The sequence below is a fragment of the Schistocerca serialis genome, chromosome 9, assembly GCF_023864345.2.
Source record: "Schistocerca serialis cubense isolate TAMUIC-IGC-003099 chromosome 9, iqSchSeri2.2, whole genome shotgun sequence".
NCBI lineage: Eukaryota > Metazoa > Arthropoda > Insecta > Orthoptera > Acrididae > Schistocerca > Schistocerca serialis.
This window is the reverse complement of record NC_064646.1, coordinates 157,736,565-157,873,204: the sequence shown is the minus strand read 5'-3', so window position 1 is coordinate 157,873,204 and position 136,640 is coordinate 157,736,565. Positions and strand designations below refer to the sequence as shown.

The 136,640-nt window shown below is 39.2% G+C and overlaps 1 protein-coding gene across 3 annotated transcripts; it reads right to left on the bottom strand.

Moving 5' to 3' along the window:
* Positions 1 to 51,978: 51,978 nt before the first annotated feature.
* On the bottom strand, positions 51,979 to 125,858 carry LOC126419090 (uncharacterized). Of its 3 annotated transcripts, none has more exons than XM_050086185.1 (4): positions 125,792 to 125,858; positions 74,774 to 74,856; positions 58,043 to 58,201; positions 51,979 to 52,657 (listed from the first exon to the last, which is right to left on the bottom strand). In XM_050086185.1, the coding sequence occupies exons 1-4, from the start codon at positions 125,829 to 125,831 to the stop codon at positions 52,439 to 52,441; spliced, it is 501 nt and encodes a 166-aa protein (XP_049942142.1). In that variant the 5' UTR covers positions 125,832 to 125,858; the 3' UTR covers positions 51,979 to 52,438. The 3 variants fall into 3 exon arrangements, with proteins under 3 accessions (XP_049942142.1, XP_049942140.1, XP_049942141.1); XM_050086183.1 differs by lacking the exon at positions 125,792 to 125,858 and adding an exon at positions 125,580 to 125,761; XM_050086184.1 differs by lacking the exon at positions 125,792 to 125,858 and adding an exon at positions 125,586 to 125,761.
* Between the last annotated feature and the right edge of the window lie 10,782 nt (positions 125,859 to 136,640).

Below are 136,640 nucleotides of genomic sequence, written 5' to 3'. Positions count from 1 at the left end.
GAATAAAGGAAACTCTTAAAAGGAAGACATCTGCTTAAAAGGAAGACATCTGCTCTGAAAAGCGCTATGTACGATCTCGTTATTACAACAGTATATCTCTTCTTGATGCACAGCATCTCACTAGCGATTGTTGAGCATATCCGTAATGTTCACGCGGTTATTAAAATATCCGTAACAAAACGCGCCTCTGTTCTCTCTCTCTCTCTCTCTCTCTCTCTCTCTCTCTCTCTCCAAACAATAAAACCTTGTAAGGCTTGTAAGGCTTCCAGACTCATGGAGAATACTAAAGAATCGAACAAGTGTTTTGTATGCCCCATTTTTCGTACACAAACTATACTCTTTTAAGATTGTTCCAGATTCTTTAAGATTTTGATGCTGGCATCTACTTTCCCTTTTTTCCTGAGTCATTAAGTCTTCTGGCTGATTTGATGCGGCCCGCCACGAATTCCTCTCCTGTGCCAACCTCTTCATCTCAGAGAAGCACTTGCAACCTACGTACGCAGTTATTTGCTGGATGTATTTCAATCTCTGTAAGTTATTCCCTGATGTCTTAACAGATGACCTATCATCCGTTTCTCTCTGATTCTGTGCAGAACCTCCTCATTTCTTACCTTATTAGTGCACCTAATTTTCAACATTCGTCTGCAGTATCACATCTCAAATACTTCGGTTATCTTCTGTTCCGGTTTTCCTACAGTCCATGTTTCACTGTTATAAACTATATGCTTTAAACGTATGTACATTCTCAGAAATTTCTTCCTCAAATTGCCTATGTTTGATGCTTGTAGCTTTCTCTTGGTCAAAAATGCCCTTTTTGCCAGGGCTAGTCTTCTTTTGATGTACTCCTAGCTCCGGTCGTCATTGGCTATTTTGCTGCCCGGTCAGTAGAATTCCGTAACTTCAACTACTTCGTGACCATCAGTCCTGTGTTAAGTTTCTCGCTTTTCTTATTTCTGCTGCTTCTCATTACTTTCGTCTTTCTTCGGTGTACTAGCAACCCATATTCTGTACTCATTAGACTGTTCGTTTCACGCAGCAGATTCTGTAATTATTCTTCACTTTCACTCAGGATAGCAATGTCATCAACGAATCTTATCATTGATATCCTTGCACTTGAATTTTAATTCCACTCTTAAACCATTTTTTCATTTCCAACATTTCTTCTTCGATGTATAGGTTGAAAAGTAGGGGCAAAAGACTACAGCCCTGTCTTACACCCTTTTTAATCTGAGCATTTCTTTCTTGGTCCTCCACTCTTGTAATTTCCTCTTGGCTCTTGTATATGTTGCATATCACACGTCTCCCTCTATGAGCTTACCCCTATTTTCCTCAGAATTTCGGACATCTTGCACCATTTGACACTGTTGGATGCTTTTTCCAGAGCGACTAATTCTATGGAAGTGTCTTGATTTTTCTTTAATTTTGCATCCATTATCAGCCGCAACGTCAGAACTGCCTATATGATGCCGTCGCTTTCCTAAACCAAAACTGATCGTCATCTAACATACATTATACACACCAACGTGAATAGTCGTTTTGTTGCCACTTCCCCCACTCACTATAGAAATTATGATGGAGTGTTATCTACCGCTTCTGCCTTATTTGATCTTAAGTCTTCCTAAGTTCTTTTAAAATGCTTATTCCAATACTTTATCCCTATCTCTTCTAAAACTACTCTTGCTTCTTCTTCTATCACATCAGACAAGTCTTCCCCTTTTTAGATAACTTCAAAATACTCTTTCCACCTATTCGCTCTCTCCTCTGCATCTAATAGTTGAATTCCCATTGCACTCTTGAAGTTACCGTCGCTGCTATTGCCTGACTTTTCTACATGCTGAGTCAATCCTTCCGACAACCTGTTCCTTTTAGATTACTTCACATTTTTCATGCAGTCATTTCGCCTTAGCTTTCCTGCACTACCTGTTTATTTCATTCACACGCGACTTGTATTTCCCGAATTTTTCTGAAGAGTTTTGTGTTTCCTTTTTTCATCGATCAACTGAAGTATTTCTTCAGTCACCCATAGTTTCTTCGGAGTTACCTTCTTTGTACTTATATTTTTCTTTCCAGTTTCTGTGATTGCCCGTTTTAAGGATGTCCATTCCTCTTAACTGGTTCATCCCGACTAATGTCTTAAACTTCAGCCTACTCATTACTAAAGAGTAAACTGAGTCTATACCTACGTCTGGGTAGGCCTTAAAATCCAGTATCTGATTTCCGAATCTCTGCATTTCAATGACGTAATCTAAGTGAAAATTTCCCGTACACGCCGGTCTTTTCCAAGTATTCCTCCTCCTCTTGTGATTCTTGAACGGAGTATTCACTGTTCCTAGCTGAAATTTAAAACAAAACTCAATTAGTCTTTCTCCTTCCTCATTCCTATTTCCAAACCCATATTCTCCGTTAACCCTTTCTTCCAGTCCCCAGTGGCTATTCCATTTTAATCTCCCTTTACCTATTGACTTATACGTTCAACGTCCTCATGTACTTTCTCTATCACATCATCTTCTGCTTGTGACGTCGGCATAGATATAAACTATCGTTGTTGGTTTGTTTTCGATTCTGCTAAGAACGACCCTGTCACTGAACTGTTCACAGTAACTCACTCACTGCCCTACGTTCCTGGTCTTAATTACTCCTACTCCGATTATACCTATTTCTGCTGATTTTGATATCACCCTATACTTATCTGACCAGAAATCCTTTTCTTTTTCGCATTTCGCTTCACTAACCCTGCTATACCTAGATTGAGCCTTAAAATTTCTCTTTCCAGATTTACTATCTTCCCTACCACATTCAGACTTCTGACATTCCACGCCCCGAATTGCAGAACTTTAGCCTTTCTTTGATTATTCAATCATTTTCTCATGGTCACCTCCCCCTTGGCAGTCTCCTGCTGGAAATCCGCATTGAGTATGAAATCCCTCATGAGGACATCCAGCAAACCTGTCAGTCAATGCCAAGCTGAATAACTGCTTGCGTAAGGACCAGGGGAAGCACTTTCCCTTGAATAAAACATCCATGTTTCTGAAATTTTTGTCATTTGTTTGTCTGTATACGTACATCATGTCTACTAATTTGAGTCCCATTCGAATTGTTCCTTCGTGGTCCGACGTTTTTTTCGCCTTTTTTTCAATGAGAAAAAGTTCATTAAAGCGAAGTTGTTTTGAGACCTGGTCGATGTAATAAAATTGTCGCGTTGTTATGCAAGTACATTAGTATGGGGTTAAAAACTGTAAGCTAAGACGTCACACACGCAGAATGTATTTAAATATTGTGGAAATGGATGAAGAAGGAAGAGATGCAGATTGATGGATAGAAGAAGAAGCTGAGTTTATTTGATGGAGAAGATTTCAAGTAAGAAGAGTAGATTAGAAGAGATCAAGATTTGTCTAACTACAGTCGAGTTTCAAGAATTTGTAGTAAAATTTCGGACTCCGCAAAGTGACGGGCGAGAGAGATGAAAGAAGAATATAACGGCGAGTGCAGCCGCAAGAAAAATTTTGTCAGCGAAGAGGAAGTGGTGTGTAGACTCTTTCAGACGGACTGTCGCAGCTGAATGAACTGCATTTATGAATAAGAGCCTGTTAGGTGGACTTTGTATTTCCGTGGTATAGGAGTAGCGTCTTTGATTAGTAATCAAAACGCCCTCGGTCCCGTATTGGAAACACTTACATTGGAACGATCACATAGACAATGTTGCGGGGAAAGTAAATCAAAAATTGAGTTTTATGGGCAGAGCATTTGGAATACGCAACCGGTCTACTGAAGAAACTGCCTACACTACGCTTGTTCGTTCTCTGCTGTGGTATGAGATCCTTAGCCGATAGTATTGACGGACGACATCGGGAAAGTCCAACTCGTTTAGTCATGAAATAGAATGATATTGACGATGGTAACACTTTCGCACAACGCATCGTCTTCAGTGATGAAGCGACTTTACTTTGTGGGAAAGTAAACAATCAAAATGCTCGAATTTGGGGTCTGCAATGTTCCACTCCATTCTCCTTTGATGGAATCGCGGTAAACGGTCAGCAGTATCTTCCTACGTCGCAAAACTGGTTGTTTCCAAGACTAAACGAGGACAACTTCATTTTTCAACACGACATGGCACTCCCTCGCTGAAGTCGCCAACTGCGTGAATACCTGAATGAAACTCTACCGAGCTGTTGGATTGGCAATCAAACAGCCGGCGTTTAAGCCCTTGCGTTCACCGAGTTTGACGCCAGTAGTAGTGTACTGGGGCTCCGAGAGCAGTTTTCATAACAAGTTGATATGCAAATTAATTAAACTGATCAATTGGTTATCACCCAACTTCCACCCCCAGCCCTGAATAACATCATGTGTTTTCTCGTATATTCCAGCATTTATTATGTGTGACTGACCAAGCATAGACTGCCCATATAAGTACACAAGTTAAACATTTCAAGCTAGCTTCTCACACTAATTTCAGGACTGTCATATTAACTGATTAAGTGCGCTTCTTGTACCTGTATCTGAAGCTTTTATTCAATACTAGCTGAGTAACCAACTTGTATTAGTTTATCTCCTCCTTCCCCCTCTCCATTCCTCCCGCTGGTGGATCCATCTTCGGACATACGAAACATCTCCAGATTTAGTGCGTGGCAGATCCACTTTCGAACTTTATCACGGATGTGGTGTATTGTGGATCCACATCGAAACATTGCCCTGGATGTAACGCATGGTGGATCCACACTTGAACACTAACTCGGGCCTACTCTTGGTCTTGGGAGACATCCACGACACATTCACAGACACATACGCACAGAAAACAGAGTAAACGCACAGAAACTGTAGAACATGTGGCTGGAAGTGACTGGATACATTTGAGTACAGTACTATAGTATACTATACTGTCCAACCAGAAAAATTGTGCATTTGTTGACAACTGTACTATATTTACAATAAATTTTATAACACATGTTGAGAAGTGATATCATGATCACATGTGCAGAAGTGACATGAAATAGATAAAGTTAAGAAAAATGACGGAAAATACGTATAAACTGAAGGAAAATACTCCAAAATTGGGGGGGGGGGGGAAATTGAGGGAGTACTTGCATGTGTTTTGCTCGGGCAGCAAAAGTTTTGTACATGGGAACGAGTATGTGACAGTAAGAAGAATTCGAGAAGTTGACGTGGAAGAACTTGGAACCATGGAAAGAGTCATTTTTCATCGACAGGGATAAGACGGCTGGAATAGAATGTTTTAACGTGGATGAGTGCCAAATGTAGAGTAGTAAATTTATATATGTCGAAACGCAAGCCATGTTGACCCCAAAACTATTGGCAACCACTTTATAGATTTTAATAAAGTGTCCTTAGCTAAAGAGCGTTGTATTACCAGCTGTGGGATTTCAATGTACAACCACAGAATAGATCGCATGTTTGAGTCTGTGCTGGACTGTTTAGGTGTTTTAAACCCTAACAAACAGTACTTACAATGTGCGTCTCTGTATTCTCCCACAACTGTGTGGTGCCAGCTAACAGATAACTCACAAACAGTTGCTGTATCGTCTTTCTAACAACGTTCTACTGTAAGTCTATTTAGGTAATTGTGATACAAGCGAGTTGACTGCTGTATTTGATGCTTTCCTGGAAAAGAGAACCGTCTGCCTCTAAATTGACTTGCATCTGCGTTAAAGGATGTTAGAAAATAGATGGAGTGATCGGCTGAGGTGGGGTTGTAACGAGGTATGATTTAATGGAAGACTGATGGTGAATTTTAAGCAGGCCATTTATCACGTATTTCACCATTTTTTCCGTTGTCCTCTCGTGGTGTATCAGTTTTGTGGTATAACCTGTGTTCGACTCGTATAAAATTGCGTGTTCTGTGTGTGACTTAGAGCACTATCTATCTGAGGACATTAACAGCAAACATCTCCAACCACAATAAGAGAACTTCCAACTCGTGTGTGATGAAACAGGTCCATCTATGGAGAACCTGTTTCAGTAGCCTCGCATAGACGAACAAAGATATAAGCGATTTACTCCATTCCCCTGTTTCATCTTCTGCACAAATTGAATCTTCAGTTTCATATAGGAACGAAGTGACTGTTACTATACATTTCATGTTCGTCCTATTCAAAAGGCTTGCATGTAGATCATCGGGGAAAGGGCAAGTCTTCGGATTTTTTAGTAGGTTTGTGCATAGGATGCGCAAAAATTCCCCTACAATATCATACAGCACATGGGTATGATCATACCGTGGAAAAAATATGAAAAATGTCATAAAATCGGTAAAATTCGAGGAAAGCCTAGTATAATCACGAAAAATTCATGTGAAATACGTAATAATTCAGGGAAATGCAATGAAATACGTAAAATCGCCAAAAGATGGTCAATCGTAATCGTAAATTAGTCAGTGTGATCGAAGTACGAGAAACATGTAGATCGGTATAGGATGCTGTGTGGTATACATTGATATATGTATTCAAGAATTAACAGTGAGTGGATGTACTGTGCAGTCATCTATCTACATTTGCAATCTACAGTATGAAACTCGCAAACTAGTGGAAATACAGAAATTGGGAAGCATACTGGTGAGTCATTGGTTGGTGTTAAAATTACAAAAAAAACTAGTAATATTACTAAAATTTATTACACTATAAGCTGAGGTGCTGATTGCAGTATATTGTGCCATATCGATGGTGTCTTTTCCAACCCATCCATCCACTGGTACACTGTTGATTACCACATAATGATTGACTGATGCCACCTGTTTGAGATGGAGAGAGAGTCTTGGTGAGAGCAACAACTTCAGGGGATGGCCTGCACTAAAGAGTGATCATGTGCATGATTGCAATACGAGTAATCAATAGAAACAGAACACCATGACATCTACCACCCAGATACTGTGGAAGATGAGCTTAAATATAGAGGTCACCAATCACTTTCTGGTGGCTGTTTGTAAATGCTCCACAACGGTGCAAAAGTCCTACAGTTTCTATATGTCACGATGTCTTCCAAATTTTTGTCAATGAGAAACATAGGCTCTATCTTTTATTTCATTCATCCTGTGTCTTGTAAGAGCAATAGCAGCATAATTTACACTGAACAATGTCTAGCTTTCTGTGGAATCCAATGGATTGAGACATGTTAATGTGATTTTAGCACCTGACACAGAACATGAAGTCAAGGTGGAAAAACAAAATACGTGACGGTGTACAAAGTTGCAGTCATACGCTGCTTGAATGTGTTACAGCAGAAAAAAACAATGTATCAAACAACACCACAGCGACCCTCTAGCGACTGATAGTCTGTGGAATATGGTCCTCCTATAGTACAGGCGATGAAACTTTACACTGGCCTGTGGAAGCGACTTTGATCACTGGCCACCTGCTCCAGTGGACCAACACATGTGTATTTAATGGGGTTGCCACATATGGCCAATGTCAACACACAGACGATACTTGTTTTCGATGTATCAGAAGAAAGAGAAGCTGTAAAATCTTATCGAGTTAGTGGAGTTTTATAGTTTGTAATTTTTCTATGTCTGATGGTACAAAATAATGAGGATAGAGAGAATGTTTGGGTGGTAGACATGAATGCACCCTGAGCGATTCAGATCTTCTTCAGACTGCAGTACCAGTATGTAGTTTGGAGAATTACTGTAATGCAGTAGCAAAATCCTCATCCTTCTTCCAGTTCCCGAAGTAGCTCATACTGTCTTTTCTACTAACACCTGTTGCAGGAGGAGGCTTCGTTGGCGGAGCTACAAAAACATGTTCCCATTTCCACTGAGTGGAACAATCACATAGACAAAGCTTCAGGGACGATGGGGCAGAGAATGAAGAGCAGTTACGGGATGCAGAGGAACTATCCAAAACGACACACTGGAGTTTTGCCATATGGGATACTTAGCAAATAGATTCAAAAACGGTGACTTGTTACGTGATATGAGAGCATCACGAATTTGACTCACCTGTGGCTGTAGTCATTAAAAGACATCTTCATAGGATCTACTGCAAGTATGTGCTTGAACACTATCAGTGACCCTTGTGTGTGTAGAACTTTTTTATACAGGGTGACGATAACATTGTCATTGGGATTGTGTTCTTAATAGCGCAGTCCTTACATGAAATGTATGTTGCCAGTGATAAAATCCTTTTGCGGTCAGCTTTAAATTCTCATTTCAACTGCCTGGTGAGTGTACTCTGTTGAATGAATTACTTGCCATACAAAGTGACTTTCATGATTAGTTTAATTAATTAGCCTATAAATTTGATATTAATGATATGCTGCATGGCGGGTGGAAGCTATGGATAGAGTACCACAGATATGATTCGAAAGTGGGAGTGGTAATCAGGCATTTTTTCATTGTGGTGATATCTTTTAAAGAAATTTCAATCTTCCACCTATACAGGGAGAGACGATCATCGTAATAAAATCAGATGTATTATCTACACATAAATTTATAAAGTTACACGTATTATAAGCCTCATATTTATAACTTCTCTGTGATGTTATCTCAAGAGACTTCGTATGTGGTGAAGTATTTGGTTACTTTAATGGAGTTCGAAAGTGAGGAGGCATTCTGCAACAGAGTTAGATCACAGAGCCAATGGGCCAAAAATGAGTTTAATATTCTAATCAGGACATAAAACAAATTAAGCTAATTAGAACAGAATTTTTTCTATCTGCTGAGATAATACTTAGAGTAAACGTAGACTATACCATACTGTTACAGGATTTTCACAAGTAACAATACTTTAGCGATGTCAAAACGTGTGTATGCCCCGATTTTTCTGTCTTCGAAAATAAGTTGTGTAAAAGGGAGAAGGCTACATTTTGCATGGAAAATTCGAGATTTATGGCTAACAACATTGCTGTCTCGGTTTTTTAAACTGATGGGGGAGGGGGGGAGGGGGGGGGAGGGTCTGTGTTGGAATGGTACTGGTTAGAATTACTGTGTACATCCAAGAATCAGGTGTTTGTTTCGCAGTGCACCGCAGCTGGTGGTGTTTGTTTCACTGTACACCGCGGCTGTCGGGAGAAGTGGTCACGAGGCTTCTGAAACTGGTAGTTGCGGATTAGCTCAGCCTGTGATGGGCAGTTAAGTAAAAGAATGCACCAACCTGTCTGATCTAGCTTACAGCAGGGGGGCTAGAGAAGTTACCAGTGTGTTGGGTGAGTGGGGATAGAAACGGACATGTGTGTTGTGTGTGGCCATTAAAATTGCTACACCACGAAGATGACGTGCTACAGACGCGAAATTTAACCGACAGGAAGAAGATGCTGTGATATGGAAATGATTAGATTTTCAGAGCATTCACACAAGGTTGACACCGGTGGCGACACTTACAACGTGCTGACATGAGGAAAGTTTCCAACCGATTTCTCATACACAGACAGCAGTTGGCCGGCTTTGCCTGATGAAACGTTGTTGTGATGCCTCGTGTAAGGAGGAGAAATGCGTACCATCACGTTTCCGACTTTGATACAGGTCGGATTGTAGCCTATCGCGATTGCGGTTCATCGTATCGCGACATTGCTGCTCGCGATGGTCGAGATCCAATGACTGTTAGCAGAATATGGAAACTATGGGTTCAGGAGGGTAACACTGGACGCTGTGCTGGATCCCAACGGCCTCGTATCACTAGCAGTCCAGATGACAGGCATCTTATCCGCATGGCTGTAACGGATCGTGCAGCCACGTCTCAATCCCTGAGTCAACAGATGGGGACGTTTGCAAGACAACAACCATCTGCACGAACAGTCCGATGACGTTTGCAGCAGCATGGACCATCAGCTCGGAGACCATGGCTGCGGTTACCCTTGACGCTGCATCACAGACAGGAGCGCCTGTGATGGTGTTGTGAACGACGAACCTGGATGCACGAATGGCAAAACGCCATTTTTCGGATGAATCCAGGTTCTGTTTACAGCATCATGATGGTCGCATCCGTGTTTGGCGACATAGCGGTGAACGGACATTGGAAGCGTGTATTCGCCATCGCCATACTGGTGTATCACCCAGCGTGACGGTATGGGGTGCCATTGGTTACACGTCTCGGTCACCTCTTGTTCGCATTGACAGCACTTTGAACAGTGGACGTTACATTTCAAATGTGTTACGTCCCGTGGCTCTACCCTTCATTCGATCCCTGCGAAACCATACATTTCAGCACCATAATGCACGACCGCATGTTACAGGTCCTGTACGGGCCTTTCTGGATACAGAAAATGTTCTACTGCTGCCCTGGCCAGCACATTCTCCAGATCTCTCACCAATTGGAAACGTCTGGTCAATGGTGGCCGAGCAACTGGCTTGTCACAATACGCCAGTAACTACTCTTGATGAACTGTGGTATCGTGTTGAAGCTGCATGGGCAGCTGTACCTGTACACGACATCCAAGCTCTGTTTGACTCAATGCCCAGGCGTATCAAGGCCGTTATTACGGCCAGAGGTGGTTGTTGTGGGTACTGATTTCTCAGGATCTATGCACGCAAATTGCATGAAAATGTAATCAAATGTCAGTTCTAGTATAATATATTTGTCCAATGAATACCCATTTGTCATGTGCATTTCTTCTCGGTGTAGCAATTTTAATGGCCAGTAGTGTAGAAGATTCAAAATGACGCGTGTTTGAACTGGACGTATTGATAACATTTCCTACCACTCCAGTTATCCCCAGATGCCCTCCTAGGCGGGTGTGGTGCACTCTGGCATACCTGCACATCCATGACTGCAGGAACTCTGACATCTAGGCATGACAACTTATTACTACCGATTGGATCGCGGTTTAAGTGTGTTGTTTATTGCTTCTCAATACATCACAGTGATATTTGTTGTTGCTGTTACTATCCTGTCACGCAGTATTCCCTTCCTCCTTCCAAGTGTAGTGGAGAGAACCAATTTAAGAATTCTATAGTGCTTTAAAAAGCAATCGCGATGTCAAATTCCGATTGATAGTAATCCCTGACATCTAGCCATGACAACTTATTACTAGCGACTGGATCCCTGTTTAAGTGTGTCACGTTTAGTGCTTCTCAATACATAACAGTGGACTCTGTCTTGCATTGGTATTTGTAGTTGTTACTATCCCATCACATGGTAGGCCATCCCCCCTGCCGAATGTAGCGGAGAGAACCAATTTAGGAATTCTATAGCGCTTTAGAAACCCGATCGTGACGTCAAATTCCCGATTGCTGGAGATCTGTGACATCTAGCCATGACAACTTATTACTACATATTGGATAGAGGTTTAAGTGTGTCATGTTTAGTGCTTCTCAATACATCGCAGTGGACTCTGTCTTGCAGAGGTACTTATTGTTGTTACTTTCCCACCATGCGGTAGACCCTTCCACCTCCTTCCGAATGTAGCAGAGAGAACCAGTTTAGGAATTCTATAGTGCTGTAAAAACCCAATCGCAATGTCAAATTCCGACTGATCAATTTATTTTTTTCGATAGTTATATTGGAAGCACGCTTTTGTCCAGCCCCTCCCACAAATTGTTTAGGGGCATATCATGCAACTGAGACGAAATTTGAAATTTCCAGATATGGAATTCATACCAAATAACCTAACTGTGTCAGTATTCACTGATAGGAGGCAAGAGAAAACAAATCCAGTAGGGTTTGGAAACTGAGTAGTTACAGGATCGAATCCCACCAAATATTCCAATCCTAGTATCCACCAGTAGGAGGCAAGGAAAAACTGTCCCACACAAAGGGTTTCGATTTAGTTAGTTAGTCAATCAATGTGATAAAGTGAGGGAATAGTTCCAAGACATCCACAGCCGGGGGTTTACCAGGTAAACGCTGCTTTGCTTACAGTTCAGTCCACCTGTGACCGTCGGCATATGCAGGTCCAGTAGTGGCACACGGCATGACATGGCTCCTTGGGAGGAGAGAGACAGAGAGAGAGAGAGAGAGAGAGAGAGAGAGAGAGAGAGAGAGAGAGAGAGAGAGCATGTGTTTCAACAGGAATGCCTCAGGTATACAGGTATACACATAAAAGGGGTACCGCCACCTGACACTTTTGTTCGGGGATTAACGCGGCACTTCACATAGCTGTGGAGCAGCTGATGACCGAAAGCAGTGCAGTGAGCCTGCTGACATTTCCAAGTCTCTCTGGTGCGCCTCAACTCTGGGCAGCCTGCACAGATGGCGAGACACGAGAGGATTTTCCACATAAGTTTAAGCAATCTTTGACAGTTTGATTACGAGGGCTATTCGGAAAGTAAGGAACGATAGGTCGCGAAATGGAAACCACAGTGAAAATCAAAACTGTTTTATTTGCAACAGTGAGCTTCAACTTCCAGCTGCTTATCTCCATAGTCGCCGTTCCGATTTACACGTTTCTTGTAGCGTTGTACCAACTTTCCAATACCATCGTTGTAGAAGGCAGCCGCCAATGCTTTCCGCCAATTCTCTACGTTGGCCTACAGCTCGTTGTGTGCCAAAATGTTGTCTTCATAGCCAGCGGTTTATGTGGGCAGAGATGAAACTCAGAGGAAGACAATTACGGGCTGTATTATGGGTAATCAAACATTTCCAACTGAAAACAATGCAGGAACATGTTCATTGCACCTGCAGAATGCGGCTGAGAATTGTCGTGAAGAAGAAACCGCACGACAGTTATGTAATGTTGGCTGCATGGCTTCAGGCGTAATTTCTCGCCAGGTCCACATACTTGGCGGGAGACACTATTGTTCTAAGTGTCTTTATGTGCTCCCTGTGTGCTCAGAACTAAAAAGAACGACGTAACGCGATCGACGGGCATACTAGAGACACTGCCCAACACACTGGTGCAAAACTTCATCGGATTTTCACTGTGGTTTCCATTTCGCGACCGATCGTTACTTACTTTCCGAATAACCCTCGTACATATTTCCTTCTATGACCAGAACGAAGAAGCGCCACGATTGTTTAAATATTCCACACACTTCAATCGATTTCCTGACAAATTCTTTAAATAACCTGTATTCCATACACCACTTAGTATCCCGTAAATTGTTTAAATAAACAGTATTCCATATACTGCAGTAAATTTTCTGACAATTCTTTAAATAAATAAATAAACTATATTCTAAACACTGTCTTGTATCCCACAAATTGTTTAAATAAACAGTATTCAGCATATTGTCTAAATTGTTTAAACAATATTCCATACACTGCAATCGATTTCACACCAAATTCTATACATGAATAAATAAACCTTTCATACACTGCCTTATATCCCAGAAACTGCTTAAATAAACAATATTCCACTCATTGTCTGAGTTGTTTAGACAATTTACTATACACTGCAATCGATTCCCCACCAAATTGTCAGTCAACTGAATCTTTTTCCCATCAATTTCCAGGTAGTGGAGGGGAAGGGAAGGGCTGGGCGTTTCCCAGAGGGGGCAGGTTTAATTAATTGGACGAATTAATTAATTAGTCAATCATATTGATATCAAAAGTGTGCTTGCATCGTCAAGGAGATTTCCCAGATGGATTGGGGGGAGGGGGGGGGGGGGAGAGAAGGGGAGCAGGAGGAGGAGGACAGGGAGGGGTAGGAGTGACATGGCAAATCACTAAACCAAACAACAGGTTAAGGAGCTGTCAGTCAGAAGAATGGGTTATCTCCAGGATATCATAATCGTCTTAGCAGAATAGGTTAAGGACCTGTCAATCAAAAGAGAACAATAGGTTTGGCCCTGAATGTATACTTGCCCCTGATGTAGGCAACCTGCAATGTGGGGTGACGCTCTCTTTGTCCTACTCCTCATGTGACTGTGGTGTGGAACGACAGACAGCTGTTCATGTTACATCAACACGTCCTGTACATGTCTATAAGCGTCCTTTTCAAGGATTCCTGACAGCGACAAGTGGCCTGATAAAATACATTAAAGACCTTGATATTCGTATATAGCTCTACTAATCTGTGTTATTTAACGCTTCGGAGCTGCCTTTAAATGCTGACATGTAGTAGATTGTAATCTTTGTGTATTTGTTGCCATATGATAAATAAATAATAAATCTGTTTTACTTGCAATGTGCTGTGTGCTGTGCGTTTATGTGTGCCACCTGCCATTTTTCTAAAGAAGACTCACAAAACGAATCCGTGCAAAAACTTGCTGATATTCTTGGATCTTCCCTGTTTCCTCTACCAATCCTACTTATTAAAGGTCCTTGATTGAGCAGTATCAATCGAACAAGTGTTTCGCAAACTAGTTCCTTCGCAGGTGGACTACATGTCCTGAGGATTCTTCCAATAAATCTGTCAGACATCTGGCTTTCCTACAATTAGTTTTATGCAATCGAGCCACTTTAAACTATTCTACACTTCTTCTCCTGTACGATTAACGGATGAAACTGTTTACAGGACTGTTTGGTGATCATGTAATCAAACACACTACTTTATGTACAATACACTACATTCGTGTATGCTGAGGATCAATATCGCTGCACCAAGTGTAGACCCTCTGCTGGTCTTCCTGGATTTGGTTCTCTTTTTCTAGCGTTACATCTCTATATCCGATGGGCATTTAATAAGTAATGCAACAAATTTTTTTCCTCAGGCATGTTCGGTTGAAAAACTGCGGAATTTGTTGTGGGACATAGTGTAATATTCCCGCTTCAGCCCCTATAGTTCCATAAAGTTCCGATAGGTGGGGGAACTATATTTAGCCTTCAAAATTGCGTCGGTACCATAGATGAGTTCCATCTGTCATTGGTTTCTTTTGGTGGAAAACCAAAGCGTCGCAGATGTTCGTAGGTGCTTGCAAAACGTCTACGTACACCTAACAGAAGCCGGCCGCTATGGGCGAGCGGTTCTAGGCCCTTCAGTCCGGAACCGCCCTGCTACTACGGTCGCAGGTTCGAATCCTGCCTCGGGCATCGATGTGTTTGATGCCCTTAGGTTAGTTAGGTTTAAGTAGTTCTAAGTCTAGGGGACTGATGACTTCAGATGTTAAGTCCCATAGTGCTCAGAGTCATTTGAACCATTCTGAACAGAAAATGATAAACAGTTGCCCTCAGCGTGTTCATTACCACAAAAGTGCAAACGATGCACAAAAGTCCTTCTCGATGGCAATGCAAGGCTTCACACACGTCTGCGTCTGGACTGTTCGTCCTCATCAAACCTACAGCATGCATCTCACACCTTCCGACTTCCATCAGTTTGGTCCACTGAAGACTGCTCTCCGCAGGAAGCAGTAGCGCATGATGAGGAGGTTGTTGATGCAGCAAGACGTTGGCTCTGACGTCGAGCAGTACAGTGGTACCATGCAGGCATACAGGCCCTCCCAGTAAGGTGGCGAAAGGCGGACGCAGTGAATGGGCATTATCTTGAAAAATAGGGCGTTGTAGCAAAAATAGTGAGGAATACGATAGGGTATTGGAATCCTGAAGAAAAACCAACCTGCTTCCAGAAAAAAATGTGTTGGATTACTTATCAGACGTAATAAGTTGTCATAATATTAATAGTTAAATAAATAGTATATCTAGTATGACTACCAGTGCGGTGCAAATTATCTACTTCCATTTCAGTGACAGTCGTGTCAGATGACGAGCATTAGCTGTTGTCGTTGACCAACTGTGACATCTACAACGCAGGTCCCAATGTCTTGTCTCACGACCAGTGGTCGAAACTCCGAATGGTGCACGCCACTTTGGCAGGCAACTTCTCGTTTAGTTAGAGTGACAATGTGTACATAGTCTGCGCTTTAAATGGCCCTTCGAGGCTTATTAACAGACTGAAGACTGTACCCAAGGCATACATACCATCCTATCCACGACAGGAGACATGGTGTGCTCTACTGATCTGCATCGACAATGAGGGTGCAAGTTTACTTTTGCCTTCAATATACAGCTGGCTGTACTAAAAAACTGCATGTTATAAAAACTGTAATGAGAAAGATGTTCCTGATCATAATACAAAGTGTCCAAGGCATGAGAGAGATTCTAAACTGTTTTTCGAGCACTTTATCTTTCTTACTCACAAAAGTCGATTGCAATAGCCGGATACCTATTAGCAGATATTAAAGTGGGCCTGTCTACCCTTCGTTTTTATGATGGCTTGGACTCAACTGGGGCCTGAATGTGTGTGGAGAAACGACAACCCACTGTAGCTCAAGACTCAAAGCAGAGAAGGTAGTCATGTTAGATAGTGGGGTCCAGAGTGAGCTTGACGTCCTGAAGGTGTTCCATTGGATTCATGTCAGAACTCTGGGCAGGGCAATCCATTTCAGGAATACTATCGTCAGCAAACGATTGCTTCACACTTACTGCTTTATGACTGGGTGCACAGTCATGCTGATAGAAGCAGGCATTGTCTCCGAACTCTTCCTCTGCTGTATGCAATACACATTACTGTAAAATGTGTTCAAATGGTTGCGCATTTAGCGTTTTCATAAGGGCAATAAGGGGGTCACATCCTAACTACATCCTCATACCGTAACACGACTTTCTCCACACTTCACTGTTGGCGCTGCACATGATGGCAGGTGAGGTTCTTCAGGCATCTGCCAAACACAAACCCTTCCATAGGATTTTCACATGGTGTAGCATGATTCATAATTCTAAATCATTCACCACCAGCATCCCGCTGTGCAGTGACGTTGCTCTTTATTCCACATCAAGTGTCACTTAACATTAACAACAGAAATGTGACTTGCCACTTGGCCACTGAACGCTGTTCTTTTTAACTCGCTAAGTGCAGTCATTGTGCCAGCAGGGCTACTGGTAGGACTTTGGAAGTCACAAATGATTACATCTGCTGATATCATGCGATTGTTTCCAGTAACCCTCCGCAATGTTCGACGGTCCCTCTCTGTTTGTAGATGAGATATGAATGGTCTTAGTTTAGCTGTGACTGTTCCTTCGTGTTTCCACCCACAGTCACAACACCAGCAGTCAACTTGGGAAACTTTAGAGAAGTTGAAATGTCACTAATGGATTTGTCATTCAGGTGGCATACAATGACTAGTCCACACAGAAGCCACTGATCCAAATGGTTAAAACTGCTCTGAGCACTATGGGACTTAACATCTGAGGTCATCAGTCCCCTAGAACTTAGAACTACTTAAACCTAACTAACCTAAGGACATAAACACATCCATGCCAGAGGCAGGATTCGAACCTGCCACCGTAGCGGTCGCGTGACTCCGGACTGAAGCGCCTAGAACCGCTCGTCCACAGCGGCCAAGCCACTGATCCCTCCTGACCGACCTATTTTCTTGTTTACTGTTTCTCTACTGACAACACAACTTTCCCCACTTCCTTTTACACTTACTGGTCTGCCTCTAGTGACACCTGGTGATCAATTTCGCATTATGTAGCGGTGTCCATACACTTTTGATCAGATAGTGTATGTTCCACGTTATGGTGAAGATTTCCATACTGGTTACTTCTGGTTTCAAGTAACTCCCACTGCTGATACGTTGTAGAGGTGACTGCTTTCTGAGTTCAGAGACTTCGATAGAAATGCTTCGGAAGTTAATAACCTATATTTTAAAGTTCCACGCATGATATATGGCCTGCTGTTGTAATTTCTTTGTCTACTAGGTCTCACTATGTTTCTCCTAACCTGAAAAATCGCGCATTCTACACCTACTCTGTCTGTGAGTGATTTTTTGTAATGTGTAATACACACCAGACCTACCGAGGGCGATTTCAATAGTGTCTACCCAGAGCCGTTTAGTCTCTCGACTCTGGCCCACACCAAAGAACTCATCCAGTCCTTGGAACAATGCTGCAGATTGACAATGGACACATGATGAGTGAGTCTAGTTTATTTGTCACTTCTAGCAGTGTCCGTAAGGAACAGAAATTTTCTTAGATCTCGGGGGACAGGCCTCTTTGGTGCATATATGAGGAATGAAAAAAAAATTATTAGTTTTGTTATTGCAAACAATAACTGTGGTACACATTTCATGAAAAGCTACATTCTTAACAAAGAGAAATTTACACGAAGATAGTAACACACAAATCTATACATATTATGAAAATGCCGCAAATCCATACATATTATAAAAATGGATGTTTGTGTTTGTTTGTGTGTATGTTCCACATCTGCTCCTAACTAGTGGAGCGATGTCATCCAAACTTAGTACACATATCCTTTACTGTAGGGCGACAGTCGCTGTGGGGGTAACAACCGTCTACCTAACATAGTTAAGGAAGTATGACGTCATAAACGACGAGATGTGGGGAAAACTGCCGCATCATGCATGACGCTTGAAGTATTACTTCTGTACTACTAACAGTATTCACAATGAATTTCGTAGACAGTATCCTCATATGCCACTGAATGTAGCTACTCAAACACATCACTGTACGACACATAATTCAAGAGATATGATGTCATAAACACTGCAATACGTGAAAGATTTCCGCATCATGCATAGAGTTTTAATATGTTAGTTCTATACTGCTAGCAGACTCGTATAGTCGAGTCAAATTAAGAAAATCGCAGACACGCTTTTGACAGCTTTCAACTGCGAAGCGCAAGCGGCTGCAGGCGAAAACAATAGCTGTCTACAGAGCTATGAAGAGGCGATGCCATAGAGACGTTCACAAAATCGCGTTGTAGAAACGCGATGCAGCTGCGCCAAGCCTACAGCAATTGATAAGGATCATGTGTTTATTACTCGTAATTTAGATGCTGTACTTATGCACTTGTACGTGATGCATATTCCTTTGTACGACTTTCATATTTTCAAGGTGTTTTCACAAATACGTGGAAATGAAATTTTTTCCGATAGTTCACTATGAAAACAGTTCATTTTTTCTTTTAGTTTCTAATTTAAAACTGCCAAAATAATTTCATGGCCAATTCCGGGTCTGTCAGCTAGAAACCAATAAAACGAGTCCAGCATTAACGTTTCATTTGTGCCTGTAATGGCAAGAGAAACAAGATATATTGTACCGGTATGTAAAATTTCATAAAAAATTGGGCTGTTATACTTTTTCCCAATTTATAAAATATTTATGGAAAACTATTCCACTCATTCTGAAGCATGTCGTTGTATAAAATATCACACAGATATTTCTAGCTCTCCATCACAAATAGTTATGGAAGAAATCATATCGAAAACACTGCATATCAAAGTTTCGGGAAATTGAACTATGTACAAGAGTTCGTATAACTCATTTAGTATCAGGTCAGTCCAGCATTAGCTCTAGTGTTTCTTATCATTTACCGAGTAATTCTGCTTTGGCAAAATGCTCCTCGTCAGCAGTGACGAGTGTACTGAATATGTTATCGCCAACGTCCATCGCTAATTCCTTAATTGCTTTAACTGTGCTTGTTGCTGTGCCCCTGACACCGTGTTACAGTATCCTGCATTACAAGTTGCAAGACACTTATTTCTGCAAAAACATTTTTATAATCATTCCCAAATTATGTGAAAGTAACTTTCATTCAGAGTTTTCGTACAAAATATTTTTAGGAATGAAGTCATTTTACTAACATCGTTACATATGGATGACAGTTTCGTCATTGATAAATGCCTTCCGAAACCCACAACATGAGCCAGAACTATTTCAGCCAAGTGCTTGCTTTGGGAAGGTGTTTTCTTTTAATATATATTTTACCCTCATGAGTTATTATTGTCATATTGTACTTTACGTGTATCATAAGCACATTACACTACTCAACAGCCGTTTCGCATCTGAGATGTGATATATCAATCACTACTATTTTTCAAGGTGTTCAACAAGATATACGACCTGTGTAATAAAAATAATTTTAGATCGCTTTTAAGATCGTCTTAACACAGCCTTTGGAGAGATCGCAAGCGCGTCTATCTACACTACCGGCCATTACAGTTGCTACACCAAGAACAAATGCAGATGATAAACGGGTATTCATTGGACAAATATATTATACTAGAACTGACATGTGATTACATTTCCACGCAATTTGGGTGCATAGATCCTGAGAAATCAGTACCCACAACAACCTCTGGCCGTCATAACGGCCTTGATATGCCTGGGCATTGAGTCAAACAGAGCTTGGACGGCGTGTACAGGTACAGCTGCCTATGCAGCTTCAACACAATACCACAGTTCATCAAGAGTAGTGACTGGCGTATTGTAAAGAGCCAGTTGTTCGGCCACCATTGACCAGACGTTTTCAGTTGGTGAGAGATCTGGAGAATGTGCTGACCAGGGCAGCAGTCGAATATTTTCTGTATCCAGAAAGGCCCGTACAGGACCTGTAACATGCGGTCGTGCATTATGGTGCTGAAATGTATGGTTTCGCAGGGATCGAATGAAGGGTAGAGCCACGGGTTGTAACACATATGAAATGTAACGTCCACTGTTCAAAGTGGCGTCAATGCGAACAAGAGGTGACATAGACGTGTAACCAATGGCACCCCACACCATCACGCAGGGTGATACGCCAGTATGGCGATGACGAATACACGCTTCCAATGTGCGTTCACTGCGATGTCGCCAAACACGGATGCGACCATCGTGATGCTGTAAACAGAACCTGGATTCATCCTTAAAAATGACGTTTTGCCATTCGTTCACCCAGGTTCATCGTTGAGTACACCATCGCAGGCGCTCCTGTGTGTGATGCAGCGGCAAGGGTAACCGCAGCCATGGTCTCCGAGCTGATGATCCATGCTGTTGCAAACGTCGTCGAACTGTTCGTACAGATGGTTGCTGTCTTGCAAACGTCCCCATCTGTTGACTCAGCGATCGAGACGTGGCTGCACGATCCGTTACAGCCATGCGGATAAGATGCCTGTCATCTCGACTGCTAGTGATACGAGGCCGTTGGGATCCAGCACGACGTTCCGTATTACCCTCCTGAACCCACCGATTCCATATTCTGTTAACAGTCATTGGATCTCGACCAACGCGAGCAGCAATGTCGCGATACGATAAACGGCAATCGCTACCTTTATCAAAGTCAGAAACGTGATGGTACGCATTTCTCCTCCTTACACGAGGCATCACAACAACGTTTCACCAGGCAACGCCGGTCAACTGCTGTTTGTGTATGAGAAATCGGTTGGAAACTTTCCTCATGTCAGCAGGTTGTAGGTGTCGCCACCGGCGCCAAGATTGTGTGAATGCTCTGAAAAGCTAATCATTTGCATATCACAGCATATTCTTCCTGTTGGTTATATTTCGCGTCTGTAGCACGTCATCTTCGTGGTGTAGCAATTTTAATGGCCAATAGTATAACTAGAAATCCCTTGAGTGCGAGGTCGCAAGTTCAGTCTTCAGTAAGATTTATTTCAAAGTGTTGTGTGAACAATAACGACAAGAAAATATTAGCTGCTAATAACTCACCATGTGCATCAGTAGGACGGCAGAAAATGAGTGTCCGGGAGGTGTAGAAATCAACACTATATGGGATGTATGTATTATACATCACAAACTGGACGTCGTCGATATTGAAAAAATGTTCTAAACCAACCAATCACTTGCACCGTGAATACCGAATGAAAAATGGCACGGCATAATGATCACAAAGATTCACGCCATCGAGGTCGAAAGCGAAGTCCTTGGGAGTTACAACGCGCAGGACGTTCAACTAGGTACCCACTCTTAAAGAATTCATACGAGATCTGTTCAAAAAATTTCGGAACATTTGTAATTTCGCGCCAATGGTGTGCTGGAGCGAAGTGCTGTTGACATCCCAGCACACGCCTGTGTTTAATGTGCAACTGCTGGTTTCATTGCAGCATGTCTGTTAGTTATTGTTATTAAATTTACAATGTTATTTGGCAGTCTACAATTTTTATTATCACAAATAATATAATATTCATAATTACCGACTAGTAAACGACCAAACGCACAAAGTGATACTGAAAATGTATGCTTGTCCCTGTCTTCAAAATTGTTCGTATTTAATCGAAAGAGAACGAGAAATTGCTTCTCGTGAAGACGCTATTGAAATACATTCGATAGCGCATAACCAATGATCAGCGCCGATATTTAAGGAAATGCTGCGTTATACATGGTTTTCTTCCAAATTATCGGCTGAAAGAGAGGTTTTTGAAAATGTTGACGAGGTTTGTTTTTCCAAAAAACCTCAAAAGACCTTGCGTGTGCGGAAACATAGCATTTATTCAATGCAGCTGCTGCCGTTTAACTTTGTTTTTCATGTTTTTTACGAAAAATACCATCCGGCAACTTGTACTCGTAATGTCGAAAGCGACGATTTACTGTACATCTTTCGCAAGCCGTCTGTGCCGGTCAGAACTTGAAGGTAACAAGTCGTTTCGGGCTCCTTCCAGGTATAAGGGATTCCTCAAATCACGTACTAGAATACAATTACGTATTTTTCCCGTTACATCAATTGTAATATAAATAGTAAAGAAAGAACTGTGTAAGAATTATAAAAAAAAAAAACTGACGAGCAGGACTCAATCCAGCGACCCAGCGAATACAGGGCTTGAACGCTAAACACTTTTTTTTTGTTGATCGGTTAACTCAGTTTTTTTAATTACAGAGGGCAGCTAACCCTCTGACCGAACACGCTGAGCTACCGTGCCCGCAACCATTCGACTGCTGGCGGTTCATGGTAAAAATGGCCACGCATATATATACTGTATATATATATATATATATATATATATATATATATATATATATATGACAGCCGAAATTATCTTGCGATTTTCTCAATAACGCTTGAGAAGTACGCGCTACTGCTTACACATTTTGTTGTCCTCTTGGAGTACTACGAGTATTCGAAGTTTGCAGTAAATCCGCGTTCCAAACGTCGTGGCCTCCCCTTGTGACTAAAGGATCAACAACAAACTTTAACGGATGCCATGTGACGTCCGCAACGACCAAACACAATGATCAACAACGAATGTCAATCCTCAGGGCCCGGGTTCGATTCACGGCTCGGTCGGAGATTTTCTCCGCTCAGGGACTGGGTGTTGTGTTGTTCTAATCATCATCATTTCATCTCCATCGACGCGCAAGTCGCCGAAGTGGCCTCAAATCGAAAGTCTTGCACCCGACGAACGGTCTACGCGACGGGAGGCCCTAGTCACACGACATTTGCATTTATTTATACTGATGGAATACGATGGTATGCAACGGAATACGGAACAGCTTTCGTGGAGATTATAACTGGCTATAGTGCGATGAAATGTTTTATAGGCACGGAAAAAGCAATTGACCAAATGCAGTGCACATGTCATAGTTGTAGTTGTAGTTCTCTTACGTCCATTCTCCCATCCCTGTTTGCTGTGACGCAAATACTTCCTTCTGTCCTTGCAAGATAACGCACACGAGAAAGAATTGTAGTTTTAGAGCACCTCCAACTTCTCGCAACACAATAAATAACTTTCCCGTCAATTTATCAACCAGATTAACAGTCGACATAATTGTATACGAAAGTGTGAAGGTACTGATGTTAGCTGATCTTGATACAACTGTCTTGGTACCCCTAATTTCCAGGGTTCCGTTCATAAGCAGTTCCCCTTCAAATCCCGATCGGTCGGAGTTGAAAATAAATTCCTTGCTGAACTACGGGATAAGTTCGTTTATCTCATCTACAAATTTTCGTGCCGATTCCGCATTGTTTCAAATTTCATTCCAATTCCGTAGCATTCTTTGAAGTTATGCAACCATCCACTGTTTCCCTCGAAATCACTGTAATCTATTGTTGATAATTCTTCCGGGTTATATGGCCGTGGTCCATGGAATTCTTCTATTCTTAACATTTCGTCCAATACTACGTTGGATATCCTCAGAGGTATGGCTGGTCCTGCTTAGTCCTGCCGACTGACGAGTCGGGCGTCGGACAGCGGCCTAAATACCGAGGAAAGTGGGCGTGGTCTAGCTTGCACATAGTAGCAGAGAGAAGACTAGTCAGAGGTAAAATGTAATTATCGATAATAGTCCGTCATAGATAAAAATCACTTATCGCTTCTGTAACGCCACTGTCCATATCTTGCTTAATTTCAAGGCCTCTTCTTTTCTATTAAAACTATCTTCATGTTTATAAATTTCAATAGCCTCCCTATACAGTCGTGGATAATAGTTCGTGGTAGCACTTAAAACTGTAGTTTCAGAAAACTTAACTACATGATCACCTGACTGAAGTGCATGTTCCGCAACAGTCGATTTATCTATTTTTCCCAGTCGGCAAAGACTTTTATGCTCCTTTACCCTCTTATTCACACTTCTTTTCGTAGTACCAATATAGACCTTGCCACAAGTATATGGAATTTTATACACACCGCATGATGATAATGGTGGCCTTCTATCTTTAACAGAACGAAGTACGTGTCCTATTTTTCTGGTAGGTTTGAATACCGGGATCACTTTATGTTTCAGCAAAATTCTGCCAATTCGATCTGTAATCTTACTAATGAAAGGTAAAGACACCGTGTTCTTCCATTGCTGTGTACCATCCTTGTCCTTTGGCCTGCTGTAATTAGGTCTTAAAACTCTATTAATTTCTTTGTTTGAGTACCCATTCTTTTCGAAGGCCTGTTTCGGATGATCCAGTTCCGTATCCAGATGTTCCGACGTACAAATCCACGAACTATTATCCACGACTGTATAGGGAGGCTATTGAAATTTATAAACATGAAGATAATTTTAATGGAAAAGAAGAGGCCTTGAAATTAAGCGAGATATGGACAGTGGCGTTACAGAATCGATAAGTGATTTTTATCTATGACGGACTATTATCGATAGTTACATTTTATTTTGACTAGTTTTCTCTCTGCTACTATGTGCAAGCTAGACCACGCCCACTTTCCTCGGTATTTAGGCCGCTCTCCGACGCCCGACTCGTCAGTCGGCAGGACTCAGCAGGACCAGCTATACCTCTGAGGATGTCCAACGTAGTATTGGACGGAACGTTAGGAATAGAAGAATTCCGTGGACCACGGCCATATAACCCGGAAGAATGATGAACAACAGTATCATCCGGTCGTGAAAGCCTTCATTGTTTCACTGTAATCTATGTCGCGCGCAGTGTGGTGTGCATAACGTAGTAGGCCACTATCGTGCACATCATGTAAGTTGTATCGAGCATCCTTGAAGCGTGCAAACACCAGTTTTTGTAACAAGTGCGCCCTGTACTCCCTTGAATATCCGTAGATTTCCTTAAACACCACACGGTCATGTTGCTGCGGATTTATTCGAAATCTGTTCATACTTCTTTTTTTACTATGCTGCGAATGATGTTCCATGTACGTAATTATGTTTAGTAACCGCTTGAGACGGGATTTGTGGCTACCTGTCCGACAAGGATGATGAATTACATGCGTCGACACATGCTCCAATATCAGTTTCACTTGTTAAGCACCTACCGCCATCGCTGTAATCCTCATGTATATTGTCTGCGCAGTCGAGCGTATACAACACCACACACTTCACTGAATCATCTTGCAGAAACGTAATATTTCATCGTCCACTGCTTTCACACTATGCCAAATTCGTTGAGTTAGTTTCAGACGAAATATCGACTTCGGCATTTGTTTTTGTAGATATACCATTGCAGTGTTTGCCATTGCTCTGCTTTGTATCAACAACACTAACAATGTAGCACAACTGTGTACAGTTCGTCAAATAGACAGTGAAACTACGCTTCATGGTCTCATGCTGAGTACGCCATTGGAAATCTCCATCCCTCCCACTGTTGTCATTGTCAAACAGTACTGTGGTTGCACGGTAGCAATATGTGGGGCGTCGAATGCCGTAAGCATCACTGGCCTTTTGCGACCTCGCACTCAAGGAGTTCCTTGTAAGTCTGCGGGTTCTACCATTTGGCAGCCTTCTTAAGAGGCGGCGTGAGTGATCTGGCGTAGGCAGTTCCAAGTAGTTGAAAGGAATTCTGAACCATTAAAAAGACAGTGGCATAGGTCGGTGATTTTGCCCTCCATCTATCAGTCTGGGCAAGACATTTCCCAGTGGTTACTGTCTACCAATGCCTGCACGTTGAGGCTGTGATGCTTCTTCCCGGGCATAAACGCTTCATTCACGCGACGAGCACCGTTGCGACGACAGATTTATTCTTCGGAGCTACGTGGAGCCTTGTGGTAGTGCAGGCAGCGTTCACTCGAAGAATCTCCAAGAATCGAGAAGAAATGGCTGTGATTCTTCTATTGTTATCAGGTGTGAGCAGACAGTTTTTCAGTAGTCATAGCGCATCTGTTATTTACAGATTAAGACGTTGGTGGAGGGATAATTGTTATTAAGGGGGAGGGGTGCGGGGGTGAATCTTAGGAGAACAGATTTATCGACAGACGTTGCGCAGTCTCTGTAGCTCTCTAAGATCGCATTCTATATTACAGCAAGAGATGTACCGAGGCTCCTGTGTGTCGATGACTTCGCATGTAGAAATAATTTACTTTTTCTGCACTATGGTCTTTGCTCAGTCTCATTTTGGATGGCGGGGTTATGTACTCTGTATAAATTTGCAAATATTACAGTGCATTTTAACTGCGCTGTCACGGTGCGTATAGTCGCTAATGACATTCGTCATTAATAACCCATCACAATTTAAGAAGAACAGTGATGTATATACCTAGAACACTAGAGGGAAAAATTGTCTGTATTACCCACTGTTTAAGCTGTCAATGACTCAGAGAGGAGTGCATTAAGCAGCAACAAAATTTTTTGCTCATTTGCACAGTAGCATAAAGTGTTTCAAAGGTAGGGAAGCAAATTTTAAATATAATTTAAAATTATTTCTACTGAAAAGCACTTCCTATTCCACTGGCAGATTTCTACTTCAAAAGTGATAGCCAGCAAAAAAAAAAAAAAAAAAAAAAAAAAAAAAAAAAAAAAAAAAAAATTAAGTGTAATTGTATATGTAGGATTAAAAAAATAATGATTTCATTGATGTTAAGACTAATCATGTAAACATATCCTGTAGACTAACTCGTTCCACATCATTTTGGTAAAATAAGCGTTCAAATGGTTTATGGAACATTTAACTATCTGTGGTGTTTATGTTGTCTCACGTGGAGCTCTGGCTGGCCGAGACTGACATGCCCACGAAAAATCGTTTGTTTTGAAAGATTCATTCTTATTGGTCCAGAGCAAAGACGTCAACAGATTTCCGTAGGTGAACATGTATGTGTGAGCGAATTACAACTTTAACTGTTTGCTGTGGTGGGATGCCCCCCCCCCCCCCCCCCATCCCTCCGCTCAAATCCTAATTTTCGTATGAGTGCCTTTTACACCAGCCACAGAGTTGGACACGATTACACATACATCTTGTTAAAAGCAGCGGAAAAATGCCCCTATCAGAGCACAAAAATGCGAATACGCTCCTCTTTATTAAAACACTCTGACTGAAAAGTGGGGTACCAGCTACCTCGTTCTACCTTCCCCAGCAATTTCAAAAATTTTCTTAAAAATATTGGCGTGCAAATTTAGTCGCACTCTTTTTACAGGTATGTTTTATGCTTCTGTCAGTCGGGGGAAGGACGACTATAAATATCCTAAATTCAGTGTACCATGCTCTTTTTCACTCAATCATAACATATGGCTTCATATTCTGGGACCACAGTCCTGACTCCAACAAAATATTTAAGATCCAAAAAAAAGCTGTCAGGATAATGTTATTTAAAAAGCAGAGAGACTCGTATAAACAACTATTTCGAAAACTAGGTACTTTTCCACTTCCATGCTAGTACATATTGGAGATACTAAGTTTTACCAAGCTAAATATTGGCAGCCTGAAGCAGAATCTGGACTGTCACCAGCACGGCACTACAGGGAAATACTTGCTGACACAGTTTCCCCATTCTTCCAAATTACATGCTGTTAGTGTAAAATGCATGGGGATTAAAAAAATAAGGCTTAAATCGATATTATTAAAATATTGTTTTTATAACTTACATGAATATTTTGAATGTGATTTTTCTATGTAATAGATTTGCACACTTATCTTTCTGTACTATAATTCATCTTCAAAATGTAAATTTCTGTAAGGCCTAACTGACTGTTATAAATTGATCTACTTGTATGTACTTATTAAATGTATCTAGTAAATCTTAACTATTTTTATAAGTTATGCTTATCTGTACTTAATTTGATTTTTAATGTATCCACAAATTTTATTTTTAATTAGGCCTTGTTTACCTTAATTTTGGACATCTTGTGAGTATACGAATACTATATCTTGTAATCTATAACTATTATACAATTGTGTAAGTCTAGGTGTATTTAATTTGGTGTTTTGTATTTTTTAAATGTTTAGCTATTATAATGACTTGTCCCATATCATGTAGTACTCTCAGTACACAAAATGATTCAGCGGATCAATAAAGAATGAATGAATGAATGAATGAACTTGCAACTCACCTCGAATTCCCACAAGCTCCCCTAACTGTAACTCGCTCACACTCCCTAGTCCATCACTGTCAAGTCTCTCATTTTCATCCACTCCCAGTTGCTGCTTTTCACTCACTCATTTGGCCCAACTCATTGTAATTATCTCTTTGTGTCTCTCTGTTACTGTCTCCTGTCTCACAGCACCAGTCACCTTCATTCCGTCCTACTACTAGTACCTCCTCCTCCCGTCTCCCCCTTGCTGTCTCTTACTGCTACTATCTCATTCATTCCGTCCCACTGCTGCTGTCTCTTCTCACTGTCACTATATCTCTCTTCCTCGTTGTCATTGTCATAGAATCTGTCTCTCATTATCACTGGCTCTCACCTACCTCTACTTTCTCCTTCCCTTTATTCCTCTCCCATTGGCACTGTCTCCCTCACTTTTTTCCTAGAATTGTTCTCTCACTATCTGCTACACTCTGCTGCCGCTATGTCCCTCTCTCTCACATACTGCTATTGTCTCATTCGCTCTTTTTATAAAACAACCACTGTCTACTATCTTCCAGTATTTGTTACCTCTCCATCTCTTTCCTGCTGCCACTGTCACCTTCCCTCTCAACGCGTGTTACAATAGGGGCATTTTTTTCGCTAGTCTCCCTCTTTACCCTGCCACAGTTGGGCATGGCACTCATTAAAAAAAAATTGATGTATCAGTAGAATTTTGATAGTTTATCTACTTGAAGCTGAAATAATGCAAAACTAATTTTACAACTCAGACAGGATTTTACAGCGTGGAGTTTCCATAACCCTTCTGATGATAACTGAGACACTTGACACTCCTCCGTGCTGTGTCACTTTGTAAACTACGTTTAAGCCTCACACCACATTTTACATGCATATTTTACGTTCACAAGTAGCGTAACGTTGAACCTCTATCTGTCGGAAATGGATACGAATATCTAAAAATTTTCAAATTTATTCTAGATCGGAATCTTAGGAGTATATCATAAAAATAACATCAATTTATATATGAAGACAGTAACTGTTCTCGAAAGAACAGATGCTGTAGATGACTGTGCAGCTTTTCTCTGGAATAAATGATGACTAATTGAAACCCTCAGCTGCCGACAGGTGTTGTTGATATACCTCGATGTGGACAGCTGAAAATGTGTGCCCCGAGCGGGACTCGAACCCGGGATCTCCTGCTTACATGGCAGACGCTCTATCCATCTTTTTTTTTCATTTTGTTCGCTTTAGTTCGTTGTATCTGCTCGTAGCGGACGTTGTAAAACATCCATTTAAGTTCGTTGTTGATCTGTTAACTCAGTTTTTTATTACAGAGGGCACGTTACCCTCTGACCGAACACGCTGAGCTACTGTGCCGGCGTCCATCTGAGCCACCGAGGACACAGATGAGTAGCGCGACTGCAGGGGCTTATTCCTTGCACGCTTCCCGTGAGACATTCCCAACTGTCCACAATTCTACCTATGTAATGTACCTTATAGACATTTGCCCATTCACTCATTACTCGCGCACGCTTTGGCGATTCCCGTAAGAGTTTGGGCAACCTGTGCGCATTCGAAGGTCAATGGCTGGGTAGCCTTTAACTATATATATGAAGACAGTAACTGTTCTCGAAAGAACAGATACTGTAGATGACCGTGCAGCTTTTCTCTGGAATAAATGATGACTGATTGAAACCCTCAGCTGCCGACAGGTGTTGTTGATTAGCCATCATTTATAACATCAATTTGCCGTGCACAGCCATCTTGGTATCCACGACCGGGGTTTGGACCGCTCCTGACGACGAAAAAATGGCGAAAAACGCTTTTTGGTTATTTCCTCAAGAAGATCTCTTGAGTTCAGATGCATTATTCATTTATTCACATATTCATTCACTAGTATACCCGTCAATTTAATTAAATCATGGGTTTATAACACGTATATCTGTCATCAATCAATCAATTTAATTTTTACATGCATATTTTACATGTACGAGTAGGATAACTTTGAACCTCTATATCTGGGAAAGGGATAAAGATAGCAAAAAAAATTTCAAGGTTGTTAGAGATCGGGATCTTAGGAATACATCGTAAGAAGTTCAGCTATTTGCTGTGCATAGCCATCTTGGAATCCGAGGCTGGGGTTTGGTATCCAAAAATCATCATTGCAAAAAATTTTTAAGCCTGCATGTAATACAACTTTGGCGAATGGTTTCCGCAAAATACATTATTAACTCATTCATCATGGGTATACCTATCAATTTAAACTACGCGATATCATGGATATAGCCGTCACCATCAATCACCAATCGATTTATTTAGCAATTTTACTTGCTTATTTTACTCGTACAAGTAGTGTAATTTTGAGCCTCTGTATCTTGGGAACGGGTAAAGACATCAAGAAAATTTTCAAGACGTTTCTAGATCTGGATCTTAGGTATACATTGTGTTGTGGATTGGCAAGAGAGCCAACCCACTATGAGAGGAAGCCGAAAGGCACGCGTTTTAGCTCACGCAGGCTGGCGTGAGGTCTGGAACAAGACAAGGAAGTTAAACTTTAGCAAAAAAGGACGTAGCTGTTGGAATACTTAACTTTAACCCGTAAATGATGAACATCGCTCTTGACGGTACATGTTTTACAGCATCAGTAGTAACTGGTAATGGCGCTTTGCTAGGTCGTAGCAAATGACGTAGCTGAAGGCTATGCTAACTATCGTCTCGGCAAGTGAGAGCGTAATTTGTCAGTGAACCATCGCTAGCAAAGTCGGCTGTACAACTGGGGCGAGTGCTACGAAGTCTCTCTAGACCTGCCGTGTGGCGGCGCTCGGTCTGCAATCACTGATAGTGGCGACACGCGGGTCCGGCGTATACTAACGGACCGCCGCCGATTTAAAGGCTACCACCTAGCAAGTGTGGTGTCTGGCGGTGACACCACACATTGTAGCAATTTCAATCGTTTACTGTGCATAGCCGTCTTGATACCTGCGTCTGGGTTGTGGTCTGCTGCTGACAGCGGAAGAATGGTGAAAAGCATATTTCTGGCGGTTTTGTCAGGAACTACCCATGAATTTACGTAAATGCATCACTCTTTTATTCATTCATTCACGGGTATACCTGTCTGTTTAATTAAATCAGGATTTTTTCACGGCTATACCCATCATCAACCAATCTGTTTAACTTTTACGTGCATGTCTTACATGTAGAGTAGGGTAACTTTGAACCTCAGCATCTGGGAAGTTTTCGGGATTGTTCGAGATCGGTATCTTAGGAACACACAGTAAAAATTTCAGCCATTTCCTGCGCATCCTCTGGTGGGTTTTGGATCGCTGGTGACGACGAAAATATGGTAAAAACCCTTTTCAGGGTTTTTCCGAGGAACCGCCCATGAATTGATGGTGCCTCGATAAATCCCATCAGTCCAACAACAGAACACGCCACATGCAAAAAGAACCAATCGATTTGTTCCATTTGCCTAAACAGAACAAGTGTGTAATATTCGTACTTTGAACCTTCACTGTAGGATAGTGACACTAAGACAAACCTTCTGTTGAATATAGAAATGGTCCCTAGCCCAAGGGCTATCCTAAACACTTGACCCTACCTTTTTACCACCAAAGAATCCTCGGTATGAGCTCCGGAAAATCTCGTTTTTATGAGCGACGTTTTGGAACAAATTGTTAAGCTTACTTACTGTTCATGTATACTGATAATTCACATTTCTTTGCCATTCCTGGAGAGGTAGTTTGGTGTAACGTTGGGCAATCATGTGGAGCAATCTTGTTCGCGTCTAGAGATTTGGTGGCGGCCGCAGCTGCCTGAGAAGTTCCATAACCGTGCCGACCACTCACTTGGCTCGGCATCTCACTTGGCCCGGCACATGCAAGGGAGAGTTCCTCATAATCTAGGTGTGCGTTTCTAGCAGTGTGTCAATTATACTTACCGTATTTACACTTGTCTTTGGGTGAAAGGCTTGGAAATCAGTAAAACTGCGGTGCTTAAGAATTTTCCTTTGACCGCCACGTCCTGATGTCATATAGTTTATTAATATTTACCGGAATATCCCGTGACATCATTATTTATATCAATCCCAATAAGCTAACCTCATCAAGCTGACAGACACACACAGTTCAGCTGGAAGCGTGGACAGACTGTCACTTTGCTAAAAAAAAAAAAGTCTAATAATCAGCAAGAAGCAAATTTAGAAACAATGTCTTCCATTGTAATGAACATATTTTAGTCTTCTACCTTCCTGGACACATTTTTACACCATTTTTGCGTAATATGTCGTGACATCATTAATTTACCACACACTTCATTACGCTAGTATTTCCAGCCATTTTGCATTATCTATTGTGACATCATTGATTTGGCCACACGCAGCACTGTCATAGTAATGATAATGAGCGTATGGCATTGGTGGCCGAGAGACCCCTCGCGGGGCGGTTCGGCCGCTGCTCCACAAGTTCTTTAACACCAGTATGGCGACTTGCGAGTGAATGAGGATGAAATGATGATAAAAGACACACAACACCCAGTCATCTCGAGGCAGAGAAAATCCCTGCCTCGCCAGGAATCGAAACCAAGACCCCATGAGTGGGAAGCGAGAACGCTACCGCAAGACCACGAGGCGTGGACACTGTCATAGTGTCTTACCAATGTTCACGACTATATTCAACAGGTCCTTGTTAGAGGAGTTCTCTACCCTGCGGTATACACCTTGTCCTTCTGTTGCTTAGATGTATCTACCTCAAATGACTCTCAGTGGTTGGACATACTGGTCACCTCTCTAGGTGTGTGTTTTGCAGCTAATACTTACAGGCACAGTAACTTTGGTTGGAAATCACTAAACCTCACATATTTGCTATGACAACATAAATTTATTGATGTCATTATTTCTATCAACACACTCATTTAATACATAAACTATGACATCACACACAGATCATTTAGTGGTGGCTTAGCAATTATCTATTGCAGTGTGGTATTTCTTTTACATACAGCATGTTTGGCTGGAAGTTGATAGTGCTTATAGAATTACCTATGGCATCATTATTTGTACCAGCAGGTTCGTTTCTGATACGTACACTATGATGTCATACACACACTAGTAATGTAGGGATGGCTTAGCAGTGATAAATAATTCAGGCATGTGCTACATTATAACTGGCTGAGAATATCGTGACCTTGACATGTCACCAGCAGCAGTGTGGTGAACTTTCATAACTGCATTAAAGCTTGGAAAAATTTGGAAAATGTGGAAAAATACATGAAATTGCAGAAAATACGGAAAAATACGAAAATGAGTGTAAAACACATACAAGTATTGAAAAATTGTGGAAAAATTTTTAATATTGTGAGTGAATGATAGTACCTACAAACTACCAGGTGTGGTCTCTGCTGGAGCCTTTAATGGCGAAATACTAAAATTGTTATTATCCAACACAACTGAAGTGATGTGACTTAATGTAAGTACAACAATTTGTTATTAACAAATAAATAAAGCTTGATCTTCTCCCTGTGCTGCCCCACTCCAGGGTGAACACCACCTACTCAAGTGTCACACTTATAAAAGATGAAGATGGGGTGAAGGGTGCTTTAGTCTCATTGGTCCAGATGGAAAGGGAAGGGGTTGGGGTTCCCCTCAGTGATATTGGTCAATTCTCAGTGGTTCTAGGGGAAGGGTTCATGGGGGTGACCTAGATTATGTCGCCCAAGTGTGTAACTTGACACCAGAACTCGTTATCAGTGACCTCGAGGGAAGATAGTTATATGTCCCAGTTATGTCCTTGTATTACTTCACTCAGTGGTCAGCACGTCTGGCAGCTCTGTGAGGATCTGTGTTCGACTCGCAGTATTGTCAGGCATTTTTCCTTGGTGGGGGGGTGCACTCACCCTTGTGAGGGCAAGTCAGGAATTGCTTGATTGAGAAGTAGAGGATCCAAAGTCAATAAAGCTGACAGTGACCAGAACAGTGGTGAGCTGACAGCACGCCCCTCCATACCGCATCTAAATGACGACTTTGGCACAGGATGACAAGGCAGTCAGTCTGTGCTTGATTGAGCATCTGGGCAAGAATAGGGAGCTTTGATTGCTTGCTTTTAAAGCAATCAGAATGAAAATCAAAAGTAAACACAATATATTATGTAAGATTTACACAAAATAGAAAGGTTACTAAAATTAACTGTCACACATGAAATTAAAAGATTACTATCATATTATTGTATTGTTCAAAAGTAACTGGACTTTAAAACTCACATTTTCTGGAAGTTCTAACCAAAAAACACAGTCTAATTATTTAAAATAATTTTTCTCACTGTTTGATTTCTCTGATTTTTCTGTACAAGAAAATGTGCACTTCTGCTATATTTATGTTTCAATTATAAAATGGCTCTAATTAAAAAATGGAATGTTGTAGAAACTTCTGGCATCAAATTTTAACTTGTAAATGCATGATGTATATATCCAGAGTGAATCGAGGAATGAAAATTTGTGCCAAGACCAGAATTCGAAACTAGTACCCTGCTCACTAAGCAGATGCAATAACTAATATGCCACCCTGGCCCCTGGGCTTTGCACAATTGCACAGACTACCCTAGCATGACCCCTCCCAGTCCGGATTCCCATTCACACCTCAGCCCACTTTGTATTCCCTCTATACTCAAGCAGCATTGCAAAGACTCTTCCGCTGTATTGGAATAGCACCTCAAATGAAATGTGGGATCTTGCCCGAAACCTTGGGATAGCTGCTTTATCAAATGAAACTATACATTTTGAGAAACCTTTCAAGTCTCAGACATCTCTGATGTATGTATGCAAACTGAAGCAATGAATGAAATTTAGTATCAAGGCAGGGACTGGACTCACGTCTTCTGCTAACTATACAGATGCACTAACAATAGCAACATCCTGAGGAGGGAGCCATGCTAGATTAGTACATATAGTTGTGCAATGCCACTGGGCCAGGGTGGTGTAGTGATACCCCACTGAATTAGCGTTTGGAATTAGATGTTGTGGCAATGATGAGAATACACTGTGTTGTAAGTAATGTGTCTAAAATCAAAATAAATACTGTGCACAAATCATGTGTGCAAGTGTGTAAGAGTAATTCAACGTACAGGGTGGTCCACTGATCGTGACCAGGCCAAATATCTCACGAAATAAGCGTCAATCAAAACAGCTACAAAGAACGTCTAGCTCAAAGGGGGAATGGTTGGCCCACCAGATGGCGCTGCCATAGGTCAAACGGATATTAACTGCGTTTTTTAAAAATAGGAACTCCCATTTTTCATTACATATTCTTGTAGTATGTAAAGAAACATGAATGTTTTGGTTGGACCACTTTCTTTTCTTTGTGATAGATGGCACTGTAATAGTCACAAACATATGGCTCGCAATTTTAGACAAACAGTTGGTAACAGGTAGGTTTTTTAAATTAAAATACAGAACATAGGTACGTTTGAACATTTTATTTCATTTGTTCCAATGTGATACATGTACCATTGTGAACTTATCATTTCTGAGAGAGCATGCTGTTACAGTGTGATTACCTGTAAATACCACATCAGTGCAAAAGGCTTAAATGCTCAAAATGATGTCCGTCAACCTCAATGAATTTGGCAATACGTGTAACGCCATTCCTCTCAACAGCGAGTAGTTTGCCTTCCGTAATGTTCGCACATGCATTGACAATGCGCTGATGCATGTTGTCAGGCATTGTCAGTGGCTCACAATAGCAAATATCCTTCAACTTTCCCCACAGAAAGAATCCGGGGACGTCAGATCCAGTGAACGTGCGGGCCATGGTATGGTGCTTCGACGACCAATCCACCTGTCATGAAATATGCTATTCAATACTGCTTCAACCGCATGCGAGCTATGTGTCAGACATCCATCATGTTAGAAGTACATCGCCATTCTGTCATGCAGTGAAGCATCTTGTAGTAACATTGGTGGACATTAAGTAGGAAATCAGTATACATTGCACCATTTAGATTGCCATCGACAAAATGGGGGCAATTATCCTTCCTCCCATAATGCCGCACCATACATTAACCTGCCAAGGTCGCTGATGTTTCCCTTGTCATAGCCATCGTGGATTTTCCATTGCCCAATAGTGCATATTATGCTGGTTTACGTTACTGCTGTTGGCAGCGATGCTTCCTCACTAAATAGAAAGCGTGCAAAAAATCTGTCATTGTCCCGTAATTTCTCTTGTGCCCAGTGGCAGAACTGTACACAACGTTCAAAGTCATTGCCATGCAATTCCTTTTGCATATAAATGTGGTATGGGTATAATCAATGTTGGTGTAGCATTCTCAACCCTGAGGCTTTTGAGATTCTCAGTTCCCGCACAATTTGTCTGCCACTGATGTGCAGATTAGCCACAACAGCAGCTAAAAGACCTACTTGGGCATTATCATTTGTTGCAGGTCATGGTTGACATTTCACATGTAGCTGAACACTTCCTGTTTCCTTAAATAACATAACTATCCAGCAAACGGTACGGACACTTGGATGATGTCATCCATGATACCGAGCAGCATACATAACACACACCTGTTGGGCATTTTGATCACAATCGCCATACATCAACACGATATCGACCTTGTCCACAGTTGGAAAACGGTCCATTTTAACATGGGTGATGACTCATGAAGCAAATACCATCCACACTGGTGGAATGTTATGTGATACCATGTACTTGTATGTTTGTGACTATTACAGCATCATCTATCACAAAGTGAAAAAAGTTGTCCAACTAAAACATTCATATTTCTTTATGTACTACACAAATATGTAATAAAAATGGGGGTTCCTGTTTAAAAAAACGCAGTTGATATCTGTTTGACCTATGGGGCAGTGCCATCTAGCAAGCCAACCATAGTGCCATGTGGTTTCCCCCTTCAAGCTAGACAAGTTTCGTACTTTGTAGTTTTTTGTTTGATGCTTATTTCATGAGATATTTGGCCCAGTCATGATCAATGGACCACCCTGTATATCAGAGGCTGAATGATGTGGCACAAATAAAAGGAAAAAGATATGAAAAAACGTGTGATCTGCATGTTTAGTTCAAATTACACAACTTCCTTTATGAAGCATAGTATGCACTGTGATGCATCATTAAAAACTCTTTACAACAATTCTTTGTCATGGACTCTTTATGGCAGACTTTTTCACCATGCCATGCAAAGAATCATGACCACATCTAGGTTTGATTCAAAGAAAGTAGAAAGCTGAAAGTTCAGCCATCTGCTGCACTGCTGACAGAATGTACTAGTATTCTATGTAAATGAAGCAAAGTTGCTGAAGTGCTTTTTTCAGAAAACATTTTACTTGAAGAATAAAAAATTAAACATCACATATTTTGTATTAACATTATTTTTTGCAGTATGGTTATTCTCAAACAACTCCAGGGGAAATATTTGATTATTTCAAGCTGTAGGTCTCACATCACAGCCTGATGATGAAGTGGTTATCATGTTGTTATTGATGATAGTTATTACAGTACTTCAAAGTTGAATAACTCGCTGCCCATAGTTTAAAGAATTTGTATTGAATTAAGAGTGTGTATTGTGAGTGATAATCTGGAGGAAATAGTATCGGCAGTTTGAAATTGTCACCACATTTCAAAATTCGTCCCTCAACCATCTGCAGAAGTATTTTGAAATCTTGTGTATCCATTAGCAAGAGAATTCTGATAATAAAACCATGCCCATGTATTTATGATCTCTAAAACGCCTAAGTCCCTTTCTTGTCAGTGGAGATTCATTTGCCAGTTTCTGTATAAATGGAAATGAAAATGTCCAAACAAATAATTTGTTTCATTCAACCATGTATTTATGTTTGACTCAAGGAAAGAAAATGCGGAAGATTGAGACATCTGCTGCACTGCTGCAAAACTTTCTTTGCATAATCGAAGCAGAGCTGCAACCAATGCACAGGCAAATGAAAACCACAGGTTCTGGACTCACATGTTTTTCTGCTTTGGAGTTGTTCTGAAACAACTGCAGGCAACTGGATGTCACCAAGGTGACCTGCTTGTATCTAACCAGTTATCCTGCCAGGAAAATGGTGGGTACAGTGTAATGTGGAACCCAAGCCATGTTTCCTCCTGGTTCATATCCACATCATTGAGAGGTAATGCTAGGTTAAAAGGCAGAGTGATGAAAAGTGACCAAGCTGGGATTCAATCCCACAGTCTTTCAGTTTCTACCCAAACACTGGTCCACTAAACCATCACACCAAATACAAATTTGGTCACATTTTCTTCTACCCCAAGGAACTGCTGCTCACTCAAGTTATGCTGGCAGTGGCATTGTTTCCACAATTTAAGTCATTACAGTTCAGATACTTTGTATGAAATATTTATATAGCATATAAAAAAACCTTCTTCTGAAACATTGTATGTATTGGTGGAAACCAGATGAAAATCACAACAGCATTTCCTGAGATTAGCCTGCTCATACAGATGGAAGCAAGGAGGCAACTTAAATTTATGTATGGAGAGATCACAGCTGATGAGTAGTATAGGGGAAGCAGCAGTGGTTTGTTTCAGAGTAGCTGCTTTTCCCCTAACATACAGATATAAAATGAAATAGAAGTAACTACATCTACAGGGTGTTACAAAAAGGTACGGACAAACTTTCAGGAAACATTCCTCACACACAAAGAAAGAAAATATGTTACATGGACATGTGTCCGGAAATGCTTACTTTCCATGTTAGAGCTCATTTTATTACTTCTCTTCAAATCACATTAATCATGGAATGGAAACACACAGCAACAGAACGTACCCGTGTGGCTTCAAACACTTTGTTACAGGAAATATTCAAAATGTCCCCCATTACCGAGGATACATGCATCCACCCTCCATCGCATGGAATCCCTGATGCACTGATGCAGCCCTGGAGAATGGCGTATTGTATCACAGCCGTCCACAATACAATAAATAAATAAATAAATAAAAAAAAGCACGAAGAGTCTCTACATTTGGTACCAGGGTTGCCTAGACAAGAGCTTTCAAATGCCCCCATAAATGAAAGTCAAGAGGGTTCAGGTCAGGAGAGCGTGGAGGCCATGGAATTGGTCTGCCTCTACCAATCCATTGGTCACTGAATCTGTTGTTGAGAAGCGTGCCAACACTTCGACTGAAATGTGCAGGAGCTCCATCGTTCATGAACCACGTGTTGTGTCGTACTTGTAAAGGCACATGTTAGAGTATCCCGTATGAAATCATGATAATGTGCTCCATTGAGCATAGGTGGAAGAACATGGGGCCCAATCAAGACATCACCAACAATGCCTGCCCAAACGTTCACAGAAAATCTGTGTTGATGACGTGATTGCACAATTGCGTGCAGATTCTCGTCAGCCCACACAAGCTGATTGTGAAAATTTACAATTTGATCACGTTGGAATGAAGCCTCATCTGTAAAGAGAAAATCTGCACTGAAATGAGGATTGACACATTGTTGGATGAACCATTCGCAGAAGTGTACCCGTGGAGGCCAATCAGCTGCTGATAGTGCCTGCACATGCTGTACATGGTACGGAAACAACTGGTTCTCCCGTAGCACTCTCCATACAGTGACATGGTCAACATTGCCTCATACAGCAGCAACTTCTCTGACGCTGAAATTAGGGTTATCGTCAACTGCACGAAGAATTGCCTCATCCATTGCAGGTGTCCTCGTCGTTCTAGGTCTTCCCCAGTCACGAGTCATAGGCTGGAATGTTCCGTGCTCCCTAAAACGCTGATCAATTGCTTCGAATGTCTTCCTGTCAGGACACCTTCAGTCTGGAAATCTGTCTCTATACAAACGTACCGCGCCACGGCTATTGCCCCGTGCTAATCCATACATCAAATGGGCATCTGCCAACTCTGCATTTGTAAACATTGCACTGACTGCAAAACCACATTCATGATGAACACTAACCTGTTGATGCTACGTACTGATGTACTTGATGCTAGTACTGTAGAGCAATGAGTCGCATGTCAACACAAGCACCGAAGTCAACATTACCTTCCGTCAATTGGGCCAACTGGTGGTGAATCGAGGAAGTACAGTACATACTGACGAAACTAAAATGAACACTAACATGGAAATTAAGCATTTCCGGACACATGTCCACGTAACATCTTTTCTTTATTTGTGTGTGAGGAATGTTTCCTGAAAGTTTGGCCGTACCTTTTTGTAACACTCTGTATATGTACATGTTCATAACTATTTTACAATTCTGTCAACAGTTGCAGTATTTATCAGGCAGCTAGTTTCAAACCCTTACAAGTTCATTTTCAAGCAAGTCTACTGAGGTTGTACTGGCATTGTCTGATCTTAATAATAAACATTGAGTGGCAACACATGCTCTACAAATGTTTGCGGGATGAATTCCACAATCCACACATGCCTGTTACCAAGTCAAAATCAACACTTAAGTGCCTGGTAGGGGGTTCATCAAATCATCTTCAAATTATTTTTCTACCATTCCACTGAAGAACAGTGCCTGGGAAAAAAAGACATTTGAAACTTTCTGTGTGAGCTGTGATTTCTATTATTTCATGATGCTGATCATTTTTCTCCAAGTAGGTAGACATCAGCAAAATATTTTCACATCTGGAGGAGAAAGTACAATAATTATCATTTTGAGTATGTTATCACTAGTCATATTTTGTTGTTATCATACTCCACATAAGTAGCTATCACAGTTGCCTCTGCTTGTTCATGTATAAATTGGACCATGTTTGCATCCCTGAATGCTCTCTTTTATGCTGGGATTGATGGAACACAATGCGTGAACAAATGAATGAATGTTATGGTAGGTGTTTTGTAAACAAAAACCTGTTTATTTTCACAGTATTCAAGTGATTGATACAGAGACAGCTGGAGAATATTCATAATTTCCACCCTAGATGGTTTCTGAAATTTTTTTGGCAGAATTTCACTATGTATCAGTATATGATATATACTGCACAAAGCAAGAGTTTCTACTGCTTGTCTTCATGCTTGCCAAACTCTACTTTCACCAGCAAGTTCATCAGTCTCTCCCAAATTATGATCATCACAATAAAATAATAGAAATTATGGCTTGCACAGAAAAATTTAAGTAATCGTTTTTCCCGTGTGCCATTTGAGAGTGAAACAGTAGAGAGACAGTTTGAAGGTGGTTTATTGAACCCTCTGCCAGGCACTTTGTCGTTGATAGCAGAGTAATCATGTAGATGTAGATGTAGAAATTGAGAACGTTTGGAGCATTATGGGTAGGGCTCAAATACCACCATGGGATTTTGACAATCTAATGCACCAGTCAGACAGAATTTGTCATGATATCCCTCTGCAGGACATCTAACAACTCTGTCAATCATTGTCAAGCTGTATAGCTGCTTGTATAAGGGCTGAGGTGGACCAATGCATTACTGACTTAGTTTGTGAAGTTCTTTCTATTGAATAAATCATCCATTTTTTCTGAAACTGTAATAATTTTCCTGTCTGTACATCCACATCGCATCTACTGATTTCCATCCCATTTAGGTAATATCTTCATGGTGCATTTTTTTTTTTTTTGTTTTTCTTAAAGTGGACTTCAGTGTATCAGATGTAGTTTTGTGATCCACATGGTTAATGGCTTTGGTAAGCTCACAGATCATACCAACAGAATAACATATTTTATAGCAGGCCAGCACTTCTTTCAAGTTCTTTGTTTTGTCTGACAAAATTACAGTGTCATCGGCAAATCTCAAACTTTTTATTTCTTCTCCCTGAACTTTAATTCCTACTCCAGATTTTTCTTTTTTTCCATTACTGCTTGCTCAGTATATACATTGGATAATATCTGGAATAGGCTACAACCCTGTCTCACTCCCTTTTCAACCACTGCTTCCCTTTCATGCCCCTCATCTCTTATAACTGCCAGCTTGGTTCTGTATGAATTGTAAATAGCCTTTCCCTCTCCATATTTTATCCTTACCAACTTTATAATTTGAAAGAGAGTATTCAAAATGACATTGTCTAAAGCTTTCTCTAAGTCTACAAATTCTATAAATGTAGGTTTGCCTTTCCTTATCCCATCTTCTATGAGAAGTTGTAGGGTCAATATTGCCTTGTGTGTTCCTACATTTCTCTAGAATACAAACTGATCTTCACTGAGGTCAGTTTCTACCAGTTTTTCCTTTGTTCTGTAAAAGATTCAAGTTAGTATTTTGCAACTGTGACTTATTAAACTGATAGTTTGGTAATTTTCACACATGTCAGCACCTACTTTCTTTGGAATTGGAATTGTTATATTCTTCTTGAAGTCTGGGGGTATTTCACCTGTCTCATACATCTTGCTCACCAGATGGAAGAGTTTTGCCATGTATGGCCCTCCCAAGGCTATCAGTAGCTCTAATGGAATGTTGTATACACCTGGGGCCTTCTTTCAACTTGAGTCTTTCAGTGCCTTGCCAAATTCTTCATGCAGCATCATATCTCCCTTCTCATCTTCATCTATGTTCTCTCCCATTTCCATAATATTGCCCTCAAGTACATCTCCCATGTATAGACTCTTTATATACTCCTTCCACCTTAAAATTTTGAACATAGCTGCTAAGGTTCAGTGACCGTGTCAGAATTATATTGGAACAAATAATCCCTTGGTCACAAATATTAAGTCACAATTGACCTGGTTTTGATGCTACTATGAGCGTTGTCTTCAGAATTAGACTAACTGTTCTAAAACATATTAGGTATATAGTACACTAATAAAATTAAAGTTTGTACTGACTGGAAAAGATGCAGTACTTACAAGTCACATATTAAAAAAGATCTGAGCCGGAAAGGCGACGTCATGAACAGTTATGAGATGGCGAGCTGCTAAGGGCTCCTCGTACAGTGAACAAGGGTTGCAACGAGACTGAGGTGCCCACTTTAGAAAGTGTGGGCAAGTAAACATGGTGTTGCTATGAGCGCCATCTAGCAGCCGCAGAAACAACTAGTAGCGTCGAAACCAGATCAATTTTGACTTAATATTTGTGACCGAGGGCTTATTTGTTCCAATATCCTTCCAACTTTCTGCTTTCCCCTCTTTGATTAGGACTGGTTTTCCATCTGAGCTCTTGAATTTCATACAGGTAGTTCTCTTTCCTCCCAAGGTCTCTCTAACTTTCCTGTAGGCAGCATCTATCTTACCCCTAGTGACATATGCTTCTACATCCTTACATCCTTACATTTGTCCTCTAGCCAGTCCTGCTTAGCCATTTTGCACTTGCCGTTGATTCACTTTCACCTGCTTCATTTACTGCATTTTTATATTTTCTCCTTTCATTGATTAAATTCAATACCCCTTGTGTTACCCAATGATTCCTACGAGCCCTTGTCTTTTTACCTACTTGATTCTCTGCCTTTCCTCTCTCAAAGCTACCCATTCTTCTTCCACTGTATTCCTTTCCCCTGTTCTTGTCAATCGTTCCCTAATTCTCCCTCTGAAACTCTCTACAACCTCTGGTTCTTTCAGTTTATCAAGGTCCCATCTCCTTAAATTCCTGCCTTTTTGCAGTTTCTTCAGTTTTAATCTGCAGTTCATATCCAATAAACTGGTTGACACCACATCTGACCCTGGAAATGTCTTTCAATTTAGAACCTGGTTCCAAAATCTCTGTCTTACCATCTTACCATTATATAATCAATCTGAAAACTTATGGTGTCTCCAGGTTTTTTCGATGTATACAACCTTCTTTCATGATTCTTCAAACAAGTGTTAGCTATGATTAAATTATGCTTTGTGCATAATTCTACCAAGTGGCTTCTATTTCATTCCTTTCTCCCAATCCATATCCACCTACTACTTTTTCTTCTCTTCCTTTTCCTTATTATCAAATTCTAGTAATCCTTGACTATTAAATTTTTGTCTCCCTTAACTACCCGAATAATTTCTTTTATCTCATCATATATTTCCTCAATCTCTTCGTCATCTGCAGAGCTAGCTGGCATATAAACTTGTACTACTGTGTTGGGCATGGGCTTCATATCTATCTTGGCTACAATAAGGCATTCACTATGCTTTTCTTAGTAGCTTACCTATGTTTCTATCTTGTTATTCATTATTAAGCCTACTCCTGCATTACCCCTATTTGATTTTGTATTTATAACCCTGTATTCACCTGACCAGAAGTCATGTTCCTCCTGCCATTGAACTTCACTAATTCCAACTATATCTAACTTTAACCTATCCATTTCCCTTTTTAAATTTTCTGACCTGCCTGTCCAATTAAGGGATCTGACATTCCATGCTCTGATCCATAGAATGCCAGTTTTGTTTCTCCTGATAATGATGTCCTCCTGAATAATCCCTGCCCAGAGATCCAAATGGGGGACTATTTTACCTTCAGAATATTTTACCCAATAGGATCCCATCATCATTTAACCATACAGTAGAGCTGCATATCCTTGGGAAAAATTATGGCTGTAGTTTCCCCTTGCTTTCAGCCATTCACAGTACCAGCAACGCAAGGCCATTTTGCTTTATGTTAAAAGGCCATATCAGTGAATTATCCAGACTGCTGCCATTGCAACTATTGAAAAGACTGCTGCTCCTCTTTAGGAATCACACATTTGTCTGGCTTCTCAACAGATACCCATCTGTTGTGGTTGCACCTACAGTACAGCTATCTGTATCACTGAGGCACACAAGCCTCCCCACCAACAGGGGCTGAGGGCAGTATTACTACTTTTGAGTGAACTGATAAAATTTGTAATCTCCTTATGGCTTGTGTTTTTGTAACTGATACCTGTTGGTGGCGCACACAGTGTCTGCACAAACAAATGTTACACATTCGTATTTGGTTGTTTATTTCTGAGTCCAGTGTTTATGGCCACTGTCAGGAATTAATCATTGCATTTGGTGATCAATATTTTGACAGTATCATAATTTCTGCCATAGCTATTTTCTGGGGACTCCATTTTATTTGAGTCACTGTTTTTGTTTGTTTCTTGTTAAATGATGTTCCAAAAACTTTTTCCCTTATTGTTAGTGTTTCATTTTAGGGGCATATTGCATGTATCTTTCTGTTTTAACAACACATGGAGAAGTTCACAATACAGATGGTAGTTGAGTTCAAAATTTGACTATAGTTTTTCCCCTGAATGAGGCAGAGCTCTCTCTTTCTAGCACAAAATGTACTTTATTCCCAGGAATTATTCACTTCTTATTCTTGCTGCTATTTGTTTTAGAAGAAATTAAGTGCTGTAAGAATATGTTTAAGAAAGAATTCAGTTTTCCAACACTGTCTCTTTTATAAATTTCTCCCCAGAAACTTCCCTTAATTTCTCTCTAAACACTGTCATTGAGTCATTGTTTATGATTGTGCGATGCATTATTTTTCTTCTATGATCTGTCCTAACTGATCAGTATATTTTATTGTTAACATTTGAGGATCATAATCAGGTAAACTATTGAGAATTAGGTTTACATCAAAACCACAGAAGGTGGTTTGAGCTTGAAATAAATTGTCGATAGATGTTACCCTATGTCATTCAGTTCTCATATAAAATTTTACTGTGAAAAATAGCCCAAGGCTGAACAGTAACAGCTCTATGTACACATAGCCAATATGCTACTATTTGACATTAAATTCTCTACAAACAGTGATTCTCCAATTATATCTGCATAATCTTACTGAAAATATTTCATCTGCTTTGTGAGCTGTATGATACTTCCTTCTGATGGCCTTTAACCAGTTGGTACTCAGGCTTATATAGCTGGTGGACAAAAATATCAAAACACCAAAAATTCACCACATTACAATGCCTAATACAGTATAAGAACATTGATGCCATTAAAAACAGCTTCCAGTCATCTCAGACTTTATAAATACAGGTGCAGTATGGGTTTCAGGGGATTCTTATACCATTATTTCTGTAAAATAGTGACAACTTGAGATAACAATGATGTGGTTGGATAGTAATCATGTACCCTTCTCTCCATAGTAGACCACAAACACTCGATAATATTCAGATCTGGTGGCTGTGGTGCCAGGGTAGATACAACGTTCATGCTCATAGCATGATGTGAGTAGGGTGGATAGGAGCCCTCTTATCTTGGAAATTTAAACCATAGGATTGTCCTGATCAGCCAAAATACTAAGCAGTACTGAGATCTTGCAGAGTAACCACAGAGCCCAAGGAATACTACAATAAGGCTGTCAAAATCATTACCAACCCCCACCATGTTTCACTCTTGGAATGTAAACTCAGCCAGAAGTTGAAAACAATGTTCAACTAGACTCCCTCAACCAAATGACAATCTTCCATTGCTCCATAGTTTAGTTTTTATGGCTTTGTCACTACATTTTCCTGTTATGGAACATTTGCATCACTGATGAGTTGTTTTGGAATTCCAGCTCACCCTGCAGTTTCCAGCTTATGTAGCTCCCTTCATGTTGTTTTGGTGCTGACAGGTTTCGTGAGTATGAATTTCAGTTCTGCTGTGGCTTTTGCACTGTCATGACCACTCGACACATTTACCTGTATAGTGTCTTGGCAAAGGATGCTTTTCTTCTTTCTCTGTATGTAGCATAAATCCTTGATATGGTGCCTCTTTAAACTCTTCTGCTCTCTTGGTTACAGGAGCCCCCACCATAAGGGCACCAACAATTTGTCCACATTCAAATTCACTTAGATCTGACATAATGCACTCACAGCTGCACAGATCACTATTCTGACCATGAATGACACTTGCAACATGTTGAGGACATTGCACAGGAGTCAGTCACAGTCAAATAAAACAGCACAACCTGCTCTTCACTAGGATCTGTATTTATGTTCAAGCATACATTTCTCTTGGTGTTTCCATATTTTTGTCCAATCCCTGTATATTTCATGATCCACTATAGTGATACAGCCTCACACTATTGTCACGAGCTGTTCAACACAACACCCATTAATTTCAAGGGCCTGAAACTTGACTTGATTTTTTTCATTTATAGCCACTCCCTCTTTCTTCTTGTTGGTTGTATAGTAGTATGATACTAGCTCATTTCTGTCAAGATGAAACTGTTAAATTTCAGTAATTTCCATCTGATGTTCCGATATGTATAACAATTTTTCTGAAATTATATATATCCTTAAATTTTTCTCTGTGTGGGAGAAGTTCATTCTTTGTGTTTGCTGCCATTAATTTCAGTATCTGTTTCATCCATGGGTACCTGGACACTAAATGTGGTGCCACTGATGAGCTTGACATACGATCAGAATTTCCTTGAATTTAGTAAGAAGTCTTTGTAAGATTCTCCTACATAATCACTCGCTGCTTCACACTTGTCCATCTGACATCTGAAAGTATTTCATTTAACATTTCTACACATATGGTCCCATGCCTTGATTTGCATCTTTTAGGCAGCAGTCATTGTTATTTATAAGGTTTGACATTTCCAAATTTGAACCACAGCTATTTCACATGCCCATGCCCATAACTAAAGGTTTTAAGTTATTCCCTGAGATATGACATTACTGCCTCTTTATTTACTATTTTGAAGACCTAAGTCTTTTACCTGATTATACGCCCTTTGAACTTTGGCAGTCATTTTTGCTGCAACTGTCTCATGGTCACTGATTTTTGGTTTGGACATCCTCAAAGAGATTAGAACTATTTATTGCCATCTAATATATTTCTGTCATTAGTAGATTTCCAAACTATTTGCTGTAAGTGGATTTTCAGAGAAAGCATTTAGCATTGTTTAGCAGTATGTTTTGTCATGCCCACCACTTACTAAACTGTGATTATCTCTTTCAATTGTTGGATGATTACAGTTGACTCTAATCATTGCAATCTGATTAGGGAATATATGTATTGGTAAACTTAGGTTCCTTCTAAAATCTTCAGTTTCATCTCAGAGTGAGTCTGGTGGTCAGTAGAAGAACCTGTTTATTAGTTTATGAAGAAGAAAATATTATAGATTCAATCCTCTTTTATAGGGAATCTGCAGTTTACCAGCGGATCTACCCCACTGATAAACTGTGCCCCTTGCTTTGAAATGTAACTATTTTTATGCATACGCATATGCCTTTCATGTTGAATCCAGCTGAAAAGTGATTATTGAAAGAAGGCTTTTTAAAATCATATTTTCACACCAAGCTAGAGTTTATTAGAAGATTGAGTCTCATTTACTTAAATTATGCACATCTAATCAGTTAGGCACATATTACACTCAGTTATTGTCCTACAATCTGATTTTTTGATTGCTGTAAGCAAACACTTAAATGACACAAAAATTCTTGTGTGGCAAATAAATATTTAACATAGTCACAGAACTATATCTGTACTACACTATCAGTCAAATCAGAATGAAAATGATGTGCACCTGTAATTATAATTTGGAAATAACATAGTTCATGTCCGATACCTTTGCCACAGTGAGCATTATAACAGTTACACCTTCACAATTCAATTAATCATTTAAACAGTCAAAAAATCCTGGAATAAACTTCTGGACATGAAAATTTAATTAAAATGGTGTCCACCCTACCTCTTATACAAACTTACACTAATTATACCTATAAGCTGGCTATTGTTGTTTGCTGGATTTTCATAGTTTACAATTGTAGACCTACATTTCTGAGTAATTGAATATTGGGGAGGGGGGGGGGGATATTCATTTTAACTAGTACTTTTATATATTGTAATTTATGTTGAATTATGCAAGCTAGTTTACCTAAATATGGAATTTTATTTCTGTAACAATGTTTGTGCTAAGAAACTAATTACACTGAAACTAAATGAGAGCAAAAGTTGCTAACATATTCTCACTATTAGCTGTATAAGTGCTATAGTTATTTATATGCCTTTTTCAGCTACTCTATCAGGAAGTTAGTAATCAGGTGTGTGTTTACAAATGAACAATGATAGCAAAAACTGAGATTATGAGTATTGTGTAACTAACACAGTTTTCATGTAAACTAATCACACTAAGAGATAATGGAACAAATGTCATAGATAATAAAATTAATTTGAATAAGCTCTGATTCAATATTCAAAGTCTTTAGGTACTGTGCCCATTCCATACAAATGCTAATATTGAAGATATTTTAAAATGGCAATAATAATTTTTGTGTGAGAGAGAAATATAACAGATGAAGGGGATCCACCTGCTTTGTTACAACTTCAATTATAGTTACACTTCAAATTTGAGTTACTCTGAGGTATCCACATAACATGGCTCAGTCTGATTGTGACTCATTATTCGTGTATTCAAAGACACTGTTCTTCTACTTTTTATGAACTGCACAATTTAATTTGTCTATCAGAATGTTTCCAGTCTTTGCTTCAAATTGATATTGTGTCAAGATCTATTACAATTTTTATCAGATAACACTTCCAAATCAATAACTGCATCATCTGAAATTGCAACTAATAGCATCTTCTAAATTTATGAAGATATTAATCTATTTCTGTGGGTAACTTCTGGCCCTGTATATGATGCTCCAGTCTATGAATCAGACACATTGATAGATGTTTCATACAAATATATTTTCTGTGGTAGACATTGGTGAGCTAAGGATAAATGAAAAAGAGCATGCAAAGTTGTAGAATAGCAGAAATTCTGAGAGCCCACAGGCAGCAACCTCAGCACAAGAGTGTAGAGTAATTCAGTATCAAAGACTAAAAACTGTTTTATAATATCATTGTAACAGTCTTTGGCGAATGTTGTGATTCATTTCAATGTACTGTGATTAGATTGTTTGGGTTAGAATAATGATGGAGCTGTTAGTGGTGTTACCTCTGTGTATTACTTCAACTATAATGGGTGATTGGTATGATGTGAAAAATATGTTTTGTGGTTCAGTGTGTGAAGGAATCTAATATTATGTCCTATGCTTTGCTCCTTTGCCTGTGACAACCTATAACATATATGAGGTCTGTTAAAAAAATTCCAGAACTTCATTCACAAAATTTTTCTGCACTTACCTTTTAATTATTGTGCATGGCCTCCTTCCAAATCTCTCTACCACAACTGATACACTGCTCCCAACATTGTTTCCACTTCTGGAAGCAGTCTTGGTAAGCCTCTTGCTGGATTATGTGAAGCACCATCTATGAATTTTCTTTTGTCTCATCTTCATTGCAAATCTTCATCCTTTTAATGGGGTTTTCAACTTTGCAAGTAAAAACAAAGTCTACAGGAGCCATGTCTTGAGAGTATGGAGGATGAGGCAGCACAGTGATTTCGTTTCTTGTGGAATAGTCATGCACCAACAGGGATGAATGTGTGGACACATTATCATGATACAAGAGCCATGAATTGGCTTGCCAAATTTCAGGCTGTTTCCTTCTCACATTTTCTTGCAGGCATTGGAACACATCATGATATACCACTGATTAACAGTTTGTCTGTGTGGATGAATTCATGATGAAATAATCCTTCAAAGTCAAAGAAAATTATCAGCATGGCTTTGACATGTGAGCCAACCTGACAAGACATTGAAGGGCATCCTGAATGAGGGTCATCTTCAACTTTTGTGGGGTCATTTTTAAACCATGTGAAACATTTGTAACACCTAATATGGCTTAATCACTTTTCACTGCAGGCTTCCTGCATCATTTAGTGTGTCTCTATAAAGGTTTCTTTGTGTTTCATGGAAAATTTAATGCAGATGCATTTCTTCTTCCCATTACACATTAAATGTAGGTGTGTCTAGGTATGCCAACTGCATTTCTCTCCAACATGCAATTAGCATAAAATTAGGAATGTTCCAAAATTTTTTGAGCAGACTTCATACGCAAGCCAGAGCTTGCTTTGCTCATTGATCTCTCCCCCTCCCCCCTCTCTTTCTCACCTCCTCCTCCTCCTGAAATTTCATTCAAGTAAAGATTATGAAATACTTCAGAGAAGATTACTGCATTTACAAAAGTATTTTTCCCCTTTTCACTGCACACAAAATCAGCTTTGTGTATCTTGCTAGAAGGATTGTAGACTTAAGTAAAAAGAGACTTAAGTAAAAAGAGAAAAATAATCAAATTTCTGCATTTCCATAATCAGCAGTGTCCTCAACCAGCTAAAATCATGGTAACATCCATACAAAGGAAAATATTATACTTAACACAAGGAACTTTACACTGCAATAAATGTTAATACTTGTTCACTAAGAGATGACTCATCATATAATAGTTAGTGGCATAAAGGTACAAAATGTTCAGATGTGAATAACAATTTGATATGTGGAAATGTTATACTATGAAGTTATTTCATTAGTCACACAAGAACAGCTCAGGAAGTAGTTTGAAAATGAACAAGTACATTTTAATTGGTAATCATTAACTCAAACATGAATGCAACTGGGACAGAAAATTAAGAAATAGTATAAAATAAAAAGTGATGCCAATACTGTGATGCAAATGCTGCAAAATAAGTTTTACAGGCATAGACTACAGGAATACTGTCCTTACATCCTACATAAAGAGAAAAATACCTTTATTGATGGAATATTGGAATATAGCACAACGTTTCCTTGTTGTGTAAGCATATTTATTCATTTTTCAACCCCAATGAATAAGGAGTTCTCAAATGCAGCAATAGGTTTAATCATGAGCATATTGTAAGAAAACAGAAACTTACTTACCCGTCAATGGTTTTACACATTAATTATGAAAATCGAGTTGGGGCACACATATAAATAATCACAAATGAAAACATAAGATTTCGCTATTAGATTTAATTCTTAAAAAATGATGAGAACACAGCTACTCAAACTTACACAATAAATTACCATACAGCATATTTATGCATTTTATTCACAATAAATATAACAAAATAAATTATGAACTCACAGCTCTTCAACTTTCCACTGTAAATAATACATTAATAAGTTATATTTACATATTACCTGTTTTCCTCCTGTAGAGTACCTTTAACCCTGCAGATATATGTATTGCTTGCATAAATTCGTTTATGTGTCTTGAGGGTCCATGACCAGTACTGTATTACAAAGTTATCAGAATAGAATCTTGTTCTGTGTCGTATAAATATTACAACTGTGATGACTTCCTCAGTGCTTCAGTCAATCAAATTGGAATATTTGGAAGAACACAGTCAGCTTCAGCATTTATTGCTCTCCTTCAGTTTTTGGCAGGTATGGCATATTCAGATAAAATGAATGTACTAAGTGAAGTAGCATTAACAGTGATGTGAGACAGTCTATGTAGAAGAACCTTTGGTTGATTTTCATGACCATCTAGACAAATACAGCTCTGGAATGCAAGCTCTGGCGTGACCATTGTATCTTGACATCCTCTCTATAGCACCAGACAACAAAAATATCACTGAAGAAGAGTACACCTTCTAGTATTGAGATTATTCCTGCACACACAGCACCAATAGTCTTCCTCACTTGTAGCAGACACACTCCAGAAGTGATGAACATAATGCAACCAAATACTGATGACAGTACCATCTGGAACACATAAAAATAAGAATTAACTTTAGTTCTTGAATTAACACCACAGTTTTTAAAAACTACATTGTGTAAGATTATGCATTTTAAAATCAGAGCATAGTTATGAGAGAAACATAAAACTTTTTTTAATACTTGAAATTTTTATACTACATATGCATCATGCATTGCCAATTTTCTTATGACTAGAAACAGTATTTTGTGCTTAATCCATTTCACATAATATGTTAATCTGTTTAATTGCTTTGGATTTGAGAGACAAACTGTGGATGCCTAGACAAATTTCTCATTTAAATTTAATCAGAAGGTTTTGATTCCCTGTTGTCATTACACTGTTTTCTGATTCAGTAATGTTTTCAGTTTTGTTAATATGCCTATTAAATGCTCAATAGTTAATATTTATGTACATAAAAATGCACAAACACTCTGTGTTTCTTATTCCATGTTTGACTGTGTCATCCCCAGCTATTAGAAATCCAAGGTGAAGCAAGAAATTAATGTGTTATTTGATTAATAGTGATTTAAACAACTGCTTTTAGTGCATGTTCCCACGTCACTGTCACCAAATCATCATTTCTTCCAGTTATTATGTGCCGAAAGAATAACTTCTTTACAAAAAATCAAATATATTTTTTGGAATTTACCCAATAACCTCATAATACAATGCAAATGCTTGTTATATGGGTAATTTAAAATTACCAAATTTATTGAATTCATATATTGTAGTAAATGTTGCAACTTCAGACACCAGAGTAACAGATTTAACCTCCAATAGGATGGACCATGCAATAAATAGCGAATATGATGAAGATATTATTAGGCTCACATCTCTGGTCATTATTACCAGCAAATTGGACAACTGATAAAAGACCAAGAAACTATTTGTAACATTCTTAACAACCATTTTACCTACCCAAATGGCACCATAGCTCCAGACACAGATCCACTCAACATCCTAATACTCTGCTACATAGCAGATAAGGATTCAGAATTGGTGGAAGTAAAATAACAAGAGATCAACAAAATAATTCTATGGCTAAAACACAAATACTCAGGTTGTTGGGATGGTCTTTCCAGCACAGAACTTAAAGAATGCACAAACATTGTAGTTAAATCAATTACATATCTTGTCAGTTGTAGCATCAAAGAAGGTATGCTTTTAAAGGAGCATTGTCAGATCAATACATTAAAAAGAATTAAAGGTGGAAGACCAGTATCTTTGACTCCTACATTTAGTAAGATTTTTGAATCAGTGATTTTAGGACATCTTAGTGTGTTTCCACTACAAAGAATGTCCTTGCAGAGACCCAACATGGATTTTGTAAAGATCTAAACACCACAGAATTTTTGCACCAACTCTAGCTATATAGATGAAGGAAAGCATACTTTAGGCATAATTTAGGTCTCACAAAGGCTTTTGACCTCATCAATCATGCACATCTCTTTCAGAAACTTAGGGCATACACTGTCATGCAGACATCTGTTGAACTCCTGTCAACTTACCTAAAAAAACTGTAAACTTTGTACAAACACAAAATAATCAAAATGGGATCAGAAAAATCAACATTCAGTCCACATCGAGGTGACAAATGTAATAATATGTAGATAATAATATATGAGACCGTCTTTTGCCTGGTGTAGTGCAGCAACGAGGTGTGGGAGGGATTCAACAAGTCATTGGAAGTTCCTCTAAGAATTATTGAGCCATGCTACCCCTACAGCATCCATAATTGCAAAAGTGTCACCACTGCTGGATTTTGTGCACAAACTGATCTATAGATTATGTTCCATAAATATTCAATGGGATTCATATTGTGCAATCTGGATGGGCAATTCATTTCCTCAAATTTTCCAGAATGTTTGTGATGAAGCAAGCTGGGACCTTTTTACTTCCTCTCTTGTTTTGCCATCTGTCTCCTTAAAATTCATTTCTTCATTTTTTAACTAATTATGATTAACATACGTGAATATACTCTGCATTTTCATAAAAGAGAAAGGTTGGCCCTCAGTTTCAAAGAATATAACACCAGATCAAATTTTGTGCTTAGTTTTTTGTGTATGTCATCAATTTCCTAATTTATTTTGACTATTCCTAGTTAGTATCTTTTGTTATAGGGTGAAATCAGTAATTGTTTCATAGCTTAAATTCTATTGTTGACTTATAAACAAATATAAATTCTGTACTAATTATAAACATTTGGAAGATGAAAAAATGGCGTTCTTTAAGTATTTATTTGGCTCTAATCGAAAACATGTTAGCCAAGCCAACCCTAAATTAATTCCAAAGTAAATACCAGTTTTGTCAAAAGTATTGTTTGTGTATCTATATCTGTTAATTTCAAGATTTAAACAAGTAATACGGCTTAACCTTTGTAGTAGAAGAAATTGTTAAAAAGATGGAATTTTTCTATATATTCAGTTACTTGAATGAAGTATGTTTCAGGTGTAATTTCTGTAACTTAAACATTGAACAATGTTTAGTTCCAGTACCTATTATTGTGATGATATATAAAGGCCCAATTTTTGGGCTCGAGACAGTCAGCCCACTGCTGATTTTCAGATGAGAACCCATCCTGGTTAGGTCAACAACAATGCATCAGCTTATCTGTGAAATAAGTGTAAGACAAATAGGCCATGTGTTAAAACAATGATAGTGTCTGTTCAACTTGTATTGTATTATTCTACAATGGCTGAAAATGGTCTCCTAGGTAGCCAGACATAACCATGTCCAGTCAATGATCAGTTCAGTCCATATAAACACAGCTCATACCATTATGGAGCCACCACCAGCTTGCAAAGTGCCTTGTTGACAATTTGAGCCCATGACTTCGTGGGATCTGCATCACTCTTGAACCCCACCATTAGCTCTTACTAACTGAAATCAGGGCTCATCTGACCAGGTCATGGTTTTCCAGTCATCTATGATCCAACTGATATGGTCATGAACCCAGGAGAGGTGCTGTAAGCAATGTCATGTTGTTAGCGAAAGCACTCGCATTGTGCATGTGCTGCCATAGCCCTTTTATTTCAGATTTTGCCTCGTTGTCCTAATGTATAAGTTCTTCACACAGCCCACATTATTTCCTGTGATTATTTGATGAAGTGATGCTTGTCTGTTAGCACTGACAACTTTATATAAACATTGCTGTCAGTCATGAAATGAAGGCTGTCATCCAGTGCATTGTCCATGGTGAGAGGTTATGTCTGAATGTGGTATTCACACTCTCGACACTGAGGATTTTTGAATATGGAATTCCCTAATGATTTCTGAACTGCCTGTCCAATGCACCTAGCTCCAATTAACATTCCACTTTCAAAGTTTGTTAATTCCCATCGTGTGGCCATAATCACCTCGTACACCTTTTCACATGAAGCACCTGAGTACAAACTACAACTCTGCCAACTCACTGCCCTTTTATACCTTGTGTATGCAGTACTACCCCATCTTTATATGTGCATACTGCTCTCCCATGACTTTTATCACCTCAGCATATGACAGAAACAGTAATGCAGGGTGTGACACAGGGGTCAATATTATGATTATTTGCTTTTATTGTGTATGTAAATGATATGCATCTTTCAAATTCCCATATAAATACTCACACTGAAGACACATCTCTACTGTTTTATGGTGACCATGAGATGAATATAACATATTTTTCTACATATAGGATATGTGAGACAATTAAATATTTTAGTATCCAAGGCCAAGAGCAAGTAGCACAAAACCAGAGTTACTGGAGTTAAAATAAGGCAATTCATGTCAAACTTATGGGAGATATTTGTGGAATTTCATCTACAGACCTCAAAGACAGTAAATTTCTTGGTCTACACTTGTATGCCAGTCTTTGGTGAGAAAATCATGTTAACTACATATGCAGAACAATAAACAGTGCATTGTATTTGTTTAGCCAACTGTCCAAAATTGTATGTAATAAAACACTAAAAAACAGTGTACTATGCCATTTATAAGCTGTGGGATAGAGTTGTAGAGGTGTGCTACTGTTGTGCACTTGAACTGAAGAGAGATGTTAGGCTGGTACATGGTCTGGGATATAGGTAAACCTGTTGTGATTCTCTTGTCAAAAATAAATATCTCACTGTGCTATGAAGTACATAATTGCAACACAAGAAATAAGAACAGTTATTACAGACAAAGAAGAAAATTATAAGTAATAGATCACCATCCATATATCAGTGGCTCAGTGTTGTACAACGAACTGCCAGAATCGATAGGACTATGTGCTGGGGATCCATTTCAAACAAATTTAAAAACTTTTCTTGTAAGTAAATCTGGGTTCATTGAAAGAATTCTAAGCTATAACTGTTATTTATTAACCTTTGTAGTTAAATATGTTGTTACTAAACCTTTGTACACAAATGTGATTTGTATTATATCTTTGTAGCATTATTACTTTTGCAAAAGCCATCATTTGATTACTGCATACAAAAAGAAATAAAAGTATGTGTGGTGCTGATGAGATCAACACCAGTATCAATCTGAGCATCATCTTTGAACTAAGCAAAACATTATCTTTGTGTAGTTCCACCAACCAGTTCTCTGTAAGCCTTACTTGTGTGAAGGGTAAATAAATGAACTGATTATAAGGTGTTGTTTGGTGCATCTCACCCGAACATCCACCTCATATGTATTAGGATTACACAATCTGAATAGTTGTTTATGTTTGGGGATGCAAATGTTATAACAGATATATTATATGTTAATTCTTAATAGCTGCTTGTCTACTGAGTAACGAGATCACACTAACTAACAAGCTAGTCAGTGCTTGTATTTGGTTGTTAATGAGCTTTTCCTTGATGAATATGCCCAGTGATATTCTGCTATGCAGGCTACTTAACATTTCTTAATTGAAGCACATGCATACAATTGAATACATCTGTTACACTTGGATTTAAGAAGAGAATAACGCATGAAATACAGTTATGAACAATATCATCTCTAATAGTATACGAATATGTGTTTGTACATGATATATTTAACTTACAGAAATATAAAATTGATATACTATTGTGAAAAGTTATATAAAAATGGCATGATTACATATGTTTGTTGTTTGTTGGTTTTGTGCAAAGACAAACTTAGAGGAAAATGTAAAACTGTTATTCATGTTTTTAATATTTTAATTGGGAAGAGTAGTCATCTCCTAAGGGAACTTTTTGCATTAATTTACAAACAGTCTGAAACTTTCATAAAATTTTCTGTTAATACAACTTCCCTCTTTTTTATAACAAGAAGGTAATGAATCCTCATAGTGGTAGGTAAAATACTTTTTTTTAAATACTTATAAATATATAACTTTGTCAAGTTTATTAATTATAAAAGCATTATCCCTTATCTCTGTTCCAAAAAACTTATTACTGTACCGGTGCTTTGCCTATTGGCTGTGTAAGTTCAGCAAAAACTATGAGTCCATTGATCATAATAAAACCAATTGTTGTTCCATGTACTATTTCTGTTTTCAGAATGGTGTTTGTTATGTCCTCTGCTTCAGACAGCAATCCAGCAGCCAAGCATGCAAACACCTGAAATGCATCAATTTGGTCAATATCAGCTGTTTATGTGTAAATAAACTGTTGTACCTGTAAGGCTAGCAATCAGCACAGTAAAAAAACAAAATAGTTTCATAGCATGCATGTTGTTGGTGTTATGTTCTATCCAAATTTACATTGTACCTGCTTCTACTGCACCAGGAAGTAGGAGAGTGTACTCACCAACTCCCCTCAGGAAAAAATAAATTAAATTAAATTTTCAGAGATTGAACTTGCATGTTGCCCTGTCCAATAGACATATTAAGTGTGTATCAGTTCAAAGAAAGCCAGAACATCTAATGCATATTGATCTAGTAGTATGTTCAATATCTAAACTGCAAGCAGTCATCATAAAGTTTTAATTGTGATTTTAAAATCATAAAGTTATATAATTAAGCCCCTGTTTATTTGCAAGTACATGTCTTCAGTACTGGTACACACTGAAATCCCCATGCCTCCTCTTACTGTACCATGTTTCTAGAGAAGCCTACATAAAGTAGCACAGCCCTTCGATAAAGTATTGTGTAGTAATTTTTTTCTTCTTTTGAAGAGGATCAATGCTGCAACAATCCACAGTAGGTGGTGGAAGTTAGGGACATCAACACACTTAATCATATGGCACAGTGTTTGGATGACATGGATGCATGAGGTGTTGTTAAACAAGTCCAGCTGACACGTCTTTCTTTGTAGAACCATAAATAACAAGAGAAGTAGAGTCACTGGTGCAGAAAGACATACATACCACAATCAAGATAAGGTAGAAAACATGAAAAATCAGGCATGGATCAGTTTTCAGCATTTTGCATGACATGTTGAAGATGACAAAGCTTCCCACTGTATTCTGCAACTGCTCACACCCATTAAAGAAGCCTGCTGAACTGAGGCAGCAGTGGCAATATTTCACCTGTGTCAGAACAATCCATATAACTTCTTTAGCTGCCCCATCACCAATATAAAAAAAGATCAAAGCAAACAACATGGATTCACTACCACCAAAGAATGTGAAGACCCAACCATCATTGGGCAAGATGATTCAGAGTGTTTTTTGAGACTGCCATGGTGTGACTATGCCCACAAGGGGCATACCTTCACAAGAGCATACTGCCAAGTTCGCCCAATGAAGCTACAGGAAGCTTTCAAAACAAAGTGTCATGAGAAGCTACGAGGGGGATGTTTTTGCTCCATGACAATGTCTTAGCTCATTCTCCACTGGACTGCTACTTATTTTGACTATCAAATGTGACAAGTCACTCAATGAGTTCTTCATCGGGTGAAGATGCCTTTACATTAGAAATATTATAAGAATGATGGTGAAGCAATTTTCTAGGTGAAATATTTCCTGAATAGCCAAAATGAAGACTTCTACTTGCTAGATCACTGACAGTTTCTTCACCATTGGGAAAAATAAATCTGTCATATTGGAGGACTAAAACAATCACCGAGTTTTATGTTTGCAGCTCTTCTCCCCCCCCCCCCCCCCCCCTTACTTTGTCTTTCTCTGTGAATCTAATACAAATTGCCTCCTTCTTCAAGCCACCTCACCAGTCAGGTCCTGGGTACACTCTTGCTTCTACAGTCTATAAATCAGGGTAAATAATGTGCATTCCTTTATATAACTTATAGACCAGGGGTTTTCAAACAGTGCATTGTGGCTCCCAGGGATGTAGTGGACTTAACAGTAGGGACATTGCAGACTTGGCAGTGGGGACATTGTGGTGCTTTCATAACAAAATTTGTTTGGTTTATTTGCTTTCTGAGTGAAGGAACAACTTGTGCACTAGTAGTTACTCCTAGCATGCCAGCAAGTAACTATTGCTATGACAAGAGTAGAAGGTGGAATGTAGAGAAATAGATAGAAGTTGCAATATCAAAACTTGTGCCAATATGATGAAGAACTAATGATGAAGAAGCAAGTTAATCCTTTACATTGATTTCATTGCAACAATAAGATGTAATGACATTAATAATAGATTCAAATGTGTTATGTCAACAATCAAGAAATAAATATCTACTCTCAATCATTTTCTTTAAGGTTAAGTTTATTCCCCCCCCCCCCCCCACTTCATATTGGGTGTCATGTACTTAGGAGGAGAAGAACTTCTTATCTGAGATCGCTATAAAAACTTTATTGTAGATAATCGATTTTGGTAAAACTAAGTTACCATCTTCAGATCTTCATAAAGATTATTGCAAACATCTTGTGCCAGTTACACAGAAAATCTTTTCATTGAATTTCCAGGTACTTCAACATGAAATAAGCAATGTATTGTCATATCAAAAATTAAAAAATTAACAATTACTATGTGAATCACAATTCATCAAAACATCATTCCCAGCATAAAAGATATCATGCCTTCCAGGGCACCACAAGACTAACTGTCAATAGCTAATGCATGAGGCAAACTCATGCATTGGCTATTAACAGTTAGTCTTACAAATTCATGCATTGGCTATTGACAGTTAGTCTTTTGGCACCCTGTTTATGGAAGATACGAAAATGGTAATTTAGTTTTACCAAAACCAGTTATCTACAATAAAGTTTTATGGTGATGTCAGCTAAGTAGTTCTTCTTCTCCTAAGTAATCACTACAGATCACCCCTTCAAGCTCAATATGAGTAAACTAATGGGTGTCATGTGTGTAATGTTAAGGTCAAGGTAGCTGTGGACTCACAAAGTTTGAAAACCACTGTTATAGACAAAAGAAACTTTTGGCTGTTGGCGTACGCATGGGAGTAAGAACATTTTGCATTTGGTTCAGAATTGTAAGTGGAGGCAATTCTTGTACTTATATTATTACACAGCACAAAAGAGACAGTACTGCAAGGAAATGGTAGTAAATCGCAAAATAGTTTTGAGATTCATAAATAATTGCCGTGGGTACATTTGCTACTAGTCAGTGTTCGTTATCTGTCCTGGCTTTCTTCAAACAGATACTTCATTAAACCTTTCATTGTGGGGTAGGCCAGGATGAAAGTTTGGTTTGCCAAGATCATAATTCTATTTTTGTAGGGTTTGGGGGTGGGCGGGGGAAGCTGCTGCTGCCCTTGCTGCTGTATTTACATGTTATTTTGGTGCCAGGCAGGCATTATTCAGATAGATGTGTGTACTTTCTGTTATCACATATTTGGTAGTTGTGGACAGAGGTTGGTAACTCAAGAAAAAATGCTGTAGCTAAATATACACCACTAGCAGAAGCTTTTAAAATTAAATCCATTTGTGGTCTTTATACTTTTTTTTCTGAAGTAACAACTTTTACTAGTTTACTTGCTCAATTTTAGTTGGTATAAGCACAAATATGACAGCCACCATTTAACTTATTACAGAAGGCCAGTAGACAACAGTGTCAGATGTGACATAGATATTGTTTTAAAACTTGTCATTTGTTATTGTTCCAAAAGTGGCAGTGAAGAAATTGGCCAAGTAGTTTGTTTACAGTGAATGTGTAAAGTAACAGTGCAGAAAAAAAAAAAAAAAAAAAAAAAAAAAAAAAAAAAAAAAAAAAAAAAAAAAAAAAAAAAAAAAAGAAAATTTCACAAGGAATTTTTCATCTGAAGATTTTTTTTTCAGATCTCATAAAGGCTTAATCCAAGAATATCTCCAAACACTTTTTTCAATTTTAAATTTCACTTACCTTCAGGAGAAACTGTTTATAATTGTTTTGCAGCATTTATTTTGTGGTCTTGCTTCCAAAAGTAGTGAATTTTGTGAGAGTGGGGGGAACTAATTGGTGCTCCAAAAATTAAATAAAAACAAATCAGCTCTACATGCAGCATTATTAAGGAGGATCTGTATGTAGCTTTCCACAATACAGAGGAGTCTTTAGGGATACTGAAGACTGAAGATGCAGAACATTTTGCATTAATATTTATGTATGAAAAGATCCACTCCTAATGGATTCTGTGCAATTTAACTGACACTCAGAAACAGGGTTGTAAATGCTAAAATAAATTCAACTGAGAAAATTCAGAACCTGAGTACAACAGCAGAGTCAAAACTTGGAGATGTCTGCATGATCCAGAAACTAAGCAGCAATAAACTGTTTGGGCATTCCAAGATGAACCAAAACCAAAATGAATGGTTCAATCAAAACGAATTTCCAAAAACATGGCCATTTTTTTCTTTGCTTACATTGGACATGTTGCAACCAATGTTTTAGACTTTTAGACAATTAAAAAATTATAGAAATATAAAAAAAATGGTCTTTAATATCAAAGGGGCAAAAAAAATATTTTAAAGGGAAATATTTTGAGAAACGATAAAATGATTTGTGCAAAAAGTGATTTTCTTTCATTGTTTTGCTAAAAATTTAAAAGGCAGCCTTCTTACTATCGAGCAGTATGGTGACAGTTTATTGTCAATACAGTATATAGATTAAGTTTCTATGATATTCTTGTCTTTTGTTAATGTATACGTGGATCACTGCACATCCTTCAAGGTATCATTGCTTGACAAGTATTACAGAACACGATGAATATATGAATGAATTAACAGATCATATGGTCAAGGGGTTTATACCCATAAAACATGCAAATAACAGTGGTAGTGGTACTAAAACACCAAAAAAATAGTTCATTTCTTTGAGAAAAACCTTAAAAAAATAGGAGGAAAACAAGTGAACACTTACAGGAAGCAAATCCTTGTGCAAAGTGATGTAGAAAATGTCTAATGATTCTTAAATTACAGGTTTTATCAAGTTTCTTAACATCAAGCCAGTAAGTGTGACATCTGTAAATAGGAGCAGCATCTTTCATTAAAACCATATACAAACGTAATTGTATCACTACTCTCTTGACTGTTAAAGTATGCTGTTGTCAATGCTGGGATAACTAAAGGCTGTGGAATAAAAAACTTGAATATATGCAGATATGAAATGGATCACAATACCAAGTATTAACAGTAATGTTTATTTCATTCTTCTTCCTTTCATTGTCGTTGTTTTAATTTAAAGCACATTAAGTAGGCAAGTGGATAACGGCCTTGCCACAGTGGATACACTGGTTCCCGTGAGATCACCGAAGTTAAGCACTGTCGGGCGTGACCGGCACTTGGATGGGTGACCATCCAGCCGCCATGCGCTGTTGCCATTTTTCGGGGTGCACTCAGCCTCATGATGCCAATTGAGGAGCTACTCAACCGAATAGTAGCGGCTCCAGTCAAAGAAAACCATCATAACGACCGGGAGAGCGGTGTGCTGACCACATGCCCCTCCTATCCGCATCCTCACCTGAGGATGACACGGCGGTCGGATGGTCCCGGTGGGCCACTTGTGGCCTGAAGACGGAGTGCTAAGTAGGCAAGTGAATGTTCCTATCCCTATAGATACTGAAATGTTTATTTTGAAGACAGAAATCCCAAAGTTCATTTGGCCCTCCTAACTATTAATGACATCTGATCTAGGGTTTCAATAGAAGAACTTACATTCTATCTCATAAATAGCATAAGAAGGAAAGGTAACTAGTCACCCTGTAGTTGAGTTTTTGAGTGACTGACAAATACAAGAGGCATTCTACAAGTAATGTAACACTTTTTTTCTGAAAGCAGATTGGTTTTGTATGAAAGCAGAGTCTCGCAGCAATAATATTGAATAAAATGTTCTTGGGTTTCCAACTACGTCAATTGCTTAAAACTCCACACACATACCTGTACCTGCATGCCACCAGCCATCATCATCCAGCACAGAAGCGCATAGTATTACAAACTTTGGTGAATCGTGCAAGAGTAATATCAGACGACGATAACCTGCCCCATGAACTGAGCTACCTATGCAAGGTTTTCAGGAATAACAGTTACAGTGCTCATCAAGTGAAAGAAGTGATTTCTGGGAAATATCAGAATAAGACCACCGATGAAGAGCAGGAAAAGAAACTTGATTTGCTGCCATTCTGTGGCTCTGTGTCAGGCAAGATAAGCCGCCTGTTGGAAAGACACAAGATCAAATCAATCTTCAGGCCTCCAACAAAAATCCATCAATTACTGAGACCAGTTAAAGATGCAGTAGGTCTCAGAACACCTGGCATCTACAAAATACCTTGTGAGTGTAGCCAGAAGTACATAGGACAAACAGTGCACTCTGTAGAACAATGCAGGAAAGGACTTGAGAGGTATTATCGCCTACACTATCCAGAGAAATCTGCTTTAGTTGAGCACATGTTAGAAAACGGTCACTACATAAAATTTGACAATATCTCTGTCATGGCTTGCACTAATGGCTTCTGAGACAGTTTAATAAAGGAAAGTATTGAAATAAAAATTATCGCAAACACCCTGAACAGAGACAGTGGCTTGTAGCTCAGCACTGCGTGGGATCCAGCGATCACATGGTTGAAGAGGGCACATCGAACACCGACTCAAAACATACCCATATATGGCACTGTCACGGGCACCAGTGACATCGCAGCCGGCAGCTAGCATATATAAGGGTGCACCAACAGCCCACTGGCAGTCATAACACTTGACAATGGCCAGGGAGTGCTCGGCTGAAAGCTCGTGGAGTTTTAAGCAATTGACGCGGTTAGAAACCTGAGAACATTTTATTTAGATTGGTTTTATTCAGGATTCCAATACAACATATTATTCCCCAATATTTCAGCTACAAAACCCTAGTTTTCAACATAATCCCTGTTCAATGCAATAGCCTAATGCCACCTTACTGGGATGGCCTATATACCCAAATGGTGTATAGCCTCTTACTTTATTGGTCAACAACACAACCAATAACTTGTTGCATCAATAAGCTCCTCATCATCCATGTACTTCTTTATGTGGAGTGCATCCTTCATTGGGCCAAACAGACAGATGTCAAAAGATGCAAGACCTGGACTATAGAGTGGATAAAGAAGAACAGTCCAATGAAGTTTTATGAGCTCTCTCAGGTCTGCAGACTTGTATGAGACCGTGCACTGGCTTGGAGAAGGAGAAGTTCATTTGCATTTTTCTGGCAACAAATACACTGAAGTCATTCTTCAATTTCCTAAAGGTAGCACATTACACCTCTGATCTGATGATTGCAGCATGAGGGAGAACACTGAACAGAATAACCCCATCAGTGTCTCAGAAGACTGTCATGACTTTACTGGCTGAGGGTGCTGTTTCAAACTGCTTCAAAGGAAAGGCATCACTCCCTGGATTTCTATTTCCTTTCTGGTTCAAAGTTGTTTCATTACCTGTGATGATGTCTGATAAAAAATTGTTATGATCAGCCTTGTAATGAGCAAGCAATTCAGCACATATGGTCCTTTGTTGCTCTTTATGTTCTTGTGTTAGGCGGCAAGGAACTTAGTGTTTACTCACAACTTTGACTACCCCGGCTGGTGGACAAGTGTGTCAGCACTACCAACAGGGATGTCCTGCTGTGCAGCAAGGTGTTTGATTTGCAGTCAACCAGCATACAGGACATAGGACAGGTATGTGTGATGATGATAGATACCTCACCCAATGACCACCGTGCTTTTTTTCACTTCACTGTCAGGTCTCCGTAGACATTCTACAAGTGCCTATGAATATCTGCAATACTCTGGTTTTCCACCAAAATAACCTCAATGACAGCTTTCTGCTTGGAATGCACCTCTATCATTGACACCATTTTCTAGGCTACATGTAGGGCTTCCACACATTGGAACTATGTAGGGCTTCCGCACATTGGAACTTCATGAAACTATAGAGGTTTATGCAGGAATATTGCTCAATGTCCCACATCAAATTCCACATATTTTTAACTGAAATTGGCCAGGAAAAAAAGTGTTGTATTACTTATTGAATGCTCATAATACATGCCGAGCTTTGGAACAATGTTGTTCTTCAGAGTTGACTAATACAAAATATAGATTCACAGAAACATACACACCCTTGATCTGTCATTCAGCTTGACTGGAGATGAGAGACTGTGTTGAGTGTGAAAAACTCCTTACATCTCTTACTTGCAGCCTTGGTGGCACTGTGCGAAGTTCCACTCACGGACATTGCTAGTATTCAAACCCTGTATTTCAGTCGAGACAAATTAGACAACTTACTGTTCTGTAGATTTACTCAGAAATGTTGATTGGTGGAACCAATCTATTTCTCTGCCCTGCTTTAACATACAAGACAGTTTTTTCACTTCTCCTAAATAAATAATTACTGCCCTGTAGCTATCTAACCACATTCAGCAAGATTCTGAGATGTGACCACTGTTCTGGAATACATATACCACAAATAGTCGATACACTGCCTCCATCTGGTTTCTGGCGATTTATGCTGTGCTCTGTTGAGAAGACTCTTTCTATTAAAAACATGCACAGTCACTAAACTGCAACACTTGCTTCAAAATTCAAGTGTTGGCACAATGGAATGCATTTTCTCTAAGTCTTGCAGGCTTTATGAAATGGAAAAATAGCTTTTATGATCACTGAGGACCACTCACTCCTGATGTGATATACTTAAACTATCAAAAGATCACCTCCACTCCAAAAGGCCCATGACTCACCTACTACAGCTGTGAGGGCTGTTGGCCAAGTACTCAATTTTGCAAGCTCCCAGCCACCCAACAAAAATGTTTCAATACTCAGACTTTTCAGCTAGTTGACAACAAGAACAAAATACATGCATTTTCATTGCCAGTTTCCTTCTCCCTCTGATAGCAGTCCTGAGCAAACTGCTGCTTCCTTCCAGATTTTCCAAAAGTTTGTTTCAACAGGTGCTTCAAAAATGCATCGTAATGGGAAAGACATTACTGGAAACTGGCTCTGGTGTCCACAGTTGCCATGAGTGACATGTTACAAGTACAAGTGGAGTGGGTAAGAGGAGAAAGGGGATGGGGATGGAGAGGAGGATGGAGGATTGATGTAAAGAGTGGCTGAGGGCTGGGAGGGAGAGGCAGCCAGGCAAGAGGCTGCTGTGCCATGATGAGGAATATGACATAACAATGTAGACACACTTATGTATGTGCATTTGGTGTTAGTTCCGAAAAAGGTCATTGTTTGAAGGCTCAGCAATGTTTTGAGTCTTTTTTAGGTGCCTAATAAACAAATAATTATTTTTAATGTGGTAAGTTTTTTTGCAGATACTTCAAAGTCATACTCTATAGATTGAGTTCCAATGAACGCTGATAGTGTTCAGATAATGTCCTAACAAATATACATATTCTTCAATGAGCAGAGACTTTTCTACAGATACATAAAGTTAAACAAAAAACCTCAATGCATTGTCAACACTAGAATATCTTTGGTTGAACTGCATTCACTAAAATATGTTATAAACATAATTTCCATCTTATCTGACAGTACTGTTCCAATATTATTAGGCACTGACTTAACATTTTGATAAACTAGCATGAAATATGACACACTACTCTGTGGTGGCATATTATGTGTGCATTTCATGTGTCATAATAGGGGGTTTATTCCTAGCATTAAGTTTGCTACCATTGACATATAGAATTTCTCTTTTTGGTGTGTCACTATCCTTCTAGTACATAAATCTGATGTAGCTAATGATAACACCTTTGCTCCTAGCTTATCAAACTTTGGAGAAATTATGGAATTCTCTGTGTGTGAGCATAGCTTGTCAAACATGAATGGGCAACAGTTTGGCTGATCCCTTGGCAACACTGGATGCAGTTGTCACGTCCATGTGCACAGCTTATTGACAGACTCTAATGGGTCAATGGTTTCATCTTGTACACTGGTGAAGAACTCACCAGGAAGGCATACTGGTTGACCATTCATAAGCTTTGATGTAGCTGCTTGGAGGTCTTCCTTCAGGGATGCATGTAGACCTAAGAGAATGATAGGTAGTGTCACTGTCCATTGTTACAAATCATGGCATCACAGTGATGCTTTGAGCTCGCAATGCACACTCTCAACTAAACCATTTGCTGCTGTATGATATGCTGTACTCCTGATTGACTTCATGCCAAGTAAGAAAGTAAGTTTTTTGAAGAGATATGATTCAAACTGTCTCCCTGGTCATTTGTGATCCACAGGGGTATACCGAAATGGCTGATCCAACCATGAAAGAATGTGGTTGTGACAGTTTCAGCAGTTATATCAGTTATTGGGAATACTTAAGGCCAGCATGTATAATGGTCTATAGCTGTGATACAGCGAGTGCATCCTTCCAATGGTAGAAGAGATTCTACGACATGATCAAATTGTAGATTCAGAAGGATGAAGCTTCCCAGCAGTCATCTGACAAGTCTGCTAACTGTGTTGCATTAATAGGCCATGCATTTTGTACAAACTGCTTACAGTCTCTGTCCATATGTGGCCAGACAAGTACTCATTTCAGCATCTGTGTTGCAGTTCTAACCCCTGGCTGTGTCATGTTGTGCAGCAAGGTGATTGCCTTTTGTCAGGACTCGGCAGTCACGAATGGCCATGGTCTGTTGTCAGCAATGTCACAATATAACTGGACACCTGACAGTGGTAGTGTGATGTGACAGAGTTGCATGCCTGATGGTTGTGTCAACAAATGAAGTAATTAATGATATGATTGTTGCACTGCTGTGAGAGCTTCAAAGTGAATTACTTCAGAAATAGATTCTATGTCTGAGAGCGCATCAACTGGCACACTCAGTTTGTCTTCAGCCAGCATCCATCCATGCATTGTTGTATTGCAGCACTGACTGTGGAGGCAGATGCATCAACCACCAGTGCAGGTTGCGCCTACAGTACTGGGTGCACCAAGAGTGCTGCTTCAGTAGTGGCAGTCTTTAAATCGGACATTGCCATATCAACTTCTGGATTCCATTGAAGTTTATCCTTAGCTCTTGGTCTGACTTGTACGAATTTGTCCAGTAGCGCAGCTAGGAGTGCATAATGATAACAATAGTTCATGACACCACAGAAGTGTTGTAGTTCCTTGATTGTTTTAGGTCATGGAAAAACATGTATTATGTCTACCTTCTCTTTTGATGGCCAAATCCCTTGAGGATTAATGGTATATCCAAGAAGTTGAACATCTGCCCCAAAGACGCGTTTCGACAGATTAATAATGAGGCCATGGTCATGTAGATGGGTAAAGAGTTGTCATAGATGTGACAGATGCTCTGCTTCTGAGTGCGACATAATCTATATATACATAGCAATAATCAAGTCATGAACAACCCCATCTGTAAATCTTTGTTACATTTGAGTAGCATTAGACAGCCTGAAAGATGTGCAAGTGAAGTTAAACAATACAAAAGGCTTGCAAACAGCTGTCCTAGGAATGCTGTCTGGTAAAAGCTCTAAAAATATCCAGCATAGAAAATATGCTCTTACCATAGATGTTGGACTTGAAGTCCTTGATGTGTGGTATAAGATACCAGTCTGGAATTGTTCTTGCATTTAGCTGTCAATAGTCTCTACAAGGACACTATCCACTGTTCTCTTTTGGTATCATATGGAGCAGAGATGTCAAACTACTACTTTATGGACAGCAGATTCCCTGCCCTGAGCAAGCATCAATGCAAACTCCTGTTTAACCACTTTCAGTTTCTATGGCATTAAACAAAGTGGTCAAGCATGAAGAGGTGGTGCAGGTGTGGTCAAGTATAGTGGACTGTGGAATGCTTCACAGGAGCTAACATGGGAGCTTGAAACCTGATCTCAGGGAACTGTTCCAAAAGTTTGATAATCAGAAAATCTTGTTTCACTCCAATGCCAGCATCTTCCACATCATGAACTAGTACACTGCTAGATAAGTTAGTGCTAGTGTCCAGTGGCATTGATGCTGAAGGTCAGGCTCAAGTCCATAAAATGATAGAAAAATCTGCTCCCAGTATAGTATGTGTAGCGCCTGCCATTACAGCAATTGGCTGCAAAGAAGTGGTAACTACAATACTTACAAGGTGGCAAATGGGTGAATGGATAGAACATTACATTTGCACCCATACCTACTAAGATCTGTAGTTTTGTACCCAGGTCTGTGATAAACATGGCTGCCATTCAGAGTGTCAGTGGCTGTCATCACTAAACTCCTGTTGTGTTTACCTGCTTGCGAGGTGGGCTATACTTCAATGACTTGGATCCAAATTGGTGGTGGTACTTTCATAGCTGTATATGAATAGCTGCATTTTCCGGGTGAGTGATAGCGATGGGATTGGCAACTGTTGTCCTGAGCTCACAGTGCAGTGACTTGTGTGGTGAGTTTGATGATCTGAGCTTGTAGCACAGCAAACTTTCTGGTTGTCATAAGTTGTGGGCTAACTGCTGCAACACACACAGATGGATACATTTCAGATATTCTATTGGCAGTTTGTACTAGCTCATCTAGATTGCTGGTGCACACAGCTAAAATCTTTTGAGCGTCAGGTGGTACCCATGTAGCCAAATGCTTTGCAAATTTTGTCACTTACTGCATTGCTTGCCAATGTATGTAATTGGTGCAGCAGCTATGATGATGTGCAGTCACCCAGTCTCTGGTACGAAGTAATTTTTCCAGTCTCTTCACCTCAGACTGTGAAAGTCAAATGATTAAGGTGTCCTTAATTGCTCAATATTGGTCCACATTTGGTAGTGATGACAGAACACCCTACACTTCCAGTGTCATTTCTTCACTGAGTGCTGTCACAGCATACACAGGTGTACCACAGGGCTCAATCCTTGGACCCTTTCTCTTCCTTATATGTATTAATGACATAGCACAACCCATTAACTCCCATATTGTAAGCTATGCAGATGACACGTCAATCTTATTCTATGGAATCTAATGAGCTAGAATCTCTTGCTACTAGTGGTGTAACAGAAGTAACAAAATACTTCAATGATCAGTGACTCAAGATGAATGTCACCAAACCTCAAATACTGACATTTAAAACAGGCAGTTCTCACTACAACAATATGAATAGAGTGTGTAATATCTCTGCAACAGAAAATGGTAACTGTAATTTCCTTGGTGTGTATGTTGATGAAAATTTGTGGTGGACATACCACATTAATTTTGTATGCAGAAAAGTCAGTAGTGCCACATATCTACTCAGCCAGCTCGCAAAGATTGTACCTAGCCAAGCACTGAAATTAGTATATTATGGAACACTTTACCCCTTTCTTAATTATGGAATTGAACTATGGGGCTGTGCAGCTGATGCACATTTAAAAAGAATACTACTACTACTACTACAGAAAAGAGCAATAAGACATATATATTTGATGGGACATAGAGATTCTTGTCATGAAGTGTTTGTGCAGCACAAATATCTGACAATATATTCTCAGTACATCTTCAAAATAGTTGTATTTTTTATAAGTCAACGAACAGAAGCTATCAAGGGCAGTGATGTACATGATCACAACACTAGAACAAAGTGTAACTTTTTCCATAACAGAACAACATTAAAAATGACTGATAGAAGTCCATATATCAGTGGTTTGATCTGGTATAACAAACTATAAATATAAAAAATAGACATAAGAAGCAACAGCTACAAAATATAGTGTATTTTATAAGTGTAAATATAAGCATAGTATTAAGTCTGAAGTTTGCAAAAGCCATCATTACGATGGCTCCATGCAAAGAAAATGTAAATAAATAAGTATATTTTGTGTTTGCCACAGTGAATCATGACAGGAAAATTGGCTTTCTAACTGTGCAAAGCATAGCATTTTTAATGCCTGTGACCGTCATGTATCATGTCAGGGTCGCCAACTGCTTCAGGTTAATAAAACTCATTTTGTTAGCCTTAAAATAACCTGTAACACAAAATGGCATTAAAGTGACAAAGCAAACAAAACATTCAGACAATATCTCAGAAAAAAATAAAGAGTAAACATACATCACAGTTTGAGCCAGAAATGGTCTTGCATGGAACCATCACTTGCATGTAGCACTACACCATACATACACACTCTACACTAGCTTGTGTACACTTCACAAATTTTCAAACATAGGAATCACACAGCCAACTGGTTGCAAATAACTGTTTGGTACACTGAGCTAGGTTTTGACACCTCTTAGGATATCTTCATCAGAACAAAATTTTGAGATACACTATGAAATAATACATAGGAAATTAACTATGACAAAAAATATTAAACAAGATGACAATTGTCATGATTAGTTACATAAAATTGCATTGCAAGAAGGCAGTGGTCAGATATGCTCATATTCCTAGGCAGGAACAACATCAGACTGTTTGGCCCAGAGGCTTACATTGCTGCCATGAAAACAACACAAGTTGTGCTGCCTATTGGACATGGCCAGCAACAAGTGCCCATTTGAAACATTATAACATAAATAACTGAAAAAACAACAGTTAATTATAAAAATAAAATACAAAGGAAGAGAGCTGAAGATATTTTTGAAAATACACAGCAGTCAAGCAGATGAAGGATAACTAAGAGCCATCTATCTGGCTTTACAGAAATTACTATTATCTAAAGGACAGAATAGTATAGAAAATTTTGTGCAAACATCTATAAAATCCAAAAAATATCTGCATGAAGGTAACTTTAGTAGCATACATCAATTAGGTTCAAAGAAAATGATGTTTTGGAAATAGAGGCAGGAAAATATAGTAAAAAATAAAGGAATCAAAATTCTGTGAGTGGTGAATGAAAATTGTAGAAAAATTTTTTGTTGCATAACAGTAACTGTTCATTGAGGATGAGACCATCATTCTCAGAAAGATCTTCCAGTTTGTCCTATATAAGGAACAGGACATGTATCACACATGGTTCTAAAAACACCTGACTGGTGTACAGGAGCAGCTGTGGACTTAAGATTGAAAATAAGATTTTTTTGCAAGTTATTGTTAGTGGAAAAGCTAATTTTGCATCCATATCTTTTAATTGGAAGACAACGAATTTTATAATAAATAAAGTCTAGAGATGGAATCAAGAAAACATTTTTCTACTTGTTAGTATCAGAAACAGCACTGGTGCCTAAAGTGGTCACTTAAGAGTCAGTTTTAACTTTGAAGATCTTGCCAACTCTCAATAGATCACAGCCATTATTAACTGCAATAGTTTTTATTATATTCATCTCTCTGCTGAGCTTGTCAGGTGATAAAGGTACAATTACTGCATGATGAATGGCTGAATGGAAAAATGCTTTCTTATGTGAATGCAGATGCACTGAACTATTGAGCGCAGTTTGATCTGTATTAGTGGTTTTTCAAAAAAATACTGATAGAAAGTCTGTCATTGTCAATAACAATACTGAGGTCCAAGTAATTAAGCTGATGATTATTATTTTCTAATTCACATTAAAACTGATTTTTCATTAATACTACAAAAATTTCAAACAAATGTCGAATTCCTTCCTGGGAACCACTTTATGTGATCAAAATGTTGTTTACATACCAAGAATATGATAAAATACTCAGATCACCAGTTGAAAAACTACTAAAGAATTTCTCTTCCAGCAGATTGATCAAAATATCAGTGAAGATGCCTGCCAGTGTGTTACCCATCGCTAGGCCATGAGGCTGATGGTACAGTTTGCTATTGAAGTACAACTATATTGTTTTCACTTGAATACATATATGCTATTTGCAAAACTTTTTTTTTTTTTGCCTGCACAAATCATCAAAGAGTTTTATTTCTGTATTTCATTCATTTCTGCATTAAAATTAGCGTCTAGAAGTACAGATACCTTTTTGTCATTGGAAATTACTTGTAAATACCTCTATTACTCTCAAATTGCAGTGGGTTGTTGACAATAAATTTAATCAATGAATATATGTATTGTGAGGTTGTGGTTAAATAATCCCAGCTGCTTTAATGAATAGCTTCAAGCTGTATGTTTGTAGACCTACAAATAATTCTAATTATTTTCTCCATGTAATGAATAAATTTTGGCTGAATGAGGGATTATTCCAGAATATTATCAAATGGGAAGTTAGTGAATGAAAACATGCTACTGATTTCTTTACCTCCAAAGCTCACAATTATCCTTATGGAAAAAGTAGATGAACATAAACATTTTGATCTGTATACTATGTGGAGTTTCTAGTTAAGATTTCCATCATTATGGTAACCTAAAAGCTTGGAACTTTCTGCCCATTATATTATGTTTTGTTGGTATACTTTGTTGATAATAAGTGAAGTATTTTTGACATACAAAATTGGATTTACTGTATTTATTTGAACATTAAAGCTAGACCATTTGTGTGAAACCAGTTAATAGCTTCAACAACAATATCATTTACCATTTTTCTTATGATGCCTCTTTTCTTAGTATGCAATAATTTTGTTTTGTCAGGAAAAATAACTAATCTTCTCTTTCACATTTATAATAAATATACGTGGGCTTAGTGAAGTTTCAAATCATGTGGCATGGTTTGATGGCTCAAATGGTAAGAACATTGCTTAAACACTGTATAGTCCTTGACTTGGTGCTAGTCCAGTGCACAGCTTTAATTTATAAGTAATGTTTGTGTTTATTAATGTTCTTCTTGATTTACACTTAAGCCTGCATTAGTTCGAATTAATAAATCAATAACAACCTATATCTGAACTGGAGACTCATGTCTATTCAACATAGTGCATGAGCATATTTTCCCTGTGAGCACATTATATTTTGGAAACTACTAATGCTGCCACATTAAAAGTCATATGTTTCATTAAGCAAAATTATTAGGAATATAATTACAGTTATTTTGGACTAACCAGCTCAGTAATCTTCATAAAAAAATGCACCCTTGTACAAAGTGCTGTTTTGTTGCCTCTTGTTCTTAAATCACTTTCTTCATCTGAAAAAAGCAAAAAATGGCATAATAAGCTAACTTTACACTGCTGTATTATTTAACATTTTAAATATGGTAAGTACAATTACAGCAGAATTTTAATGATTTAGGAATAAAGGAGACAACTCACTGAATAATAGAAGCATTGAGTCATTGTCTGGCACACAAAAAAGAATTAAAACTTCACTAGCTTTTGGATAAATGCTTTAACAAACTAGGTCACACACTTGTACAGCTACATTGTGGCAGCTGAATATGCAGTGACAGGACTCCAGTTCAGTAGGTAGACTGGGGTGAGGTTTTGTGTCAAATAGTGTGGCTAGAGCAAGGAAAGAGGTGGTAAGTAGGAGAAGGGGTGGGGGAAGTGTGGCTCATGGTTCAGAGGGAGGCAACAGATGTTCAGGATAGGAACGTAGGAGGGAGAGGCTGTACACATATGGGATAGGAATGCAACACATGGGCACCAGAACCACTGAGTTTATGTGGCACATGGTGATGAAGGGGTGGAGGAGTGGATTGGGAGGGCATGACAGGATAGACGAAGGAGCTACTGTAAGTTAGATGGTGTGGAAGCAATGGCTTTGTCGAGATTGAGACCATGACACTTATGGCAATATAGGATGTGTTGCAAGGATAATGCGCATGTATGTATAAGGAGTAAAACTTTGCTTTCATCGTTTGCTGATAGGTGGCGACAACGGTAAGTAGCGGTCAAAAGAAACAGATCGCAGACATCAGGTAGTTAGCTTGGACCTCACATAACCTCATTCAAACATTAGTCAATTTGTGTCTGCATCATAAAGTTCTTCTTGATTGAAAATGTCAGTTTATGACATTCTCATCATTTGTGGGAGGTGTTACTGTTTTGTTTCAGTATGAAGAAAACAGCAGCTGAGTCTAATCGAATGCTCTCAAGTACATATGGTAAGGATGCTATTAGTGAAAGAACATGTCATGAGTGGCTTCAATGTTTCAAGAACAATGATTTCAATATCGTATACAGGCATAGTGGTGGAAGAGTGAATGTTTTCGAAGATGCAGAATTAAAGACATTGCTGAGTGAAGACTCGCATCAAACTCAAGAATAATTTGCACAATTAGTGGGAGTGACACAGAAAGTCATTTCAAAATGTCTCAAGGCTATGGGCATGATTCAGAAAGCAGGAACATGGGTCCTGTGTGAGCTGAAACCAAGAGATGTTGAACGACGTTTGTGTGTTTGTGAACAGTTGCTTCAGAGGGAAAAACGGAAGGGATTTGTGCATTGCATTGTGACCGGGGATGAAAGATGGGTTCATTATGATAACCCTAAATGCAAAAAATAATGGGGATATCCCAGCCATGCTTCCACATTAATGGCCAGACTGATTATTCATGACTCCAAGATCATGCTCTGCATTTGGTGGGACCAGCTCAGCATCATGTACTATGACATGTTAAAACCAAGTGAAACAATCACACATGCTTGTTATCAAATGCAACCAATGCATTTGAGCAGAGCATTAAAAGATAAATGGCCACAATACAGCAAGAGGCATGACAAAGTTGCAACACAGCAACGTTCAAACCCACATTGCGAAAGAGATAAAAACATACTTGGAATCGTTAAAATGGGAAGTCCTATCCAACCTGCCGTATTCTCCAGACATTGCTCCCTCTGACTATCACCTGTTTAGATCAATGCACAAGGCCTGGCTGACCAACTCTTCTGATCTCATGAAGAAGTCACAAATTGGATCGATTTGTAGATCACTTCAAAAGATGAACAATTTTTTCAACACAGGACTGGTACACTGCCTGAAAGATGGGAGAAAGTAGTGGCCAACGGTGGAAAATACTTTTAATGATACATGTGTAACCAATGTGTTTCATTAAAACCTCAAATGTTGGGAAAAAATGGCGGAAACAAAGTTGTACACCTTGTAGTTGATAAAAGTGGATGTTTTGGGAAGGACCCAAGTGGCACAGGTAGTGCAGCAGCCATTGAACCCAAACATGTTGTGCTCTGCAGTATATTCTTGTAATGGTTGGTTCTCGACCACAGTTTGACAATGGTCATTCACTATGATAGACAGCTGGTTGGTTGTCATGCACACGTTAAATGCTGTGCAGAAATTGCATCAGAGCTGGTGTACAACATAGCTGCTTTTATGTGTGGCTCAATCTCAGGTGGTATAGGATAAGACTGTGACATGACTAGCTAGGATGTGCTGGGTGGTTGAATCAGACATATCTTGCACCTGGGACTTCCACAGGAATGTGACCCATGTGGTAAAGGGTTGGGAGTCAGGGTGTCATAGGAATGGACCAGGATGTTGAGTAGGTTGAGTGGGTGGCTGACTACCACTTGTAGAAGGGTTTGGAGGGATTGTGGGTAGAATGTCCCTCCTTTCTGGGCACAACAATGGATAGTCAAAGCCCTAATAAAGGACATGGTTCAGTTGCTCCAGCCCAGGATGATGATGGTTGAAGAGGGGGTAGCTTCTTCTCAGTTGATTCTGAGAGGATTAGGTGTGTGATGATATGGCATGGGAAATCTGTTTGCAGATTAGTTTGGGGAATAATATTTGTCTGTGACTTCTCAACACTGCAGATATGTTTTCCACAAGTGACCAGGCTAAAAGGGAGTGATTTTTTGGTACAGAAAGGATGACAGCTGTCAGAATGTAGGAACTCTTTATGGTTAGTGGGCTTCATGTGGGTAGAGGTGTGGATGGAGGCATCAGAGAGGTGGAGATCAGCATCCAGAAAGGTGGCACATTGGGCTGAGTAGAACCAGGTGAGGAGGATGGGGAGAAGTTGTTGAGGCTGTGGAGGAATGATAACAGTGTGCCTTGGCCCTGCATCCAATCATGTAAATGTCGTCAATGAACCTAACACACATTCACGCAAGTGCAACTCACACACATGACCACAGTCTGTGGCAGCTGAAGCCATACTACAAGCAGCAGCAGCAGTGCATGATAAGAAAGGCAACTGGGTAGGTGTAACGAGGATGCTAGGGTGGGGAAGCCCCACCCTCCTCCTTACTCCCACTCAGTTACCTTTTCCATCATGCACTGCTGCTGCTGCTCGTAGTGTGGCTTGAACTGCCACAAACTGAGGTCATGTGTTTGTGAGTTGCACTTGCATGAGTATGTGAGTACATCTGTCATCTATTTTTGACAAAGGCCTTGTTGGCCAAAAGCTTATTTTGTGATAGTATTTTTGTTGTGCCTATCTGTGACTCAGCATCTCCGCAATGTGGTGAGTAGCAACTATCCCTTTCATAATAGTGTTACATTCCATCCTGTTTGAGTAATGAACCTAAGCCAGACAAGAGATTTGAGGTTTTTGAGAGACTAAGGAAGTTTCCTCTAGATGACCCAGAAACAAAATGATACAGGAGGGTGCCATGCAAGTGTCCATGGTCATGCCACAGAGTGGTTTATATGTCTTCCCCTGAACGAAGAAGTAGTTGATTCAGTGTTTCTGCCATTCAGTGAGATGTACTTAACATTTCAGTATTACTTAGTATCATGGGGAAAAAGGAAGTGGCTCAGTGATAAAGTGCCGAACTACAAATTTCAGCACATTGAGTTCAATCCTCTTGTCAGTCCTAAAATTTTTATCTCTCAATTATCACTTCTTTCAGCTAAGGCAGTGTTTGATAATGTGAAAAATGCTGAGTTTCGCTATGGCTTTGCGGCCCCAATAAACTAGAGGTCCCCTAAAATCAGTTGGGTGAGTCAGTTTGGAGGCTGGAGTAAGCCAAGGCAGACCAACTCCAGCAGAACCATGCCTAGTTAAGCACTGTGGTGTTCAGCCACCCTTCATTGTTGATGATCTGTTCTGCAATGTCCACCACATGGAAGATCCAGGGCAGGTGGAGGTGAAGCTCAATGGAGCTGCAGGTATGAAGTGTAGATGAGTTCACAGGTCACAGGAGAGCACTTGTGCATGTGAGGGGGCATGTGACCATTGGTTTAGATACAATTGAGATGTCAGCTCAGGTGTCCATGAGGAAGTTGCAACTCAAAGAATAGTCTTTGATGTAAAGGTAGCTGCACAGTGGGACAGAGGCATGAACAGAATGCAGTGTGGGTTTGCACTTATTGTATGATTGGCTTTTTGGACATGAGGGGCAGAAATTTTCTGTATCATTGCCAAATATGGTGTGGTACCAATAGTGAGGGTATGTTGGGAGAAGAGGTGGTCAATCATTCTCCATGTGTTTGGGTTCGTACGCCAGGGCAGATGGTGCAGGCATGATATGCAGTGGCTCGGTGGGAGGAGAGTGTGTATGTTGGGTGACAGGTGGTGCAGCAGTCTGGGGGGGGTGGAGCACAGCATGCCCCTGCCTGCGGCCCAGTAAACTACCAGTGCAGGAGTGTGAACCAGCTGCATGAGCTCGTGCTGGTGCCACTGGTGTTTGAGCAAATAGACTGGTCAGCCATCCACAGATGCAAAGCAATGGATTCCAGGGGAGGAGATGAACCTGGAGATCTGTAGGCAGTTTTGATAACCACACCAACCACATGGTTTCATCTGGCATCATCTGCTCACTGACCAGGTGGTGCTGCCAGTACCAAAGGTTGGATCGAGATGTGGTCGCCGAGATGTTCCTCGTACAGTATTTGTAGAATAATTTCTTACGGGGAATGTGAGAGGTGCTTGATGATAGTCTATTTTGCGAAATCTTACTACAAAGTTAGCGGCAGCATCAGAAGTAGGTCACAGAACAGGTCTGTGTGTCTGTGCAGATGAGTCATGAGACACAGGAATTTTGAATTGTCATTGGTGGTGTGGTACAGTTTGAACAAGTTTTTCACCAGTGCAAACCACGTTGTTGGGTTGTCCTCAGATAGTGGGGGCAGGGTCAGTAAGCAGCCTGGTGGTGGCAACAGTGTTGCAGTTAGTTCTGTATCTGAGTCCCTCATATCACTTGTACGAAGTTAATACTGGACCAGCATGGTCAACACAGACGGCACTGCGTAGGGTGTGAGTGAGCAGTCTGTCAGAACAGATGAGAAGGGCACTAGGAAATGATGCTGTAGAACTGTCTGATGCAACATTCATGGTGCAGAAGTCCAACACAGAAGACATGGCCAGTGCCATTTGAAAAGCGAGCAGGTGAATGGCTGCAGCTGAAACCCCCTGAAAATTTACTTGTGGTGGCGGGGGTTGGTGGAAAAGCAGACGTGCATGGAGGAGCACAGTAAAATGTTCCTACCGGGCTGTCAACATTATGAGCCAGGGTGTATTTGGAGGGGCAGAAACCACAGTTATTATCACTACACAGCACATTGTTCACATCAGGTGGTGGTCTGTAAAGTGCACTGATGTGCTGAATGGTCACTGGGGGTCGACACGTACCTAGAAATGTTTGTGATATACACTGGGCATTGTTCATTTCGTTAACCAATGAAGCAGTAAAGCACTCTGGCATTGCGGGGGCATGATTGATACACATGGTCTGTCCTAACAAAGGCAAGTTGTACATGGCACTGTTGTAATGGTCCCCTAGGCAGCTTGCATCTGATACATAGTTTGTGCACAATATGCAGAACCCATGTTAGCATGATGAAATGCAGTAATTTTGTCCTCTTCATTATCGTATTCAAATTGTGTATGTTGATGCACACTTGCTGGAGAGGCAAAAGCCTGAGTCTGATATCACATGTTGCACTTTCGAGTGAAGAAAGTGTTGAGGCGATGAAACGGAAACATGTTGTAGAATCCAGGTCGTGGTGAAGCAATGAAATGTCCCATTGTAGGTGCAGCAGCTTTGATTTCCATGTACTGCACATCAGGATGCATGACCAAGTGGAATGAATGAAGGCGTAAACAAAGCCAGTGCAGTAGATGCGAGAATACTTGCACTACAAGGAAACAACACGTGAATTCTTACACAGGGTCACCACTGTGATATTTCTGTTGGGTTGTAGCCTAAGGAAAACACACTCAATACTGTAAGACTCGGTATGTTTTGAACAAAGATCAACATTACAAGAAGTCATACAGTGAACTGAATAAGTAAGATGGTGTGGGCCATTAGGTTACAGAGTCAAAGAACTTGCGATGGCGGAGATATGTCATTTGTACTTGTTGACATCACAACTGTATTAGACCCCTCCTAACAGGCAGAATGCAGTATGTAGAGAGGCATCATCAGAAGCAAAAGTAGAGTTCATTGTACTATTGTAGTATGACAGGGCTGCTGTTATTCACAATATATATAAATGACCTAGCAGAGAGTATCTGATGAAACCTATATCATGTATGCAACCTATAGTTGATAAATGAATATGAATATGAATATGGACATCTCAGTCAGAACTTAGTTTGTGGTGTCATTTACAGCTTTTTCCTCGATAGCCACTATGGAATAAAGCTTTATAATGCTCTACCACTCTGCATCAGGGGAACAGAAGATGAAGGAAAATTTGTCAGAATTAAAAAAGTTTATGATAAATAAATGTTTTTATAGCATAGAGGAATATTTTGAATCCTTAAATCTCTAACTGATAGTTGTATTGCCAATATCATGTTCTCACTGCCAGTTCTATGTCTCATTTATACTCTTTTTAACTCTAAAATTTTTCCAAAATGTACTAAATATATATAAATCCATCACATATGGTACATGTTAAAGGAGCATGTAAAAGAACAACACGTTTTAATTTTCAACGTAATGTTAATTTTATGTGTTTGATAGAAATTTGTAATATTCTGCTGTGCATATTTTGGACAGTATTATGACAATTCCTATATCATATAAATGATGAAAAGGATGATAATAAATGAAATGAAATGAAATTGTGAGAATCTGGAAAACTTTAGCAGACATTTGCAGCAGTTGGAATGGAACATTATTATAAACTGAAACATCCATACAATATATATTGTTCCACAGATGAATAAATAAATAAATAAATAAATAAACACAATATATCAGGCTAAAGATGTCAATGATAAATTTAACATATTCCTGAATGAATTCATTACGATTTTTTCCCCAAGAGAATTTCAAAAAACTCCCATCTTATTGATTACAGGAGACAATGGCTCACTACAAGAATCAGAACATCCTGTAAAACAATGAGAATGATTTATGTCTCAGTCAGAAATTCTATCAAACCCCTGGATAGGGGGCACTACAAATTATACTGTAGCATCTCAAAGAGTGTCATCAAAAAATCTAAGAGCATGGTTTTTAAATCTAAAATTAACAATTCAAATAATAAAATAAAAACTATTTGGAAGGTAGTCAAATGGGACACTGGAAAAATTACAGAAGATACAGACAGTATCGAAGTGTGTCATAATGGAAGCATGGTAGATGAAGTGATATAGTTGCTAATATATTCAACAACCATTTTTTGCTGGTAACAGACCAAATTGGTTATAAAGGGTCTAGATTTGAAGCTATGAGTCTTCTACAAAAAAAAGTGCAGAAGAAAATTATTCAGATGCATGTACCCTACATTAAAACTGAAGAAACTAAGAAGGTAACAAGGCAAATGGAAAATAAAAATTCCACTGGTGTTGATAATATAGCTATCAAAGTACTGAAGCACTGCTGCAAATTTATTTTTGAACTTCTCTGTCATATATTTAATGAGTCCTTAAAAAAGTTACTGTCCCTAATAGACTCAAAGACGGAGTTGTGAAACCACTGTTCAAAACAGGTGATAGAGCTGATGTTTCCAACTACTAGCCAATTTCATTGTTAACAACTCTCTTTAAAATCCGAGAGAAACTGATATTCAACAGAATCATGGATTATCTCAATGAAAATAAAATCCTTATTAAATATCATTTTGGATTCTGAAAGGGTACTTCAACTAAACACACCATTCTTTCTCTCTCATTTGTTGTCCCCCCCCCCCCCCCCCCCACACACACACACATATCTGAGTGGTCAGCGTGAAGGACTCTCATGCCAAGGGGTCCGAGGTCAACTCCTGGCCGGGTCGGGCATTTTCTCCACTCAGGGACTGGGTGTTGTGTTATCTTCATCATCATCATCTCATACCAATCGATGCACAAGTCACCGAAGTGGCATCAGCTCAAAAGACTTGCACCAGGCGACTGGTCTACCCAACAGGATGCCCTAGCCACACAACATTTCCATTCTTTCTCATTTGTCAACCAACTCCTTGAATCCATGAACAATGAAATATTACCAGTTGGAATGTTCTGTGATTTGTCTAAAGCATTCAACTGTGTAGATCACAGAATTTTACTTACGAATGCTGAGCACTATGGATTAAATGATAAAGTAAGGATGTGGCTCGAGTCATACATAGACAACAGAAGGCAGAAGGTAGTTCTGAACTATTTTGCAACGGCACCTGCCTGCTCTAATTGGGTAACAGTAAAATGTGAAGAGCCACATGGCTTAGTGCTGGGTCCCTTACTCTTCCTCATCTTTATCAATGATCTGCCATGCTGTATGACACGAAAAGAACTCTTCACCCTATTTGCTGATGACACAACCATTATGATTGGCAAAATAGCCAATTGCAGCCTGGAGAACACTGCAACCACTGTATTCAAAGAAGCTTTAGATTGGTTCACTTCAAATTGTCTGTCACTCAATATGAACAAGATTCAATTCATACATTTTCAAACAGCAAATAAAAAACAAGAAAATATTGAAATAAAATGTGGTGACAAAGAAATATTGAGAGTTGAGATTTCCAAATTCCTGGGATTACACATAAACAACAATATAAACTGGTCAGTTCACATCAACAACCTACAGGATATAAAAGACCGAATTCTACAGCATTTAGCATTTGCTCAATTTCATCTCTTTGTGGCTTGGAAACAATTAAAGCTACATACCTAGGATATTTCCAGTCACTTATGACACATAGCATCACAGTTTGGGGTAACCAGTCATAAGAAACAAAGTTTTTATTGCACAGAAAAGAGTCATCAGAATTATGGCTAGAGTGCACCCCAGATGCTCTTGCAGAAACTTATTCAAACAGCTCAGGATCTTCACCATATCATCTCAGTACATTTTTTCACTAATGTGCTTTATATACAATAATAATACAATTTACAAAACAAACAGTGAATATCATGATCACAATACAAGAAGTGAACATGATCTTCAGAAAGTTATAAAGAATCTCAGCATGGCACAGAAAAGAGTACATTATTCAAGCACAAAGGTATACAATAAACTTCTATTTCATATTAAAACAATCCTTAGAGATGCGACTAAATTTTTTAAAAAAGCTGAAACTTTGTCTTTTGACTAGTTCTTTCTATTCTTTGCACAAATTTTTTGATGGTGCGTAACAATTAGTGCAACGTATTTAATTTTAATCATTCCTATAAGAACTGATTATGTAGTGCTGACTTATCAGTTGATGTCAGAATGCTTTTTGTATGTTTTAGAATGTAAGACTTATAATTTGTTTGTATAATCATTATTACTATTATAATCTGTGTTGTTGCTTAAACACTTGAACATCATATATCTGTTTATATATGTCTGCTTGTATCTGTATGTGTGGATGGATATGTGCGTGTGTGCGAGTGTATACCTGTCCTTTTTTCCCCCTAAGGTAAGTCTTTCCGCTCCCGGGATTGGAATGACTCCTTACCCTTTCCCTTAAAACCCACTTCCTTTCGTCTTCCCCTCTCCTTCCCTCTTTCCTGATGAGGCAACAGTTTGTTGCGAAAGCTTGAATTTTGTGTGTATGTTTGTGTTTGTTTGTGTGTCTATCGAACTGCCAGCGCTTTCGTTCGGTAAGTCACCTCATCTTTGTTTTTATATATAATGTTTATATATGTTTCAGTTTATAAGCCACATGACCATTTAGATATGGTTATTAGAGTAATAATCTGACAAGTTCTACATCCTAGCAATACATTTGCATCAAGAATCTATGGAACACAAAAATAAAGAAATAAAACTTTGTTGATACCTACTGTTGATGTTTGGCTAGCACACAGATTTGCCCGCCTGTCTAATATGGTACTGTCTTCACCACCATTCGAGCACAAGCTCTTTTTTCCATGAATGAATCAATGGCAAATGAATGCAACAACAGTGCAGTTTGTATTTGAGTATTTCCCAATCAAACTTCCAAACCGTGTTCTCCTACACTTGCTTATGAATTATTCAACAAACTTCCAGAGTACTGTATTGGACAAGAGATACTGACCAATGGAAGATTTTTATTTTATATACTTCCACAAGAGTCAGTAACTATTACATTTTGTGATTTATTTGTAAATACTTTGTGCTTAGTAAACTCTACATTGTTGAAGAAGTACACTTACAAAAGAGGTGACAAGGATTTTTTGGAACTGTAACCAACCTCTTCCCAGAATAGTAATTGTCTTACCCTTTTGATGAATGTTTCAAACACAGTGGAAAGAGCTGTTTATCAAGCTCTGAAAACAGCATGAGCTCATGCAGAAACTGATAGATCTGGTACATCTACATTCTCTTCTGGCAATTCTAGCTTTCCACCTGTTCAAAGAAGCTCAAGAGAACTGGAAAGTGAACCAAAAGCGTTTAGCCCTTCATTTCCAGGCAAGTGCTGTTAAGTTCCCTGAGTGACACAAGCCTTTCTATTGTCTACAAATCCATGGCTCTGTTACCTAGTGCAAAAATTGGCTCCTTTATCTGACCTGTCAGTGCTGCCCCTCATCACTGTTCATTTGCTTTTAAGTGAGCATTTTTCTACAAAAAATCAAATGGTGGCCACTTATTTAGAGGTACTTCAACACTGTAGGACAGCATTGGATACCTGTACATTGCAGATTGCAGACCTGTGAGGCCTGAGTAGAAAATGCAAGTTTACATGTGGACTATCACATGCAGAATCATTGGAGCTTGATATGGTTATTAGATTAGCACCAGACAATGAAGTGTGTGCTCGAGTATTAAAGTAGGCAGATTCTTCTTTAGCTGAAATTTTGGGTATGCTATGCCTAGATTTCTCAAGAAGATCAGGCTTCCATTTCCACAGACTGAGAGATGTCAGAGATGCAATTTGATCTAGTCCATCTGATGGTGAAACTGCACACAGTCCAGGTCTGCACTGGAGTGGTTCCTGCTTGACCAGACTGGAGTCAAACTCAATGCCATATGAGTTTTCCACTTAACCTCGAAGAAATTTTCTGTACATGATAGATGTAGTTTTCCACATTATAATTATGTCTGTCAAAAGTTTTTTTCATCAGGAGCATGTAGCAGAATTTTGTCAGGGCCAGCTTTGCTGTCAGCTGTGAAAGCATTTATGCAAGTAAATATCAGAGTCAAGGATACCACCACATTGTCATACACTGTTTTAATGGTTGTGGTATCCCATTGTGTTCCTGTTTGATACAAGGGTTTCAGTTTTAATTGTTAATCAGCCTACAAACCTGCTGTTGGGGGTCTCCAACTTTAAAATCAGTAACAACTAAGCTGTAGACTTAATCTAATTATGAAATTTTGATACTAGACCAGATAGTTACAGACTTAAGATGCAAGTAAATAACCAAACCCTTCCTTCCTTTGTAGTAGTGGAACCACCACTGGAAAATATTTTTGGCCTGGATGAGTATACAGCCTTCGTGTCTTCTTTTCCATGGCTAGTCTAACCAACTCAGAATGCCTGCCCATGTGCAGAAGTGGATTCCTTGTATCTCCAGTATTCTCTCTTGTTTTCTCTAGGCCTGTGACTGGCTTCTAACTTTTGCAACATTACATTAAAAGAGTTGGCCTGATATCAATAACACTTGTGAGACAAGGATAAAGTTGAACTGGATCTCTTAGAGGAGTCAAAAATACTTTCACCCAGTCACTTTAGTCAATGTACATCACCTTTAGACATTGTTCACAACCCAGCTAGTGCATTATACAAGTCTGAGGACTTCAAAACATGATAGACATTCAGTCAATTGTAGACTCATACCCCCTTCTATGTAACTCTGAATTATTTCCAAAACTTGTTTCAAAAGCTTATTTTTACTATTCATGTAAGACACTTCCAAAACTGTTATGCTGTTAAATACACCTTATGGTCTATATCAATTTAATAGGTTACCTTTTGTCATCACCATGGTAACAGTAATCTTTGATAAATTTTTAACAAACAATTGCAAGCATTCCACAGTACATCAGTTATCTGTATGATTTAGTTAGTGGTTATAGGACAGATTCAACAGAAGCATATGTTGAGTCTCAGACGAATATTTTCCACCCTTTTGCAAGCTGAAGTAAATTGTGATTCTTTCAAATATTCTTTTAAGTTTTACAGTAAGTATATGGGATATATCCTTATTGAGAGTCTTTAAACCAATGTCAGAGAATTTAGCACCAATTTCCTATTCTCCTGTACCAAAGAACATAAAGGATCTATAACTATACTTGGGAACAGCTGGAAGGTATGGGAAGATTCCAGCTTAACAATCAATGCATCCAAGTTGCTGACAAGAATAATATAGTATGTATGTCTGGAGCACATCATTGTATGACAGTGAAACATGGACTGCAGGAAAACCAAAACAGAAGAGAATCAAAGTATTTGAGATGTGGTGCTACAGAATAATGTTGAAAATTACATGGACTGATAAAGTAAGGAATGAGGAGGTTGCCCTGTAGGATCAGTGAAGACAATAAGAAAGGACAGGCTGTTGGGACCTGTTAAGACGTAAAAAAATAGCCTCAATGTAACTAGAGGAAGTTGTAGAGGGTAAAAACTGTAGAGGAAGACAGAAATTGGAATACATCCAACAAATAATTGAGGATGTAGGTTGCAAATGCTATTGTGAAATTAAAAGGTTGGCTCAGGAGAGGAATTCGTGGTGGGCCACATCAGACCAGTCAAAACAATGATGATGCAAAAAGCAAATAAAAAAAAAGATAAAGGTGGGAGGGGGGGGGGGGGGGCCAAAGTACCTGAATAGTTCACAGCAGCTTATCCCATTCACCTCTGAAATCCTCACCGTATCACAAGAAAATTAGTTCCAGATAGAGATGGCATTGGTAATTCTATTTGGTATCCAAAAATTCTGCATTTTCCTGTATGACAACAAATTTTATCTAGTTACAGTTAATTTTAGCTGATATTTGGACCTAAGTCAAAGTTGTCTGAATGGATGGACATCTCAGGAGCTATAATGCTGGGGTCTTATCAAATTACCTGCAGTTCATTCATTATTGAACATCAGCATAGCACACAAATATAGACACACTGTCATGGTTCCCTAAGGATTGCAGGGAGAAATTTGCTTTCACATTGATTCACAATTTTAACAGCCAGTAGAATTTTTAACATCACTTCCAGAGAGGTTGCAGCAGCCACACATATGGATCAGTTCTTGAGAGAGGCTTGTTAGTTGACACAAAACAATTACCTTTGGCAGCCTCCTCATACCCTCATTGTTTCTTTTCCCAAAGCCATGTCTTTCATCTTTCTAGAGGTGTCCTATTATTGAATCAAGGTGACCTAGAGTATTGAGTGGTGATTCTGTAGGTTCTGTGCTCCCATATATTGTCACCCCTGCATCACTCCCAGTGAGAATTTCCACAACGAAGAATCTGGTATGGCAACATGTCTGATGGCTACGAATCAGTGAGCATATTATGCACATGGCTCAACACTGCCAAGCTTGTCACAGGCAGCAAGAGGCACTGTCCCAAGTCTACCAGCCCTGGCCTACACTTACCCAGCCATGGTAATGGGTGCATGTGGATAGTGTCTCCATTCCATGGGGCCACTTGGTTGATTTTAATTCACGTATCTTGTGATTTTCCGTACATTATTAGGACTACAACAGACCATGATGGAGATACAACAAAGACCATGTGCACTATATTTTTCTAATGAAGGAGCTCCTGGTTCTCCAGTCACCAATAATGGACCACAGTTCTTAACCCCCTGGTTTTCAATGGTGTTGCACCCGGAGAGGAATCAAACATATTACTGTATCTCCATTTCACCCTGGCTCTAATCACATGGCCAAATGTAAAGTGTGAAGTTTAAAATGGAGATGAAAAAACAATTGAGATCCATGTCTACTGATTCTGCACTACTTTCATTTTTATTCTCTTACTGTGCAACAATGATCCACAATCAAAGCCTGGTACAGCTTTTCTGTGGAAGCCCTCGTCGCTCCTTTTTAGATCTGTTGCATCCTACTTCAGTACAGCCACATCTTTTAAGGGGATTGACCACATCTGGCCACACACATTCAGACATACACCTGGCTGGATATGTGACTCCACCATCACCCACTGACATTGCCGGCTGGTTCAGGTGGCCACACATCCAAGCATCTTTTGCTGGCATCTGTATACGCATATTTTGCAGGCATCTAAATTAACTATGTTTGCACCATCCAGGGCAGACTCCACATCCAGATCTTCCACACCAACATGTGGCAGCCTGCCTCATCCACTTCAAAGAACAACAAAAGCAGATGTGAAGTATGGTTCAAGGATGATGTCCCAAACTGTGTGCACCTGGCATTCCCAGTTCTCCAGCTGCCATACATCACCCAAATGGATATGGACTTGGACAATAGACAGAAAGTGTCCTCAGAACCATCAACAAGTAACACGTTAGAGGCACTGTTGCCTCCTGTCTCTCCAACTTTGGAGCTGGGAGCAGGTTCTCTACCACCACCAGCATCTGAAGCTGCACACAAGCCTTTGCAGTAGTCCACATCATGACCATCTCATCCCCTGCACCAACCAGTATGGTTCTGGCTTTATGTACTGATTAAAGGGGAGACATATCTTGTAATCCCAAATCCCACTGTATATATTGATAAATCAATTGATATAGTTATGGATGTGTACAGCAAGGTTGCTAAGATAAATTCACTGGCACTCAGTCATATTGCAAAACATCTGCAATAGGTTTAAGGGCTGCTGAAGACAGTCAAGGCATGACTTGTTATAAATCAGACAATCTTTATAGTATGTTCTCCAGTGTTCTTATTCTTGATAACCCCATGCTAAGTGTGTTTTTTCCTGGACTGTGATTTGGACCTTGTTGCTACTTACTGCTGATGTGTGGCTAGCACACAGAATTTCCTGTCTGCCCAATACAGTACTGCCTTCACTCACTGTTCAGCAGTCAGCTGGTTTTCAGCAAATGAACTGACAGCATATCATTGCAATGATAGCATAATTCATATCCCAGTGCTTCCCAGTTGAATATACAGCAGTGTTCTCCTGCAATAACTTGTAAGTTATTCAACAAAACTCAACCTGACCAACAGGTAACCTGCTGCAGAAGTATTTTGCTGAGTGTATTTCAAGAAGAGTCAGGAACTGTGTGTTCAAGGAGCATGCTTATAACACTGTCTGCCTGGGAATAGATATTTAAGTAAGCACAATTAATCAGTCTCCAGTTAAGTCTGCATAACCTTATCAACACTGCCACTTAACTGCCTGATGAAACTTAAAATGTTCATTGCTAGTGGTCTATAACTTGTTGTTAGTGTAAGGTTTTATGTTTGCAGACACTGTTGTGGCACACCATGAAAAATTTGTACAACTCAATATATATTATCCTGTAATGTCTACAAAATAATAGCAATTACTGTGTACATAAAACCAATGCTCTTTTCCTTTCATTGAAACTATTTAACATGTCATTATCTTCAATCGAAGCAGGATTAAGTGCCTAACTTTTTGTTCTCAAATTACTTTTGAGCCGTTAAAGACATTTGTAATCTGTTTTCAGCTATATGGACAGTGGCATGTGACACATGAAGCAAAACAGCAGTGCAATTTCACATTTCATTAATAATTGAGATACAGGCATCAAATTTGTTTTTTAAGTGAAACTATGCAATTTTTTGCCATTGAATAGTAGTTCTCAATGAGACAACTTCAGTGATATAATACTTTTATGAATCAAACAAAGAATCACAGAGCAAAAATACATTAAATATTGGGGTTTTGTATGCTTTTGTGGCCATTCAATGGCTTGCAATTTGGAAATTTATCCTCTTCTCCCAAGAAACTTGCATCACTGATGCAATAGATACATATCTTTTACACTATTCTTAATAAAACCCGTGTTGCTTAGGCAAGAGATATGCCATCAGTTATGTGTTACCCTTTATAGGCTGTAACTCAAGTGCAGTGGAATGACTCCCTGCATAGATCAGGTTTGTTATAAGGAATGCTGCAATTAATCCACAGAATGTTGCTTGTAAAACATCCGCATAATCAATTTGTTAGCAAGGCATAAACTTTTTTCACGAGGGCAAAGCCATTTACTAATGAAGAGTTGGCAGAAATGCTCTTAATTTATGGTAAATATCATCAGTTTGTATCAAGAGCTGCACAACTGTAAGCAGAATGGTTTCAAAGTATACACCGTCCAACATGTCCCAGTTTCATTCAAACTAACAAAACAGTTCACAAGACTCCAGGTTTTGGTAAAAGAAAGTGTATGTGAAGAAAGAATGCAGACAAAAGAGCTACAGAAGTAGCTGGTGACGTAAATCTGCATCCAGTTCTTGTCAAATACAAAGAGAGGTTAGTTTCAACCAAAGAAGTTGCATATTTTGTATACATATAAATATCACTTATTACATATTTTCCTGCTTCCATATTTCTCTATGTCAAGGCTACATGACAGTGATTTTCAACAGTGTTTTGAATACTGTCAGAGTGGTCTTCAGGAAAACAGTAATTTTATGGGAAATTATTAATTAATGATGAGGCTGCATTCACAAATCATGGGAATGTAAATTTGCAAAACTTGCACAGTTAATTAATGTAAAACCAACATTGGCTTCGTTATGGATCCAACCAATGAAAGTGATGTGTTAATGTGTAGAGTGCCTAACTGGGCAATGCATGAATGGCTCTTTTTTTTAATTGATGGTACATTAAACCTAGAAAACCAGACACAATTTTTGATAACTTTACCCTTGTTATTAGAAAATGTGCCCTTAAGAATGTTATAACATCAAGTTGAACAAATATATTTCTAGGACGACACAATGCATGTAAGTCACAGATCAAGTAAACAAAGTAAGACGTGTGTATACTAACAGTCAAGTCAGCACTGAGTCCAAGTCTAGCGGCCGCTGGCTGGCTGGCTGCTTAGGTGGCACGGCTGCTGCATGGCTGGCAGACAGCGCCGCATGTAGAGGACGCACGTAACTGCGTGGCAGCACTTTGAAACATCAGCGAGTTACAACACTTTTCCCCCCTTTGAATTTTTTGCACTGGTCTTGATGGAGGTGGCCTGTAGATTGCTAACGTCCATAGGTATTGTTTGACTGGCTGTAAAATCTGGAGGAGGACGCTTCCCGTACAGACGGAACTGTCCCCAATGATAACAGGTCGAAATGACAGGAGATGTGGAGGTCGAATCTGCTGGGGCCCTGCGCCCCAATCTGCCCATTGCGGCAAGTCCAATTGTTATAACAGGAGACATGGGCGATGTGTCGGCATCCGTAGGAAAGGAGGCGAGTAGAGTTGCTCCAACAGATGATGGTCATCTGGTTCCTGCATGGGCATGTCTCCTGGTGGCGTCAGTTCTTGTGCTGGCACTGAGATGATGGTGAGAGGGCTACGTTGTGAGTAAGAGATTCCAAGATCTCAAGCGTCAGGTAGAGCAGAAGGTGGTGTAGCGGCATTCGGAACAGGCATAGCCGGCACACGAGGACGAAGCTGGTCCAAATGACGCACTGCAACACCCGTGTCCGTCTGGATTTCATACAGGCATTGGCCACGGTATCGTAAGATGTGGCCGCCTGCCATATCCCCATACCCATACAAGGTCGCCGATGGTGAACCTGCCAAGCGAAGGCACCCGCGGCCTTGAGATGGAAGGCTGCAGAAGATGAAGTAGCATGCAGGGCTGTTGGCCATGTAAGAGCTCAGCCGGGCTGTGGTTGCCCATGGGGGTGAAGCGGTAAGAAGCCAGGAATTTGAGAAGCGCATCATCAGCAGCAGAAGAAGTCAGGAGTTTCCTCACCTGAGCCTTAAATGTGCGGACCAGTCGTTCAGCCTCACCATTTGACTGTGGATGGAAAGGAGGCGCCGTGACATGCATGACGCCGTGACAGGCACAAAAATCCGCAAAATCAGAAGATGCAAATTGTGGATCATTATCAGTAACAAGAGTAGAGGGAAGGCCTTCCAAAGAGAAAATGCGAGCTAGAGCATTGGTGGTTGCCGCGGTGGTAGGCGACATGCAACGGACAATGAAAGGAAAGTTAGAGTAGGTGTCAATAACGAGAAGCCAATAAGTACTTAAAAAACGTCCCACAAAGTCAGCATGAATATGCTCCCAGGGCTTCTCAGGCGAAGGCCATGGTGACAAAGATGAATTCGGGGTGGCGGCCTGTGCTGCACAAGGGCCGCAGGCAGCAACCATGTGTGCAATTTCAGAGTTGATGCCGGGCCAGTACACATGATGGCACGCTGGAAGTTTTGTGCGAGAGACACCCCAGTGCCCTTGGTGAAGGAGGCGCAAGACTGAAGCACGCAAAGACGCTGGTACCACAACACGTGGCAAAACATTGTTGGTGGAAACGAGGATAACACCATCCCCATCCGTGAGGCAGTAACGCAAAGCGTAGTAGTTCCGCAACCGATCAGAAGTCTTAGCAGATGGATGATCTGGCCAACCCTTGTGAATACAGCGAAAACCTGGGAGAGGGTAGGATCAGAACCTGTAGCAGCCGCCAGCTGGTCCCTGGTGATGGGTAACCCATCCACAACCCGCTGCTAGGCAACATCCAGATGGAAACACAAAAGTTCGTCCCTACCAAATGCCAGATCAGGACCCATGGGAAGGCAAGACAGTGCATCAGCATTTGCATGTTGAATCGTCGGCCGGAAATGAATCTCATACTTGAAACGAGACAAGTAAAGAGCCCAACGCTGGAGGCGGTGTGCAGCCTTGTCGGGAAGCGACGTTGATGGATGAAACAAGGAAACAAGTGGTTTGTGGTCCGTAACAAGATGAAATTTGGATCCATAGATAAAAACACCAAACTTATGAAGAGCATAAATAATGGCCAAAGCTTCTTTTTCAATTTGAGAATATTTTCATTGGGCATGCGTGAGCGTTTTGGAGGCATAAGCAATGGGTTGTTCAGAACTATCAGAAAAACGGTGCGCAAGGACTGCACCAACCCCATATTGAGAGGCGTCCGTGGCAAGAACAAGATGTTGGCCAGGTCGATAAGTAGACAGGCATGGGGCCTGTTTCAGCTTAGTCTTCAATTCTGGAAAGCCGCATCGCGTGACGCGGACCAGTGAAAGGGCATGTTTTTATGCAGCAGGCGATGCAGCAGCTGAGTCACCGAAGCCGCAGATGGTAAAAACCTGTGATAGTATGCTATTTTCCCCAAGAAGGCCTGCAGTTCCTTAACAGATGTAGGGTGAGGAAGGGCATCGATCACAGCGATAGTTTGCTGAAGTGGACAAAAACCATCCCGAGAGAATTGAAACCCCAAGTAAGTGATGGATGCCTGAAAAAATGTTGATTTCTGAAGATTACACTTAAGACCGGCAGTCTGTAAGACATGAAGAAGTGTGTGGAGATTCTGAAGATGTTCTTCAGTGGTGGAGCCAGTGACAACAATTTCGTCTATATAATTTATACACCTAGTGACAGGGAGCAATAATTGCTCCAAGAATCGCTGAAAGAGAGCAGGGGCACTGGCAACCCTGAATGGCAATAGTTGGTATTGATGATAGAGGCTGAAAGGAGTGTTAAGGACCAGGAACTGCCGGGAAGCACTGTCGAGAGGAAGTTGATGATAAGCTTCTGACAGGTCAAGTTTAGAAAAATACTGGCCTCCAGCAAGTTTAGTGAACAATTCTTCAGGTAGGGGCATAGGGTAAGTGTCGTTGAGGCATTGAGCATTTACAGTGGCTTTGAAATCGCCACAGAGATGAATATCACCATTGGACTTAGCAACGACAATGACAGGAGAGGACCACTCACTGGAAGTGCAGGAAGCAAGAACCCTGAAGCAGTGAGACAATCCAGCTCCTGTTTGACCCAATCACGAAGGGCCAGAGGAATGGGCCGAGCCCGAAAAAACTTAGGCCAATCAGTGGATTTGAGTGTGATATGAGCTTCAAACTCGTTTGCGCAGTCTAACCCAGGAGAAAAAAGGGACGAAAATGTCATCAACAAGGTATCCAATTGACCATAAGGAATAGCATCAAAGACAATATTGACAGAGTCATCTATGGAGAACCCAAAAACGCAAAAGGCATCGAAACCAAAAAGATTCTCCACATTACTATGGTCGACCAAAAATATGGGAACAGTGCGAACAACGGATTTGCAAGATACCTCAGCATTAAATTGTTCCAAGAGAGAAATCTTCTGTTTATTGTACGTCCGTAATTGCCCAGTGACAGGTGATAGGATTGGAGAACCCAACTGAAGATACTTCTGAGAATTGATGATAGTGGCAGCAGAACCAGTATCCACCTGCATGCGAACATCCTGACCAAGGATTTGGACAGTGAGGAATAACTTCCCTGAAAGGAAAGAAGTACCTTTGACAGACAACACAGAAGCAGAATCAGCGTCACGTTCATGAATGTCAGGTATGCGGTCAGATTTGCAAATGGATGACACATGACCCTTCTTTTTGCATTTGTAACACACGGCCCAACGTTGGGGACAATCCTCCCATGAATGTTTCGTAAAACACCGCAGACATGAAGGAAGTTGCCGAGGGTTTTGCTGCAGTTGCTTAGAAGTTTGTTTATGGTTATGCCGAGGCTGCACTTGGGAGCATACTGCGGCCACGTCGGCCAGCAGGGACACGCCGCACGTGTCGTCAACAGTGCACAGAGGTTGTACTGCCCCGATGTCACCCCATGCCTCTATATGTGCTCCAGCAGTGCGAGAAATTTCCAAGGCTGATTAGGACTTCATCTAGAGTCGGATTTGTCAACTGAAGGGTGCCGACCGGTTAATAGCATCCCGTACCATGGAATCGGCGTAGGATTCTTTGTGAACGTCAGTAACAAATTGACACTTTCGACTGAGGCTGTGAAGTTCAGCAGCCCAAGTGCAATAGGATTAATTCGGTTGTTTTTGACAATGATAAAAGGCAACACAAGAGGCTACCACATGCATATGCTTTTGAAAATATATGGACAGAAGTGGGCACATTTCAACAAAGGACAAAGACACAGGATATTTCAAGGGAGCCAACTGTGCCAACAACCAATACATTTGAGGTGAAATCCATGAAAGGAACAGAGACTTACATGTTTGGTCATCTGTGACATGAAATGCCAAGTAGTGCTGTCGAAGACGTTTTTCGGAATCAGACCATTCTTCTGCCATCTCGTCGTAAGGAGGAAAAGGAGGTAGAGACAACGATGAGAGATGCCCCGCATTGGATGACGTGATGAAATCATGAATCGCATATGTGAGAAGCATTTGCTGTTCAACAAGACCTTGCAATAGTTGCTCTAAAGTAGCCATGGAAACCTGTCTGTCAACGATGAAAAAGAAAAATTCACTACCTCGTCGCCAATTGTTATAACATCAAGTTGAACAAATATATTTCTAGGACGACACAATACATGTAAGTCACAGATCAAGTAAACAAAGTAAGACATGCGTACACTGTAACAGTCAAATCAGCACTGAGTCCAAGTCTAGCGGCCACTGGCTGGCTGGCCATTTACGTGGCATGGCTGCTGCATGGCTGGTAGACAGTGCCACATGTAGAGGACACACGTAACTGCGCGGCAGCAGTTTGAAAGATCGGTGAGTCACAACAAAGAACTCATCAAGTGATGTGGTATTAACGTTATGGGTATCATGTCCGTAATATATGGTTTTATTTATTTCATTCAGTATTTTAAACAATGGAAAATTCAGGATGGAATAATGACAATATAATGAAAAGGATAGTTGCTACTCAACACATAGCAAAGATACTGAGTCGCAGATAATCCCCACAAAAAGACAGTCAAACAAAGCTTTCAGCCAAACATGCCTTCATCAGAAGAGACAACACACACACACACACACACACACACACACACACACACACACACACACACACACACACACACACAAATGCAACTCACACATCCATGACAACAGTCTCTGGCTGCCAAGGCCTGGCCTCAGCAGCCAGAGACTGTTGTCATATGTGTGTGAGTTGGATTTATTTGAGTGTATGAGTGTATGTTGTCTGTTATGATGAAAGCCTGTTTTGATGAAATCTTTGTTTGAAAGTCTTTTTGTTGTGCCTGTCTGAGACTCAGCATCTCTGCTATATGGTGAATAGCAACTATCCTTTTCATAATATTGTCAGTCATTATGTTTTTACCAGAGTGCAAATGACACAGCATCTGTAAAAAAATGATTTCAATTTAAAATAATAAAATCTATTTTCAAAATTTAACAAATTTGCCCTTAACAAACATTTCTTTCCAAGCAAAAGAAATTATCTTGTGAGGACATCAGTACTAGTGATATCAGTGATCAGAGTTTTCATGGTGATGAGAAATAAGACATTTCATTTTAGAACCTGGTATAATGTGGTTGTGCTGTAGTGCTATCTGTCTCAGTAAAGGTGTAAGACACAATATCATGTCATCTACATTAATGGCATGTCATTTAGGTAAATCTTCTATACCATTTGACTACCTCTTATGCAACAGTACTATTTCACTCCGCCTTGACAACTCCAAGCTGGCATATGAACAAGTCCACAATCCATTCATTACAGACTTACTCAGCAGTGATGCCTCCAACTTCCACATTGAACAGTGAGTGAGTTCCAGCACTGATGCCCACATCCTCTGTGATGTCTCATACAACAGAATCTGACCTCTCATCCCCATGTCCATGAGCAGCCCTATCTTTGACCAGCTTTGCAACCTGGCTTACTTGGGGATTTGACCAGTGGTATGGCTCATAACCAAATGATTCATTTACACGAAATGTATATACCCTTGGAATATGAACACCCATCAGCTGTATAATGGGATGACAACAATGAAAATTAGTGCTGGACTTTGACTCGAACCCGGATTTCTGGCTTTCCACAAGCAATCACCTAACCTGTAGGCTATCTGAGCACAACTCACAGCCAGGCTCAAACTTACACATGCTGTCAACTATGCGTCTACAACCTGTACTCAAACATCCATTATGTATTATCCCATACAGAGGAAACATTGTATTTGAAAGTTATTTCTCTGGTGTCAGTGGATAAATATCATATTGCAGTGCCTGTGTTTTTCTGAATCGTGGTGTAATGAACAGATAACTACAGCCATTATGAAATATATGAAATGTATTCACAGTTGCAAATATTAAGGACATATGGGATAATGACAGCAAAAATTTGTGCCAGGCTGGGACTCAAACCCAGATGTCCCACATTGTAAATCAGATTAACACAAGCACTGCAATATCATATCAAAATGATTCGTTTGGCTGAACATCAAATGTGACTGCTATGCTTGGTTGCAGGCTTGCTGACATGCAAATGCAGCAAGGTTGGCAATCATATGCAACCTCCACTCAGTTGCTTTGATGTTCTGAGGTCATGATTTTGACATGTGTGCCTTCACCTCATTGATCCATTCCCAGAATCAGAAGGTTACAAATACCCACTGTCAATAACTGATCAAGTCTCATGATGGGGCAAAGCTGTGCCTCTGAAAGACATCACAGTGAAATCCAAGTGTTCATCAACATATGGACATCTTGCATCAGTTGTCAGGAAACAATAACACTATATCAAGGGCACAATTCAAATTTTATCTGTTTGAAGCACTCTGCCACCTCTGAGGCACTACCCAGAATTGTACAACTGTGTACCACACAGAATAATGGAGTCATAGAGAATTGTTTTCACACCCTGAAGACTACATTCATGTGCCATGGTAGATTGTAGACGGAGGCCTTGCTATAGGTGCTGCTCAGTGTTCACATGGAATTGAAGGAGAACCAACAGGCTACCCTTGTGGAAGCCTTGCATTGCAAATCCTTAATGCCGCCTGTAGTAACTCAATACACGTTTCCGTCACACTTAACCTAGTGTAGACCGAGAACTGTCTGCTAGGCATGCCCGATGTGAACTGACTGGGCACGGCCCGTGCTGCCTGAGTTGTTGTTCTGCTGGCAGAGGGCGCGGCTGAATTCTCGCATGTCCTCTGGTGGATGGGACTTTACTCGCGGCAACTACTGTCTGTGATGCACCGTGCCGATGTGCGCCTCCCGCGATCTTTCTGGTGGCTACTGCACCCCCCCTCCCCCCCATGGAGTTCATAACTCCCCTGACACCAGTTCCCAGCCCAGCAGTCCAGCCAGCATTAGTGCAGCAGGTGAAGTGTCACATCCACAATTTTCAGGTGTCACAACCTACTGTACACACTGCCCTGAGAACTTTCCTGCACAAGTCTCTGTTGGACTGCAACTACTAAATGCTGTATGATGACACAATCCAACCAATCTAACAACTGCTCTATTCTGGTTTGGTAACCATTGTACATGTGATCAAGCAGTCAAGACTTAACTGCCTCCCAAGAAAAACATCTGTTGTGCTCATTGTCTTGATTACAAGAGAGAGAAGTGACTGTGTTCTGCTCTGCAGATGCCTCCAGCACCCACTCACATGACCTTCCTTCCAAGCACACTGTTAGCTAAGCTGACAGTATGAATTCACCAGCAACTTCAGCAGAGGGCTGAAGGTGTCTCTTGTCAGCAGCTTTAACCAGATCTCAGTTCTGAAAAGCAGGCAGTTTAGGTCACATAGGGACAGCCAAAGTCACTTGGGAGAAAACCTATAAAGACATGAACTAGGACCTTTGAAATATTTTTTTAAACCAATTCACTAAATATTTCTTGACTGGCTGCCATCTTGTACAACATTGTCGAGAATGATCTATATATCTTTGACATCTTGCTCAGTGATAAAACAACTACAGTTTCCTTACACAGGCTCAGACAGGCAAGGGTTCATCATGACCCTTTCACTGCATGCCCCATGAATTCTGACACCCACACAAGAATCAGGATAACCACTCTCCTGTCAACACACCATTTTCACCACCTCTCCATGGAAACTTGCAGCACCAGCTTAAGAAGCAATGTCACTTTTATGCAGTACACATCACAATGGTTTATACATGTTTTGTACCAAAGTTCCACCTGTCAACTAGCTATTTCACAGCCCAGTGACCTGACAGTCATCACCCTCAATGTCCATGCCTGTGATCCTGAAGATATCAATGTCAAACTCATTGATGACCGTGACATCATAGTAATAACATGCTGTGATGTTCGTGATGCAGTTATTGCACCAATCGCTGGCTTCTCACCCACGTCTGTCAACTGCTGCCACATATGCACTATGCAGCTATATCATCATGATTGTCAGCAAATGGTATGCTCACCATTACTATGCCAGCATATGCTTCTCTTTGGTTATTTCCTTACACCATGCCATTGACTCCACCTCCACCATGCTCCGAAGCACCACCCCCAATGGTTCAACCAAAGTCACTGCCTGTGCCTAGCACATCTCACTTTGGCTATCCCCATTGGCCTTGTTCTCAACTGGCACAATCTCATCTCTACACCAACATCACCAGGCAACAGACACCAAGAAATGGCCCAACTATATCCTGCTTTGCAGCTGGCCATGACATGACTGGTCACACCCATCTGCACATGGTTCCCATGACAGATATGACTGATGACATTTATCAACCATCCAGTTATCACTTCCACCAGTGATCTGCACTAAGGCAAGGAGCAGGGGAAGGGAAGGGGGGGTTGGGGGGAAGCTGTGTGGGGACATCATCACTAGAGTTTCCAAGGCAGTGTGGAATATCTGTGTGCAGTATGAGCAAGACAGTTTGGTTTTGAGCTTGGTGTAATGTGGTGATGCTGTAGTGCTCTCTGTATCAATAAAGATGTATCACACTATATTGTGTTGGCTACATTAATGGTACATCTCCTTATGCCAGTCAGGGAAATCTGCCACAGTCTCATCCTAACCCTAACTGAATGACTTTCCAGTGATATAACTTTTTCTTTGGTACAAAACCTGTGTAAACCATTTTAAAATGTAATGCATAAGAGTGATATTGCTTCTTAACCTGGTGGTGCAAGTCTCCCTGAGGAAGTGATGTAGACTTCTGGGTGGCAGGCCATTAAGCAGCCACAGCATGGCACAAAAATTCCTGTATTCAGTGTTCTTGTACTTCATGATTTCCAAAGTGTTATATCACTAAATTTGTCTCATCAATATCTGATATTGTAGTGGCAAAAAATATCATAGTTGAAGTTAAAATGCAAAATGCAAAGTTGATGCCTGTATCTGAGTTATCAATAAATCTGTAAGAATACATTTCTGTTTTCTCTCTCTCTCTCTGGTTGTTGTTGTTGTTGTTGTCATTGTTTTTTGGTCACTGTTTTTCTAGATAAAAACAGATTGCAAATGTCTTTAACACATGAAGCTTAATCTGAGTGGAAAATGTTATTTTTTTATATTCCTGTTTGCCCTATATGTGCAATAGTGAAATCCGTTTACAAAAGACACAGATAAGCACTTGACTTGCAGCAATTACAGGCCCACTTCAGTCCTTGTTGAGATTTCACGGAAAAAAAGGAGAGAGAGAGAGAGAGGGGGGGGGGGGGGGGGGGGGGGAGAGTGTATGTCTTACAATTCATTACTGGTACCGACTTCATATAGCTTGTACACTGCCTTTCAATTTGGGTTTAGGTTCATGATTGTCTGTACAGAAAGCTATATATGCTTTCACATACTAAGTGCTGGTAGAACTAAATAACTGAAAATATCCTGTTCCTATGCTCTATTATCTTGATGTAGTCCTTAATTATGAGAAATGTAAACTATACTTCAGAAATTAATATCATATGGCATTAATGATGTTCTTCTTGCATGGAAGTGTTCATAACAGAAATTAGAGAGACATATTGACTAACTGTATCACATGAATGAGCCTAATCTCAGAAATGGGGAAACATACAATGCACTGTCTCAAAAAGTTCAGAACTTGGTGTATTATTATTCCTTTGCTAAATAAATGACCTTTCAATGACTTTAAATAATAGAGTAAAAACAGTAATTTCATAATGTCATGGTATAATATGTTGCACCAGTCAAATGCAGCCCCACTTTGAATGCTGTTCTCAAACACTGGATGAGTTGGTTGATGTTCTTAGACAGCTGGAAATCACCCATACTACTGTCAGACAATTGGCAGCTGCTGTGAGCTGGTGTCTTGGAAGAGCTCCTGTGAGTCATGTACCTGTTATACCGGTGCCAGAGGTACTTCAAGTACTATCCTCTCCTGTGTATTCTCTCTCCTTCTCCGAAAGTACAGGATTTGTCATTACTTATATACTTGGCTGCAAATGGCATCTCAGTGTTAGATCTGGTTGTCCTGTATGAGGTGGACTCAGGGTGTTGTATCAATCCCCCTAACCAACAAGTTTCAGGTGCAGTCTTTCATTGAAACTGGGGACTCACTTAACTTGTTTTGGGGAAATCTGTTTTATTCCAATGTCAAGAGGAGACAAGCACAAAAGGGCACAGGTCCATTAATCACCAGCAGTTCAAACATACAGTGAGTGATGGTACCCCTTAGGGAAATGGCAGCAAGGAACAGAAAAGGACACCAGCTGCACTCAGTGTTTATACCTGGTGGTCTCATTCACCATATTGAAGAGGCAATTTCAGCAGCCATTCAGAGAACAGGATGCAATCAACTGCAGACCATGGTGGACATTGGAACAAATGATGCGTGTCATCTGGGCTCTGAAGTCATACTTGGGTCATTTCCACCAACTGGCAGAGAAGTTGGGAAGACCAGCCTTGTGCATGGAGTTTCAACGAAGCTCACAGTTTGCAGCATTGCCCCCAGAACAGATTGTGGCCCTTTGGTTCTAAGGTGAGTGGAGGACTGAACCAGAGACTTCAAAGGTTTTGTGACAAGCTAGGGTGCAACTTCCTAGACTTGCACCACAGGGCTGAGAACTGTAGGGTTCCCCTAAATGGACCAGGTGTGCACTACATATCAGGTAACTAACTGAGTATGGTGGGCAAACTAGGTATTTTAAATTAGATGACCCTCCATCCAATCCAGATAATGAAATCTGTAGAAACTGAGAAGTATCAGTGTAAGACTGAAAGAAATGTCTCCCATAGGTGAGAGTATTAAAATCCTAATGGTAAACTGCCAAATCATTTGCAATAATGTTCCAGGGTTTGAAGTTCTCATGAAAAGCAATGAAACTCACATAATACTAGGTAAAGAAAGTTGGCTGAAACCTGACACTGACAGCTGGTGAGATTGTTGGGTAAAATTTAAATGTATATTAAAAGGATAGGCAAATTGGAAATGGAGGTGGCTTATTTGTTGCAGTAGACAAGAAACTCAAATCCATCGAGATAGAAATTGAAGCTACATGAGAGATTTTTTGAGCAAGACTCAGTTTCAATGGGCATAAAATGATAATTGGATCCTTCTATTTCCCAGCAAACTAATCTCTTAATGTAGCCAAAAACTTTAGAGAAACCCTCAGTTCACTTGTATGTAAGTTTCCAAATCATACTGTAATCATGAGTGGAGACTTTAATAATCCAACAGTTAATTGGGAAAATTACAGCTATGTTACTAGTGGGCATGATAAGACATCCTATGGAACATTACTAAATGCCTTCTCTTAAAACTACTTAGAACAGATAGTTATGGACTTCACTCATGTGAATACATATTGGATCTATTGGCAGCAATAGACTGACCTCTTTGAGGATGTTCATGTCAAAACTGGTATCAGTGACCATGACACAGTTGTTGCAACAATGAGTACCAAAACACACAGAACAACTGAAACAAGCAAAAAGAAATATATGTTCAATAAACTAGATAAAAAAAATCAAAAGTGTCATATCTCAATGAAGAACTTGAGCATGTAGAAGAACCATACCTCTTTAAAAGAATAGTTGACTATGCATAATAGGAGGATGCCTCCATGATATACAGTCAACATAAATATATTTCTATTGAAACAGAGACTACTATGTATAGGTATACAATCAAGCATAGGTCTACAGACAAAGAAATGTGTATGGCTGTCAAGAGAACAATGTGTGCTGCCTTCAGTGACTACTGTAACAGAATATTGTCAAATGATAATTCAGAAAACCAAGAGAAATTTTTTTTATATTAAAGGCTGTTAGTGGTGTCGAAGTTCCAAGTGTATGAGTAATCTGCTGACAAACATAATTTCTCAAGCACCAATATATGTGCAGGACCAAAACGAAAGAAATTCCAGAACATTACATAGCAAGAAAATCTCAGCAAAAATGAAAGTACTAATATTAAGTGACAGTAATGGAAGAGACTGTGCTCAAATACTGCAAGACAAACTAGGGCCCTCATACCAGGTAAAAAGCATAGTAAAACCTGGTGTCCCACTAAAAGAGGTGATAAAAAATGCAGAAAATTTGACAAGAAGCTTCAGTACATGTGATACTTTGATTGCAATAGGGGGTTCTAATGACATAGACAAACCTCTTGATCTAATGTTGAAACATGTGGTAGAACCATTGGAACCAATAGCTGCTCCAAGTCACAAAATGAATATCATTATCCATCCTGTACGCAGGAGATATGATGTTCAAAATTTAAATAGTAAAATTAATACTGCAAACCTCCACCTGGTACAGGCACTGAATTTAGCAAAACATGCATACAAAAAAAGAATTGCTGTGAACTTTGAAATAGGGAGACTAGCCAGAAACCACTTCACAACACATGATTTACACCTAAACAAATGTGGCAAGGAGATTATCTGCAATAGACTGGCCTTCCTAACAACTAGGGGGGAAAATAAGAAACCAAAAGTCAGAAACCATAAACAGATGCTAATAAGCAATTGGATAAAGACAAACAAGATGGGAAATAAAAAGAGTAATAGTGGCCATACTGTGCAAACTACACTTGACAAATGGGTCACAAAGTCACAGAGACAAAACACAAACCCCCTGACCCATCAAAAAGGTCAGGAACCTGAAAGGATGAATAATGTGATGGTGAACATTATCGAGACATCCCTCCAAAATGTCAATGTGATGCCTCAGCAGTGTGAAGTGCATGTGGATACTTTTCAGGGCCACCTGGAAGACGAGTTGGCTGCCAAGGGCGACAAACAGAACCAGCACAACTGCTCGTAAGTCAACACACCTGGAATACAGCACAATTTAAAATAAAGCACAGTGACACAGTAAGTATGACTTTGAGCAGCCTGAGTAAACCCCACTCAGACCTGAAAATCTATTATCGCAATGACCAATCCTTGAGCAACAAAACTGATGACTTAAGCATTTTGCTGACCAGTGAACTCAGTGATATCTCAGTAGTATGCCTAGCAGAGCACTGGCTCTGCACTGATGTAGTTAAGTTAATCTCACTACCAAACCTCAAATTGCGTGAACACTACTCCAGATCAAATGATGGACATGGTGGGGTTGCCATCTTCATCAAACAACACATTGAATATAGCCCACTTCCTACCCTAAAGGAAATAGGAACAGGCAAGATCTTTGAATGTGCAGCCATAAAGCTTATAGATCTAAATCTAATTGTAGTTACAATTTACTGTCCACCCTCCAGTAGCATTAATGATTTTCTGTTACAAATGGACTTGTTTCTATCCAAAATAAGTCAGTGGAAACAGCATGTGATTATATGTGGTGACTTTAATATAGACTTTCTCACCCACAACAGAAACAGGGAAACATTGATTAAAATTGCAAAAACTTATAATCTGCATGGCCTTGTAAATGAGCCCACTAGAATAACACCCACATCCAAGACAGCTCTAGATCAAATTTTTGAAAATAGAAATAAACTTAACCCAATTCTAGAAGTATACAATGCAGGATTCAGCGACCACCAAGCTGTCATTCTAAAGGTCAATGTTAGCAAAGATACCTCAAACCCAGTCCCACCTAAAACTTTACGAAGGTTTTTCACCCAAGAGAACTTGAACAAGTTAATGCCCTCCTTAGTAAAGAAAAGTGGACAGAGATGTACACAGCCAATTATGTTAACATGAATCTTGACAAAATGATCCACCACTTTGAAGAGGCCTTTCCAAAACAACCAGGAAGAATAAATAATAATAATAATAATAATAATAATAATAATAGAAACAAGAGTTGGATTACACCCAGCTATAAAAATCTCTTGCAAACATAAAAGAATACTCCACATGTTATGTAAACAAAGTAGTGACTCCTCCCCAACTAACAGAATACTATAAAAACTATACATTTATCCTAAAAAGAGTGATAAACCAAGCAAAAAGGATGACATTGACAAATCCAGCAATAAAGTAAAAGCAATGTGGAATATCATAAAAAGGGAAAGAGGGGAAATGAAAGCTTCACACACGAACATAGAAATCAAACTCGACAATGAATCTATATCTAATCCCAAAGTTGTGGTAAACCCTTTCAACAATTTCTTTATGAGCATAGCTGAAAGATTGGTCAAAAATAATCCTAACACAAATTACCAACCAGCAAACCAAAAATATCACACATGTGCAGAGTCAATTTTCATTACCAGAGTCACTGAAAATGATGTTGCAAAAGCCCTCAGAGAGTTAAAAAATTCATATTCACCTGGAATTAATGGTATCCCAGCAGCTGTAATCAAAAATTGTGAACACACAATTGCTGAACCATTAACTCACCTCTGTGACTGTTCTTTCCAGGCAGGTATCTTCCCTGAAGCTCTGAAACTTTCTAAAGTAATTAATGTCTTCAAAAAAGGTGATAATAAAGGTATGAATAACTACAGGTCTATCTCAATCTCATCCTGCTTTTCTAAAGTTTTTTTAAAAAATAGTGTACAAAAAATGATGGACTTCGCTGAAAAAAAAGATTTACTAAGTTCAGCTCAACATGGGTCCAGGAGCAACAAATCTACTGAAACTTCAGTATATAATTGCATAAATATGCTATTAGAACTGTTAGATAGAAAACAGCCCATAACAGGCATATTTCTGGATCTGTCAAAGGCTTTTGACCACAAAATATTACTGGAAAAAATAGAACACTATGGTATCAGAGGAACTGCAAACAACTGGATTGCTACATTCCTAACCAATGGGATGCAGAGAGTCAGCATGAAATACACCAATAGACAAAGCAACTCAATAACCAAAATACTATCAAGTAATATAACTGTAAAGCAAGGTGTTCCACAGTGCACAGTATTGGGACCCCTACTTTTCCTCCTGCATATTAATGATGTGAGCCTGAATGTTGATGCACACAAAACAATTATATTTACTGATGACACAACTGTACTCTTCAAAGGGGAGAATACAGAGTCTGTGCAAAAAGCTGTGAAATTACCCACTGAACAACTCAGCAACTGGGCTAAAATCAACAGATTAACTATCAACACCAAAAAGCCAGCTTCCATGAACTTACACACAACACAAAATGCAAATTCCTCTCAGCCATTTGTCACTGTATATTAACCAGCCAATAGATACCGACACTGTTTTCAAATTCCTGGGTCTGTGGGTTCAAGATAACCTGAAATGGAATACACATACAGGAAAGGTAAATGCCAGGATTTGTACTCGCTGTTATGCATTGAGTGTACTGAAAACATGTGCTAGCCTGAAAACATTAACCAGCACATACTACGCTTACATATAAGCCCACCTAAAATATGGTGTAATATTCTGGGGAAATTCTCCAACTATTCTGAGCACATTCAGAATCCAGAAGAGAGCAATGAGGATTATTACTGGGAGCAAACCCAGAGACTCCTGCAAACCCATCTTCAGAAAGCTGGAAATCCTTACACTGCCTTGCCTCTGCATTCTCAAGACTCTAAAATTTTTCAGAAACCACATAGTGCCAACTGACCCCAGAGTCATAAAAAATAATGAAATACACAGACACACTTAACTGTGTAAAAAGGGAGCTTTCCACATGGGCCTCCAACTGTTCAACAATCTTCCCACTAGTATTAAGTCCATCGAAGACAATGTAAAATTTAGCAAAGTCGTGAAGTCATATTTGTTGTGTCACTGTTTTTACTCTGTAAATGAATACTTAGAACAGCAATCTTGCTATTTGTGTTAAATTTAAAACATTGAGCAATATAATACATTAGGATACTACAGGCCTATGTTAATATATGTTAAAAATGTTAACTGATATTTTCCAACATCTGCAACACACTGTGTACCATCAGGTCACATGGAATAAACAAATAAATATTTAAGAAGGAAAACCCAGAAGAACTACCCCAATTTAATCAGCCTGCCAATGAAAAGATGAAAGAAATAAGTATTAGTGTCAGTCATTATGAGAAACATCTGAAATCATTAAAAATGAACAAAGCTCCAGGGCACAATGGAATCCTTGTCAGATTCTATACTGAATTTCTGGATGAGATAGCCCCTCTTCTAATTACAATCTATTGTAGGTCTCTTGACTAAAAAATTGTGCCCAGTTCTTAGGAAAAAGTACTAGTCAAACCTGTCTGCGAGAAGGGTAGTAGAAGTGATCCACAAAACTACTGTCCCATATCCTTGACAACAATTTGTTGAAGTATCTTAGAAAATATTCTGAGCTCAAGCATAATGAGATATCTTGAACAGAATGACCTCCTCAATGCCAACCAGTATGGATTCTGAAAACATCAACCTTGTGAAATAGAACTTACTCTTTTCTCATGACATATTGCATGCTTTGGATCAAAGCAGTCAGACAGATGTGGTATTTCTTGATTTCCAGAAAGTATTTGACTCAGTACACATATGCTTATTATCAAAAGTACAATCATATGGGGTATCAAGTGGAATTTGTGACTGGACTGAGGACTTTTTGGTAGGGAGGACACAGCATGTTATCTTGGATGGAGAGTCAACATCAGATGTAGAAGTAAATTTAGGTGTGCTGCAGGGAACTGTGTTGGGACTCTTGCTGTTCATGCTATATATTAATGACCTTGCAGAAAGTGTTAATAGTAACTCAGACTTCTTGCAGATGAAGCAATTATCTATAATGAAGAACTATTTAAAAGAAGTTGCATAAGTATTAAGTCATATCTTGATAAGATTTCGTAGTGATGTAAAGATTGACAACTTGCTTTAAATGTTCAGAAATGTAAAATTGTGCACTTCAAAGTGTGACAAAACATAGTATCCTATGACTATAATATCAGTGAATCAATGCTGGAATCGGTCAACTCACATAAACACCTGGGTGTAGCCCTTGGTAGGGATGTGAAATGGAATGATCACACAGGCTCAGTTGTGGGTAATGCAGGTGGTAGGCTTTGGTTTATTGGTAGAATACTGAGGAAGTGCAATCAGTCTAAAAAGGAGAGTGCTTATAAATCATCCACGTGGCCAGTTATAAAATACTGCTCAAGTGTGCGGGACCCATACCAAATAGGGCTAACAGGGGATATTGAACATATACAGTGAAGGACAGCCCAATTGTTCAAAGGATTGTTTGATCCATGGGAGAGTGTCACAGAGATACTGAAGGAACTGAACTGGAAGACTCTTGAAGATAGACATAAATTATCCTGAGAAAGTCCATTAACAAAATTTCTAGAACCAGCTTTAAATGATGACTCTAGAAATATACTACAATTTGCAGTGTATCACTCACATAGGGATTGTAGGGATAAGATTAGAATAATTACTGCATGCATAGGGGCATTCAAACGATCATTGTTCCCACACTCCATACATGAATGGAAGGGGAAGAAACCCTAATAACTGGCACAATGGGACACACACTTTGCTATGCACCTCATAAGGGTATGCAGAGTATAGATGTAAACATAGACGTAGGTGTAGATATAGAAATAGAAGTTAACTAATCAAGGACCAGATCTCTACCAGACACAGCCTATGCAATATCTAAAAAGGTCTACAACTTCAAAATGAACTTGTGCTCTGTAATGGTTGATGATTCACAACCTGCCTTCAGTTTCCATCCTGCCACTACCTCTCTACTACCTTAAAAATGTAAGGGACTGCCTGTGAAAGGCTATGTTACAAGTTTAAGTGCCTTGTCTTGCACCCCGTTTTAATCTGCCAGGAAGGTTCAGGTCTGGAAATGGTCCACAGTGAACAGTTTAATTCTTAAGTAAAGATGGCGGCGAGTTTACACGTAGTTTCAAATCGCTCAGTAATTTGTGGTCGTATTTCGTCAGTGAAGTGTACCATATGCCATAAAATTGTGTTAAATGGATTAAGAATCTGTGCGTTCAATCATAAGTGGTGCCATACCCATTGTTTCTCACGATCGGAAGTTCTAAATAAGTGCGACTGCGGTATAGAGTGCAACGGGTGGGACAATGCCAGTGAAATGCACAGGGCAGGTTTGCAAGTGAATGTAGAGGGCCAAGTTAGGAAAGAACTCGATTATATTATAAAATACGCAAAAACGCTTGAAAACTTGGTAATAAGTGTGAGAAATTCCTCAAAATCTAGCCTACAAGAGTTCTCAAATACCAGTCAAATAAGCAGCACACGACCAAAAACAAAAACAGCGGGACTTACTTTAAAACTAAGTAATAGGTTTAGTATGCTTGAAAATAGCAGAGAGGAGAAAGAACAATCAAATTGTACCATCATCCACATGGACAGTTCTGTGATCAACGCTAAATTGTGCTCACAAAGCAAAACAAATCGGCCTGCTATTTGTAAACAAAACAAAAAACACACGTTGGAAAATAGACATGAAATCCTTATTCTAGCAGACAGCCATGGAAGAGGTGTAGCCGAAATTATGAGTTCTAAGAAAACAGGATTCAAGGTAACTGGCATAATCAAACCAGGAGCGCCACTATGTGAAGTTTTAAATAGCTGTAATCAATCTATGTCGAATGGCAGCACATGTGTGATAATTGGAGGTGCCAACGATGTATACCACAATGAAACTAGACGTGCTACAACAGTTTTAAAGCAAGTAATTTGTAAAATGCCTGAAGTGAAATTTTTTGTTGTCAGTATCCCTCATAGGTATGATCTCATGGTAAACTCTTGCGTGAATACTGAGATTATTACCGCCAACAGAATTTTCGCTAAGATATGTCGAGGTTATCCTAATGCTACATACGTTGGGATAAATAGTGATTGCAGAGAGCATTTTACAGAGCATGGACTTCACAGAAACATGAAGGGGAAAGAAGCCACATGAGTGTTGAAATATCGAATGCTATTAAAGACTCTAAAGTAGAATGAAACACTATTACACTGTCTGAAAACGGCCTTATTAAAGTATCAACATTAGTGGAAATAGGAAGAGCTGATGTCCCACAATCATTGGTAGCAACAGAAGATTCTTTGACGTTAGAAGAAGTAAAAAAATCTGAAGTGTCGTCCAGTACACCAGCCACGTCAGCCAAATTGTCAGTTGTGTCGAAATCATCAAAAACAGCTGAAACATCATCATCAGCAGCAGATGTACCACCCTCCCCAGCAGGTTCAAAATCAAGTCCAGAATCTGTGACTAGCCCATCAATCAGAAGAACAGAGGCAAGAACAGTGGTACAAAATGCCACTCAGATATCATCAACAGAAGAAAAATCAACACCATCGGAGCATCATTTATTAGCTTCATACGCAGCTTCAATGTCCACAGTAACGTCAGTGCCAACTGTAGTTCAAGATTTAAACGAAAATACAGTTTCAGCAAAAGTTCCAGTATCAATTGGAACATCACTTACAAAACCAGACTCAGCATCAAAACTGGCAGCATCTCCAACATCCACTGAATCATCAGCTTCAGAAACACCTCCAGCATCCACTGAAACAGCAGCTACAACTACAGATACAACAAGTATGGTGACACGTCCAGGGGTAAGAAATACAAGGAGCAGGAAATGTGTAATTCTTAAGGATTTTTGGTACCCAGCCTCAGCAAGGAACAGCCGGTAAAATTGGGAAACATGAGTACAAACTCCTCTCAATCTAATGTCAATAATTTAAAAATAATGAGCCTTAACATACAATGCATTAAAAATAAAATATTAGAACTTGAGATTGCAGCCAGTGAAGCTAGTACAGATTGTATTTGCATTCAAGAACATTGGTGCATGAGTTATGAACTAGAAAATATTTGCATTTCTCCATACAAATTAGTAAGCCATTTTTGCAGGAAGGAAACAAGACATGGTGGTGTTTGCATTTATGTAAAACCTGGAGTAAAGGTTAAAAATATGACTGTAACTGAATCCTTGAATGAAGAAAAACATTTTGAGGCTGCAGCAATACAGTTGAATATGCAAAAGAGTAAATTAATAATAATGTCAGTGTACAGATCACCATGTGGTGATCCTGAAATTTTTAGAAATAAGTTAGAGGCATTGCTCAAAATATTACATCATAAAAAATCAACAATAATTATAAGTGGAGATTTTAATGTCAACTTATTGACTGAAGGTGCATCCAAAGATCAGTTCCTGAATGTTTTACATAGCTTCAATTTGTATCCACATATAACTAACCCTACAAGAATAACAAACTCTTCAAAAGTCTCATAGATAATATCTTCACAAATATAGATGCCACAGATATAGATGTAATAAATGTTGACCTAGGAATATCTGATCACAATGCACTTATCCTTAAATTTTCCATAGCCCCTGTGACCAAAAATAGTTCATACCAAATGTACAAAAGAACCTTCTCCACAAATAGTTGCAGTTACTTCATAAATACACTGACTAACCAATCATGGGCAGAAGTACTGTTACAAACTAGCACAAACACTGCATATAATGTTTTTTCTTCCCTGTTTATGTTGAATTTTGAAATGTGTTTTCCTAATAAACTTGTCAAAACAAACACATTTGGGCATACACATGCTAACTCCTGGATCACAACAGGTATTAGAAATTCCTCCAGGACCATGAAAATGCTTAACTATAGACTGAAAAGTTGGACTGACCCCAATATGTAACAAATTACAAAAAAATATATAGAAAAGTAATTACAAAAGCAAAATTACTAAGCAATGATAAATTAATAAGAAAATCAGGCAATAAATCAAAAACTATTTGGGAAATTGTGAAAAGGGAAACAGGTAAGGGCCTCAAGGATCAGGAAATAGTACTAAAAAATAGTGGAAATATTGAATTAAAAGATGAAACTCTGGCAAATTACATTAATAATTACTTTTTAAGTTTACCAGTGTCATTAAGTAAAAACTTTACCAAACATGAGAAAGTAACAGCCCCAAAAGTAGACAGTAGTATGTTGTTAACTCCCACAAATGATAATGAAATATTAAAGGTGATAAAGAGTCTAAAATCAAAAATGTCTGCAGGTGTGGATGAAGTGCCTGTGTCAATAATAAAAAAAGTTGCCAAACAAATTATAAAGCCCATGGTACATATTGCCAATTTGTCTTTCAGTGAAGGTGTTTTTCCTGAGAGGCTGAAAATCTCTAAGGTTAGACCTCTGTTTAAAAAAGGGGATCCATACAAAGTAGAAAATTATAGACCAATATCCCTTCTCCAATCATTTTCAAAAATTCTAGAGAAATTAATGAAAACCAGACTCATAAATTACTTAGATGCTCACAAACTTCTAAACTGCAATCAACATGGCTTTCGCTCGGGCCACAGCACAGAATCAGCTATCCATGCCTATACCAAAGAGATTGTCAGGAGTCTCGACACTAAAAAATGTGTAGTGGGAATTAACTTAGATTTATCTAAAGCTTTTGATACAGTAAATCACAAAATTCTGTTAAACAAGATGGAGGCAATAGGTGTAAGGGGAGTTGTGAAGCAGTGGTTTGAATCTTACCTCAGGTAGTAGAAATCATCGCAGAACATAAAAATCAGAAAATCAAGTGGGTCTCAGATGCAAAGAAATTGGAAATAGGTGTCCCACAGGGCAGTGTTCTTGGTCCCTTATTATTCTTGCTTTATATAAATGACATAAAAAATCCTAATATTTCCACCAAAATAATGTTGTTTGCAGATGACACTAGCATAATTATAAGTGATGATAAAAAATCATTAACTACCACAACTGATATAGTCCTGAAATATATTCAACATTGGTTTAATGCAAATGAGTTAACACTTAATCTAAGTAAAACAAATTATATACAGTATGGCAAAGCAACTCAAGATATGGACCTCCAGTTAAAACTAATGGATAAGAAGATAGAGAGTGTACAATCCACAAAGTTTTTGGGAATGCACATTGATCAAAACTTAAGCTGGAAAGACCATCTCAAGTACTTATCCCTAAGGCTCAATTCGGCATGTTTTGCATTGAGGATATTATCTAGAGTATGCAGCACAGACTGTACTAGACCAGTGTATTTTGCTTACTTTCAGTCCATCGTGTCTTATGGCATAGTGTTCTGGGGTAAAACTAAATCAAGCTTAACAGATATTTTCAAATTTCAGAAAAGAGCTATACGAATCATAACACATAACTCTCCAAGAACTCATTGTAGGCCCCTTTTCAAAGAACTGCAAATACTCACAATACCATCACTGTATATTTTTAAAAGCATTCTGTGTACAAGAGCACATATGAAAAATCTACGTACAAATGAGGACTGCCATAATTATAATACTAGAACGTCTAAGAATTTGTATGTAGAAAGAGTAAGGACAACACAAACCCAAAAGCATGTAAGTTATATTGGAATAAAAGTCTACAATGCTCTGCCAGTGTACATGAAGGTAATAATAGATGAAGTAAAATTTAAGACTGAGCTTAAAAATTACCTTTTAAGCAAAACTTTCTATGACGTAGATGAGTACTTTGATTGTGTTTAAATTTATTGCCAAAAATTTTAATTTATATGTCTAAATTTGTACTTTTAAAAAATGCCTTGAAAGTGATATTCCATTATTATGTCTGTAGTACTTGTACTAGTATGATAACTTTGTTGTGACAATTCCTACATCATGTAAATGATATACAGTAAGATAATAAAATGAAATGAAATGAAAACATACAAAAACTCATACTTTTCAGTGTTAAACAAATAGATAGATATGATCTGTTAATATGTATACATTAATAATGTGGAAATAAAAGGACATAGTGCAACAATGATTGATAATTTATTTCTGAGACCAGCTGTGTTTTGTGAAGTAGATGTGAGGCCCATAACAAATGGTTTGTAGGTATGACAGTTGACAATTAAATAAGAATTGTATTGACACAGAACACTTTATTATATTATTGATAAAATACATGTAACCCACGAAAAGCATAGACCTTAAGCAAGTAAGGTGGAAAAAGACTAGTATATTAGTTAAAGTGAGGACATTCCACACTTTTTATATGAATGTTCAACCATTGTGTTGCCATGCAGCTCCCCCTCCCACAGAGTGGAGCTTCCAAGATAAATGGATATTTGTGCTGGATGATTCTCCTAGCCCTGGTGCACACTGGGTGTAGTGAGTGTCCTGGGAGTGTTCTTCCTGTCATGGCACAGCATTGTCAGAAGCTGCATCTGCTGGCATAGGTAGGAGAGAATGGCTCCATCTGGCAATGGTGTAGGTTGGGTGGCTGCAGCATGTTCCAATGTAGGTGCTGTATGACAGTTGATGGGATGGTCCACAACATTCTCCACCTGGAACAGCTAGGCTAGCTTTACATGCCCAGCAGAAATGATGGTTGGTTTATCATTAATTAAGGCCATTATAATGTGGCTAATATGGTTCAAAACCAGGTAGCAACCCATATGAGGCGGTTGTAAAGGGGGCCAGATGAAATCTGTGTGTTGTATCACATGAGTGCACATAGATAGATCTTCGTGGGTACAAATGGGAGGGTCTTTGTGAGGTGACTCTAAGGATGGACAGAAATTGGAAATCTGGTTTCTGAAAAGCTGGATTATGAAGGGTGCATCTCAAGAAGGGTAGCCTCATTTCCAATTGAAAAAATTCTGACAGAAGCCTGACAGTCTCACCATTTGCAAATTCTGCCACTGATGCACCACAGTGCAGTTTGAATGCATCATGTAAACAAAATAACGCAAGGGGCATGGGAGTGACCCAAGACGAGTTGTAACATAGTAGGGCTAACTTGAAGTTCTGGTGCCAATGTTCCACAATGCCATTGCTGGTCAGCTGGTACAATGATGTATTAAACCACATTTTTTCTGCCAGTTTGCAAAACAAGGTTGACTCAGATTGTCAGCCCTGCTCTGTTGTCACACCTGTAGGGCAACCAAATGATGCTATCCATGCATTTAGAAATGACTGTGAAACAGTTTCTGCCAAGTAGTGGAATGAGGTACCCTCTGCCATGCATGTTATGGTGGTTCATGGAGTATGTATATACACTGAAGCACCAAAGAAAGTGACACAGGCATGCATATTCAAATACATAGATATGTAAACAGGCAGAATATGGTGCTGCAGTCAGCAACAAATATATAAGACAAGTATCTGGCTCAGTTGTTAGATCAGTTGCTGCTGCTACAATGGCAGGTCATCACGATTTAAGTTTGCTGCTGCTACAATGGCAGGTTATCAAGATTTAAGTGAGTTTGAACATGGTGTTAAAGTGGGCATATGAGTGATGGGACATGGCATATTTGAGGTAGCAGTGAAGTGGGGACTTTCCCATACAACCTTTTCACAAGTGTACTGTGAATATTAGGAATCCCGTAAAACATCAAATCTCCGACATAGCTGTGGCTGGAAAAAGATCCTGCAAGAACAGGTCCAATGATGACTGAAGAGAATCTTTCAATGTGACAGAAGTGCAGCCCTTCCACAAATTGCTGCAGATTTCAATGCTGTGCCATCAACAAGTGCACCATTCAAAGAACATAATTTGTATGGGCTTTCAGAGCCAAAGGTCCACTTGTGTACTCCTTATGACTGCATGACACAAAGCTTTATGCCTCACCTGGGGCCATCAACACTGATGTTGGACTTTTGATGACTGGAAACATGTTGTCTGGTTGGATGAATGTCATTTCAAGTTGTATCAACAAGATAGAGTGTATGGGTATGAAGACAACCTCATGAATCCATGGACGCTGCATGCCAGCAGGGGACTGTTCAAGTTGGTGGAGGCTCTGCAAAGTGCAGTTAGAGTGGTATGGGACCCCTGATACATCTAAATATGACTCTGACAGGTGACACATATGTAAGCATCCTGTCTGATCACTTGCATCCATACATGTACATTGTGCATTCTGACAGGCTTGGGCATTTCTGACAGGACAATGTGACACCCCACACATCCAGAATTGCTACAGAGTGGCTCCAGAAACACTATTCTGAGTTTAAACACTTCCACTGGCCACCAAACTTCCCAGACATGAACATTATCGAGCATATCTGGGATGCCTTGCAATGTGCTGTTCAGAAGGACTCTCCACCCCCTCATACTCACGGATTTATGGACAGCCCTGCAGGATTCATGGTGTCATTTCCTTCCAGTACTACTTCAGACATTAACTGAGTCCATGCAGCACATTTGCATGCTCATGGGGGCCTACATGATATTAGGCAGGTGTACTAGTTTCTTTGGCTCTTCAGTATAGATATACACTCCTGGAAATTGAAATAAGAACACCGTGAATTCATTGTCCCAGGAAGGGGAAACTTTATTGACACATTCCTGGGGTCAGATACATCACATGATCACACTGACAGAACCACAGGCACATAGACACAGGCAACAGAGCATGCACAATGTCGGCACTAGTACAGTGTATATCCACCTTTCGCAGCAATGCAGGCTGCTATTCTCCCATGGAGACGATCGTAGAGATGCTGGATGTAGTCCTGTGGAACGGCTTGCCATGCCATTTCCACCTGGCGCCTCAGTTGGACCAGCGTTCGTGCTGGACGTGCAGACCGCGTGAGACGACGCTTCATCCAGTCCCAAACATGCTCAATGGGGGACAGATCCGGAGATCTTGCTGGCCAGGGTAGTTGACTTACACCTTCTAGAGCACGTTGGGTGGCACGGGATACAAGCGAACGTGAATTGTCCTGTGGGAACAGCAAGTTCCCTTGCCGGTCTAGGAATGGTAGAACGATGGGTTCGATGACGGTTTGGATGTACCGTGCAGTATTCAGTGTCCCCTCGTCGATCACCAGTGGTGTACGGCCAGTGTAGGAGATCGCTCCCCACACCATGATGCCGGGTGTTGGCCCTGTGTGCCTCGGTCGTATGCAGTCCTGATTGTGGCGCTCACCTGCACGGCGCCAAACATGCATACGACCATCATTGGCACCAAGGCAGAAGCGACTCTCATCGCTGAAGACGACACGTCTCCATTCGTCCCTCCATTCACGCCTGTCGCGACACCACTGGAGGCGGGCTGCACGATGTTGGGGCGTGAGCAGAGGACGGCCTAACGGTGTGCGGGACCGTAGCCCAGCTTCATGGAGACGGTTACGAATGGTCCTCACCGTTACCCCAGGAGCAACAGTGTCCCTAATTTGCTGGGAAGTGGCAGTGCAGTCCCCTACGGCACTGCGTAGGATCCTACGGTCTTGGCGTGCATCCGTGCGTCGCTGCGGTCCGGTCCCAGGTCGACGGGCACATGCACCTTCTGCCGACCACTGGCGACAACATCGATGTATTGTGGAGACCTCACGCCCCACGTGTTGAGCAATTCGGCGGTACGTCCACCCGGCCTCCCGCATGCCCACTATACGCCCTCGCTCAAAGTCCGTCAACTGCACATACGGTTCACGTCCACGCTGTCGCGGCATGCTACCAGTGTTAAAGACTGCAATGGAGCTCCGTATGCCACGGCAAACTGGCTGACACTGACGGCGGCGGTGCACAAATGCTGCGCAGCTAGCGCCATTCGACGGCCAACACCGCGGTTCCTGGTGTGTCCGCTGTGCCATGCATGTGATCATTGCTTGTACAGCCCTCTCGCAGTGTCCGGAGCAAGTATGGTGGGTCTGACACACCGGTGTCAATGTGTTCTTTTTTCCATTTCCAGGAGTGTAGATGGGTGAAATTTCTACCCATCAGGTGGATTTATCAGTTGCAGTGAATACATACTTGAAACCTCGCACAGAGGTGACCTGACTTATAGGCTTGATAAAAAGAAAATTGTGTACGCTCTTTGAATGTATCAACTGGACTGTGGACGTGACATCCTGCTTTAGCTGAATGACAAGACAATCAAGTTTTAACCTGTAACTGACAACCATACTCCACACCCAAACACACAAATCTGCCCATTATCATTAGTATAGAGGCATTAGCTACTAAATGCAAGTCCATGGCTGCTGTTAAAAACCTGTTTCCAGAAACACAAACGAATGAACAGCCATGATCGGTTTTTCGGAAACATCACACCACACAAGAAAGTTAGCCATTGGTAATTTCTGCAGGAGCAATCCTGTTTGATTTGTTTGTAAACTCCTGTAGCTCTGTGTAGGTTTCTTGTGCCTTAGCAAATTGGGTGAAGTTGACGCATGTGGAAACTGCATTTATTTGGAAGAAGTAATCATCCACAACATCAGCAGCACCCGCAAGTGATGAATGTTGGTAGTAAATTGAGTGATGAATTCTATATGGCAGAATTGATGAGGAAGAGTCTTCAGAGGTTTTTAAAACCATGAAAAACTGGTTTATAATTAGTAAAAAGTGTGAAATAGCATGCCTCTATACCCTATCAAAGGTTTAATGACTCCATAGACAGCCAAAAGTTCTCTATTATAGGCACTCCAATTTGTCTGTGCTTCTGTCAAGTTATAGGAAAAGAACCCTTGTGGCTACCATGTATCATTCACTTGCTGTTTGCTCCAGTCGAGGTTGGGCAAGCATCAATGACAATAGCTAGTGGTGCAGAAAGGAGAGGATGTGCTGAACAACTGATCAACTGCTCATGTAAGTGTAAAATCCTGGAGATGCATAATGGGATAACAGTCAAGCATAATTTGCATGTTTAAGAAATGTTATTCCCCACAAGCATGGCCGGAATCACCTTTCCTCTTTGCTAAATGAAGGGGCGAGGGGGGGGGGGGGGGAGGGTTGCTATTTAAATGGTGAATAATCTGTTCACCCAGTAATTCTTCAAATTCCTTTTTCACTGTGGTGTGTTTTGAACCTGTCAACTGGTTGGCTTTACAAGCAACCAGCTGTCCCATCATAGTAGTGATGTGGTGGGCAATGTTGCCATATTCCAGGCAGTAACACAGACAGCTGCCTTGTTTTATCCAAGGTTGCTGCAGGAGTGATATCATTCTGTAGCTTACTTATGTGAAACTGGGCTGTCTCCTTTGCAATGATGCAGTCTTTAGTGTGTGTGCAACACATTATTGTCTGGAATAATGGAAGTTTTCTCTTCTTCCAGGGCTGCCACTTTCCCAGTAAGTTATTAATGGTGTTCAATATGGTAAGAACATTTAATAATGGTGATTTCATGTCTACAGAGGCACAAACAGGAGAAGTATGTGCTCATTTGTGCATGTCATGTGAATATGCAGAATGTCCAAAAATAGTCTCATCATTCAGTCTGAGTTGCACTGTTTGGGTGGACACTCCAATGAGGAAATGAAATAGAAAGTCTGCACCCAGAAGAGGCTTGGCAACATCCAAATCAGGAAGATCCACCAGAACTTTTCTATAAAACCCAAATGCACTGCCTTATTGCATTGTCTGAAAGTAGGTCTTTGAACATTGCTGGTAGGACACTAATATCAAATCCTACATTGATTAAATAGTTTTGGGGCATTGCAGGTGTTCTGAAGATAAAGTGGTGTGATATAGGAAAGATGTGAACAGCATAGCATCTATCAGCTGTGTCAATGGCAATAACAGGGATGGAATCCTCTTTTTCAAGATGCAGGATTCACTGCACACATCAGGTCATATGATGAACAACTCTTTGCAGTCATGTGTCAGCACTTTACTTCAAAACAGTCAATCATACCTTTTTTATTGCTGTCTGCCTTTGAGTAATTACACAGAGGGGTGCATTTTTGAGCTAGCTGACCAAGACAGAAGTGATACCAACACTCTATGAGGTTCTGGGCGACAACACAGTGATCGCTGTATTACTTGGCATGCAGATTGTGTTGAGAGGTGCAGGAGTTTGTCAGAGTTGTTGTGTGAGTCCACTGAGGTCATGTTGTAATGATCTGCCTAGTTCTATTAGTGGAAGCTGCCCTCCTCTACCAGCATCTTCTGTAACTACACTTGCAGTGCCATGTCCAGTTCTTGGGGCCCTGATTGCTTTATTGCATAGCAGCAGGTTGTGCATTTGATCAACTACAAGTAACTGTAAGTCTACATTAAATCAAATTTTGAGGAGTTGCTTGCAACCACATCACTCTTAGCTGCTAAAGGTAACTGGCAAATTCACATTTGCTTCAAGCTAATCTGCAACACTTCAGCTTTAAAAATCAGACCCCAGAGAGGACACCAGGTTACAGAAGGTGATTTTTCGCTGATAACTTCAGTCTTTAAAACTTGTTGTACAAGAAGGTCTGTCAGTTTACACAACCATCAAAGCACATCATCCTTAAGGTGTGTATATTTGTTCACTTTCAGCATGTTGTGCATGACATCACACAATAATAACAAGGTATGACAGTCTAGTACTCTGATCAACACAACGAATTGCACAATGTTATCCAAAACAGTTTAGTCTTCTAAAGAAAGTTCTAGGAGCTGTAAAAATAGATTGGGTTGTTGAGGCATGGCAGGGTGATAAATTTTACATGCAGAATGTAAAAAACAATGCAGCTTGTTAGCGAATTGTATGCAGGCTCCATATCGTGCAAAGTGCCTGTCACTTGCCTGAAATTCAACATCAGCAATGGAACTGTATTGTTATCTCTGATGCATGCAATAGCTCTTCTCAAGCAGTGGTATCCACAGTCACCATTAAGATAATATCACATTTAATGTTTTTATCATCTGTCATTGTGTGTACGATAATCCATAATTAAATAAGAACTGTTTTAATAGAAAATGCTATATTATATTATTGATAACAGACATGTAACACATCAAAAGCATACACAAGCAGGTTACACAAAGACAAGGTGGAAACTGGAAAGAACTCCCTAAGTAAATAAATCAACCATTCCACAATTTTTGTCTTAATGACCGACTGTTTGCATCGCCACAGGTTTATATGACTGTTATGGTCAGATGGCAGCAAAAAAGCACAGCAATAAATGCAAAATCTGAATGTAGAAATGCTAGAAATCAATGAGTTAAAATGGAAAGAATATAAGAATTTCCATTCAAATGAGTACAAGGTAATGCAAACACTGACAGAAAACAGTATAATGGGAGAGAGATTCTTTATAAGTGGGAAGAAGGGGGAGAAAATGAGTTACTTTAAGCAATCCGGTGATAGGATTACTCTAATTTGAATTGCCAGAATCTCAGAGTCAACAGAAATCTATCAGTTATATGTGCCAGTGTCACATGAAGAGAGAGAGGGAAATCATGAGAGCTGAATGGGTAACTCATTATGTAAAGGAAGATGAAAATCTAATAATATTGGGGGACAGATTTTTAGGGAAAGGGATATAAGATGGAGTTATGATAGAATCTGGGCTCAGTAATAGATGTGAGAGAGGAGAAAGGTATTGTTCAAGAATCAAAAGAGAAGGATGTATACTAGTAAAATGTGTGGTGGTACAGGAAGATGCCAGGTGGATACATCATGATTAGACAGAGACTCCAATATCAGATATTGTACTGCAAGGTGTACTCAGGACCAGATATAGACAGATCACAATTTAATGACAATGAAGAGTAGAATGAAGAAGAGAATTGTCAATAAAAATCTATGTGTAAGATGGTAGAATGTTGCAGTACTGAAATCACAGAATTTGGACAAACAAATACGAGCATGAGGAAGGTAATAAAAAAAACTTGAGTGACAGAGGAAATACTGCAGTTGATCAATGAAAGAGGGAAGCAGAAAAATGTCCCAGAAAAGAAGGAATACTGCAGTATAAAGCATATGGAAATGAAACCAGTACAAATATATGTGCAGTGGAGCTAAATTAAAATAGCTACAGAAAAATGTATGGTGAAATTGAAAAGGAAAGGGTCATTGGAAGAACTCATTCAGCATACAGAAAAGGCAAAAATAGTTTTCAGGGAAATTAAAAAAAATAGGTGTCAACATTAAAAGTGCAAAATAAATGCCACTGTTAAGTGTTAAGTGCAGAGTAGAGGAGGATGGATAGGTGGAAAGAGTACATTGAGAACTTCTATGAGGGGGGGGGGGGGGGGGGGGAGAAGTGTCTGCTGATGTAACAGAACAAGAAATGGATACCAGTTTTGGAGACACATGGAATCCAGTATTACAGTCAGAATTTGATAGAGGTTTAGAGGACCTCTGATCAGATGTGAAAGAAGGGATTTACTACATTTGTGTATGATCTGGATCATTTAATTTTTATCCCAAATAAATAGTTGCACATATGTGTTTTTTGTTTAAATGTGTATTTTATTTATTATTATAATTGATTCCTAAATAATAATAAAATAATCATGATGAAAGTGCTCAGATTAAAGAGGGTGTAACACAAGTATACAGCTGCTCTCACTTCTTATTCAACCTGCATATTGAAGAAGGTGTAATGGAAATAAACGAAAGTTTCAGGATAAAATTTGCCGGTGCTAGTTTTTTCCTTAGTGAAAGAGAAGAAGAATTACAGAAAATTTTGAATGGAGTGAACACTATAAGGAGTAAGGAAAATAGACTCAGGGTAAATCTAAAAAAAATGGCAAAATAACAAGATTAGCAATAAACTCAACATCTGAATTGGGAAGAATATGCTAGATGAAGTGAAGGAATTCTGATATCTTGGAAACAAAATAATGACTGATGTATGATACAATGATGATATAAATAGAAAACTAGCACTGGCTCAGAAGACATTCCTCACTAAAGGGAAGGCTGCTAAATCAGAAATTTAATTATTTCCTAAAAAAATATTCTTACAACATTATGAAACCAGATGTCCTTTGCAGAAGATAAAGGAAAACTGTAATAGAAGTGAGGAAAAAGGAATCAAAGTATCTTGTTCTAGGAAGAGAGAACTTTATTTAATACAGAGGACTAGTGTTAGTCAAAAATATACTTCAAATAGTAGTGCAAAATTCTTCATGTTGTTATCAAAAATGCAAAACTATGTACTACACACAAAAATTTTGAAGACTAAAGCAAAAACAATTTATAACATTATTGGGCTTCAGAAATGAAACAAAATTCATTAGATCCACAATCCAGAAGACCAAGATGGATAAGTTAAGGAAGAGGAGGTGAGTAAGAAAGCCAGACTCAATAACTCTGAGAAGTGAAAGAAAATGTCCTATAGAATGAATGGACAAGATCAAGTATGTTGTCACTGCCAGAGGAAGCACAATGCATAATGTTCTCTGTGACAAGGTTGTAAATGGACAGACGGAAACGGATGAGGCTCATTAGCAGTACCCAGGAAACTGGAACTGTACAATGACAATGATGATTGGATATGAAATGTATAAACTCAATAAGACAAATGATGATATTCTTCAAGATGTAAGAGAAAAACTAGGCACATGATAATAAATTGAAATCAAGAACCTCAGTCCAAAGTAATTTACACTTAAAAGTGCTTCTCAATCTGTTGACTTAATAACTATTGTGTCAGCTTATTTTGAGTACTTACTGTATCATCTCATGCGGAAATGCTCCCCAAGTAAAGGAAGCATTCATTCAGAAAAAGAAAGCAGCATTACCTAGTCAGCTTTAGTTGAATTTGAATTTACAACCTCAATGCAAAGCACTGAAATAATGTTCATCTAGACACTGGCTTCTTGATGTGGGTTCAGAGTGGAATTGTGTAGTCTGGTGCAGAGGTATTAAGGAAGCTTCCATTTGAAATAAAGCAAGAAAGTGATGATTCTTGTAATTTCAAAAGAAAATTAAGAATGTACACTATTAGTCACCCCTACGTATTATCTGTTTATCTATATTCTGTTCTGAATGTTCTCATTAGTTGTGATCACAATTTTTATGACAGACAGTTGGTTACTGTTACAATATTTTAGAAAGGAAAATTACTTCTCATCATACAGCAGAGATGCAGAGTAGCAGATGAGCACAACAAAAAGACTATCACAAATAAGCTTTCAGCCAGTGAGGCCTTCGTCAAAAACAGATGACTGACACACACTCACACACACACACACACACACACACACACACACACACACACACACACACACACACCACACACACAAAACACAGAGAGAGAAGAGAGAGAGAGGGAGAGAGAGAGAGAGAGAGAGATAGAGAGAGAGAGAGAGAGAGAGAGGCATACATACATACAGACTTTATTCATCTACTTAACTATTTTCTCAAGTTACATGATATGATCAGAATAGCGTTATGTCAACAAAAAAGACAATGCAAGAAATCTTGTGCAAAGACAGATATGTCTTACCAAGCAAATAAACAAAAAGTAATACCTTTCATAATCGAGGGAAACTGAAATGTAACATGTATTTTAACTTGAAATGAACAGAACATTTCATTAACAGTATATGTGTTGTATTAGTACAAAATGATTATAAATGTTTACCTGTATAATAAATATCTGTTTTATGGTTAATATGAATCAGGTATGCAAAATTATATGAAAAACTCAGGAACAAAGTTCATACATATTTTCATTATGGCAAATTAGATCAATCTTTTGTGAAAAATGAGAAAAATAAAATCCTTACTAGTACCAATAAGAGTTTCTTTCATATTCCAACAGGGGTTGTATTGATTTAAATGTAAATGAAATATTTTGTTGGTTATCATTTACTTATTTGTCCAGCTGTGTGCTAATTATATTGCATGGGTGCTGAATCAGTCTACACACAAGATTGATATTATCCCATACAAACTGAACATAATATGTATATGTATAAAACAATCACTATATACATACGTGATTCTCCATCTGACTCACTGTTGTTTGAGCCTGTCATCAGCTCTGACTAATGCAGGCTGATAAGAATGTTTCACAGCTGTGAAGACAGATTGCTGATAACAGGTTCTTATCAGTTTAGGAACCAATACTGTATATGAGATTTGTGCAGCATTTATCTACAGCAAAGAAAAATGTTCTGAATAACAAGAAAACTGGGTAAAATTACATTTCCATGAATCATATTCATTAGGTCTCACTGAGAGGAACATCCATGACATGGGAAGAATGCAAAGCTGAAGTTGTGAAACACTGCAGTACAGAATTATTGATATAAATTATAGCATAATCAGAAACTTTGTAACAAATTCATTGTTAAGACACATACTGATTTTCTACCTCCCACTCAGACTTATCAGAACATTTTCATACATAAACTAATCTGTAATATAAAAATGTGACAATCTTCTTTTCTTCCATGGTAGTACACTCTATAGTATGTATAAAAGGCAAGATTGTTACATTACTAGAAGACAATCTGCAGTCATGATTCTCAAATAAGTATTAAGTTTTACTGGGTATTTAGGCGTTAATAAACTTACAATATAAAAATATTCTGTCTTCATTGATCTGAACTCTCTTCTTTATTATTGTTTACTGCAACTGAACTTCTTTCCTTCTGTGTAATGAATTAAAAGCACTGAATAAAATGAATCAAGTGCTGGGGATGATATCAGCGGTGATGCAATGATATTAGTTGTATTATGAGAGTACAAACCATTCTGATATGCTAAACCTATAGTAATAAGTATGTAGCAGCCAATTGCAAATTTGTGCCAGACTAGGACTTGGACTGGTTGAAATAAGAAAGAAATCTGGGCTTGAGACCAAGTCTGGCACAATTTGTCACAACACAGTCTTCCCTTCTATTTATTCCAGGTGGTAATGATTAAACTGATAGTGTTCTGATTGCTGCAGTGTATACATCACAGGATGTTCAAATATCATCAGTATGTTCATTAATCTGTGTAAATGTGGAGCATGCTGAAAAAAATAAAGCTAAAAATGAAGCTATAAGCAGTCACAATACAGTGTGGGTGCAGGAAAAGGGGAGTAACCATCATTATGCTGTAAGCAGTCAGAATGTGGTGTAGAGCAGAAAATGGGGAGTATTGATCAAATACCTGATGATGGTGATTCTAGCACGTTTATTGGGATCTGATTACAAGTTACACAATGTGTCCAGTATGATCTCTTGAGTCAGCTACATACTGCATCCATATGAGACCATGATTGACAGCTGCTTGCAGCATATGCAGTGTAATTAGAGTGATATAGCACTGTGTGCTATCCTTCAGATCAGGAAGAGTCTAGATACAGTCCTGATAGACACCATCTTTCTGACATCCCCACAACCACAAGACACATCAGTTTGTGTGTGTGTGGGGGGGAATCTGAAAGGCCATATATGTTGAAATTGCTTAAAGATGGTGTGCTTCTTACTGAAGATTTTTTGAAGCAAATCTTGCACCTGGCAAGTAACATGTGCTGTCACCCCATCTTGCAAGAAAATAGTTATGTGGACACAGTTGTATTCTTGCAGAGCTGGAATCACATTTGCATAAGGAGGTCCTCATAAGATGCACATGTCAGTGTACACCTAACAGGCCCATGAAGTGTCACCTACTTAAAGAAATGTGCATTGAGAATACAGGTGCTTGTGAAACAACACCATGCAGTCACATAAGCTGAGTGCAGCAGATGTTCCTGCACAACATGTAGTGGAGTTTAATCTGATATACAACAATTGTGTGTATTCACAGCACCATGCAGAGTAAAACGTGCCTTTTCCATCCAAAGTATATTCCCCAGCTACATGCCATCTCTTTCCATGCATGCCCAAACATGAAAGGCAAAGTCGTGGTGTTGTAGCATGTCTTGGGGCTTCATTTGGTGCACATCCTGAATCTTGTAGGGATACCAGAGTAAAATGCACTACAAAATCTTACGAAAGGTTGACCAGGGCAGAGATAATTCTCATGACACAGCTCGAGCACTGGTTTGCAGAATTTGTATGTTCAGCTATACCTACAGCAACTTCATCATAAACTGCCATGTGTAATCTCCCCACATCTTCCTTCTTCCATCTATCATCCACATTAAATAATGCGCAGTCTAAGTAATTAATAAGCAAAGTCTTTTATGAAGATTTGAGAGGAGCAAAGATCACAATAAACTTTCAAGTTTACTTAGCTTGTTGTGTTGAGATGGCTCCAGTTTTTATTATCTAGGGGTCCAATTCTTGAAGCTGAAAATCTCACATTAGGTCCTCACAGTTGGTTTGAACTAAATAAATCTGAAGACTGTCATTGCAGCATTTTTTTTACATAAATATACTTTCTCACATTTAATTATATCACACAGTAATTTGGTTTTTCACATTAACAAAGCTGATGTTACACTGTTCAACATGTTATACAAAGATACATCTGATCACATCAGAAGAAAGCTTATGACTCTCACACTCTGCAGAAATAACAATATTCCAAATGGTACACAATTTTTTTCTTGACAAATGAATTCCTACTATTTTATGTTACATCATTAATTTTGATTATTATTTCATATATGAGTCCAGAAATAAGCATACTAATAGTACAGGATTGCGCATTCAATAATAGAAATATTAAGTGTGCCAATAATTCATAATTTCAAAATGTTTCTAAAAAACTAATTTTAACTGCACATGCAGAACTAGTACTTATCAATTATGACATTGAAACGAAAATATTTTATAAAGAAGTTCCTTTTCATAAATTTAAGCTTGAAATATAAACATACTGTGTATAAAATTATATGAAAGTTTTCAGAAAATCAACTGAGAGAACATTGACCTGTTCAAAATTCGATAAATAATACTGGTATCAACAACTACTGTTGGGGGAAAATAAAGTTAGAGGATGATGTCCCATTACACATGGGAATGGGCTGCCTCTTGTGGCAAAGCAAGTATGGATAATTTTAATTCCCCTCTTGTTTTGCCATCTGCCTCCTTAAAATTCATTTTTTTTCCATTTTTACTGATTTCTATTAACACACATAAATAAAATCTGCATTTTCATAAAAGAGAGAGGTTGGCCCTTAGTCTTAAATAATGTAACACCAGATCTAATTTTGTGAGGATCTGATTAAAAGGGACCGGTTTTTTGACACGAGACAGTTAGTCCACGTCCGAGTTTCAGACAAGTAACCTGTGTTGGTTAGAATGACAACAATGCTTCAACTTAACTGTGGAATAAGTGTTAAACAACTATGCTGCATGTAAAAGCAATGATAATGTCTGCTCCATACATACCCAATTATTCTTCAAGAACTGTGAACTTTGTGGTTACGGTTTACTGCTTGTAGATGTTCAACAGGAAACTGTTGACTATTAATGAGGCTTATGGAAAGTTTACACATTAATGCACTGACCATACATATATAACTGTGTATTATTGGGGGGCTGTTCAAAGTGAAAGTAAAAGACTGTGAAATGCAACTATGCATATGTTGGCTACATTACTTACTGTAGACAGTATTGGAACCCACAACCCATTTCTCAGCCAGTGTAGCAATGCTGTACGTCAACACCAAGTACATCAAGCAAAGGGCAGGTGGAACTGCTACACCCTCTCTTCCTGCTGCACCAACTATTTCACCTGATTCTTCAAATTTCTTCAGCATATTCCTTAGCTCATTTATTGATTTGGGGCCTCTTTGTAGCTATTTCTGTTTGTGAGAGTCCCACAATGCAGCAATGCTACAGCTGCCATTTTAATAAAACAACATTACCAGCAGTGCACGGTCTTTCTTCTCATTAGTTATTGCATTCAACCTCCATAACCTTTTACACCCACAGTCACTTCACGAAACAAACCACTACCCATGACAAACAGCATACTGAATCAAAACACAAAAAATTTCACATTCTGACTGCTTAATGCACTCTATTTTCAGTGGTGGCAGAAAGTGGAAGCATACTAGTGTTGAGTTTGTTCTTGAGTGCCATGACTGACCTCATTTGAACTCTTCTGTCAAGAGAATTAATTTGGAGTTGGAACAGCTGCTTATTTTGGGTGCAGGGTCACACATTGGTGTGGTTCCTGTTGATAATTTCAATAGGTGGGATTATATTAGGCATGACCTTCACCTCAACAGAAAAGGGAAGGATAAACTGTCTGGGTAATAGCAGGAAAGTTAAAGGGGGAGGCACTGTCATGAGTGATAAAATACCAGTGGTTATAGGGTTGAGAAAAGGCCCTTTTTTTAGGGTAAGGAGGACAGAAAGAACCAAATTTTAAGAGAGGTTAGGACTGAGACAAACCTTCAGTTTGAGAAAGAAACCAAAAAACATAATTCTAGCTTATTGCATCAGCATAAGCAGCTATTGGTTAAGAATTTTCAACAGTCAGTGAATATTTCAACTCTACCCAATTTTAACTCAGTCAATGTGAAATGTCAGCCATCTTTATTGCATCAAAATATTTGAGGACTGAGAAATAAAATTAATGAATTAATTATCTGCATAGATGAATTAGAGTCTTCAAACCCAACTGACATAATTTGCCTCTCAGAACACCATATGACCACTCATATAGATCTTTTAAGTGTTACAGGGTTTAGGTTAACATCTTACTTTTGTAGTGCAGAAATGGAGAAAGGAGGAGTTGACACATTCATCAGGAACTGTCATAAATTTAAGAACATAGACATTCATAAATTTTGCCTAGAACAGCATATGGAAGCATGTTCAACAGAAGTAGAATTTCACAAAAAGTCCTTCATGATATTAACTGTATATCGAGCACCTGCAGGTAACTTTAATCTGTTCACAAACCACCTTGAAGCTGTACTAGCCCATTTAATAATAATAATAATAGCTTTATTCAACATCAAATGGTACACTGCACATGTACAAAGAAACAGTAATGATTAAAGTATTTGTACAATACACAAGACACATTCTTCTGAATATGTCATAAATTACAACAAAATTACAATAAGGTGTTTACTTATTTCTATTCACATAATTTCACAGAGCATTTGTTGTTCTTCATATAAGTATGGTACTCTTCTAATGTGTAGAAAGGGTGTTTTACTAAAAATTTCTTAAGCTGATGTTTCAGTTTAATTGTAGGAAGAGCCATGACTGCTCTAAGCAGTGCATTAGCTAATTTTATACCTGCATACTGAGGCCCCTTTTTGTAAAGTGCTGTTCTGTAGCTGCCAATGTAAAATCTTTCTTTATTTCTAGTATTGTACTGGTGGAAATCTGAATAAGTGTTTGTGTGCAGTCTTTTCACAAGCAATATGGCTTTTAGAATGTATGTGTTTATAACAGTTAACACCTCTGTTTTTGGAAACAAGTTGCGACAAGATACCCTATATTTTGCTCCACAGATTATTCTCACACCCCTTTTTTGATGAATGTGTAGCTTATCTAGATTAGCTTTGGTTGTTGCCCCCCAAATTTCAATACCGTAGTTCAAGTGAGAGGAGAAAAGAGCATGGTATGCAGTCTTTAGGACTACGGTGTCTCTACAGAACTTGCTAATAGTACTGATTGCAAATATATTTTTTGACAACTTAGTTGCTAGAGAGTCAATATGTGTGTCCCATTTCAGGTTGCTTTGGATTGTTATGCCAAGGAATTTTACACTAGACTCTTTCTTTACCAATTCGTTGCCCATGTATAATTTAATTTCATTACTCAAACTACTTTTGTTAAACTCCATCAAATGTGTTTTACTGGTGCTTACATTTAAGTGGCTTTCATTAAAAAACTGAACAATTTCTTTTGTCACATTATTACACTCGGCCTCTAGTTCATTACATGATTCCTTTTTACATACAATGGACGTGTCATCAGCATACAGAGCAAGTTTGGAATTTATAGTACAGTATTTAATATCATTTACATAGATCAAGAACAGAAGGGGGCCCAATACCGAGCCCTGGGGCACCCCATATTTTATGCAAGTGATCTCTGATTTGTAGACACCACTTTCTGTTTTAAGTAGAACAAACTGCTTTCTATTGCTCATATAACACTTTATTAGGTCATAAGCAGCGCCTCTAATGCCCATGTTCCATAGCTTGTCTAATAGGATGTCAACGTTCACACAATCAAAGGCTTTTTCCAGGTCTAGGTATACACCTGCCACATGTTCCTTGCTTTCGATACCCCCTAACACCTCTTCAATTAGTTGAGCAGCTGCAGTGCTAGTTGATTTACCTTTTACGAATCCATTTTGATTTTCGAACATCAGGTTGTGTTCGTTAATAAAGTTTATAATCCTGTTGTATATAACTTTCTCAACTATTTTGGAAAAGACAGGAAGGATTGAGACTGGTCTGTAGTTTTCTATTTTGTTGTTGTCACCTTTCTTAAAAATGGGTGTTACCTGTGCGATTTTTAGTCTGTCTGGAAAGGTGCCTGATTCTATTATATTGTTGACTGCTGCAGACAGAGGTACAGAGACATTTTGGCTACAGGCTTTTAAAACATTAGTATTTAGGCCATCACGCCCAGCTGAATTAGAGGGTTTTAGAGAGCTAATGATGCCCATTATTTCTGCACAGTTTGTGGGGGCTAGATATATACTATGGTCGCATGTATTACCTTTAAAACTGTAGTGCATGTTTTTATGTTTGTCATTTATGGCTTCCCCTACGGAAGAAAAATATTCATTAAAAATATTTGCAATTTCCAGTTGGTCTTTTATGAGCATGCCATTGTGGTTAATAGTAAAGTCCATACAGGATTTGTCATTGCTGGTTCTAAAACTGTTTATGACTGCCCAGATGCTGGTAGTTATGTTGTGTGAGTTTTGAAGCTTATTTGCAACATAGTTGCTCCTGGTCTGTGTAAGTAAGTCCTTATAGTGTGCTTGATATATTTTGAAGGCTTCCTTTAGCTCAGGAATATCTCTATTATTCAGCATTGCACTGTGGAGTAGTTTCAATTTTTCCCTTGCTTCAGTGACATTACTATTTACCCAAATATTTTTGTTTATATTTTTTGTTTGTTTCATTTTTGTGATTACAACTGTGCATGTGGTATCAAAGCAGTAATAGAAGTCAGTAGCAAAGTTATCATATGAAAAGCTATTATTTTCAAACCATTTTATTTGTTCTAGCATCCAGTTTAGTCTATTTATGTTGTCATTATACATTAGTCTTTTAGTTACAAACTGTTGCTTTGTGGTGACAGTGGGGGCCTCATGTCATTCCAATTTAAGCTGTACTGCATGGTGATCTGAGATTGCTAGTTTTAAAACCGATGCTCTGTGGGGTAGGTGGGTCATGTTTGTTATTATGTTGTCAAGACATGTTTTACTATTGCCAATTTCTCTAGTGGGTTCCCGAATGAGTGGGGTCTGGTTAAATTCATCACACAGATGATGTAATTTTTTTTGATGCTGACATCATCAAAGAAGTAGTGGTTGCTGGTAATTTCAATGTAGATTTCCTTAAAGACTCTCCCAATAAGAACTTATCTGAGTTAGTAACACTATCTTTCAACTTAATTTCCACTGTAAAGTTCCCCACTAGGGTAGCCAATTGCTTACAAGCAGCCATTGATAATATGTTTATAGAAAAGTCCAATGAACAAAATTATATTACAAAACCAATAGTCAATGGCCTCTCAGACCATGACATGCAGTTCCTTCTGTTAAATGTTAATACTGAACAGGATATAAAAGCTGTTAAATCTGAGCTCAAGAGGGTAATCAGTAAGCCAAAAATTGGTTATTTTAGGACACGCCTCAGAGACATTCACTGGAATGATGTTTACAGTGCTCATGGCATGAATGAAAAATATTACACTTTTGCTAATAAAGTGCTTAGCTTATTTGAAGAATGTTTTCCCCCAAAACTATCCAAGGTTAGAGAAAAGTCTACAAAGAAGCCATGGATTACTCAAGGAATAGGGGTGTCTTGTAAAACAAAAAGAAAACTGTATCTGTCAATCCGAAACAGTTCTGATGTTGGTGCTATAGCACATTACAAGAACTACTGTAAAATATCAAAGACTGTAATATGGACATCAAAGCAAATATATTACAAGGAAAAGATTATCATATCAGATAACAAAATAGAGACAATATGGGATATAGTGAAGGAGGAGGCTGCTAGAACTAGACATGAAGAGGGACAAATAGCATTAAGAGTAAATTATACATTGGTGACAGATGTGTATGGTGTTGCAGAACTTTTAACAAACATTTTGTAACTGTTGCTGAAAAGATGGGGATGTCAGGTTCTGTAGAAGCTGCTATGGAATACCTCAGACCAGACGTTTCAAGTAACTTCCATAATATTAATTTGACCCTCACTACCCCAGCAGAAATAATTTCCATCATAAAATCTTTAAAACCAAAAACATCCAGTGGGTGTGATGAAATATCAACAATGTTAATTAAAGAATGTGATTCTGAGTTAAGTAACATATTAAGCTATTTGTGTTTATCAGTGGAATATTTCCCGAATGGTTGAAATATCCTAAAGTTAAGCCACTGTTTAAGAAGAGAGATAAAGAAATAGCATCAAATGTGTGTCCAATTTCACTTTTCCCAGCATTCTCAAATATTTTAGAAAAATGTACAATCGGCTTTATAACCATCTTATCTCAAATAACACACTGTCAAAGTTGCAGTTTGGATTTGTAAGGGGTTCTGATATCAAGAATGCTAGCTACACTTACAGCGAAGATGTGCTTAATTCATTAGACAAAAAATTGCAGGCAACTGATATATTTTGTGATCTGCCAAAGGCATTTGACTGTGTAAATCACAATATCCTTTTAAGTAAATTAGAATATTACGGTGTTACAGGAAATGCTGCAAAATGGTTCAGATCTCATACCTTTGGCAGGAAACATAGTTGTGTTATGAGGAAAGAGACATTTATTAAGCTGTCAGGCATCATCCAACTGGGAACTAATTACATGTTGGGTCCCACAAGGTTCCATTTTAGCGCCCTTACTTTTTCTTGTGTATATCAATGACCTTTCATCAGTAACATTACCAGATGCCAAGTTCACTTTGTTTGCCGATGATACAAACATTGCAATAAATAGCAAATCAAGTGTAGTCTTAGAAAGATTGGCTAATAAAATATTTGCGGACATTAATCACTGATTCCTAGCCAATTCGTTGTCACTAAACTTTGAAAAAACACACTACATGCACTTCATAACTTGTAAGGCATGTCCCACGAGTATATGCCTAACATATGATGACAAGCAGATAGAAGAAGTGGACAGTGTTAAATTCTTGGGATTACAGCTTGATAATAAATTCAACTGGGAGGAGCACACCACAGAACTGCTGAAGTGTCTTAACAAATCTCTATTTGCAATGCGAATTGTGTCAGGTATAGGGGATATACAAATGAAAAAGTTGGCATACTATGCTTATTTTCATTCCATAATGTTATATGGGATTATTGTTTGGGGCTATTCATGAAGCCAAGCTAAAATTTTCTGGCCACAAAAACGTTTAGTAAGAGTTATATGTGGTGTGAACTCAAGAACATCTTGCAGAGGCCAGTTTAGGAACTAGGGATGCTAACTAAAGTTTTCCAATATATTTGTTCCTTAATTAAATTTGTCATTATGGCGTGTGTGTGTGTGTGTGTGTGTGTGTGTGTGTGTGTGTGTGTGTGTGTGTGTGTAATTACAATCTAACTTCTGCACCATTTCAGTGCAGTATGTGGTCATTGTAAATAAGTATTATAGTAGTTCTATAAATAAAACAACTTTTTTTAATTTTAAATTCAGTGTATTAGAGTTTGCAAAATGATTCTTTCATATAGTGTTCATTTAAAAAAATGATGATCATTCCATTTGGGACCTGTGGAAGGTACATTAGCTTATTTGTTTCAGTTGTAAATATTTGTCATATATTATTGTTTTTCTGACATGTATTATTATTTTTCTGACATGTTCTACATCCTTGAAGACCTCCTCACTATGAATCAATTGAAATGAAAGTAAATCTAATCTAATCTAAATATTATTTCTGCATCCTATGATGTATACAGCCCACACTGGAACACTCCAATGACATCAGTTTAATAATAACTACCTTGTATATTCTGGGAATATTAACTTGAATGTGCTATACATGTAATTTACTTTAGAGATAATATAATAAGAAATGCCTATATTATTTGCTTTTACATTTGACAATTTTCAAGTCTATACAATCTATAAATGTTACAAAATTACAATAAGAAGTATACTTTAAAAACTCTATCACTTATTAAGACAGTTAAATTGTGTGTAGAATAAACTGGTTTGAATATCTGCAATCAATCAGTATGTAGTGATAAACAACTTAACAATACTAAAAAATGAGACTGTAATAAATACAGTCTACATGGTAGACTGTATTCAAAGAACTGAGTAGAAATACCGTTAAGTAACACAAACCACAGTCATTACTGAAGTTACATACATTAATCCTTGGTCCATAGATCATGAATATGACATTTTGTAATGATGTGGAATGTGTCACTTTAATGTAAGTTTTCTTTACACTAATAAATTAATTAATTTTCTTTTTTTTTTTTTTTTTTACAGTTACTGCTTCACCTCTAAGAATTCATCTATTGAGTAGAAGGAGTTGTCATTCAGAAATTCTTTTAATTCACTTTTAAATGTTGGTTGGCTATCTGTCAGACTTTTAATAGTATAGGGAAAAATACCAAAGATTTTTGTGACAGCATAATTCATCCCTTTCTGTGCCAAAGTGAGATTTAATCCAAAATAGTGAATACCATCCTTTCTTCTAGTGTTGTAGCTATGCCCTTCCATGTTATT

Bases quoted from the DNA above. Each gene is read 5' to 3' on its own strand.
- LOC126419090 (XM_050086183.1), bottom strand. From the start codon at position 125,661: ATGATAACCAACAAAATATTTCATTTACATTTAAATCAATACAACCCC. The intron at 58,202-74,773 runs GTTAGTCCAAAA...GATGCATTTCAG, and splicing joins TTATGAAGATTACTGAGCTG to GTGTTTGCATGCTTGGCTGC. The intron at 52,658-58,042 runs GTACAGTAATAA...TATGTGTTCCAG, and splicing joins AGCCAATAGGCAAAGCACCG to ATGGTACTGTCATCAGTATT.